At 43.3% G+C, this 144,179-nt stretch overlaps 1 protein-coding gene across 1 annotated transcript; it reads right to left on the reverse strand.

Moving 5' to 3' along the window:
* Positions 1-27,183: 27,183 nt before the first annotated feature.
* LOC311232835 (zinc finger Y-chromosomal protein 1) lies at positions 27,184-99,973 on the reverse strand. The gene is made up of 8 exons (XM_084319655.1): positions 99,773-99,973; positions 75,834-75,930; positions 73,177-73,515; positions 70,141-70,290; positions 51,707-51,835; positions 39,799-39,933; positions 32,608-32,751; positions 27,184-31,459 (listed from the first exon to the last, which is right to left on the reverse strand). Exons 2-8 carry the CDS (start codon positions 75,898-75,900, stop codon positions 30,156-30,158), a joined length of 2,268 nt encoding a protein of 755 aa, XP_084175781.1. The 5' UTR covers positions 75,901-75,930; positions 99,773-99,973; the 3' UTR covers positions 27,184-30,155.
* Positions 99,974-144,179: the final 44,206 nt, after the last annotated feature.

The following is a 144,179-nucleotide window of genomic DNA, read 5'->3' on the forward strand; positions in this document are numbered from 1 at the left end:
GACTGTCACAACGAGAGGTCCAACTATCCGTGGTGAGTGCAAGGCTCTGTGATTTTGTCAATTCGTCTTCATTGCCTTTGCATGTTGTTTCATAGAATTTGGGAATTAGGTGGATTGTGGAAAACGTCCCACTAAGTATTCATCGCTCTCTGCGAATAGGTCTGCATGGTCACAGTACTGGCGCCATAGATAGACTAGATGGCGCAAGGCAGAGTCTCCCGCATGGTTCACCGGTGGCCATCTTGCTACAGTTAACTACTGCTGAGTGATCTGCACAAACAAAAATAACGGTTTGGTTTTCTTGCTTGGAAGAATTATTTTATTAAAAAGAAATTCATATGAAAGTCCATTATAAGTATGCAGCCTGGGGTGCAGAGTTGACCGTTTAATATGGTGACTGATGATGGCATGGTTCAATTTACATGATTGATGTTAAAGTCCATCTGCAAGTTCAAGGTTTTATTTGTGACGAGCAACATCATACCAGTAAGATGAGCATTGGAATGGCTTGTGGCTCTTACAATGTATACAATAAGCAATGTGAAAAATAAATAAAACCAACAATAAATAATAACAATAGAGAACAAGAGTATTATGGAATATTAATACAACATAGCAAATATATAGCCTGCATGAAAGGAATGGGATGTGCTGAGAGCAGAATGTAGATGTGTCCATTCTAGTCCACTATATGGAGGTGTAGTGGTTACGTCATTGGTGTTTCCCACGCGGTCCACCCTCCTTAAAATTGCCATGTATTTCCAATGGACCCATTTCTAAATCGTCTCGTTTAAAACAAAAGCATAAAGCATGTACATTGGCATGGTGTACCTTTCTGTGTGTATTCATCCACAATCTATAGCTCAACATGAAAAAATGCGCAATTAATCGTAAAAGTAGCAAAATAACAACGTTTATGTTTTAGTTCACTGAGGAACTAGACTTCACTTTGGCGCTGCTGACTGACGTCACCACAGCGTAGACTCCTGGCTGTATTAGGGGACAGCACTGAACGACAGGCGTTCTAATGGTAAGTATAGTTCTTTTTTGTATTTTATTTTTTTTAAACAAACATATAAACAAACATGACAACACACGATAAGATATACAAGCATTAATTGTCAGGGCACATCCAATGAGTTCACATTTTAGTTAGTTGTCTTATATAAGATATACCCCTAATACCTGTTATCTAAAAAAACCTACACACATATGCTCAGCTCGAACCCCCCCTCCCGGACCCCACCTTGAGAAGTACCTCCACTATCCCTCGCACCTAACCAGACACTACCATTATAAGCTAGCTTTTATTCTCTCCACCACTTCTAACCACATTGACATTTTGGATTCATTGCGACCCAGAATTCTTGCTGTAGATATTTCATGGTAAATTACATCGAGATATGTAAGAAACCAAACTTTACGGCAAATCTTTTCCGGTTGAAACCAGCGTGATGCGATCAGCTTTTTGGCTACTGTGATACCCGATAAAACCAATCTCTTTAGCTGTGGATTCACTGCAAACTCAAAAACATCATTCAATAGTAATACCGAGGGGTGTACAGGTATATTCCAAGATACGAGTTTTGATATTTGTTGGGTCACATCTTTCCAGAATGCCTTAACTGGTGAGCAGTCCCAATACATGTGCATAAATGTCCCTTCGTCCCCATTTGTACATTGGGTGCATTTGGAATCTTGTTTAAGCCCCATTCGGCACAGTCTTATAGGAGTCAAGTATGTCCTGTGAATATAGTTAAGATTGATTTGTTGATGATCCGGGTTCCTTGATGTAAGTCGGACATTTGCCCAGGCTCCTTGCCAATCAAAGTCATTTTCCAGGTCTGGTATATCCCTCCTCCAGACAGAGTCAAGTTGGAGGGTTTCATACGAGGACGTTAGTAATTGATGATAAAATTCTGAAACAAAACCTCTCGATGTCTCTCTTGCGTAGAAGAATTTGTGGTATCTGTGGTGTTCAATTGGTCTGTCTAATGGAACACCGTGAGACTTCAAACATAGCTCTAACTGTTTGTGAAAAAGCCATGTGGACTTGGTGAGATTACATTTTTTGCGTATTTCTTTATCACTACAAAAACCCTGTTTGTTAAAAACATCCCCTAATGAGTGTATGCCTTGCTCTTCCCATATAGGGAATCTTATAGGTCGTTTCCCAATTAAGAGTGCATTGTTATTGAATAAGGGAGTATGATTGTGCCATTTTTGTGGGTTAGGATTTTTTTTTTGTGATTCACGCCATATTCGGATCGCATGAGTAATTATGGGGCAAAATTTTCGTTCACAGTGCTTGATTGGTAGTTTAGTGTATGCTATGTCCTTCAGTCTATGTGGGGCTACTATGTTTTCTTCTATTTTTCTCCAGGATGCTAATGCTTGGGAGTCAAACCATGTTGTCAATGGACTTAATGTGTACGCCTTAAAATATAGGAAAAAATCTGGAAATGCCATGCCACCATCTGCTTTATTTCTCTGTGCGGTGGATCTTTTTATACGTGGTGGTTTGTTATTCCAAATAAATTTGTATGTGGAGGAGTGTAATCTTTTCCAGTAACCCTCTGGAGGGGGTAACGGTAGCATTGAACAGAAGAAGTTGATTTTAGGTAGTACATCCATCTTAACTATTGATATCCGTGCTTGTACTGTGTTTTTAAGTTTTGCCCATCTATCAAGGTCGTCTTTGATTTTGTTTTGGATTTTTGTGTAGTTGTGCTTCACCGTTTGTCTTATGGTAGGGAATATTTCCACTCCCAAGCATCTGAAATGTTTTACCATCGGTATCTGTCCTGGGAGGGTTGTATCTTTTTTTGCAGGGGTGTTAAGTGGAAGGAAAGCCGACTTCGGCCAATTTATCTTAAATCCCGATAAATCACCAAAGTCCTCAATCAACTTGAGCAGATGAGGCAATGTGGTGTTGGGGTTTTGCATGAACAATATTACATCGTCCGCATATAAACTAATTTTTTGTTGTGTGCCCTTGATTACGATTGGTTCTATGGATTGGGATTGTCTTATATATTGTGCTAAAGGCTCTAATGATAGATTGAACAGTCCGGGACTAAGAGGACAACCCTGTCTGGCAGAGCGTAGTATAGTTCTTTTTTAACAACAAATTAAAAACCATATAACTAACTTTATTTCAACCAAAAATGCTTAAACAATAATGTTAGTGATGGGAACTCATTTTGTGCAAAAATGGAAAGCTTGCCAATGTTCATGAGGCAGAATTATTACAATATCCGATAATACATTTTCCCAATGATAAATCCCTATACGGGTGGACCACGCGGGAAACTAAAGTGACATCAGACTACACCTCCCTATAGCTATATCCTCACGATTGAGTTTAGTTCTTATTTATTAACTTATTTATTCATTGTCCTGTAATTGTTAATGATACAAATATTGTCGTATTTATCCCATTAGTACCCCACAGGGTACTACATGGTACTACAGGGTACTACATGGTACTACAGGGTACTACATGGCACTACAGGGTACTACATGGTACTACATGGCACTACAGGGTACTACATGGTGCTACATGGCCCTACAGGGTACTACATGGCACTACAGGGTACTACAGGGTACTACATGGTACTACATGGCACTACAGGGTACTACATGGTACTACATGGCACTACAGGGTACTACATGGCACTACAGGGTACTACATGGCACTACAGGGTACTACATGGTACTACATGGCACTACAGGGTACAACATTGAAATATGACTGATTTGTTTTAATATGCTTTGAACAATTGAACAATATAAAATATATTAACTAAATATCATTGAATCAGACAAATTAACTGAGCAGATCATAATAATTTTTCGTATTGTGACATATATGTCACATCAAATTTTCATGAACATTTTAAGGTGATATGCCCGGTGTGACGTATGTGTCACAGCGATTTTTATCAATTATTTTCTTTATCATTTTATTCAAGAAATGTGTTCACAACAGGTTATATATAATAAAGAACATGTTATGTAAGCATTATAATTCTTAAATGGGCAAACCTTACATTTTAGCAACAAGAATCTAGCTTTTGAATGCTAGCTACTTCTGTCATTTAGTCACCACCATCAGTCAGCATTGTGGAAAGGTGGTTTATGGGAGCACAACATCACATGATCTGTCACATGACCCCACCAGGATGTTCCACCGGTGTCCCTTTGGGACTTCATGAGGTCAAATCAAGGATAAAGCTTTATATAAAAATTTCCAGAACATGTAAAGTACATGTGACACCTGTGCAGTGTTAATTTTGTCAACAAAAATGATGACGAAAGATGTTCGTCAACGAAGGTTTTTTTCATGACGACAACGAGACGTGACGTCACGTTATTGAAGACCGTGTAACGCTAACGAGACTAAATAGTTTATTAAATATCGTTGACCACAACTGAGGACACAAAAATTTTATTTACAAAAACCAGGACGAAATTTCTCTTCATGTATGTTGATATTGTTGACTAAAACAAGACGAGACAAAATAATTATACCTTTTCTTAATGCCATCGTCCCGAGTCAGAGCAGTGTGACGGGGAGCTCTGTTATTAGCATTAGCTGAAGAGCTATTTGAAAAGGCTTGGCTAAAGTTGGGACTATTCATAATCCAGCTGCAGACCTGCAAGCAAAGTACAGCAAGTTGGCAAAGGAGTATTCCAAGGTAAATCACTTTTTCACCAGTAACGTTACATTGTTTGTATTTCCATCTAGCTCGCGTTAACTAGTGGCTAACCTAGCTAACGCTAATGTGGCTAACTGATCGACCTCTTGCACACAATTAATGACATGTTGCGGACAGCCATACCGGTGACAATGTTTAGCTTTTAGTGCCAAATGATAAGAGTCTGAGGCGGAGTCTCAAAAGAGAATGTTGAATATTTATTGTGCATTAAAAATCACAACAGAGCCTCTAACCTAAACGGAGCCTTCTGGAAGCAAGTGCAACAACGTATAATGTCCGTGTGGAACCAATGTGCCAACAACCTTTCCGTGGGTGAAGCATAGTTGAGCATAGTTGTCATTTAATGATACTTAATGACACTAATCTATACAATCACCTGTTGTTGAATAAATACCATTACTTTCTAGTTATTACTAAAAAAACAGCTGTAAAAAAGAAAAGAAAAAAAAAGTTTTATAATTTATATAATATAATTTTTATTTTTTTAGTACATTAACTAAAAATAGACAAAAATGTCATCCGTTTTCGTTGACAAAATCTAGACTAAAACAAAAAAGACAAAATTGAGACAAAAACTGACTAAGACTAAAATGCTCAGACATTTAGTTGACTAAAACTGACTCAACGAAAAATAAATGAAGATGACTAAATATGATGAAAACGAAAAAGGAGCACTTGACACATGACTAAGACTAAAACTAAAAGGAAAATAGCTGCCAAAATTAACACTGCACCTGTGTCACGGTGGGTCCTAATGGGTTATTATTATTATAATTATTTAAATCCAAGGATGTCTGTAGAATCGATATGAACGCAATCACCAATGATTTATCCCAAATGAAGCCCTTAACTCATTAATGGCCAGACCCAAGATATCTCGGGTTAACTCGCCATGCCTTGGCTGCCAGACACGAGATATCTCTGGTTTTGATCTTTTGATCTTTTTCCTCTGATCCCCGTTCTAAATCATCATCCGGATCATTCTAAGCCGTCCCTGGCTCGTTTGTATATGTTTGAATTGCAATGCCGATCGACTATCACCAGGTGGCGGTATCGTCCGTGTCTGAACTGCAATGGCTTGGGGTTGATACACAGCCTCACTGCTGAAACAGAAATTCACATTGATCGCCTCCAAATTCCGTTGCCTAAGCGTATTTGACCATCGAAACGTGTATAGACATATACACTGGTAATCGCGATGGCGATGCGATCACTTGGAATTCTTCTTCTTGGTATACCTTCTGGCTAAGGTAAGGTACATTCTATGTCTATTTTACCGAATCTGAAACGTGTTTTTCTAACGATCACAGTTCTGTGTTTCACCGGACGGAAAACATACTGGATTTTCGTGGAAATGCGCAATGTTTACTTACTTACTTAGGCCCATTGCTCCCAATGGAGCATAGGCCATCTACAACTTTTCTCCATCCAATACGGCTTTGGGCTGTCCTTTCTGCCTCCCCCCAGGTAGTTCCTCGTCTCTTGAGCTCCGCCTCAGTGTCCCGCCTCCAGGTGTTCTTAGGCCGCCCTCTCTTCCGCTTCCCCTGGGGATTCCAAGTCAGGGCCTGTCGTGTAGTACTGGTAGCCGGTTTCCTCAAAGTGTGGCCTATCCATCCCCACTTTCGTCTCAGGATCTGCTTCTCCACTGGTTCCTGTCTTCCTTTCAGCCATAGTTCCTCATTCTTGATTTTGTTTGGCCACCGGATTCCAAAGATGCGTGTCAGACAGCTGTTTATAAAGGTCTGTATCTTCTGCAATGTTCTTTTCATCATTCTCCAAGTCTCTGAACTGTAGAGAAGGATTGGCGATGTCTTTGGAGGACCAGATGTTCTTCAGAATGATGAAGGCTGCTCTGGCTTTGCCTACTCTGGCTGTGACGTCGCCATCTGTGCCGCCCTTCTTAACCAAGATGCTGCCTAGGTAAGTGAAGGAGTTGACTTCCTGTATGGATTCATCACCTACTGTGACTGTGTTGTTGGTAGAGGTGTTGATCATCATTAGGTTGGTTTTCTTCCTGTTTATTCTCAACCCAGTCTCAAGGGATGTAGTTGCCAGCTTGGTTGTCTTGTCCTGCATCTGGTTGTAGTTGTGTGACAGGAGAGCCAGGTCATCAGCAAAGTCGAGGTCATCCAGTTGTGTCCATAGGGTCCACTGTATGCCGTTTTTCTTTCCTTTTCTGGTGGTCTTCATAATCCAGTCTATGACTAGGAGGAAGAGAAAGGGCGATAGGAGGCATCCCTGATGCACACCGGTCTTGACCTCAAAACTCTCTGACAGTTGGCCTGCATGTAAAACTTTGCATGATGTTCCTTGATAGGTGTTTTGAATCAGAGTGATGATTTTCTTTGGGATACCATAATGCCTCAGCAGTTTCCACAGAGTCTCTCTATCCACGCTGTCAAAAGCTTTTTCATAGTCTATGAAGTTTATGTATAATGGAGAGTTCCATTCGATGGATTGCTCTATAATGATGCGCAGGGTGGCGATCTGGTCCGTGCAAGATCTGTTGCTCCGGAGGCCTGCCTGCTGGTCTCGAAGCATGGGATCCACAGCAATTGTCATTCAATCAATCAATCTGCACGGTGATTGATTGAATGAAAATGTTATTAACAGATTGCAGAATGGGTACAATACAGTACGGCTCAATACACACAATTGTTAAGGGGATGCAGACCAGAGAAAGACTTTCGTCTTGTTTACATCAGGGTCCCCCATTTTCAATTCATAATGAATTTTAAGTAAGGGTGCAACTTGCTCCGTGCAATCCATTCTTTGTGGATCTAGCCCACAATCTGTGATGCATGCAGCACATTTGTATCAAAAACACTTTACTTTGTGATTCCCAACCTGCAATATTAAAGATGCTGGTACAATTTTCTAAAGATTGAGGTCATACACAAAACAGTTCAGTGGATAGTATAATGTCAAACATTTATTAATAATTAATTTGGAATAATGGAATAATGTCAAACAATTTACAAATCAATAAGTTACTCATTAACCCTTTTATTTTCCATTTAAAGACAAAATAGAATGCAGGTACAAAAATAGATTCAAGAGGTTTATTCGTCACATACATACACAAGTTTCAAGTCTGTTTATTATTTATCACAATAAAATATAGTAAATAGTAAAATAGGTAGTTTACGATGAAATGCTTGGTTCTGTATGAGCCCCTGAGAGTGTGCGTCATACAGTAAAAAAAGTAAGTAAGTAAAAAGTAAAGTAAAGAGGAATATTCAATATACATATATATACAGTACACTACAGAGTCAAATGAGTAAACAGTGAGGTGTGTGGAGAGATCAGTGTCAAACTGATCTTAACAAATAAACAAATCACACTACTAGTGTATAACCCTAATCCCCTCACCCTATACATCCGAACCCCAGTCCACACGCTCATCCACCACCACACTTCCCAGGCAACACTGATGTTAATCATCCTCACCACTATCATCCGAGTCATCCTCTAATGTAGCCCTATCCTCCGTTTCCTTAGAAACATTTGCACAGTTTTGGCATTGACAAAGATCTGTAAATGGCAGTTTTGCAGACACACATGAACATCTTCCTGTCTCACATTTTCCTTGTTTGCAACAGCAATGGACTACCTGCAACACACTATCAGGGGCCGGATTTGTAGTCATCCAGGTCACTGTTAACTCCCCATCCTCAACGTGCCACCCATTGCCAACGGGTGAAGGGGCACACACTACAGCTTTCAATGAATGTCTCATTATAGCTGCTTGGTAATTTGCCCTTTTGCAGTGTTGGTACAATGCGTCACTTGTCGGAGGCATAGAGAGTTCTGGCAAAGCCGATGATGCCATGCAGAATGCTTTATATGCATGTGGTGTCTCCATTAGGCCTGTAGGCGGAGCTCTAACATAGAGTATGTGTTACACCTGGCTGGGTGTGCTCCTGTGTGACACACAAGTAGAGTGTATGACTGAGCAAGGCAGCTCTTGGTATGGATGTGAATAAAGACAGACGCTAGTACTAAAGTGTCCATTCCTCGTTCTTACTACGACATAACATATTGGCGACGAGGATGTCGATGTTGAACCTAAGCCAACCGGCACCTTTTCTTCAAAACGCCGGAGAGCCAGCCATTCCATTCAAGGCATGGATCCGCACGTTCGAAAATTACCTGCTAGCCATGTCCGAGAAGGAGATACCTGACGCGCGCAAGCGTGCCCTGCTCGTCCATTGTTTGGGAGTGGAAGGACAGAGATTTTTCTATACAATGACGGTGGCAGATGATAAGTACGCCACAGCTTTATCAGTTATTGGAAAGTTCTTTACACGGAAAGTTAATGTAGTGGCGGAGCGCTACCGTTTTCGCCAACGTAGCCAACGCAATGGCGAGAGCACGGACCAGTACGTTGCCTCTCTAAAAGAGCTAGCTACAACTTGTGAGTTCGGGGTGATGGAAGAGGAAATTATCCGGGACCAGCTGGTCGAAAAAACCAACTCAGCACGCATCAGGGAGCGACTACTACTGGAAGTTCCACTGACACTGACCAAGGCTGTAATGATCGCTGGTCAGATTGAAACTGCGGTGTCGGAGGCAAAAGTCATGCTTCAGGGACAGCCGGAGAGCACGGTAGAGGCGGTCCAGTTCTCACGCTCGCGACAGTACAAGTCACAGCGGGGTAATTTTAATGCGTCACCGCAACCCTTGCCTACACAGTCTATGCAGGGTAAGACATGTTACAGATGTGGCTCTCCTCAACACATCGCCAGCTTTGATGGATGCCCTGCTAGGGATGCACTGTGCAACACATGTAAAAAGAAGGGACATTTTTCAAAAGTGTGTCGGGGTTCTAACAGAGTGAGTGAGGTAACCGAGTCTGAGACTGTACCTGAAGTGACTGTATTGTGCATGGTAGATGGTGCACGTTCTGTTGAAAAGATAGTGTGTACAGTGCAGGTTAGCACAGATGAACGAGATGGTCAGGACATTGAGCTCATGCTAGATACAGGTTCAGCTGTGTCTATTTTGCCCAGAGCGAGTTACATGCAATTATTCCCTAATGCATCTCTTACAACACCAAAGCTAAGTCTTGTCAGCTACGGGGGTAATGCAATCCCCGTCCATGGCTGCTTGAAGGCTAGCGTAGCTTTTGGTGACTGCTGCACTGACGCAGATATTTACATTGTGCAAAATGGGTCTCCAGTGTTAGGGAGGGACCTGTTTACTGCGTTACAGATGCAGATACTAGACGGCAAGGTCACGTCAGCTCAGTGCAACCAGACAAATTCATTTGCGACCAGTGTTGAGAAAAATACACTTGGGTGTGCAAAGGCATTCACACATCGGGTGAAAATGCGTCCAGAAGTCAGACCTGTACAACAACCACTACTTAGGTTGCCATTCTCAGTTAGAGCAGCTGTATCCCAGGAGATAAAGAGACTGGTAGAGCAGGACATAATCAAGCCTGTAGAGGCATCTGAATGGATCTCACCCATAGTTGTTACTACAAAGAAAGACGCCGGATTACGCCTCTGTGTAGACCTGAGGGAGCCAAATAAGGCAGTAGTCATAGATGGGTTTCCACTACCCCACATGGAGGAACTGTTTACAGAATTGAGGGGCGCAACACTGTTTTCAACATTAGACCTTCAGAGTGCTTATCACCAGGTTACACTACACGAGGACAGCCGTAGCTTGACGACATTCATTACTCATGATGGACTGTTTCGCTTTAAGAGAGTGCCGTACATCGGCACCCAGCTGCTTCCAACGAATGATGTCAATAATCCTCAAAGGTCTGTCGGGGGTCCAGTGCTATCTCGATGACATCATTGTCACAGGTACATCAGTGGAGGAGCACGACAGGAACCTGACGCATAGACAACGCGGGGCTCAAGCTCAACTACTCCAAGTGTCACGTCAGGAAAACAGAGCTGACTTTCCTGGGGCACACAGTGTCAGCAAAGGGACTACATCTACGCATCTCACGCTGCTGCTGTGTCTGAGTTACCCCCACCTACAGATCTCATCAGGCTGAGGTCATTCCTGGGGCTCACAGGGTGGTATTCAAAATTCATCCCAGACTACGCCGTTGTCGTGGAGCCGCTGCGAGCGCTGCTCCGAGGGTCAGCAACATTCGACTGGACTCCTGAGGCTCAGCAGAGTTTTGAGGCAGTTAAAGGACTCATAGTTGATAGCCCTGCACTCTCACTCTTTGACCCTGAGCTGCCCACGGTCGTCACTACAGACGCATCGGACTACGGTCTGGGTGCCGTCCTCACCCAGATGCATCCGGACGCCTCAGAAAGGACTGTGGCGTTCGCCTCCCGCACGCTGTCCCAGGCAGAGAGAAAATATTCTACTGTGGAAAAAGAGGCGCTGGGCTGTGTGTGGGCAACGGAAAAGTGGAGGACATACCTGTGGGGAAGACACTTCACACTACGGACAGATCACAGTCCCCTGACCACACTGCTCTCTTCAAAAGGTCAAGGTAGAGCGGGCATGCGCATGGCCAGGTGGTCCGCTAGGCTAATGTCATTCTGCTATGACATTCAGTACAAGCCCGGCAGAGAAAACGTCACTGCGGACTGCCTGTCCCGTCTCCCACTACCCGGCTCAGAACCTAGCCAGGAGGAGGACGTGGAAGTGGTAGCCCTTGTCTCTAATCTCTCAGCTATCACGGCGGCGGAGTTCAAAGCTGCATGCACTGCCTGCCCGGTGCAACTGAAATTACGTGAGATACTCACCTCCAGATGGCCTAAATCCGAAAAGGATCTAGGCCCGGACCTACGGATGTTCTTCAAACTACAGAACGAACTCTCTCTATAGACTGCTCGTCCCAGAGAGTCTACAGCCCAAACTGATCTCCCTGGCTCACGACACTCATCAGGGAATCGTGAGGACAAAACAGAGACTCAGAGAAGTATACTGGTGGCCTGGCATGGATGCCCAGGTTGAGTCGGCTATCAAAGCATGCAACACATGCCAGTCACATGACAAGTCAGCAGTCACACGCACCTCTCCACTGCAGCCTGTGCCCTATCCTACTAGGGCTTGGGAGAAACTGGCAATTGACGTGGTGGGGCCCTTTGATAAAGCACCCCTGGACTGTCGCTTTGCAATCACACTAATAGACTACTACAGTAAGTGGCCTGAGATAGCTTTTGTGCCACAGGTTACATCACGGACTGTGACAATATTCCTATCTACAGTTTTCAGCAGAGAGGGCAATCCGAAAGAGCTTGTCTCTGACAATGGCTCTCAGTTTGTGTCTCAGGAGTTTGAGGCGTTTCTCCAAGACAGGGGCATAGTGCACAGGAAGTCATCCGTGTATTATCCACGGGCAAATGGTGAAATAGAACACTTTAACCGCAGTTTGAAAGACAGTTTGCAGACGGCCTCGCTGGAAGGCAAGCAATGGAAGGAGTTTACAACAGACTTCTTACAGGCCTACCGGTCTACTCCTCACTCTGCGACACAGCACTCACCAGCAGAACTGTTGCATGGTAGGCCTATGCGCACCAAACTCCATGTGGCTGGATTTCAGATTCCACAAGCCACACCACACTCGTCGGAGGACATAGCCGCCAGAGTAGCCGTGCAACAGGACAGAAGCAAGGCGTACATGGATCAAAGGCGAGGTGCGAAGAGTGTGTCGACTCATTCCCATGTGGCTCATACGTTCGGGTTAAGAAACCTGGCATTCTTCCTAAGACTCAGTGCAAGTTCTCCAAGCCACTCAAGGTGGTGGGACAGAAAGGACCGCACACCTACGTGCTGTCTGATGGACGCTGTTGGAATGCTTCCCATCTGGCACCGGTCTCTCTTTGGAGAGGAGAGGGGGACGGCGAGGGGTCGCCTTTGGACGGTGACATTACAGCAGTGCCACCTTCTGACACACACAGAACCTGTAAGACAGGCCAGGCCGAGACGAGCACCTGTGTGGACTCAGGACTTTGTGATGAGCCACTGAGAAAAGTGTTATGTAATATTGATATTAGTAATGCTGAAAGGTGAAAGAGTTAACAGTTCTGGTTAATTATAATTGTGGCAGACTCGAATGCTAGTAATGCATAGAATTGAAATATGTATACAAATGTTTATTCTGTTTTTCATAGGCCGGAATAAGAAAGGTAGAGTAAATGTTCTTTTTACTGCTTAGCCTTAATGGACTCTATCTTAGTTATAACTTAAGAAAGGTAAGAGTAGCCTACACACTTTGAAATGTTCTTTACTGTTTAGCCTTAATGGATTCTAAGTTACAGTTATAACCAGCCCTGTAAGTGCTGTCTTATTGAGAAGGATATGTGGTGTCTCCATTAGGCCTGTATGAATGAATGAATGAATGAAAACTTTATTTAACAGATTGCAGAATGGGTACAATACAGTACGGCTCAATACACACAATTGTTAAGGGGATGCAGACCTGAGAAAGACGTTTGTCTTGTTTACATCAGGGTCCCCCATTTTCAATTCATATAGACATTTATGACATACACAACATACATGACATTTATGGCATAGGGACATATAGGTATTTAGTACTGATACATTTGTGACATAAACGGTATTCAAATATACAGTACTGTTACCCCTAGATCCTGACAGAGTATATACATATGATGGGGAGGGGACTGTACATTAGGAGGGGGTGGGTGGGTGGGAGAGAAATATACATAGGGCGGGGAGGGAATATATACATGCGGTGGGGAGGAGACTGTCTATTAGGAGGTGGTGGGGGGTTTGGGCATTTACGGTGGCCAGTTTCGAATTGCAGCCGCCCGTAGGTGCTCTTTAAGAGCGGTTTTGAATGTGGGTAGGGATTCACATTCCTTTACAGCTTTGGGTAGGGCGTTCCACATTGATGTGGCATAATTGCGAAACGTGTTTAGTCCCTTGTTTGAGCCGAATCTGGGTTTAACATGATTTGTTGAGCTTCTTCTGGTGTAGTGGTTGTGGTATTCACTGACCTTTGGGAAGTATTTTGACATGTACATGGGTACCTTAGTCGTATAGTGTATCTTGAAGACCAGGCCCATTGCAAGTTGCTATACTCTGTCGTCTACTCTAAGCCATCCTAGGTTGTCAAAGTGGGCAGGGGTGAGGTGGGTTCTGGGGGTAAGGTCAAGTAGTAGTCTGACCATTTTGTTTTGTGATGTTTGTAATCTTGTTTTTAGCGCCTTTGAGGTGCTTTGGTACCATGAGGTGCACGCATAGTCGTAGTACCCTTGAATGAGTGCTCCTGCTAGAGTCTTCGGGGCATTCTTGTTTACACAGAGCGGAGATCCGGTACAAGAATCTAGTTCGTTGGTTGACTTTTTTTATTACATTGGATGCCATGTAGGCGGAGCTCTAACGTATGTTTTACACCTGGCTGGGTGTGCTCCTGTGTGACACACAACTAGAGTGTATGACTGAGCAAGGCAGCTCTTGGTATGGATATGAATAAAGACAGACGCTAGTACTAAAGTGTCCATTCCTCGTTCTTACTACGACATAACAATGCATCATTCACATTCTTAGCTGATGGCTGGCCATACAGGTGGCACACATATTTGCTAAGACCATCAAAGGTAGACTGGTCTAGGGTAAAACTGCTACCCAGTTCTGTAAATGCAGTCAGGTAGTAATTTTTTTCACAGGCAACTGTAAATGTTTACCTCTTGCCCTTGCCATGAAAGGCACTAGTAGAGTCACAACCTGAGAAGGTATGGATCCCAATAAGTGCTGAACACACATTGGTGCCAAGGGCTGATGACACCTTAGCTATGTCAATGATCCTTGTTCTGTTACATACAATCTACATGGCAGTTCTGCCTGCAGACTTGCAGCAATCACTGCCACATCTGTATCAGGGCTCTTGATGACTACAGTTTGATATATCTGTGCAGCATGTTGTGCGTGTATAAACACCCTGGTGTCACATTCCTCGTGGTCACATGTTAGCTCATCAACAGCACAGAGTTTGTGAACTGTTTGTTACAGTCACACAGCTATTTGAAAAACAGCATCTCCAGGAACATTGGCAAACTCGATCTCTAAACAATGTTTGTATGTATCTGCAATGATACGATTCTCGCCTGGCAATTTAAGCCACTGCTCAACGCAGTTTCTATATCTATCCCATGTGTCTGTGTAAAATCTTGTACACTTTCTTTTTGAACGGACGTGAGATGCATATAACATTCTTTAGAAACCTTTTTGCGAACTTTAGAAGGTGTTTTTTCTCCATTTTCGTCCTCGTCGATGAGTACTGCCTTTCCGTTGCTTCCATTTCTACTGTTTACACACATATTTTGTTATCTGTAACTTGGCAACAAGGAGAGCTGCTATTGGTCGAGCACCAGATACGTGACCGAACTCGCACCGATTGCGTCAAATAAAACTCTGCGTGACAAGTATCCGTTCGCGAGGAAAGATCTAGTCCCGACTTTTTTTTTAATTATTGCGCAAAATGGGCTAGTTTGTCAATGGAGAACTTTTTGTTCCTAAATCTACACCAATCTATCTTTCACGCAGAGTGAAAATTGTGTAGTTCGGGGAGGTGGGAACGAGAATCATTTTCTAGCCACTTCTCAGCCTTCACCATACAGCGACAAGCAACCTCCGGGGGGAGCTCCCAGGCTAAGGAACCTGCTCTGACGCAGCCCTCACAACAAAAGGCATATTATTAGTAGGTATAGGTAGTAATATAGGCATGGTAGATTCCTAAGTAGCAGAGTGCATACTAGTAAGACAGTACAAAGCGAAATCCCCCTCTTAATTTCAGATATTGATTGAAGTGTGTTTTTAGTCAACGGAAATTGGGTGGGTTTCGGCTGTCCTGGCCTGGGAAGTTCGTTCCACCATTGTGGAGCGAGGACAGAGAATAGCCTGCTTCTCTTTGACACCCCCCCCCCCCCCCCCCGAAGCTCGGATAGGAGTGGATCTGAGGCCTTCAGAAGATCTTGGGTCTAAGTGATGCACTGATGTGAAAATTGTGGCCGATACCGATATTAATATCTCTGTTCTGGCCGATACCGATATTTACCGATGTCGATATCTCTGTATAGAAAACACTTCTTTATGATAATCAAATAAATAGCTATTTTCGAAAACGCATTTATTTAAAAAGAAATTACTTTTGTAACTTATTTTCAGAAATGACTGATATTTTTAAACGATTTAAGGCCAAAACATGTAAAAAGAAAGAAAAGGTAAAAAAATATTATAAATAAATATTTTTTTTTTGCTTTTTAATATCGGCCCAATCTTGATATCGGACCGATACCAATGTGTAAAAAAACTGCCATATCGGCCGATATATCGTGCATCGGATGTGTAGTTAGAGACCTGTTCCCTACACTGCACAGTATGCAAGATCAAGGACCTTGAACGGATTTGTGCGGCAATGGGAAGCCAGTGCAGAAACAGGGCTGGGGAAGCCAGGTAGGGTTGTCTGAAGTTTTGCATCAAGCCAAGAATGACTTTTAATCCAGATGTCAAATACTGGTATGATATAGGGCTGTGCAAGGATATCCAGTTAGCCGGATAACAAGCAATATTTTATTAACCGGATATTCTTAACGGTTAATTCACATTTTTTATATATATCATTTTGTATTCATTTTATAGGGTGAATGTGTAACGTTAAATAAAGTGAACATGAGACAGCACATTCTCTACGTTTTTTAGACTTCTACGTATTCGATTTGGAGTAAATAACTTCCCTCTAAACAAGCATTTTTATCACCGCCCCAGAAAAGATTTCAGTCTACTAGCTCTCCTAAAAACTCATATCTCAAGACCTTTCACTACAGTTTGAGTATTTGAGTTGGGTTCTTCTAACGTTAGCCTAAACTGCGTGAAGTATAGGCAACACAGTGTAAAAGAAAGAGAAAGATTTGTGATTTATGATAATTACAAAATATCTTGGATATGTATAATTTGGATAACAGTTAACAAAATACAAATCATGAAACTATAAAACTGTTATCCAAGCTTGGATAACAGTTTTATAGTTTCATGATTTGTATTTTTCTTCCATCCTTCCTACCTTGTCAAAAATACTTGAAAAGCTTGTCTATAAAAGATTAATTGAACATCTTAATAAGCACAATGTTATTTACACTCACCAGCAATGTTCCCTCTAATAATTTTTTGGTCTGAGCAAACACTCAAACCTCCTGAGCAGACATCAGCAACTACTGAGCAACATACGTCACCTGCCGATTAACCGGTTAGTTGATAAGCGGCGGTTTGTAAAAAATCTGAGAATCTTAATTTCCCTTAATGTCTAACATAAAAATATATACATTTTGCTGATACACAGAGAAATAATACAAAAGGGAATATATATTCCTTAATCAAATATTTATTTGACCATTGATTGACGATACAGAGCATAGTCCTTACTTTGGCGGCGGCGGTGTGAGTCGTGTCACTAACTTTTGTCTTTTTAGGAGGCTGACTAGTCATTATTTTATTAAGTGAATTATAATGCGACTTCAAGGGTGACCATATTGTGATTTTTTTTAAAGATGACACTCTGCCTTCAGCCTCAAGATACTTAATCAAAGTTTACTCAAAGATGCCTTATCATTATAATATATTTAAAGTATACCTCCTCTGTATGGATATAAAATTATTGTTTATATTATTTTATATAACAAAATAATATCTCTCTATAACCAAAGTTACTCAACATGCTGTATTATGCCTAAAGTAATCTATCTGACAAATCTCAAGAAAATAACTAAATCAACCTATGACAAAATAATATATATTTTCAAGTCTTACTGGACAAAATAAATAATAAGAAAAATATGATGTAATGTTCTAAATAATACCTCTTCTGTATTAGAAAATCCAGCTTTAAAAAATATATCTTTATCTTTTCAATGTAATGTAAATTACAAAACAGTAACCTCACAAAGATACTAATTTAAAAGTGCACTATGCAGTTTCAGATTTGTTGCAATTAGTGTACTAAACAAATTTATTACACACATAATCCTTATGATTGTATCATAAGCATCTTATCAAACCAAAACATCATTTTGAGGCATCAAAATAGTTTTCAATTATTTTCTTTCTCTCTCTGTATAGCTGCATTCTTCAATCAATTTGGTCAACTTTGCCATCAAACTCTCGCCTCGCACTGCTTTGTTTGTAATGTTTTGCTGTGTCCATGCGAGCTTTGAGATCGCCAGCACCTTTATTAGACACATAAACATATGGTCAAGCTTTGCACGCGGCGCTTCCAATTAGTCTCGACCGGGATGATAAATTGGAAATTTTCTCTGCAGTTCATCTGTAATGTACATTTTCGCGTTTGCATTGTGAGGAGCCAGCAATGCTGGTCGGATCTGTCCACTTCCTCATCTGTTGTGTGTGTCTGTGTGTGACGTACTTGGGTACGTGGGTTGGTCATTACCATTATTACTGTATTGATGACACCATCTGAACATCAGGTTAGTATATGTACATATGTTATGTTTTGGATGTGATGTGTGTGTGTGTTTGAATGATAGCTAATGCTGTCTCTTTTTCTCTATCAGGTGCCGCCCGTCCCTACACTGAAGAGTGCTGATTGTCTAATGGCTAACAGCTGATGACAATCACTTCAAGAGGGACGGGTGGACAGATATACCAGACAACACACACTCGTCCGCGCGCCTCTCTGTGTCAGTTACCAGTGACCAGGCTGTTGGAGGTTGCCATTGTTTACCACTGTTGTGTGGAATTATTATAACACTGCCCTTGATTTACCACTGTTTGTGTGGAATAATTGTTATAATACTGCCCTTTGTTTCCACTGTTGTGTGGGACTGGTCTATCGTGTGATCTTGCTGTTCACACCACTTACCTGGTAGGCATTATATTTGTGTTGGTGTAGCTACCAGGTGAGTACATATATATATATATATATATATATATATTGTGGCCTTCCGCCTTTTTGCCACTTGTGTGGAATTAATATATATATCTATGTATTGGGCCTTCTGCCTTTTTGCCACTGTTTGTGTGGAACTATATTGTGCTGTGCACGTTGTGTACATTTGCTGGGGGATTCCCAGACTTGTCCTGTGACACTAGGTCACTAGGGCTTGTGTTGGCTCTTGTGCCTTACTCTATTATTATATTACTTGTTTGTTCTCCCCTTACCTTTCTCCCTGTTTGTTAATTGTTTGTGGGTTGTTTTTTCCCTTTGTTAAATACTCATATTACAGGTGGAGGTTTGAATTCCTGCCCCAGATAATAAATATAATTTACCTTTTGAAAGCGCGTTTGTGGTGTTTTACTATCTGCCGGGACCTTGCTTTAAAAGCATCTACTGAGGGGGTTGTTTTGTTCATGTGCAGCTTGCCTCAAGTTTCTATTATATGTGGTCATTAGACCTTAGTACATGACACTGTGTGAGTGTGCAGTAGCGCTGCCCACAAAGCACTGAAAGCGGGGCTTCTCTTGGTAACGTCACACGCAACAGGTTACCGTTAGGGATGTCCCGATCACATTTTTTTGCTCCCGATCCGATCATGTGATTTTGAGTATCTACCGATACCGATCTTTCCCGATCCGATCAAAAAAATTAAATATATAAATAAAAATAATATATATATATATTTCTTTTTTATCCCAATTTCTCACATTACATTCACCCTGAATGTTAATGTTATCCAGGTGAAAAGTTAACTTCATTCAAGCGAGGCATTGCAATCCTTGACATAAATCATTTGATGTATAATTAAATCAAAGGAAATGCGTTTGGGTCTGAGAGTGTGGCTGGTCTGCCGTTCTGCAGCTGGATACTATTGGTTTGCTTTGGCAAAATTCTTCTGCTCTGTGTGACAATAAATAAATGAATGATATGCAATTTAAAACCAAAACTAAGGCCTCAGTATGAGTTTAAGACGTGAACATGGTCATGTTTGTTGAATAAAAAAAAATGGGCAAAAAAAAAATAAAAAATTGTGCGACCGATTTCAGATGTGCGCGGGAGCGTTTTGCCATGTGCGCGCGCGCGCACAGGCGCACCTGAGCGGGAACATTGCTCACCAGTACGGGTTCAGAAAGAAACTATGCAACATATATGGCAATAACACATCTAATTAATGAAATATACAAAGCTAAAGACAGAAAGGAAAACACTATAGGTATTTGTTTAGACTTATCAAAGGCATTTGATACAGTCAATCACAATATCCTCCTGCAGAAGCTCTCACATCTTGGAATAAAAAACAATGCACTGCTATGGTTCACCAGTTACCTTAAAGATAGACATCAGTCTGTATCCTATAATGGGATAAATTCTCCTTTTCTTCCTTTACTTTGCGGTCTGCCCCAAGGTTCAATTATTGGGCCTTTGTTATTTTTGTTATATATCAATGACCTCCCTAACGTCTCAGACAGGCTGTCGAAAATTTTATTTGCAGATGACACGAGTGTATTCTATTGACAAAGATCCTGATACCATCATTAGGGTCATAAATGAAGAACTTAACAAACTATCAATTTGGTTTAAATGCAACAAATTATCACTAAACATTAAAAAAATGAATTTCATTTTTTTTGGTCTCAAATCTGTGATTTTTAACTCCTCATCTAAAGTAGTGATCAATGACATCCCCATAGCTAGGGTGTGTTCTACACGATTCCTTGGTGTTCTGCTTGATGAATCCCTATCATGGAAACCTCATATCACAGCCATAACTACAAAAATGGCCAAGAGTATTGGTATTCTTGGAAAAACACGTCACTTGCTGAGCACCGAGGTTGCCACAATGTTATATTACTCTATGGTTTACCCATATATCAATTACTGTAATTTAGTTTGGGGTAGTACTCATCAGACCAAACTTGAGCCCATATACCGTCTGCAGAAACTAGCTCTAAAAATAATCAGCTGTGTTCAACGAAGTCATTCTTCTCAGCCTCTATTCCATAAGTTAGGTATACTCAGTATTTATCAAGTGAATCATCTTCAGACTGGTTTATTTGTGCATAGTTCTTTAAACAGAGCCCTTCCCCCTTTCTTTCATGACATGTTTTCCCACAATCACCAAATTCATAATTACCCCACACGTAGTTCCTGTTTGCTTAGACCACCCTTTTCCCGCACTTCCCAATCTCAGTTTTGTTTGCTCTACCGAGGGTTAAAGTTGTGGAACTCTTTGCCTCCACATATTTTGGAATTGTCTTTTCTGAAATTCAAAAAAGCACTGAAATCTCATCTCCTAGAGCACCAATATTTCCCATATGGACTTCCTTTACAAACTGTGGTCTGATGGCTTGTTGTATTTTCGTTTTATTATATATTCTTCCTGTCATTAATTGTTTTCTCTATACCAGAAATCGTATGGTATGGGTGCCTTCTTCGGTGTCTATGTAGGCCTGCTTGTGTGTGTTTGTTTGTTTGGGGGGGGGGGATTTTGTATTTTATTTTGATATAATGTAATTTTGCTTCCTGGTGAATGCCACACGCAAGCCCCTTGGGGTTTTTAAGGCAATTCTCCTACACATCCCTTGTGGATTATATTGTATTATATATGTAATTGTTTTTATATGTGTAAAAAAAAAAAGAAAAAAAAAAGAAAAAAAAACTCTGTACAGTATTCTATGACCATAGGAACTCTTGGTACAATTGTCTCTGATTGTAGGAACCCTTGGTAGTCTTCTATGATCATAGGAATATTGGTAAAGTGTTCTATGACTGTAAGGAACCCTTGGTACAGCATAAAATGATATCAATAATAAGTAACTATCATCCTACATGTAAGCAAATAAATTAGGCTCACATGCAGGTGAAATACTTTGCTTTTATTATCTTTTTTTCCTTTTCTTTTTTTCTTTACAAATACATAGACAAGTACATCCAGAACACAATGATTCTCCTTTTTATCAAGTGTTTACATCTACACATTTTCTTTTTTTTTTACAGATTTGTGTACAAAACAATAATTTACGTCCCATAGAATTCTAGGTACACTGAACTATACAACAAATTGTAAATGATTAAATAAATATTAAAAACAAGAAATGATCACAGATGAAATAAATGTCAAAAAGAACCCATATAGTACAAATACACCGTGAGCACCAGGCAGTCATCTGAAGTTGCATGTCAGGATACAAATACAAGTCCCTTTCCAAACTTAAAACCAGCAAAACACCGGAAATGTTAATGATTTGCAGAACACATTGTACTTGGATCACAGATGTATTGTTATGTATGGGGATTAATATCTATATAATTTTATGTATTACCAATATTGGATACTATTTAGCAGGTTGCTGTATTACTTATGCACTGGTCAGCCATATCGGTCTCTCTAGATACACATTTGCCACTGCCACAAAATAAAAATGTGAAATCTAGAGGGAGGGTACTTTTCATTTTGGACAAATGTCCAAAACTCAAATGTATGAAGAATGTTAATAATTAGAGCTCAACTATCTAAAAGAAAAAGAAACACTTTACCAAAAAAACGAATTAGCCACCACCCCTATGAAGAAGCCTTGGGGAAATGAGTTTAGATAGTTTTGGATATAACCCCTAGTACCAGAAAGTCCAAAGAGATATCCTGACCTGATACTGTTATCAGCTCATATCAACAGTGGTCCCTGCAGATTTATTTAAATCCATTACTCTCAGAATTCATTGTGATACCAACTCAAAATGGAAATTAGTTTGCCATTGTTATGAGAGAAATTAACCGTTGGAACATCTCGTCAACACAATCTCTTTGAAAGCTTTTATTTTATTTCTTTGCGTCATTGTAAAATATATCTGTAAACGAATGGGCAGTTTTGCGCTGTGGTTAACAATTTTGGATCTCAAAGTACCATTACTGGTCAGGCATTAAAGGGGAACTACACCCCAATTTAAGAATTAATAAGTGTTGTTCTGATGGTCTAAGAATCGATACATGTTATTCCAACTGTCTAATAATTGATACATGTCACTCCAACGGTCTAAGAATTCATACATCCAATGGTCTAAGACAGTCCAAAAATATTAGTGACCACAAACAACTCCATGCCAAACCCAAAAATTAAGTGCTCAAATGCAAATGTGCTTTCATCAGGTGTAAAGCTGCTCCATAGACAATGAATTAGCAAAGATGGTAAGGATGACAGAGCACCCAGAGGAATGTTCTGGTGATACAGGTAAATGTCGTTTCAGAACAGTAAAATAGAATAAAGCTAAAAACAATTAAAACAAACATTCTGTAGGTCCACAAAAGGAGTCTCCCATTCACAGTCAATGGAGCAGACTTTATACATGATGACTAGGGGTGTAAATATGTGACCCCCAATGATTAGATTCGATTACGATTCTTCAGGCAATGATTCAATGCATCATCATGAAATCTCTTCATTTTACCACGATTCGATTCGATACATTTTCGATCAGTTAATTCCCCCAAAAATGTTGAATACACAAATGTGGCTGGGAGAACTGATTCACTCAGCATGAATGGACTATAGGTCCATAAAAAATCAACCTAAATTATAATTGTTTAAATGTCTTCTAACATTTTCAAATCGATGCAGTTGAATCGTCACCTTAGAATCGATGCATTGTTACACCCCTAATGATGTCATAAATTTGAATAAAATGTCTCTGGTGTCATGGCTTTGGGAGAGTCGCTCATGTTCACACATATTGATTAAACTTTCCTGGGTCATGGAGACAACATGCTGTTCCTTTAGTCCCTACTGCTTCCAGCGCCCTCACTCTGAAGAATCTATACATTAAAAGGAAATGTTAGGAACAACCTTAGGGTTGGGTATCCTACATCTTTCAATACTAATACCATGGTTGATACTTCAAATACATGAATGGTTGGAAAACTATGCCCATTTTCAATAACTTTCTTTGTTGAATGAAATAATATTGTGTCATACACTGAATCACACTCAAATAATTTCTTCAATAAAAAATATCAACTATTGTTCAAATCCATCATTTGACGTTAATATAGGAATCTGCAGCACCAACTAAATGTGTCACTACCCAGTCATAATCAAGTTGATGGGACATAATGTGTCACTACCCAGCCCTAATCTAGCTGATGGGAGTAGTTAGCTTAGCTTGGCAAAATATAGATGTACAGTATATAGGTAAACAATATTTTACACTACTAACATGAGATGATCAGGCCCGCAAAACAAAACAAAAATGAAATTCCATAACTAGACATGTAGCACAATTTCCATCACCAATACTTTTCAGCATCAAAATATGTTCAAATTGTGGATCTTATCATTCCAAGTCTTGTATTGGCCACTTTCAACTTGCATGTTTGAGTCATTATTCAAACAAGGTTCCTACAGTGCGTCTAGTGGATGTTTCTTTTGTCTCTGTAATCCAGCACATTGGATTTTAAATTGAACACCGACTATGAGGTTAAAGTGCAGACTTTCAGCTTTATTAGGAACCAAAGGTAATTGGACAAATTAACAAACTTAAAAAGTAGTTTGATAGCAAATTCTTTACAATCAATGCCTGAAGTCTGGGACCCATAAGTGGTCATTTGTGAAATTATTTAGTCTTTCCTGTTAAAGAAACATTGACTAATGAATATAATTTAATGGGATGTTAGGTGTACATTTAAATTTTTCCAGTCTTTTACTATGGAAGTCAATGGAGACAGGGGAAAGTTATATAGTGACAGGAAGGTGGTTTGTATTTTCTTTGAACCCTCAGGGACTGAACAACATGACACTAAAGTTCATATTTGTCCAATTACTTTTGGTCCCCTAAAATGAAGGGACTATGTAAACTTGATACCAATGTAAACGTATCAAATTAAAGCCGAAAATCTGTGCACTTTTTTTTGTTTGATCCACTTTTTCTCCCATTTTCAATTTTTCTCCCATCCCAATTTCGTATCATCCAATTCAACCCTCCCGTCTCGAGTTTCTTGCCTCCCACAAGTCGGCTCCAATGTGGACTAAGTCATACATAGCACGAGTCCCCTCCGATACTCGAGGTAACAGCAGTCGCATCTTTTCACCTGTGCGGTGCGATCTTTCAGCGTCAGGGGTCTGCGCTTTGGAGGGGCGCCGCCCCCATCGCTTCCTGATTCTACTGCGCAGGTGCACCAACCGACCTGTAGGAGTCGCTGTCCACAACGCCCGATCCCCACCCATCAGTTTCCCACGCCCTAATACTGCCAATGTGTATTAGTACGGACGACCAGCTAAACTGAAAGCAATGTAGAGCGCTGGGCTCGAACAGGCGAACCCAGCGTCTCCAGTATTCGTGGTGAGCGCCTTGCCCACTGCACCACGTAGCCGCCCAAGTCTGTGCACTTTAAACTCAAGTCATTGTTGAGTCATTGTTCCATTTCAAATGCAATGTGTGCACGGAAGTAAAGTGCCAAAACAACACAGATGTTTCACTGTTCAATGACTATCCAGACCACACTGTACAGCTACTGGCAGGTTAAAAACGAATTTCCATGACAATCATACAAAACATTTTGGATATATAGTTTTCCAGACTTGAAAAAAAAAAAAAAAAAAAAAACGGGAGCCCAGTATGACAGGCTAGGATGATGATGAGCACAGTTCAGTATGACAGGCTAGGATGATGAGCACAGTTCAGTATGACAGGCTAGGATGATGAGCACAGTTCAGTATGACAGATGATGAGCACAGTTCAGTATGACAGATGATGAGCACAGTTCAGTACGACAGGCTTGGATGATGAGCACAGTTCAGTATGACAGATGATGAGTACAGTTCAGTACGACAGACTAGGATGACGAGTACAGGTCAGTGTGACAGGCTTCAAGTCCTATGCTGCATGCAGCCAGGTAAACATTTATATCCAAAGGGTCAAAGGTAAAATATGAATGGGATGGGATCAGAGCATCAGGATGCGCACTCACACTCACACACACACACATACGCGGGTTGTCACTATACCAGCTTTACGATACCAGACCAAGTATCACAATACCAAGTGCTGTCACCATTAAGGATGGGGAACGAGACAGGGTTCTATAAGGATCCGGTTCCAAATTTCTCAAAACCCAAAGATCAATAAGATTGGAGCTTATCGATACCGCTATCGAGACTAGCGAGTCCTACAACGTTATGTCATTATTAAAATCCAATAAAACATGATTTCAAAACTCAAACTATTGTTATACAGTAAATAAAATTACTGGTGCACAAACTATATGGATTGTGTATCGCCTGTATATGGCTGAACAGGCAGAGCTTGTCAAAGACTTCACTACATCTCAGTAAAGTCAATGACAAGGCAGAAGCTAAATGACAATTTATGTTCTACGTTATATATCTTAGTATTGATAGTGGTATCCAAAGACTCGGATCGTTAAGCAGTCTCCAAATTCTTTTCAATATTGATAAAGATTTATGATCCCCCCCATCGCTAATCACCTTACCATGCCAAAGAATGCTGAAAACGTCTAGATTTAACATTAAAAAGGGTGAGCCAGTCCTCGGTACAGAGGCAGGCAGAGGCTACATGACCAGAGGTCTTTAAAAAGGTAGAATCTGAAGTTTTTGAACTTTCAGAAGAATAGGTTTTGAATCATCCCATAGCAACAGTAGTAACTATTAACAGACCTATACAATGTTTTTTGCGCTGCTAGATAAAATGCTAACCAGTGCTTACACTAGTTTGTCTTTTCATGACAAAAATGTGGACATTAGGATGGATGCATGTATATATATATATATATATATATATATATATATATATATATATATATATATATACACACACACACATATACTATATATATACAGTATATATTAATGCAAAAACAAAACGCTGCCGTCTTGTATGGACCATCCATTTTATATTTGGATACAATACAATATTTCAGAATCTTTGGTATCGCCAGGTGTTGGTATCACGGTACTAAGCAGGGCTGAACAGCATCGGCAACGTGATTCATACTGATTCAATTCATACCAATATTGCAATATGAAAGAACACTGTAATATGAGCTTTTTCCTGAAGTAATTTTTTGAACAAATGCAGATCAGTGAGCGAAGTGGGGAGACTGTGTTGGGGGGTCATTACTGAAAGAATAATCATATTTTTTACATTATTGCTCAGTACTTACAATAAAAAATCACTTTACTCATTACTCTATGGGAAAAGTAAGTAGTTACACTAAAATAAGATGACGGTAAAAAACGGCTGCAATCTGCTCTCACTCAATGGGCCAAACTTGAGCGATGTGACATAAAAATAGGAACCAGGCGAGGGGATGAAAAACAAGGGCTTGGGGGGAATTTCCCCATTAGGCCAACAGAGGGAATAATCACAACGTGTACTGTGTTTGTTAGATCAGCGGTTCTCAAACTACGGGTCGCGACCCAAAGTGGGGTCATGGGTAGGTGAAAAAAAAAATATATATATATATATATATATATATATATATATATATTTTTTTTATGTTCTGGCAACCTATTTTGACTGAATATGACTTGTTTTATAAATGTGTATTGATAACATAGTGCTTTAATTACATTTTCTAATAAATATGCATGATCAAGTTCAACGTGTGCTTTTATTTTGATATTCCTTAATTCCATGTTGAAATTATGCGATACATTAACTCATTCAGCTCCAGTCACGATGATAGTCGGGTTAACTCGCCGACCGTTCAGCGCCAATCACGAGTATATTCGGGTTTTAATCGTTATTTCACTTTTATTAGCGATATCCATTCATTTTCATCCATCCAGCCTGATGTTATCGTTGGGAATGGGTCTGAGCTAGCAAAAGGGCAAATACCGCCGCCTACCTTCCAGCTGGTATTGCACTCTACTAGGAATGGTGTAGTTTCTTTTCTGGGACGATCCAAGCCGTGCGGGCGGGGTTTAGGTGCTCAGGCAAGGTAGGCCTATACAACGATAGCATGGAACAGTAACCCCGCACGCCCGTTCGTGTGTACCGCTCGGTATTGTGCAACGGACCTCCACGAGCAGTATTTGGAATGGCGATCAGATAATTGGATTCTTTCTTTTGCATTACATCAGGTAATGTAAGGTAAGGTAAGAACACTATATATAAATTTGATCGTTGATCTGATATTTATCTCTACCCCGATCGACGCTGTCTCTGTGTGTGTATGTGTGGCTGCGTGCCATTGGTGGCAGGGGGGGGGGCCCAGTCCAGGGCTCTTTTCATTCTTGCACGAGGAAGGATAATAATGATGATCTAGCGTTGATTTCAGGAAGATTCGATAATCAGGCGAAAAATTACAACGTGTTTTGTGTATTCCACTAAAGGGCTATTATCGTGTTTTTTCCTGGGATTACTAGAAATCACCAAAACTATACTCGTATTCAAAACGGTATCAAACGGAAATGTACCGATGAAAAAACAATCAGTTTTGTACATGTTGACTGGAAGCAACTCACTGATAATCGCCGGGTGTATTAGACCCATAGCTATAATTTAAGATATATTTCAAGCACTCACAAATCTCGCAGTCCCCCCATTGATTAAAGCGGTGGCGTTCTAGCGCCCTCTTGCGGATTAAGCGATGGCGCAGAATGAGTTAAGTGTGGGGTCACCAAAAAAAATAAAAATCCTAAATAGAATGAGGTCGTGGTATAATAAAGTTTGAGAACCCCTGTGTTAGATCACCGTAATGTGAGTATTGCCAAATATGATTACAGTAACGTGTGACCCTCAACACTGTCTAGAAGTCTATCCTGCTAGCCTAGAACTACTAGGCTATATAAATCAGATTTGTCACTGGTTGGCAATCCAATGGCATTTTCCGATACTACATCAAAAAGGGAGATGTAGAATTACAATTAATTAAGAATAGAAACCCAATTAAAAAGAAAAAATATATATATATATATATATTTTAAATACTGTAAATCATAATGCAATGGCTTTGAAAATAATTACAATATATTTTGTCCATATCGTGCAGCCCTAGTCTGTAGTATACATACACACACACATACACACACACACACACACATATACCCATTCACTCTCTCTGCAACAAACAATGCCTTTACCAACATTTAATTACTGCATTCATCATCTTCAATGATGAGCTGGCAAGTGCTATTGGAATTGACTTCGTCGTAACCAGATTGCTGTGTTTAGTACAGAAAACCAAACTTAATTTTCAACTCAACAACACAAACGTTTTGCAGATATCACCAGGTGAGGAAACGGGTGAAGAATTCCCATCCGAAAAGAGATAAAATACCATTTGAAAAACATCACTGTACCTACTCTAAAATTGATTGCTCACTATGGGATATTACTCAAGTTATTGGTAAACACAAGACCTTGGCTTTACAAAACAGTACATTTCTTTTTTTTTGTTTGTTTTTTAGAGGATGCAATGACTTGTATTTAGGAATTACGGCACACTTGAGGTAAGGCAATAATTCTTTCCTCAAAATTGGATATAGCATATATACCATTTTTGGGAGTGAAATTCTTCAAATAATGATTAGGACCATGATGAGGAACATTAACTGATAGGTGGCTTTAAGATAGAAAAGGTGTATTATGTACAAAGAAACGTATGCACCAACTGCCATGCACAGAGTCACCATTAGAGGGACATGCAGTTCAAAGTGCCAGTCTATGGAGGGGGTTTCCACCGCTTAATCAGACAGAGCTTATAACGTTATGTACATGTTTATACATTTCCCCCAAAGAGAATTAAAGAGAGGTTTGAGGATCTTTATAAGTCTATCCTTACTAAAACCGCTAACCAAGTCCTATCTAAAGGCCCCCACATAGTCGGGCGGAACATACGCAGACCGAATTCCGCGCGCCATGTCCGCAGTCGTTTGATCTTTCATAGTCGAGCCAATTTATTACTACATTTCCCACAATTTCTTCACGCTGTTTACACTCTGTCACGCCGTCGTCCACCGATGTCAAAATAAAGAGTCTAGGTTAACTCCAGTTTCCAAGATTTCTAAATAAAACTGGCAGTTTTACACACTTCATTTAGAAAAGTTCTCAAGTTTCTTCAGATGATGAAATAGCGATAACGATTAGCGATAGTAAAACTAAATTTAGCGTCATCTACCTGCCAAAGTTTTACCGGACCAATTCTACTCTGCAGAGTCCGTTCCGCGTACGTTCCGCCCGACTATGTGGGGGCCATTAGTTTGCACAATCAAGTCTTCACACCAGTAAGCAATGGTTAACAATGCCAAGGCAAGTCTATGGGGGTAATCAAAACAGTGTTTCCTCAGAAAACAAAAAACAATACTATGAAATATTTTTCTATGGGTTTCTAGGTTAGTGAGGATAGGCTTAGAAAAAAACTTCTGAACCTTCCCTTTAAGATGAGGGTCAAGGAAAAAAGAGCAAAAAAACGATAACGGATTAAGAGCAGAACACGCACACACACATGTGTCACTTCCTCAAGGTTAGCGGTGATTCCGGTGTGTCTGTGGCTGCGATAGTGTTCTCTGGTGGCACCAGGGTCACTCTGCCTGCACCACGTCCTTGTGGTGCCGTATGATATGTTGGTTCTTCTCGGAGGGTCGTCGGAAGCCTTTGGAGCAGATTTCGCAGCGGTGAGGGTAGTCTTTTGTGTGGATAGAAATGACGTGACGCTTAAAGCCCGAGGCGTCCCCCGTGCTGTAGTCACAGTACTGGCACTGGTAGATCCTCCTCTCCTTCTGGCCCTTGCCAATAACCACAGTTACACTGCTGGCCAAGCTGGCCGCGCTGACCCTGGCGGGCGCCGCCGAGCCGCTTGGCACACTAGGGGCAGCCTTCTTAGCCACCACCACGGGAGTGGGCGTTTCTACCGTCCTCTTAACCTCACTCTTTTCAGGGGAGGCCTGCTGCTCCTTGGTGTGGACTGACAGGATGTGGCGGCTGAGCACAAAAGGATCGGCGATTTTGAAGTTGCAGTGCCGGCACTGGTGGAGTTTCTTGGTGCGATGCGACATCGAGTGCTTCTTGAGTTCGGAGGGCCGGTGAAAGCCTTTGCCGCAGACGGCACATTTGTGAGGGTAGTCCTTTGTGTGAACGGATATGATGTGGCGCTTCAGGTCGCTGGAGTTGGAACTCTTGTGGTCACAGTGGGCACAGTGGTGGGTCTTGTTCTCCTCGTGGGTCAGCCCATGCTGCAGTAACTCCTCTTCCTCTGCAAAAGTCTGGAAGCAGCGCTCGCACTTGTAGGGCATCTCCTTGCTATGCTTGGTTTTGATGTGCGTCTTGAGGTTCGATGAGTCGGCCGACTTGTAGTCGCAGTACAGGCAGGAGTACGGTTTCTCCCCGGTGTGAGTACGCATGTGCTTCTTCAGCTCCGAGGGATGCCGGAAGCCCTTGCCGCACTCCACGCAGATGTGAGGGAAGCTCTTACTGTGGACGGCCAGCAAGTGTCGGTTCAGTAGCCCTTGTTCAGCCGTTTCGTAGTCGCAGAACTTGCACTTGTGCATCTTGGTCGCCGGGGGAGGCACCTGGGCCTTGGGCTCCCGGTGGTGGTGCTGCAACCTGTGGGAGAAGAGCGCGGCCTGCTGGTGAAACTCCTTGCCGCAGATCTCGCACTCGAACGGGGCCTTGCTGCTGAGCGTGTGCACCTCCATGTGGTTGTGGAGGCTGGCTTTCTTGTTAGTGGTGAAATCGCAGTCCGTACACTGGTACTTCTTCCTCGTCAGGACGTCTTGGTGGTGGTTCTTGGTGTGTCGCTTCAGGAAGCCTCTCGACTTGAACTTCTTACCACAGAGCATACAGGGGTAGACCGTCAGAGGCTGGCCGTAGGGACCAATGATGATGGCTGCAGGAGAGGGGGGGGTGGAGAAAGAGAGGGAGAGGTATAGAGAGCGATAGGGAGAGACAGGCATTACAGACATTTTCTTAATATATTTTTTTTTTATTGTGGTGAATTAAGGATGCTGCTAGCATATATTCAACGACCCGGCTCCGGGACGGTTTGAGGACGATTTGTCCACCGGCGCGACACACCCCTTTGGCGACATTTAGCGGCTTGGGTGTGCATATTTTTTAATACAATATATATATATATATCGAATTAAAGCCCTATTTGTTGCCTGTCGATTGCCGTTTCAGGCTATGGACCAAGGGTGTTTTCCAGCTCATACACATTTTTTGGGAAATATTATATTTGGATATTGTGAGTAACAAGTTTTTCTACAACTCAAGTTCAGACCTATGTTACTCTATTTCATTAGCACTAAAAGTGATCTTTCTTTATTGTATCAGAAACCCCAGAATGTTATCTTTCAAAAGAGACCAGGCTCATGCATGTGCTATAAGTATAAAGTATAAAGATCAGCTTTGCAAAAAAAGTATGCAGTCCTCAAGTTCGAGTTTAAAAATGGCCACTTTTCTGGGCGCTATCCCTTGGTCTAGCTCACATGATAGAACCCTTTCATTGGTTAACATGCTGTCCCTTGGTCTAGCTCACATGATAGAACCCTCTCATTGGTTAACATGCTGTCCCTTGGTCTAGCTCACTCATTGGTTAACCCTTTCAGCTCTTTTTTGCAATGGCACTGCCACACCTCCCACCCTCTTAGAATCTCCCTGGATGATTCTGATTGGTTGAAGGAATACAAAGCAAGTAAGATTTCTTTCCCCTCTAGTCCTCAGTGCTATCGGTTTCTTCTGCATTGGCACAGAGCTCAACGGTGTGTGAAGATAAAATCCGGGGTATGTTGAGACTAGAGTCTCTTACCCAGGGTTCCCACAGACATTGCACAATTAAATTCAAGGACTTGCAAGTACTTTTCCAAGCACAATTCTATATAGGAAAAAAATCAGATCCAATATTTATTTCAATGACTTTTTAAGCACCTTGTTAAAAAATAGTCTGTTTTCAAGGAATTCCAGGCATTGACTTATTTTTTTTTCTAAAATCAAGCACTTTAAGCACTTCAGTGACCTTGTGCGAACCCTGCTTACCTGTCTGGACCTGGCGGGGTTCCGATCGTCTCTTGTTCTTGTTGCGTTGTCTGTTGATCTCGTCCACACCGTCAGATTCATCTATGTGCAGCAGCGCACTGGCGGCTCCGTTCCTGTTCTCACAACTCTCGCTGTCCTCTGCACCTGTCAACCCGGAAACATGACAACATGAACACCGACCTGTGCTAATAATCACTGCCCACTGGCTGCCTAATGGGTAGGTACTAGGGGTGTAACGGTACACAAAAACCACGGTTCGGTACGTACCTCGGTTTTGAAGTCACGGTTCGGTACGGGTTGTCAACGAATATTCTATATTTAACCACTTAACTGGCAACGGCCCCGGCCGGGCCCTCTTGAGGACGATTTGCCCACCGGCACGATGCACCACTTTGCCGACCTCTAGCCGCTCGGGTCTGCATTTTTTAAATACAATATATATAGAATTAAAGCCCTATTTGTCGATTGCCCTTTCAGGCGACAAAATCCATTCAGCAGTACTCTAGTTACATGCCGATATGTGAGGCGTGCGCCAAAGTACCACCCCCGACTCCCGGGGCTCTAGCTCATCATTTGGTGATCTCGAAAATTCTTAGACAGGGTTGCTTTCCAATAATACCCCACATGGGGGTCTGCGAATCAGGGATCTAGGTGAAAACTCACGAGAGAAAACAGGAAGAGAAAAAAACGCTGAATGAATTGAAGTCAATGAGGAAATGGTTTACTGGAGTTTTTTTGTTTACCAAAATCTCTCCTAATCACTCATTTCTGAATGGATATTTATGAAATCTTGACATGTACTACAGACAACTTCAGGCTATGGACCCAGGGTGTTTTCCAGGTCATAAATTTTTTTTGGAAATACTATATTTGGATATTGCAACTACTACAGAAAAACGTGAGTAACAAGTTTTCTACAACTCAAGTTCAGACCTATGTTACTCTATTTCATTAGCACTAAAAGTGATCTTTCTTTATTGTTGCCTGTGACAACTCCTCTTGCGAGTCTGTTTCTATGTAATCTCTGTGAGCAACGGGTCCAATAAATGCATCTAACACGCTTTACATCCTCGTCATTCCTGTATGCCCATGCATCGTGGTAAAAAACCTTGACTAACATTAGCTGCTAATGCTAACTAAGCTAACCCTAACCCTGGAAAGAGTTCCAATAGTGAGGAAAGGGGGGGGGGTTATTCAAAAGGATATTGATTTAAATATGTATATATACAGGGCTGTACACTGCGACGATCTCGTCGCAAATTGCCCCTTAATTTGGCCGTTGCGAGTTGGAAATATTATTTGGGAGCAACGTTGCGAGTTGTGATTTCAACCCTTCATTCGCATTTCACTCCTAAATTAATCCATACAAATTGGATACATTTTTTAAAAAACATTAGCCTACAACCAAGGCTGTACAGTGCGACACAATGTCGTGGTGCTATGAAAGAATCTGTCGGCAATGAATGAACTTACTGCGATCACCGATAGCCTGAGTGAAAAAAAAGATTTGCGTGTGGAGTGAATCTGGGTCACGCTATATACTTGGTACTTGTAGTCTATCGTGCGATTAAAGACCATGTCCCTATCTGCGTAGTCTATACATCCAACACCAAATCCCATAATTCCTAGCAAAACAAAACTGAATGTGGCCTCTCTTCCTTTCAATATGGGCTATTGCATTGCCAAAGAAGCACCTCCTTTCAATACATTTAAGACGCAAATTTTGCTCTGCAAGAACAACGGAGTGGATATCAGTCCATCTTATGACAACCACGTCCGATGTGGAGAGATGATAAGATGATGATGATTGACGTGATGATGTGATGATGTGATGATTGATTGACGGGGACACGGACACTTCTAACGTTCAGGTTCAGCCATGCATTAGGTGAGTAGTAGTAGCCCACTATTAGGACGTGAAATACTGTCTACTTAAATTTATAAAATATCAACCTATCTATCTATCTAATAATGAGACAATATGCAAATAAGATAATACTAATAATTGTCACGGTTCCCCTATATGAAATGAAAGTGGCTTGCAACTTTACTGCTGGTAAAATCAGTTTATTTCTCGTTTAGCATACATTCCACTTCTATAAACAATCAAAGTCCTACCGTAAGAGCCTCATACGGGTCAATTAAACCTTTTTGATTAGTCTTTCCTTCGAGCTAAGTTGGACTGAACATTTCACTGTCAAAAGCGCAAATGTAAATAAGGTTGCGTCGCAACACGGTTTTCAAAATAAAGGTCACATATACAAATACCTCTCGATTCTTATTAAAAAAAGTCCCGGATATACATAAACATTAATTGGCATAGATCTCTATAAACGGCCCAACACATTGATCACTTTAGGCACACACTGAAACCAGTAACATCACAAATATGAAGCAGGTAATTACCCATACAAATAATAAACCTTTCATGGGGTTATTTACAATAATAATTCATTTGATTTCTAAAGCACTTTTCATTGTGAAACAAATGTATGCAGAGTTTCTTGTCCTCCTGATTAATGCAATGGTGTGTGTGTGTTGTGGTGATCTCATTCAAGGAGCACTACACAAGCGCGCGCACACACATTGTTTTTGTTCTATTTGGAGATATACTAAAAAGCTATTTATAATTTTTGGCTGGTAAAAAATCTCTGGCTGGTAGTTTATTTTTTTGTATCTAAAGCTAAAAAGTACATTTTGTTCCCTGTTTTTCAGCATTTAGCTACAGGCATGGATACATTGTATGTAATGATAAACAATGGCATAGTAACGGACGGGTGTTATATTATTTCAAGATAATAAAGTAGCTATAATTGAGCAGTAATGGCATGTAGGTTACTCACCCTACTCATGTACAGTAGGCATCCACACTACACAGCATGTATAGACATAAATAAACTTCATGGCTCATCTCCTACTCTGGGTATTCAGTAGGTGTTGTCAAAGAGGCAACCAGTGTTAATTTTGGCAGCTATTTTCATTTTAGTTTTAGTCTTAGTCATGTGTCAAGTGCTCCTTTTTCGTTTTCATCATATTTGTCATCTTCATTTATTTTTCGTTTAGTCAGTTTTAGTCAACTAAATGTCTGAGCATTTTAGTCTTAAGTCAGTTTTTGTCAAAATTTTGTCTTTTTTGTTTTAGTCTAGATTTAGTCGACGAAAACAAGACATTTTTGTCTATTTTTAGTTAATGGAAAAAAACTTGTCAGAAGTCAGAAATAGTCAACATGGAACATTTTCTGATTTAAATTGCGTATTTATTTTTTAACCTAGGGGAATCTGAGTCGGCGGCACAAGTGATACACAGGAAGTATATATGTTGGTGTAGACATGGTCCAATGTATTGTTGCTCCTACAGTATATGTTGGTGTAGACATGGTCCAATGTATTGTTGCTCCTACAGTATATGTTGGTGTAGACATGGTCCAATGTATTGTTGCTCCTACAGTATATGTTGGTGTAGACATGGTCCAATGTATTGTTGCTCCTACAGTATATGTTGGTGTAGACATGGTCCAATGTATTGTTGCTCCTACAGTATATGTTCGTGTAGACATGGTCCAATGTATGCATCAAAGAGAGCATTACGGATGTGGTGACGTTGTTTCTGACCAGAGAGACGACTCTGAATTCTGTCTGTCTTCTGTTTGCTGCGTCTTTCCTTTCTCTCTGCCATGTCTGTCCTCTCTCTGCTGTGTCTGTCCTCTCTGTCATGTCTGTCCTCTCTCTCTCTGCTGTGTCTGGCAGCGGTTTATTCTATAACAGGATAATGTAAACTAAGTAAACAGAACACACAGTAGTACTAGTAGTAGTACACACTGATTGCAATCTGCTTGCATAAAAACATTATATAAAATCACATTCTGAGGTCAGTGTTAAAGTGCCACATGGAAGAGGTCTGGTTAGTGGTTAGAGTTAGAGGTGGTCTAGGTCTGGTTAGGGTAACTTAGGGGTAGTTAAGCATTCATTATAATTTATTATTATTATTTAGATAAATGGATGTAAAGGGCTAGACTAACTCTTAACCCCTATCCGGACCTAGACCACCTCTAAGTCACAACCCTAACTTAGGGGTTAAAGTTAGAGGTGGTCTAGGTCTGGTTAGGGGTTAGAGTTAGAGGTGGTCTAGGTCTGGTTATACTGATCCGATACCAGTGCATACATAAAAAAATTAAAAAAAATTATATTATATAAATTATAAAACTTTTTTTCTTTTCTTTTTTACAGCTACTGTTTTATATATACTGTTTTTAGTAATAACTAGAAAGTAATGGTATTTATTCAACAACAGGTGATTGTATAGATTAGTATTAGTATCATTAATTGACAACTAAGCTCAATGAGTTCACCCACGGAATGGTTGTTGGTACATTGGTTCCGCACGGACGTTACACGTTGTTGCGCACTTCCTATCCAGGCTGCTCCGTTTAGGTTAGTTACTGTAGCAGAGGCTCTGTTGTGATTTTTAATGCAAAATAAATATTCAACATTCTCTTTTGAGACTCCGCCTCAGACTCTTATCATTTGGCACTAAAAGCTAAACATCGTCACCGGTATGGCTGTCCGCAACATGTCATTAATTGTGTGCAAGAGGTCGATCAGTTAGCCACATTAGTGTGAGCTAGATGGAAAGAATGTAATGTTACTGGTGAAAAAGTGATTTACCTTGGAATACTCCTTTGCCAACTTGCAGGTCTGCAGCTGGATTATGAATAGTCCCAACTTTAGCCAAGGTAACGTTAAAGCTAAAACTAACTTTTCAAATAGCTCTTCAGCTAATGCTAATAACGGAGCTCCCCGTCACACTGCTCTGTCGGGACGATGGCATTAAGAAAAGTTATAATTATTTAGTCTTGTCTTGTTTTAGTCAACAATATCAACATACATGAAGAGAAATTTCGTCCTGGTTTTTGTAAATTGCATTTTTGTGTCCTCAGTTGTGGTCAACGATATTTAATAAACTATTTAGTCTCGTTAGCATGACATGGTCTTCAATAACGTGACGTCACGTCTCGTTGTCGTCGTGAAAAAAACCTTCGTTGACGAACATCTTTCGTCATCAATTTAGTCAACAAAATTAACACTGGAGGCAACTACCTAATGTGACCTGAGGATACTAGTAAAACATTTTGAAATATTCAATTGCAGATATAATGAATTGTTCTTTCTGGTAAATTAATCGTTTAGATTAATCGACTAATCGATAAAATAATCAACAGATTAGTCGATAACAAAATAATCGTTAGTGACAGCTGTTACAAAGGATCAGATTAAACCGAATATATATATTTATTTATTGATATATATTGCATAGTATTTGTATATCGTTTGATATCCCTTGTATATTCCTTGTACATATACACGGAATATCCCTTTAGTCCAGCCCATAATATTTCATTCTCCTATTGGACAGTGGTCCACCGGCGCCAGGGACCGGCCCCCGGAGCCAAGTTCAAAGTCACCGACACGACATGTCTGTACTTGCCCGGCCCTGCCCAGGGATACGGCGACAGAAATGAGAGTGGCACTATTTGTTCACCGTGCGTATAAATACGGCGCAGGTGAATGTAGAAGACCCTTAGCCCCTTACCTCCGTACCCTTCGTGCATTTTAGTATGTTACCGATAAGTTGAAGCCTCACCCACGATACAACGTGCGGTGAAGTATGGCCTGTTTGGCCTCAGAATAGAGCATCGAGACCGCGTGCGAATTAGTAACTGAATTGTCAGAGTTTGGCGCTATACCGTCGAGTGCGACATATTTCTATTGAGTCTTTAATAGTCTATTTGTGTATAGTGTATCGTGCGGTTAGAATTCTATAGTGACCAGCATCTCCAACGCTTTCTCGTATTAGCTAGAGTTCTTATCCAGGCTGGGCCGACCGCATGGCGCTTTCACCCGAGGAGACCTAGACGAGAAGCCTATGGACATGTACACTGGATTAATCTACCCGACGACTACATAGCCCTTTGCGGCTGGAATATATTTGCTTTGGTCCTATGATTTATGGAGCGGATAATCGCCGACGCCTGCACGTGTTGGATTTACCCCGAGAGGAGTCAAGTCGAGTCGGCGCTCAGAGAGCCTGAGGCCGCCTAGCTTTCTTCACTGTAGAGCTACAGTCTACCAGAGAACCAAGCTGTATTCGTCTGTGGATCAAGAGACTACTGCACTGGCTTCTGTACCTGAAGTCTCCCTAGTCATCGTTGACCAGACGTCCTACTACCGACAGATCTTCTACCCCCTTGCTGGCTTACAACCAGTGGGAACCCCTTCCAGTATCTCCCGCTATTACTAGTGTACCATAGATATAATTCCCTAAGATTCAGGTTGTATAATTACCTCCTGCGTAACCAGAGAATGGACATTCGTTATTGATTTGCCTACGCATACTCCTTTGCCTTACAAGTGCATTCAAAGAATAATGTAAAGTATCCTATGTACCTTTTGCTCCATTAAATACTTGATTAATACCTTTGACTGGAACCGATTTCATTGTGGGAAGTGTTCATCATATTCATATATCGTGTACTGTATGGCCAGTAATTAAAGTACATAAAGCGGTAGTGGTTTAATGATACCATACTTATCAATACAGTCAGGGAATTGTACCCCTCAGTTACAACAGCCGTAATTAAAACCTACATAATTAATGTGTTTTACAGTAAAACCTACATAATTCATGTTTTTATAGTAAAACATACAGCATCCATGCGTTTTATAGTAAAACCTACAGAATAACTGCATACTTTTTTTGCAAAGCTTATCTTTATACGTTATACTTATAGCACATGCATGAGCCTGGTCTCTTTTGAAAGATAACATTCTGAAGTTACTAATGCAAAAAAGGAAAATCTTTGAGTGCTAACGAAATAGAGTAACAGAGGTCTGAACTTGAGTACTCACATTTGTCTGGAGTGGTTGCAATATCCCCTCAAAAAATATAAAAAAAATAGATAGGAACGGATTTGGTAGAGTGAGGTGGCGTTCGAACGGCAACAAATAGACCTTTCGAACTGTAATTTATATGTTCGGCGGAAAATGCAGCCCCGAGCTGCTAGCCGCTCGCAAAGTGCAATGACTTTCATGCGGTCCCGCCCGCGGGCCCATCGGCCCGCAGAATACTGGCCATTGCGTGTTAAGAGGTTAAGGGGGACATTTTGCTAATCAAATGAATGCGTGAGGTACTAACCATAGGCGGCGGCCCAGGCCACGGGCATGAAGTCCTTGCTTAGAGACATGCTGTCGTATGAGCGGTCGTGAGCTACTGGCTCCTCCCCTCCGACCACCACCTCCATGTAAACCTCATCGGTCACCTTGGAGCCGCCTGCAGGAAAACAGACTCACAATCAGCTAGGGCTGTACCGAATGCTTCGAAGCTTCATTCATAATGTTGACATTCGAATTCTAAATCAACATTCGAATTTTTTATTTAAGCTGTAAGGTCCGCTTATAAGGGGACCCTGCTTTTCTTTATCATAAATCGATCAATAGAGACCGTATTAGATCCCCACGTGGGGTATCATTGGAAAGCCACTCATTGGCTACAACTAGGGGTGTAACGATGCATCGATTAATCGAAATGCATAGATTCTAATGTGTTAGAATCGATGCATCGATTTGAATATGTTAGAATCGATTATAATCTAAATGTATCAAATTTGTATTTTTTTTATATATAATTATTCTTATTTCTTTTTTTTAACCCTTTATTCGCCAATGACGTGTTCCCACGTCATTCTCCGCCATGCGTAATCTGCCAATGACGCCGTAAGGCGTCTTTGAGATCAATATTTAAAAAATCTGTGATGGCAATCATATTTTACCCACGGAGACTTGGGATCTCCTGTTGATCTCCTCTCAACTCTCCAACGGTTCAAGAGCGCCATCTGGTGGCCGATCGGCGGATCGCCCAAACAGGAAGTGACGCGCCGGAAGTGGTGCTCATCCATATTCGGTCCGGGCACTCGCTATCGTTAGCGGGACTCTAGCTCGACACACTGGACAGCGATCAGTTGCCAATAACTCGATAAACAACATGATTTGGACGTATATACTATTATACAACCTGGAAATGGATCGCATATATCAACATCCCATAATCGAGAACTTTCTGCTCCACGCTGACCACCCAACGGTCAGAGGAAGATGCAGTAAGTTTCAGCGTGTTTGATTATTATTAAACGTATAAACTGCTGTGATCCATGTATTGCCCATACTAAATAAATGATTTAACGTCGGCCACGGACTTATAAACCCCCCCCCCCCCCCCCTCTGGTCACCAGCAGATGATGAGGCAGGACGTTTAGGACCTTGTACAATTGAACGTTTTAATATGACATCAATCGGTATCAAACTACATTTGATGATGTAATATATGTATTTATAGCTATAACTCGCGTTCTGCAGAATGCTGCAGAAAACGATAAAAACATATTTATACTTTAGACCGTATTTTAGTATGAATATGTGAATGAAAAAGTAGAACGTTGCTACATCCTAAACGATAGATACTTGACGTTGAATGGGCCTTAGTAATGTCAATTTAGCAATACAATTTAAAAAGTTATAGCCCTGCAAAGAAGGGGAACATCTCCATAGACGTATAGTGGTGGCAGAGAGGGGATTAAGATCAGAATAATCCCTGGCAGATAAAGGGTTAATGTTTTTTTTTTGTGTGTATTGTTTTTATTTACCTATAGTCCATTCATGCTGAGTGAATCAGTTCCCCCAGCCACATTTGTGTATTCAAAATTTTAAAAATTAATCAAATTGAATCTTGGTCAAATGAAGAAATTTCATGATGCATTGATTGAATCGTTGCCTGAATAATCGTAATCGAAATTAATCGTTTTGAGGTCGCATCGTTACTAGGGATGGGTACCTTTCACATTTGAACCGATACCGGTACCGATACCGGTACCTGTGAATCGATACCGGTACCCAACGGTACTTTTTTTCGGTACTTTAGTCTCTAAAACTTGTATCTACCTACCTCAGTTGTAAAAAAAAAAAAAAAAAAAAATCCAAACTTCATATTTATTAAATAAATAATGTATTATTATTACTTTATTATTATTTACATCTTACTAATGTAAAGTATTTTACAACTGATTAAACAAACAAACAATCTACTCAGGGTATCTGCAGGTTTAGCCCAGTCAGATTTAATGCTTTTTAAGACTTTTTAATGCCACTCAGAATTAAATTTAATACCAATTTCACAATAACAAAATGACAAATCATGCAACAACACCAATTAGTTTAAGTTTAGGGACACATTGGTCCAAAGATGTTTATTAAAACATAACTTGGAAACTTAAAAATCTTGAACTTAAAGGAGTAACTGGGTTGGATGAATTTCAACAAAGGGGTGACCAAACATAAATAGCAAATATAGCTATACAAAATATACCAGGGGCCAAGCAGCAAGTGCAACAGCCACTGTCAGAACACATAACTATTACCACCCTCCCCAGGGTATCAAAAAAGTCAAACAACAAACAAGATTCTTGTGCCGGATCTCCTCTCTGGTAAACAAGAATACCCTGAAGACTCTAACAGGAGCACTCATTCAAGGGTACTACGACTATGCTTGCACCTCATGGTACCAAAGCACCTCAAAGGCCCTAAAAACAAGATTACAAACATCACAAAACAAACTGGTCAGACTACTGCTTAACCTCACTCCTAAAACCCACTTTACCCCTGCCCACATTCAAAACCGCTCTTAAAGAGCACCTACGGGAGGCTGCAATTAGAAACTGGGCACCGTAAATGTCCAAACCCCCCCCCCCTCCTAATGTACAGTCTCCTCCCCATCATATGTATATATTTTATGTTAGGATCTCTGGGTAACAGTACTGTATATTTGCATATTGTATATGTCACAATTGTAACACTACAGTACTATATACTAGGGGTGCACCGATATATCGGTCGGGTATCGGTATCGGCCGATAAGTGCCTTGTTGACTGCTCAAATGTGCCGATAGCAGTCGCCGATAAATACCCATCAATTTGTGTAGCGTCAAAAGGCAAAAAAAAAAAGTTCACTCGCGCGATCTACCTGCACAACGCCCGCCGTCCCCCACACACACACACAATCTACTGCATCAAAGTAACTACTTATGATTAACAAGGCATTCGTTTTGTGGCATTAGCGTTATATAGTTAGTGTTACACGGACAATAACATCAGCATATTATTATTACCCATAGCAGCAAGGCATTACTCCGAGTCCGTTCATTAGCTCGGTTCCATTCCGTTGCTCATTCCGTACCCAACTACACATTCTGCAATCTGTTAATAAAGTTTTCAACCAGACAAATGTATAGAAAGGCTTTGTTTTATTATAACATTTGTTGCAGTAAAATCATTATGTCTCATTTGGTCATGCGTGGAGCGCCGGTCGGCGGGCCGGGCAGCTAACGTAGCTACGTTATTAGCTATTAGATGCAAGACTAACGTTACTGGTGAAAATGTGATTTGCGTTGGAATACTCCTTTGTCAACTTGCTGTACTTTGCTTGCAGGTCTGCAGTCATTATTGCTGCATTATGAATAGCCGCAACTTTAGCCAAGGTAACGTTATGGCTAAACCTTTAACAATAGTTAACGCTAGCTTTCGGTTAGCTGTTCAATGCTATTAATAACACAACTCCCCGTCAACACCCTCTCTCGGGAAGATGGCATATTTACCCGAAGATAGCAGTAAACAAGGCATTACTCCGTTAGTACGTTCATAGCTCGGTTCCATTCCGTTGCTCATTCCGTACCCAACTACACATTCTGCAATCTGTTAATAAAGTTTTCAACCAGACAAATGTATAGAAAGGCTTTGTTTTATTATAACATTTGTTGCAGTAAAATCATTATGTCTCATTTGGTCATGCGTGGAGCGCCGGTCGGCGGGCCGGGCAGCTAACGTAGCTAAGTGTGTTCTGCTCTCGCAAACAGAATGCCCGGAAGTAGAACAATTTATAAACGCTTGCCGATTGGTGGTAAGGACAGCAGGAGGTGGGTGCTAGCGGTCACCGGTGTGGCGTAATTGGCCGAATCGACTGTCAATCAAAATGGTTCCATTGCATTGGTTGAAAGCTCTGGTTGAGAGAATAGTATCCTGCTGCAGGCCGCAAGAATGGTTCCATTGCATTGGTTGAAAGCTCTGGTTGAGAAAATAGTATCCCTCTGCAGGCCGCAAGACGATACTGGGAGAGAGATAGTGATACCATAAACATATTTCTTGATGTTTCCTTTTTTTAAGTAAGTAAAGAGGCCTACAAATACAAACATACACATACAAATATACAGTAGTTTCATTAAAAAAAAAAAAAAAATTTACAAATACTTATATACAAATATACAAATATCGGTATCGGCCGATAGTGTTAGTTGAACAATCGGTATCGGCGGCCAATTTTCATATCGGTGCATCCCTACTATATACCTGTATGTCATGTATGTCCCTATGCCATAAATGTCATGATGTCATGTATGTTGAGTATGTCATAAATGTCATGTCACTATGAATTGAAAATGGGAGACCCTGATGTAAACAAGACACACGTCTTTCTCTGGTCTGCATCCCCTTAACAATTGTGTGTATTGAGCCGTACTGTATTGTACCCATTCTGCAATCTGTTAAATAAAGTTTTCATTCATTCATCCAGTTGTTTTGTTTTTGTGGTTTGGTTGAATGAATGAATACTTTGTGCCCTAACCCTAACCCATCAACTACCTCTCATTTGTTTACTTTGTCAAGTAAAACCACTAAAACTCATAAGCACAAAGAGACAATGGAATATGGTATACATTCTCTCTCTCTCTCTGATTGATTGAAAACTTTATTTAACAGATTGCAGAATGGGTACAATACAGTACGGCTCAATACACACAATTGTTATGGGGATGCAGACCAGAGAAAGACGTTGTCTTGTTTACATCAGGGTCCCCCATTTTCAATTCATAGTGACATTTATGACACTCAACATACATGACATTTATGGCATAGGGACATACAGGTATATAGTGCTGTACTGTTACATTTGTGACATATACAATATGCAAATATACAGTACTGTTACCCATAGATCCTAACATACATGGGAGGATACTGTAGGTCATTAGGAGGGGGTGGGTGGGAGGAAAAAATACATAGTGGGTGAAGCTCTCATCGAACATAAACACAAACGTGTCCTTGTTTACATCCGTGAATAGATTATTTTCAAGTTAAGACCTCAGCTTCAAGCTTTGGCGTGGAGCCGAATGTTATCCGGACTTCTGTTGGTGCAAATGTTATAGTCCTACCTGATGGCGCAGCTGGTGTGGAGGCAGGTGGGGCCGAAAATAAATGCGAAATAGTAGTTTGCAGGCGGTTTTTGCAGAGGTAACATGCTTAGCGCTCAGCATGTGCGACGCGACTGCTATTTTTTTTGTTGCAGCGGGGCTCGTAATGGTCTTTGACTGGGACCAACCATCGCGCAAACAGTGGATTGTCGAGCCAGTTCTCGTTAAATTGGCACTTTCCCATTTTAACGAGTGCAAATGCTAAACTAAACTAAACTAAATGTAACGTTAGCGTTATCGCTTCGCATTGCTAACGTTAGCTAGAGCCGTTGCTGAAATGGTTCCCCGGCCCAACACAACTCCTTGTTGGTTCCGCCCCATTCCAGTCTGCGTGATTCTACAACACGGTCAATGAAAAGTCAAACTTTATCTCCTGTTAACCGTTTTCCCCCAGATTTCATAATAAAACATAAGATGACATGGCATTTTATCTTTCCTTTCTATGGCATTTTTAAGACCTCTGAAAATGGATTTAAGACATTTTAAGACAAACTAAGGCCTTAATTATTGATAAACAAATTTAAGACCTTTTAAGACTTTTTAAGGATCCGCGGACACCCTGCTACTACTCTGCTGCTGATTGAGTATTCTAGCAGTTATTTTTGCTCCACCCCCGCTTTGGAGAAGAGTGACGCGACCCGCTCTGCGGTGTGTGTGGCTTGTTTACCGACGTCACATCCTCTACTCTTCTGTGAGTTGTGCCGGCTTGCACTGTAGCCCTAGGAGCTAACGTTATGTCCGACGGTTAGCTTAGCTAACGTCAGCTTAAGAATGTCAAATGGGTTACAAATATGTGAAACTATGGAAGGAGTAAGCCGACCACTAAAAATAAAACTCACCGTGGCAGCGCGAGCACATAGCAAAAGAACGTTTGGAGATAGTGGTGTTTCAAGAGACTGGCTACAGTAATATGATGCTGGGCTGTAGTGATCAGTTGTTCTGTGTGGCGCAAGTATGTAAAAAAGAAAAACAGAAACAACACGTTTGTTATCTGTAGTAAATAAATGAAGCTGGAATCCATTTGTGACCATGAACAGAGCCAGTGTCCCGGATTCAATCTCCTCTCAAAAGACGCTCTGTGGCTAGGCTAACAGCCATGTCAGACAGAGCAGATGTGGAAACTGAGCTACACTTTCTAACAACCTGCCCACTACCAAGATAGATATCAGAGACATATACTCCCCAGTCCCCATGAATTGCAAACACCCAAAGAGAGTTTGAAAACATGTATTGTGCCTTAACGTGCGGTTCCGTTTTTGCGGTCAACAAAACGTGACGTCATCGGATTTTTATTTTTTTTTGCGCATAGTACCGAAAGTTGGCACCGGTGGATCTCACGTGAATTGATACTCGGTAGTACCGACGTGTTTCGGTAGGTACGTTTAAAAGTACCGAATTCGGTACCCATCCCTAATCGTTACACCCCTAGCTACAACCCTGTCCAAAGATCTTTGCCTGTAGACTAGACCCACCACATCATAATTAGGCTGTATAATGCTAGACTAGACCCACCACATCATAATTAGGCTGTATAATGCTAGACTAGACCCTCCCTGTCACAAAATAATGTCCTAACAGGTGTTCTAACCTCAGATAGCCCAAGAGTTAACAAAGATAGGACTTTCGCCATAGATCTAACCATTATATTGTTTACATTGCCTTTTTTTATTCTATTTTTATTTTTACTTCTCCACTGTACTATAATTCTATAACCTGTACCATATCTTCTACTACCTGTACCTCCCCTCCCCCCTCCTGATATGATGCCTGAATTTCCACAAGGGGATCAATAAAGGAATATCTTATCTTATTATTTATTTTAGTTGAATTATGATTATTTCACTGTATTAACCTGTTCCAGCCGTGGAATATTTTCGCCTAAAATATATACCTAGGTAAATGGAATATTGCTCCACTTCTACAAGGCTATTTGCATATTCTTGGGACATCTATGGACCTCAGGGAATGTATTCACAGTGTCAGAAATATTGTGTCTATTACTAGGCTTGCTTAAATTGTGATGAAACAGAGAATATGAATTATGATTTTTCTTTGCATCTTTGACAGTGAATAACACCATGCTAATAATGACCAAACATTAAAAACGGCCACTGATCTCGTTCAGTACCCTCTTGAGATCATGTGTAAAAAGAAAAATCGAAGGAAATTAATAAAGGGAAGATGATTAAACCGAAGGTTCTGTAGATACAGTACTGAATTCTCCCATCCGGACCAAATTCAATTTGAAATATTATTATAGAATATAATGCTTATAAATTACCTTATTATAGCCAATTCGCACATTTATATATATATATATATATATTATCTTTCAAATGCCTGAGTTCAATTTGGATTTAGTATCACCAGGCATGCATAAGAACAGATAATGAAATCTACTGTACTTTAAAATTTTCCCCACAGTGCAACCGTTTTGAAACTAATTTCAGATCTAATTGTTCCTACATGTTAACAATAAGGAAGAGAAACTAACTGTTTAAAAATGTGTCAAAAACATTACCTTTTGTGGCTTATTATCCCGAATAATAACAGTTATTGAAATAATTCATACAGAGCTCTGAACCTTGAACCCCATATAATCTTCCAGGAAGTGTAGTTCGGAAAAATGCCAAAGCTGATCGACAGCTATGCATGTCCTCTACAAAATGGCAGCAAAAAGACTACAATTCCCACGGTTCAAAATTTCCAAAATGGTCGCCCTCGCGACTAGACATCACCAAATCGAAAAGTTAAATCTATCTAATGGCACTTTTAACCTATTGCTAAACTAACATATTGATGATAATATACATTCTACATGCTTTTGTGAAGTGTTAGTGATGTTAATACTTGAATACGTTTGATATTAAAATCGCAACTTTTATGCAACACTCTTTAAATATTGATTTATGACCAGATGCCATTTTGGGACCGGTACCGGTCCCGTCGGGTGGAACAGGTTAAAATGTTTGGTTAAGTCATTGAACGCCAAAAACAAGTATACTAGTTTTTGCCTCCCATGCGTTCACCGCCAAAAACGAGTATACTCTTTTTCTTTATTATTTTTTATTATACTAAACAGTCAGTGTGATCCTGGTACCTCTGAGTGAATTTGAATTGAAATGACAATCGAATCCCGATAGGTGGCAGTATCGCCTACCTTTTGTACTGGGCTAGTTTACTGTGGGGGGGGGGGGTTGCTCACTCACTGCTGGGCACAGTAGTAGCCACTAGCCTGCGAACTGCCTATGCAATGGCGAGCAAACTATTGGAGATTATTATGAAAAGGTCAAAACGATCACACTTATGGATGATAAGGTGCGTTTCCACCAGACTATGATGTTGGACTATGTTGGACCAAGCACTACTGGTCAAATGTCAATCAATCAATCAGATTTATTTATAAAGCACATTTCACATGATGCGTGTCAACCAAAGTGCTGTACAGAGGGTAGATACACAAGATACATATAGACAACAATCACAACAGGGCATGAGTCAGTGAACGGGAAAGGCTAGTAGGTAGAAGTGGGTTTTGAGCCTCGATTTGAAGGCATCTATCGAGGGGGCGAGCCTAATGGAGGTGGGGATGCTGTTCCACAGTTCAGGGGCTGCGATAGCAAAGGCACGGCCCCCCCCTGAGCTTGAGGTTAGACCTCCGGACTGTCAGGAGCCTCTGATCGGCTGACCTGAGGGACCTGGTGTTGGAATAGGGGGATAGGAGGTCTGAGATGTAGGAGGGGGTGTGACCATTAAGGGCTTTAAAAACAAATAGGAGAACCTTAAAATCTATCCTGTAGCGTACTGGGAGCCAATGAAGGGAGGCAAGGACAGGGGTGATGTGGTCTCTCTTGCGGGTTCCGGTCAACAGTCTGGCAGCAGCGTTTTGTACCAGTTTGTAAGCGGGACAGGGAAGACTGGTTAATGCCTATATAGAGGGAGTTGCAGTAGTCTAATCTAGATGAAATGAAGGCGTGGATGACTCTCTGAAGGTCTGCAGGGGAGAGAAGGGCTTTGAGTTTGGCAATGGTGCGTAGTTGGAAAAAACATGCCTTTACCACTGAGTTCACTTGTCTGTCAAATTTTTATTGTGGATCAAAAATGACACCTAGGTTCTTGACATACGGCTTGACCAGGGAGGACAGGTTGCCAAGGCTGTTGGTAAGGGTGGTGACAGCGTCTGGGGGACCGAAGAGGATTCTTTCGCATTTGTTTTGATTTAGTTGTAGAATGTTTTGTGCCATCCAACATTTAACATCATCCAGGCAGGATATGAGACTGTTAAGTAGAGACTGGTTGTTGGGTTTCAGGGAAACGTAAAGCTGTGTGTCGTCAGCATAACAGTGAAAAGAGATGTTGTGCTTCTGAATGATTGGACCAAGGGGTATCATGTAAAGGGAGAACAGGATCGGGCCAAAGATGGACCCTTGCGGGACGCCACAGGAGAGGGAGGTTGAGGGGGAGGAGCAGTTGGCGATGTTGACAGCAAAGCTTCTATTTGTGAGATAGGAGGAGAACCATACTAGTGCAGTGTCACTGACACCAACCCCATGTTGGAGACGGTCTAATAAAATGGTGTGATTAACAGTGTCGAAAGCTGCACTGAGGTCAAGCAGCATTAAAACAGAGCAGTCACGGTTGTCAGCGGCGAGGAGTAGGTCATTTGACACTTTAAGGAGGGCTGATTCTGTGCTATGGCCAGTCCTGAACCCTGACTGAAATGTCTCCAGGATGCTGTTCTGGTGCAGGTAGGGAGACAATTGGCACAGAACAACCTTTTCGAGTATTTTTGACAGAAAAGGAAGCTTGGAGATGGGCCTGTAATTACTGTGCAGGGTGGGTTCAAGGTTTGGTTTTTTCAATAGGGGCTGGACTACTGCATGTTTAAAGCAGGATGGAACAGTACCAGTTGCCAGGGAGCTGTTAATAATGGAGAGGAACAGTGTCAAGGGGGCAGGTCGCAGGTTTCATGGAGGAAACTATCTCTGTGAGGATGAGTAGACTGATGGGCTGAAAGCAGGTCATTGTGGATGAGCAGACCAGAGGGACAGCTAAGTTACATATGGGGGGTGAGATGTTCCTTCTGATATCTTCAACTTTGGTGGTGAAGAAATTTGAGAATTCCTCACACTTAGCTGGGGACACATCCAGGCAGGTGCTGGGGGGGGGGGGGCTAATGAGAGTTGATGGTAGTGAACAGGGTCCTGGGGTTGTGGGAGTTGTTGATGAGGTCAGAAAAATATGTGATTCTCGCCGCTTTAACCGCTAGCTGGTAGTTAATGCGATTGTCCCTAAGCATTTCAAGTGAAACTTGAAGTTTGTCACGTTTCCACTTCCGCTCTGCCTTCCTATACTCTTTTCTCTGGGCTCTGGTGTTATCATTGAGCCAGGGCTGCCCTTTAGGCTTAGGTTTTTTCTGTCTAAGGGGGGCTACAGAGTCTAGAGTGGAGAGGCAGGTGGTGTTGAAAAGGGATGTAAGCTCTTCAGTGCTAAAATCGACCGATGAAGAAACCTATTCGGCTCCGTGATATAGTCTGGCCCGAGCAGATATAGACGTTGAAGTAGACGGATAAAGGCATATGTATTGATCCTGTTCTGATTCAAGACACGTTTGGACTCGACGTGAGAAATGGAGTACATCTAAAACAAAGGTAACGTCTTTTTGTATGTGTACTTTACCGAAACTCCATTATAAAACATGCGTTTACATGATCGCTGCTTCGGTTAAACGACCCGCCCCCCCCCCGGCTTTGTGAAGAAACAAAGCCATGTGTTTACCTTTGACCTGGAAATAATGTGTCTCATGCAAGCAAAAAACATGATTTACGCATACCCGCAGAAAACGTTCTGTAACTCGCGTTCCAGGAAATCAGGTTGGATTTTAGTGAAACGAGGCAATGTTTATATTGGAATTGTGAACGAACAAATGTAGAAACAAACAATTTTTGTACATGTTGTACTACAAATGGTGTCTGTCAAATGAGCCATACTATTGTCTCCATAGCATAATATAGAATATACAATAGCTCCGCAAAGATCATGAAATATCGCAAAAACAGTCACGAAAAGCTGGCCCAGAGACAGCAGGGATGGGGGTACAGGTACACGCTGGCGATGAGTTAAGATACCACAGTTATGTTGTGGATGTAAATTAACGTGTGCTTGCTTATGTAGAAACAATACATAAGATAAGATAACGAGACATTTTCATTATTAACGTCTGGCAAGTATGGTTATGATTTTTAGTATTTAATCTTTATGTATGGTGATGACAAGTATATTAGTGATGCACGATATATCGGCCGATATGGCAGTTTTTTTTACACATCGGTATCGGTCCGATATCAAGATAGGGCCGATATGGACCGATATATAATTTTTACATGTTTACATAGTTTCAAAATATCAGTAATTTCTGAAAATAAGTTACAAAGGTAAAAAAAGAAATGCGTTTTGGAAAATAGCTCTTTATTTGATTATCATAAAAAAGTGTTTTATATACAGAGATATCGACATCGGTAAATATCGGTATCGGCCAGAACAGCAATATTAATATCCGTTATCGGTATCGGCACATCGGTGCATCACTAGAGTATATTGTTAACTTAGACCCCCCCCCCTGGCTGATGAAAGTCATACTGTCATATACCGTATACCGGGGTGTGATGTCAGAAAGGTATGAACTGGTATGAAAAAAATTTATACCGCCCAAGCCTAACAGGGACCTGGCTGTTTTGGAGTTGAATGACTCACTGTGGTTCCCTTGGTTGTGGTGGGAGTCGCCTACAGACATGTAGACCATCTTCTCTCTGAGGGTCTGGCCTGAAGACTCAGTCAACGCCACACTCTCCGTGTCCCCGTCGCTGATGTCCACCGACTCTCCTGGAACACGCAACGCACTCAGTCAACGTGCAACATACTAAGTCAACGTGCAACATACTCAGTCAACATGCAACATACTCAGTCAACACACAACATACTCAGTCAACACGCAACATACTCAGTCAACATACTCAGTCAACATGCAACATACTCAGTCAACACACAACATACAGTCAACATGCAACATACTCAGTCAACACGCAACAATCATACTCAGTCAACACGCAACATACTCAGTCAACACGCAACATACCCAGTCAACATGCAACATACAGTCAACATGCAACATACTCAGTCAACACGCAACATACCCAGTCAACACGCAACATACCCAGTCAACATGCAACATACAGTCAACACATGCAACATACTTAGTCAACACGCAACATACACAGTCACCCCACAATATACTAAGTCAACACGCAATATACTCAAACACGCAACATACTCAGTCAACAGGCAACATACTCAGTCAACAGGCAATATACTAAGTCAACACGCAATATACTCAAACACGCAACACACTCAGTCAACACTAGGGATGCACGATAATTATCGGGCCGATAATTATCGGGCCCATATCAGCAATTATGACGTCATCCCGATAAACCCGATAACGTTATTGATAGCTCCGATAATATAATATATTTTTTGGTAAAAGAAAATGCGGTGTGGGTGAATTGGGATGAAGGGCGTTTGTTTTTACTGTAGGCTCCTCCCGTTTTGCCAGTACTGTGGTACGACTGATAGCGTGTGGTTTAGGAAGAGGGCGTTTTACACAAATCCAGCGCTCCCTTTCTTGGCTGTGACGTAGCCACGTAAGTTTCAGAAGCAGCGCGTATGTAAACAAAGATGGCGTCAGTAGTGTGGGAATAGTTTCAGAGGAAAAAAGTTCGGTTGCTATTTGTAACAAATGCAATGCAGAAGTTCCACGAGGAGGGAAAAGGGCAACAACTTATAATACATCCAACCTAACAAGTCACCTGCAACATCACCACCGCTACGATGGTGTGTTATTGTGTTAAAAGCCTACGACGACGCGCGAGCAGCTAAAGCTGCTGCAAATCTAGCCCCTTTCATGACTGTGATGCAACCCTTGGTTGAATACGCAGTCACTTATTGCTCCGTAGTAGCCAGGTTAATTTGCACCACCAAGCACTGCTTAAAAGCTAGCGGCTTGAGCCCTTGGGTAATTTCTGTCAAACTTCTTTAATTTAGCAAACGCCTCGTCAATAGGTACAAGCGCCGCAGGTTCCTTTGTAGCTGGCTTTGGATTCATTCACAGCAGCTTTAGCTGCTCGCGCGTCGTCGTAGGCTTTTAACACACCATCGTAGGGTTGGTGATGTTGCAGGTGACTTGTTAGGTTGAATGTATTATAAGTTATTGACGGATTGTGAATTTTCTGATTCAAATTATATTTATTTGGAAAAATAAATATGGTCACTTTATCAGTCAAAACTGTTGTCTTGGCCTTGTTTTGTTCATAGTAGTAACTAGGGGTGTAACGGTACGCGGATACGTACTGTACCGCCTCAATGTGGTCCTCCGGTACAGTACGCGCTGTGCACCGAGCGATTGCAACAGTATGGAACCTTTTTTTGCAGAACTTAAATCCCCCCGGCCCTAATATAACGTGCACAACTAACCGGATGTTGTTTGTTCATTCCACGCAGCGTGCAGCTACACTGAACGAGAGCTGTAATTCAGCATAGCATATTAGCTTTAGTATGGCGAGTCAATACTAACTGACAAGCCAGAGCCATGTCATTGTTCAACTTTATTGCGAACTTTATCACGCATTTGAAACGGCATCACCCGAATGTGAATATCACTGGTACACGGAAGAAACATATGCTAGTGCAAACCCAGCTCCCTGTTGCATTCAAGAAGCATCTCGCTATTAATTCAGACCGGGCCAATGCAATAACAAACGCCATATGTGTTTTTATAGCAGCAGATCTGCGACCATACTCCGTTGTCGAGAACACTGGGTTTAAGCACATGTTAAAAGTAATATAGCCCCGCTACCTAGCACTATGAATTGAAAATGGGGGACCCTGATGTAAACAAGACAAACGTCTTTCTCTGGTCTGCATCCCCTTAACAATTGTGTGTATTGAGCCGTACTGTATTGTACCCATTCTGCAATCTGTTAATAAAGTTTTCATTCATTCATTCCCTCGTCCGTATTTCAGCCAGCAAGTCATACCACCAGCTCTATAAACTAGTGTTGTGGAAAATGTGTATATAGGGTGGACTAGTTTAATATAGGTCAACTAGCAGTGCTGAAAGACACTAGGGCGACAGTCCGGCTGATGTTCTTAAAACAACTTTAAGTATGGGACAGATAGGGACAGATAGACATTTCGAGTACATCACATCTTGTTCTTTTAATCTTGTACATCACATCTTGTTCTCTCTTTCACACACACACATATACTCTTTCACATTCACACACACACACACACACTCATTTTCACATTCACACACACACACACACACACTCATTTTCACATTCACACACACACACATATACTCTTTCACACTCATACACACACACATCTCACTCACTCACATACACACACACTCATTTTCTTAATGTACGTCATGTCATATCTGATATAATATGTCACGTCATCATATCTGTCATGTTGGGGCAGGGCTGGGAAGGTATTATCTGGGGGGCACGGGGGTTTGGGAAGTTAGAGAGTTTTTGTTCAGCTGTGGTGACCGTCTGCTAGATCCATAGCTCTGCTGTTAAACTTTCTTTCCTGAAATAAATTGCTTGTTGAAATTGGAAATATCGTCTCCTGCTGTGTTAACGACTACTCAGCCACAACATTTGGTGACCCTTGACCTGTAGTACGCCCTGCCGGGCCCTTCACACGGCCAGCTCCTGACCTCTCCCGTAGACATTCTGGCGGTGTCGACAAGATAACAAGGTGAGCGTTGTGCTTTTTATTATAATGTCCGTTAGAGATTCTGCGGGAGGAAAAAGTTGAGCTGGCTGTGTGACAGGTTTGGATGGACGACTAGAAACGAACACGAGTGGTGAGGTGTTGACATAAGGCGAATCCTCTTTTAACAGGCTATAAATGCGCATTTTGCTAATCAATCTTAATTGCATGTTTTCGACCTTTTGGTCAAACTTTCTCTGACCCTTTACAAACACTCTCGCCCATTCCCCACTTCCCTTGTTATATCTATATGGCTGTAGTAGCATTGTAGAACCAGGTTAACTGTGTCCTGGCTGTAGCATTGTAGAACCAGGTTAACTGTGTCCTGGCTGTAGTAGCATTGTAGAACCAGGTTAACTGTGTCCTGGCTGTAGCATTGCTGTAGCATTGTAGTAGAACCAGGTTAACTGTGTCCTGGCTGTAGTAGAACCAGGTTAACTGTGTCCTGGCTGTAGCATTGTAGAACCAGGTTAACTGTGTCCTGGCTGTAGCATTGTAGAACCAGGTTAACTGTGTCCTGGCTGTAGTAGAACCAGGTTAACTGTGTCCTGGCTGTTAGTAGGTTCCGTCCCTCTCACACAAGCATATACCAGTACACGCCACACACACACTTACAAATAGGACCCTCAAAACACACACACACTCATTCTCACATTCACACACACACACATACTCTCTCACACACACACACACACACTCATTCTCACATTCACACACACACACATACTCTCTCACACACACACACACACACTCATTCTCACACACACACACTCTCTCACACTCACACACATCTCTCTCAGACACACATACACACTCATTCTCATCTAGGAGAAACAGCGCTCCGGAGAAAGATGTGAGTTCACTGTGCACACATGGTTGTTTTGTAGGTTCCGTCCCTCTCACACAAGCATATACCAGTACACGCCACACACACACTTACAAATAGGACCCTCAAAACACACACACACTCATTCTCACATTCACACACACACACACATACTCTCTCACACACACACACACACACACTCATTCTCACATTCACACACACACACATACTCTCTCACACTCACACACACACATCTCTCTCAGACACACATACACACTCATTCTCATCTAGGAGAAACAGCGCTCCGGAGAAAGATGTGAGTTCACTGTGCACACTAGTGATGTGACGATTCATCGATTTGCATCGGTGCGCCGGCATACACGTTCACGATGCGCGTGCACCGGTGGAATACGTGCGCACCGGCTAGAACTCAGGTTGAACTCGCGATGCATCTTGTTGTAGCGTCTTTGCGTCGGTCAAAACCGATGCATTAATATAATTTCCTCTCATCCACTTCTGTCAGCAGTGCACTGTGACTGCACACAGCTGATACTATACTACTAATACAGAAGGCGAGAGCCGCGTCACAGTTAACAACAACAAACAGTGGAAGTCGAGGACATGAATAGAATTGGGCTTCCTCTGGCTAACGCCAGTTAGCCGTTCAGCTAACGCTAAACTAAAGTGTCTAACTAACTAACGCAACACCAGTTCCATTAGTGAGGAGGGGGGGTATATTGAAGACGCTTGACAACAGGTTCAAAGATAACTTCACATTTATTGGCTATTGGTTTCTTTATATCGCTTCATGCAGCAGGCTATCCAGGCTGGCTCCGTGTGTGTTCTGTTGACATTCGATCCTAGCCTAGTGTGTGACATCATCAACTACGCGACTCAGACGGGCGCTCTCTCTCTCTCTCTCTCGTTTGCTGACCTCTGGTGGTGAACACACACACACATACACACACACACAATAACCAGCAGTTAAACTCAAGACTCTAAATCAGTCGTGTATATTAAGTTGAGCGTATTACCTCCGTATTGTGTGACGGAAATGTGTTTTCAAAAAATGTAATCTTTCATATAGAATGGAATGTTTATTCATCTCACTAAAGTCTGAATAATAATCAGAATATTCACTTGGCCGTGACACACTTTCTCTCACACACATACTTTTTCTCTCTTTCACTCACACACACATTCTCTCTCCCACACACACACACATTCATTCTCTCTTTCACACACACACACACACACACTAAGGCTGAGCCCGAACGTTCGAACGTTCGTTCGTTACGCTGACATTCGGACTTTAATTAATAGGTTCGAACGTTCGGTGAAAAAAAAATAAAGGATGCGCACGGGGTTGAGGTGATGTGAATGCGAGGCGCTCGGCTCAACCAGTATGGTCTGCCGGGCTGCAGCGGGATACTATTTCTCAACCAGAGCTCTATTTTGATTGACAGGCGATTCTGCCAATTACGTCACACCGCTTGCACCCGCCTCTGCTGTTACCACCAATCGGCAAGCCTCAACAGACTTACCGTAGCTACCGGGGAGCCGTAGTTAGCTCCCCGCCGAGGAAGTAATCGGTAACAAGGTTTCCGTAGGTGAACCTGCAGATTAGGATCATTAATGAATACCATCCTTTTTCGGCCACGGAGCGCGAGCTTCATGGCGGGAGGTGGTTGCGTTGGAAACAACAGCAGGCGCACGGTGGACAGACCCGTCCGAGGTAGACGGTGGACGGGTCTGTTGAGCCGAGGCGTGCGCCTCTCCTCCCGGCTCCCCTCCCCGTCGACCAAGAGTGAATACCTGTTATTGAACGTGTAAGTTGTAACACTAACTATATAACGCTAATGCCACAAAACGAATGCATTTGTTTATCTAGCCCCTTACGTGACTGCAAGGGCTATTGTTTATCATACTTTGATTCAGTAGCTTGTTTATTTTCTTCTGAGTGCTTTGTTTAATTACATGTTTACATGAACAGCCACCACTGCAAACAACATGTTTTTCACCAATAGACTATGCAATGCCGCCCTCCGTAGGATCTATAATAATACAATAAAAAAAGAATTATTATTAAAAAACTTTAAAAAACGAACGTTCGAACGTTCGTTCGATAAACCTGGCGAACGTTCGAACCCTAAAAACAGGGTTCGGGCTCAGCCTTAACACACACACACACACACACACACACACACACACACACACACACAGACCGACACACACACACACACACACAGACACACACACACTAAACAACGCAATAAACACACAAGACATATACAAAGTTAGTAAACACGAACAACTACACACTTGGCATAACGGTTTGTTTTCACTAGTGCCTCACCTGTCCTAAATTCAATCAAGATGCATACAGCAGAAGACATACTGATAGACCGGAACCCGCTCCTAAAAAACCTAATTCTCAAGGTAGGTGTCCGTTGGCAGAGGCGCACAAAGGCCGGGGACACAAAATGGCCTTCCGGAGGTACTTTTGATCTCGGCCTATGCGAAGAGATGAATGTAATGATTCGTAACCACAAGGCAGGCGACAACAGCAAAAAGAGGTTGAGAAAGAGGACAGAAGAGTTGGGGGTAATGAAGCTCTACGCCCAGAAGGGGAGAGCATACAGGCAGGAAGCTTTAGCGCTAAATCAGAGAGACGGATATAGGGAAACCAACATCCCCACCTTATGTCACGCAATTGCCGGTGGGCACTGTGACAATAAGAGGAGAATATGAGGAGGCGGAATTAGAGACCCCCGCTAGGTCAGAGACCCCCGCTAGATCAGAGACCTCCCTTAGGCGAGATACCCCCCCCAAACTGACCCCGCAGGATCTCTATCCGAAAGTCCTGGCGGCATATAACGAGACAGCACGTCGGAAGTTGTATAATGCAGAGGAAGAGGAGGTAGAGAACCTGGGCAGGCAGAGGGAGGGAGTCGGGAGGAAGATAGAGGAAGAGGCCCGTCAAAATGTGGCACAGCAGACATCAGAGAAACACGGAGCGTGTGGCCACAGTAAACTGTTGACTGAGGAGGAAGATGAGAACGACACGAAACCAGGACAGGAGAAAAGAAACATTACAGGAACCCTGACTTTCGCCCCTACATTCCTGGGAAGTGTGACAAGCACAGGCCAGTTTCCCCTGCTAATAAAGGGGAACGATATCTTTCACATGCCATGGTCACCTCTAGACATCGATGGCTTAATAGCAAGACTACCGGACCTTTCAGAAGGAGCCTCCAGGTGGATCACGCAGTTTGAGGAAAATACGTCACCTTTTCTGCTAGCAGTGGGTGACGTCAAAGCCCTGTTGACGCGTTTGCTAGGAGTTGGTGCCTGCCGGGACATCATGGGTGATACATCGATGCGAGTGGCATGCGACACGCAGGCCCATGATGCAGACATATTCAACGCGCATAGAGCGGCATTGTGGTACAAACTCAGGAATCAATATCCATCACGTATTAATCCGGCAAAACTGGCAGGCAACCCCATAATGGAGACGGAAGGGCCTGGCGCCTATGTGAACAAAGTACTGAAGGAGTGGAGAGGTGAGCTAGGACACAACCCAGAAATTGACCCGTTGCAGAGAGCGATGTTTAGAGAAAGTGTGATGAGAGGGCTTCCAGAGGTGGTTAAGAATAGACTGGAAGATGTGGTGGGGTTAATGGACATGACTTATCCTGTGTTCTGTGCACATGTGACACATAGTGTGGAGAAGCAAAGGGCTCAGGAGCAGAAAGTCAGGGATCAGGATAGAAATGACGCAAGGAAGTTAACTCGGCAACAACTGCAGCCCCAAAGGAGGCTGCAGGCAGTAATGGTGTCATCTGCTACCTCTCCACCCATGCAGGACCAGGGACCCCCGCCTGCACCTCAGGTAGTGAGAAGCTATGGCTATAGTTCACAGAACCAGGCGCCCAGGCGGCAGGCAAGGAATGGGCAATCAGGCCCACGGATTACACAGGGACCGGGGAACGAACAACAGTTTTCCCGTTTCCACTGTTGGAACTGCGGCATGCAGAGACACAGGGAAATGAGATGTGGGCAACCATACCGTCCCGGCTCGGAGTATGGAAGACCCGTGCGCCAGGGGGAGTCACAAGGGCCCTACAACCAGGGGGAGACAAGAGGGCCCCGAAATCAGGGGGGTAATCACTAGGGGTGCCCAGAGAATGCGACGGGGGGAAATCAAATGATTGTGGTTTCCAAGGGAGCTGAGCAAGAACCTATTCTGCAGGTCCTAGTGGAGGGCAAATTAACAGAGATGATGGCAGACACTGGAGCAGGTTTTTCCTGCATAAAGCAAAAATACGCCGCTCACTTACCCCAGTCTGGACAGTATGTTCGGACGGTCGGATTCTCGGGAAAAACACAACTAATACCCACGTCAGATCCAATCTCTATGACGTTTAACAACAAGACCATAACAATACCTGTATTAATTTCGGACAGCACCCCGCGCAATCTCTTGGGACGAGATGCAATGTGTAAACTAGGCTGTAAAATCCTATGTACGCCTGAGGGGATTCAAATTGAACAAGACCTGTACCAAATGATGTTACAAGGGACAGGGGAGAAAGAGGCAAATTTGTTCTGACCAGCCAACGGCAACAGGCTTACATGAGGCTCCTGCAGTACTCGGACGTTACGATAAAAACATGCCACGGCAGTAACCCGGCGGATCTGGTACCACTCCCGAGCGAGGGTCAACCGCATGAGTGCGAGGTGGAGGTACAGGCTTTCGTGAAACTCCGTCCTGATTTGGGAGTCGACCCGCTCGCGATAGCAGAACTCTCACTTTTTGTGGATGGGTCCTGCTATCGGGAGGGGGAAAATTTAAGGTCAGGATACGCCGTTGTACAGTGCAAACCTAACGGAGAAACACTAACAAGAAAGGCCGGACAATGCATGCAACCATGTTCGGCCCAGCTTGCAGAACTAATAGCACTAACAGAAGCATGCATAATAGCTAAAGATCGCACGGTTAACATCTTTACAGACTCTGCTTATGCGCATGGCGTATGCCACCTATTCGCGGCCATTTGGAAGGCAAGAGGCTTTAAGAAATCGGACGGCTCACCGATCCTTCACCACAAGCAGGTTGTGGCGCTTATTCAGGCTGTAAAGTTGCCCAAAAGCATTGCTATCGTAAAGTGCCAGGCACACAGAAAAGACCTGTCCTTTGTGACGACGGGAAACAACGCGGCGGACGAGGCCGCGAAGGCGGCGGCTGCGGTGCCGTCCACGGCTGTTCTGATGTTTGCGGCCGAACTGACGACTGAGGTAACTGAGGATAATTTGAGTGATCTTCAGGACTCAGCCACGCAGGCCGAGAAACAGTCGTGGACGGAGAGGGGGGCTGTAAGGGGGGCAGATGGTCTGTGGAGGAGTCATAACGGTTTGATAGTCGCCTCCATCGATCTTCTGTCCTTGGTGATACCTGAGGCTCATGGTGTTGATCACTGTGCAAGAGCAGAGACCCTGAGACGAATCACGAAAATGGGATTTTGGTCCCCAAAGCTTCAGGCACAAATTGACGTTACACTAGCCAGGTGTTTAACATGCTTACAGGGCAATGTGCGCAAAGGAGTACCAACAGTGGCGGCTTACACACCCCTCCCTGAGGGACCATTCAGACACCTGATTATGGACTACACGGATATGATAACGCCAGTGCAGGGCAAACGATACCTCCTGGTAGTAGAGGACTGCTTTAGTCGCTGGATTGAGGCCATTCCATCTAAACACAAGAACGCGGACACAGTTCCTGTGTCGCGAGGTCGTTCCGAGATTTGGAATTCCCACGATATTACAAAGCGATAATGGCCGCGAGTTCATCGACAAGGTGGTTAAAGGGCTGATGCAGAAATTAGGTATAAGACAGCGCCTTTCCTGTGTCTATAGTCCCGGGTCGCAGGGAAAGGTGGAAAGGGCCAATCTGGTCATTAAAAACAAACTGTTGAAAATCTGTATGCAAACTAAGCTTAACTGGATTGATGCTTTGCCGCTTGCTCTGATGGCTATTAGAAGCAGCGTAAACCGCCAAACACAGCTAACACCGCATGAAATGCTTACAGGCCGCAGCATGCCAGCACCGCCATTTAGACACCTGGCTAAGGGCCCGGCATTAGATATTTTTGAGCAAGATCTGAAAAAATATCTTCAGCAAGTGACTAAAATACATGAAGCTGTGTTTCGACAGGAGCAGAGAAAGGAGAAAAGGGGGGTGAAGGAGGCGGAGAAGGAAGCCACCAAACCGAGGCTGATCCCTGGGGACTTGGTCTTCGTAAAGGTCCACAAGAGAAAGTGGTCATCACCCCGGAGAGAGGGCCCGTACGAGGTGATCCGATCAACTGGGACGGCAGTCCAAGTCAAAGGATCAGCGACCTGGTTCCACTTCAATCACTGCATAAAGGCCAGCGGCGACCTCTTGGGGGATACAATCGATCGCAGTTATGCAGAACCCGACATGGAGGGCCCGAGACGGCAACTGGAAGGTGCAGTGCCTGCTGATGCTCCCGCAGATGTTGGCAGCAGTGTGCGGACGGTCGGCCGGGGGCAACGACGTCATTGAGAACCGTCACGGTCGACCCGTCCTTGAGGATGACGGGTTTGAGTGGGTAGGAGTCCCACGGGGTCCCGCTCAGGCTCAAGTACCGGCAGGCTTTCATGACCAGGCTCAGAATCAGGCGCCCCCTCTGCCCTCCATCGAGGAAGGGGGGGGGAGAAGATAAGACTACAACCAAAAGGGGTGTTTCCCGGAGGACCGCAAGGGCATGTTTTTGATTTTGACCATTCCCCCGTTACAGGCGGGGATACTTACCACTATACTAACGAGGATCGGGTTGTGAAATGTGCGGTGTCAATGTTGGTGTCAGCAATACGCCCTCAGCAGTATCACAATATGTGTGTAATCATCATCCATTGGAGTGCAGAGCGTAACAGAATGAGATTGAGTTTAGAGGTGGGACGGTGGACGGCGACGCTAAAAGAGGCAACGAAGTTCTGCTCGCTACCATCTGCCTCTAAATACTACTTAAGATCCGTTTCATGTTGGGCCGCTGAATGCACGGTGCGCATAGACCGTCCTGAGAGGCATATAGTGCGTGCATATGCCAACGCTACATTGACGGAGGTAGTAGACGTGGACGGGAGAGCTGACGTCTCCATTTGCGCAACTGCGGTGGGGGTAGAAAGGAGGGTTGAGCCTGTCCCGAAACAAGCACAGGGGACAGGGGTGAGGGGAAAAAGGGAGGTCAAGGACACTGAGTCGGAAGAGGTGGGGGGACAGGATATGTTCCAGAGGACAGCCGGAACGTTGAGGGACTCGGTGGGCTCACTCTGGGCCAGGTTGAGGGGTTTGCTTCCTCCCGGGGAACAAGATGGGGGCGGCTATGACTATGACTATGACGAGGAAGACCCGGAGGCTGACCCTATGTATAGGGCGGCTTTAGGGAATGAGTGGTTTAAGTGGGTCCAGTACACGAGCGCGCAGAATCAGATAGAGGATTGTTATGTCTGCTCCAAGGCACGTCCGGATAGGCTGCTGGTGAAGGGCACGAAGTTCAGTTGGGCTCAGTGTGACAGGGACGCAGAGGCATGGGAGGGGCCCCATAATAGTCGCCCTTGGTGCGAGGCAGAGTGTTTGGGGTTTCTCGGCTCTAGTCGTTTTAAGGCGGCAGGAAACGTCACGGATTTCAAGGATGTCACTATGCGGGAACGTTGTAGGAAATTGGATGTACGTGTGCAGGGGGTAGCGACGGGGTTGCCAATACCCAGAGGTGTCAAACTATGGCTGACCAAGGATTTTGAGTGCTTGCAAAAGGAGGGGACCCGGGACGTAGGGGAGGTGGCAGAGGGGCGGTGCACTACTATTTGGAGCATCACGACTAACTGCACGAAAGAAGGAAAGTGTGGACACGGGGTCGTGTTGAAAGGAGTGGATACCAACCCACGGCCTGTAGCTTGCCCTTTTCATGTCCAGGATATAGCACTGGCGGACCAATACTGGCTCTGCGGCGGTAGGAGGTTGAGGAATACACTTCCTTTAGATTGGTCAGGTAGATGTGCTCGGGTTCAGGCGATCATGCCAATGGTGGTCCTACCATTATCAGTGACGGAAGGACCTTCTGAGTCTCCTATCTCTCAAACAAAGCATAGCTACAAGGCAGACCCAAGGGTGTATCTGGACAGCATAGGACAGCCAAGGGGCATTCCAGCCGAGTTCATGGCTAAGAATGAGATTGCGGCAGGGTTCGAGTCTATTCTGCCATGGATATCGGTCAATAAGAACACAGGGTGGATCAACTATTTGTTTTACAATCAGCAGCGGTATCTCAACTACACCGAGGAGGCGTTGGATGCAATGGGGGACCAGATGCACGCGACCAGTACGGTGGCGTGGCAGAATAGACAGGCTCTGAACTGGTTAATGGTGGAGAAGGGTGGAGTCTGTTCCATGTTTGGACAGTACTGCTGCACATTCATTCCGACGAATGTGGGGCCAGGGGGAAAGTTCTCCGAGGCCATGGCTAAGCTGAAGGATTTGAGGGAGGAGTTGAGGGAGAATTCTGGCCGGAATGAAGAATGGTGGGGGAGTGGGGTGTTTGAAGGATTGGGACAGTGGGGAAGTATAATGATGCAGACGGGGATATCCATTGGGGTGGCAGGGTTGATATTGGTTCTCCTTTTCTGTTGTGGTATGCCTCTCTTGGGTAGGCTGGTGACTTCACACGTAACGAGCCGAATGCTGATGGTGGGGCAGAAAGAGATTGAGCCACCAATCGGGCCATGCCCTCAGCTCTATGCTGCCTTAAAGGGAGACGAGGGGATAGAGGATTAGGGGTATGGTGAGGAAGGGACATTTTCTTTTTGTTTGGTTCAGTTTTGTTTGTTTTATTCCTTTAACTAGGCGTATGGTGAGGAAGGAACATTTTCTTTTTGTTTGGTTCAGTTTTGTTTGTTTTATTCCTTTAACTAGGCGTATGGTGAGGAAGGGACATTTTCTTTTTGTTTGGTTCAGTTTTGTTTGTTTTATTCCTTTTACTTCAAAAAAAAAAAAAAACATGTAAAGGTTTTTTGACGACATTTTGTATTGGTTCTTTCCTTTAAGAGTGACGGGGGATGGTCTGAGTGATGGTTTATTTTTTATTATTTTGGTTTATTTTACTCATGGTCCTGGTCAAACCGGAATGGGAAGGGGCATCGGTATGGAATGGTACGGAGGGTCGGTTCTGAGCCTGAGGAAGCATTGAGAAGAAGTGTTCTGGGGATCGGTTCTGGGGACTGAAGGGACAAAGGGGGGGGCTGACGCAGTGGGCAAGATGGGCACCTCCCGTCCTGGCATGTCGTGACATGTTTCGACAGGCCTGGAGGTGTGAAGATGGGGGGGACACGTTGTGAGGTCGGGACCAGCGCCTCCCGTCCCGGCATGGGGACATGTTTCTACGGGGACTGGAGGTGTGGCGTGGTGGTTGCTGTATTGGCAAAATGTGACTTTTGGCAATACGGTGAAGAGACTATGGCGTGGGCATGGAAGGGGGGCTGAGCGATGGACACTAGGACTCAATGTTATGGAAGAGACAATGTCATTTTTTTGGGGAGGGATGTTCTATGTTTAGTTCTGACGGTCAACTTCTCCTTTCCCTGATGAGAGTCGCGGTTTCCGGCCGGAACTGTGGCTCATTTGGTAAGCGGTGGAGGTTGGGGGGATTTGTCTGTCAGGTTAGGATTATAAATTGGGGTATTTTTTTGATGTTTTATTATTACTCTTGTTTTGAGCGGTTTTGTGTTTATTGTGAGAACGGTAGTCAGCCTTTGTTGGTCCGTTAGGGGTCCAGTGAATGAAGTAAGGTTTCTTGTTTAGTTAGACATTTAAAATTTATTATATGGCTAGGTTTCTTGTTTAGATTAGGCATTTAAACTTTTATTATATAAATATGGTTTCTCGTTTAGTTAGACGTTCACATTTTCTTGGTTATATGATTTGGGTGGGACTAGGGATAGCCCCAAATGGGGGAATGTTGTGGAAAATGTGTATATAGGGTGGACTAGTTTAATATAGGTCAACTAGCAGTGCTGAAAGACACTAGGGCGACAGTCCGGCTGATGTTCTTAAAACAACTTTAAGTATGGGACAGATAGGGACAGATAGACATTTCGAGTACATCACATCTTGTTCTCTCTTTCACACACACACATATACTCTTTCACATTCACACACACACACACACTCATTTTCACATTCACACACACACACACACTCATTTTCACATTCACACACACACATATACTCTTTCACACTCATACACACACACATCTCACTCACTCACATACACACACACTCATTTTCTCTTTCACTAATCTTGACTCCAGACTCCAGCTTTATCTCTCTTCGATGTTAAATCTATGTGTCATCTTAATGTACGTCATGTCATATCTGATATAATATGTCACGTCATCATATCTGTCATGTTGGGGCAGGGCTGGGAAGGTATTATCTGGGGGGCACGGGGGTTTGGGAAGTTAGAGTGTTTTTGTTCAGCTGTGGTGACCGTCTGCTAGATCCATAGCTCTGCTGTTAAACTTTCTTTCCTTAAATAAATTGCTTGTTGAAATTGGAAATATCGTCTCCTGCTGTGTTAACGACTACTCAGCCACAACACTAGCCCCTTACATGACTGTGATGCAAGCCCTGCCCCTGTATTCAAGCATCACAGTCATGAAAGGGGTTATGTATAAACAAGCACACGCTACAGTTGTCCACGACTTATCCTCCAAGGCATCTGTCTGCTATATAATAATCTTCAGATTTACTTAAGTGTTATTAGTAGGTTACAGCAGTAAGCATTAGTTTTCTCAGTCAATTATGGCCAATTCATTTTATATATTTTTTTGTATTGTTTTCTGCAGTATTTCATAGAACGTGAGATATAGCCATAAATACATATATTAGACCATCAAATGCAGTTTGATACCGATCAACGCCAGATAAAAAATGTCAACTGTACACGGTCCTAGACGTTATGACTCATCATGCGCGGATGAACGGAGGGGGGGGGGGGGATAGTTTATAATTCCGTGACCGACGTTAAATGATTCATGTAGTATGGGTGATATATTGATCAGAGCAGTTTGTATCGAAAATGGTAAAGAAAAACGCTGAAACTCACCCCAGTCTCCTCGTAGCGTTGGGTGATGAGTGGAGCAAAAAGATCGCTAATATGGGATGTTGATCGATGCAATCCATTGCCGGGTTGTATATTAATTACTAATACACGTCCAAATAATGTTGATTATTGAGTTATGGTAAAGATCCATATCCACGGTGTCTGTATTGAGCCCCGGGATGATCACAGAGTGGCCGGACGAAAATAGGGGACGGACCAAGCACTTCCGGCCACTTCCGGTTTGGCAACTCGTCAATCGGCCACGAGGTGGCGGTATTGAAGCGTTGCAGAGTTGAGCGGAGTCCTACAGCACCAGCCAAGACTCCGTGGGTGAAATGTGAATACCATGACGAAAATATGAAATATTGATCTCATTGGCAGATTACACATGGTGGAGAATGACGTGTTAACAAGTCATTGGCGAGCAATGGGTTAATTGATTTTCGGGGGCTTTTTTTGTATTTCGGGGGCACTGAACTTTTATGATGAAAAAGGTTATTAAACATCCTTATCATTTAAAAAATACAACTCAATTAATGACCTCATTTTGTGGCTGCGGCTGTCCTGGTGGTGCAAAGCGCTGTATTTCTTTACAGTCTTCGTCCCGCCGACAAAAACATCCACGCAAACTGCTCCTTGCACACTACCAGTCAGGCAGATTTTTTACCAGCCAAACATTCTAAAACGAATTTGTGTCGCATATATATAAAAAATGTCAGTACATTTCAGGTAGATAAGGTATTACGTTAAAGTAAATAAGAGGCCAGAGTAACATTTTAAGCAAATTATTTTAATATATTGATTGATGATTGATTAATCAATACAAGTCAATCTTAAGCTTAAATTGTAACCTAATGTAACCTAACCTAATCATCAGACTCCTCACTCTAGCCTCTTTGCAGGATTTAACAAAACATAATAAAATGTGAAGGTTTTGTAAACCTAACTTAAACCTCCTCAATCATGTCCTCATCAGAGTCCACAATTTCATTGATTTAGACTGTGGTGTTATGTTAATGTGTGTGCGTTATACGACAGAGTGTACAGGCCACCGTACTCGGGGTCAAGGGGCGGGAGGGGCGAGAGAGATACACCCGTGTGATGTTGCTACGGAGTTAAGCTAATAAAGGATACTCACAACCACAGCAGAGGACTCATGTATTTGTACTGTGAAGTAACACGACAATGACAAACGTGTTGTTTTCTTTTTGACATACTTGCGGCACACGGAACAAGTTAACAACTCACCACTGTCTACAGCCCCCGCATCATACTGTAGCCTAGCCAGTCTCTTGAAACTATCTTCAAACTTCCACTGCTCTGGAAACTTTTTGTCAGGTGGTCCCACTCATCCTTTTCGTCTGAGAAAGCCACGGTGGGTTTTATTTTTAGCGGCCGGCTTACTCCTTCCATATGGTTCCACATATTTACAACCCATTAACGTTATTAAGCTAACGTTAGCTAATCGGGCGTAACGTTACAGTGCAAGCAGTGTAAACAAGGAGAGATTGACGCGCGAGGAAAGATTGAGGGCTGCAAAAAAGGCGACGGTCCTTTATTTTACATGACTATTTTGTTCAAATCTGCCCGCCATTGGTGCTTTGCGGGTACTTATTTTGTTCCCTGTATATATATATATATATATATTTGGTAAACTGTCTGGGGCTTTTTTTGCCCCCCCTTAACTGATTTTCGAGGGCATTTGGTCCATTTTTTAGGGCATTTTGCCCCAAGCCCCCGTTAATTTCGAACCCTGATACTCAGTCAACACGCAATATACTCAGTCAACCCGCAATATACTAAGTCAACACGCGACACACTCAGTCAACATGCAACATACACAGTCAACATACTCAGTCAACACGCAACATACTCAGTCAACACGCAACATACAGTCAACATACTCAGTCAACATGCAACATACTCAGTCAACACGCAACACACCCAGTCACAGGGATTAAAGCAAAAAAATATCTCCTGACTGAACTTTTTTCAGGCCAAGTCTATTCTTATTTTAACCTCCACTGTATTTTTTAGAAGAAATAAAAATAGACTGGATTACTATTACGACTACTACCAGTGCCAATACTACTGAAACATCCCTATTGGCAAACTTTATATATATAAAAAAAAAAAATATTATATAAAAAAAAAAAAAAAAAAAAAAATTATAATATCAATTAAAATATTATATACATATAATCAAATAGACGGAAATCCGTCTCAATACGGAACACTTTAATGCCTGCAGTCAACACGCAACATACAGTCAATATACTCAGTCAAAACGCAACAGACCCAGTCAACACGCAACATACTCAGTAATGTTTTCATTGTTAAAACTTTAGAAGAAGAAAAGTTCAGTTGACACGATGCGTCTCAGTTGTCCTGCCGCTACACTCATCCACAGGCTCTTATTATGTTACACTACACTCTCATCCACAGGCTCTCATTATGTTACACTACACTCTCATCCACAGGCTCTCATTATGTTACACTACACATCCACAGGCTCTCATTATGTTACACTACACTCTCATCCACAGGCTCTCATTATGTTACACTACACTCTCATCCACAGGCTCTCATTATGTTACACTACACTCTCATCCACAGGCTCTCATTATGTTACACTACACTCTCATCCACAGGCTCTCATTATGTTACACTACACTCTCATCCACAGGCTCTCATTATGTTACACTACTCTCATCGACAGGCTCTCATTATGTTACACTACACTCTCATCCACAGGCTTTCATTAAGTTACACTACACTCATCCACAGGCTCTCATTATGTTACACTACACTCATCCACAGGCTCTCATTATGTTACACTACACTCTCATCGACAGGCTCTCATTATGTTACACTACACTCTCATCCACAGGCTTTCATTATGTTACACTACACTCATCCACAGGCTCTCATTATGTTACACTACACTCATCCACAGGCTTTCATTATGTTACACTACACTCATCCACAGGCTCTCCTTATGTTACACTACACTCTAATCCACAGGCTCTCATCATTATGTTACACTACACTCTCATCCACAGGCTCTCATTATGTTACACTACACTCTCATCCACAGGCTCTCATTATGTTACACTACACTCATCATGTTACACTTGGGAGCAGATGAGTCATGTCTGACACCTAGTGGTACAATTCAGTATTACCGGTTCAGTCCGGTATTTGGCTTTGTTAACAAAGTGGTAAGAAAACGTTTCCATTGGCCCAAACCTGCCGCTCAACATCATCATTCAGACTAGGGTTCTACCCTGTTACCTACAATCACCCTGATGCACATAATAACCCCAAACACTAACCCATGTCGTCCTCCCCAGAGTCGGCCTTGAAGATGTAGACCTTGATGACCTCCTGGCCGTCCTCGTCCTTCTCCACCTCTTGGTCCTCCACTGCTCCTTCCACCGTCACCTCCGTGCCGTCATCCGACACCATCTTACCCGCCTCGTCCACTGGTGGTGGAGAGAGAGAGACGGTGTAAAGAAAACAAACAGTAAATGAATAGACGAGTGTGGGGTGATGATCCCCACCGAGAGCCAAGAGAATTATTATCATTAGACCCGACAGAGATTCAAATTGATTGTCCGTCAAGTATTCCGTCTGTTCACCTCACGCCAATCACTTTTATTGGAGCAAAATGGCGTCGTCAAGCCCAAAGGCCCACACTTGTACAACCTGATCTAAAAAGGGAAACATCTAATGTTTCTTTATAAAATATTTTATAATTAATTATTTAAAAAAAGGCTACCCTACCACCTGTATTAAAACAACACTCACAGCCTGCCCTACCAGCTGTATTTAAACAACACACTCACAGCCTAACCTAACCCTACCAGCTGTATTTAAACAACACACTCACAGCCTAACCTAACCCTACCAGCTGTATTTAAACAACACTCACAGCCTAACCTAACTCCAACAGCTGTATTCAAACAACACTCACAGCCTACTATACCCTCTGTATTAAAACAACACTTGCATGCAGCACTGACCTATGGACCAGCAGCGCCTTATACACATTCATGGCAGTAACTCTGCAATTTATATCAAGAATCATGGGACATGCAGAGCTGGTGTTTGGGCTGTGGTGGACTGAATTGTGGTGGTCTGAACTGTGGTGGTCTGAACTGTGGTGGACTGAACTGTGGTGGTCTGAACTGCGGTGGTCTGAACTGTGGTGGACTGAACTGTGGTGGTCTGAACTGTTACACTCTCTATAGGGATAGTAACATAGTACATAGTAGATAGTGGTAAAGTACATAATAGTAAAAGACAGTAAGAAGGTTATTATATTTTAAAATTATTATTATTATTTCAGATATTGATTGAAGTGTGTTCTTAGTCGATGGCAGAAAACTGGGTGTTTCAGCTGTCCCGACTGTGGTGGGAAGTTCGTTACACCACCATAGAGCCAGGACAGATAATAGCCTGCTTCGTTTCATTGACCCCCCCAGGAGCCCAAATAGGAGTTATATTAATTTTGTAATACAAATCCAAAATGTTATGCCCTCAGTGTTTTTTTCCTGTGGTTATATACTGCAGCATATACTATAATTGTACGGGGTGAGTCCGATCCATATTAAAGTTTGTCATACTGGTTCTGATATGAAAAACATATATATAAAAAAGGAAAAAGTATTAAAAAAGAAAGAAAACATAAATAAATGTGTATACGTTTTGTACATAAAACTATGAAACGTTTGTAACCTTTGCTAAATGATATACTGAATTATGTTTCTTTTTTGTATTTTTCTTTTTTTGTGTAAATAGTGTAATGTAAAAAGGGTAGGCAATTATAAGCCTCGGCTTCAGCCTACACCTTTTCGGCCATTTCTTTCCCCCTTTCTTTTTGGGAAATTCTACTACTATGCTTTGTAAAAATATATATAAAATAAAATCATTCATTCATTCATTCATATTATTCATGTCAACAATAGGTCTATAAACCACAACACTGGAGTAGTTATTATACACCCAACTAGGGGTGGGCGATATATCGAGTATACTCGATGTATCGCGGATTGTTCTACCCGAGATGTAGTACTGTACTATATCGCGAACATCGAGTATTAGTTTATATGGCACCGCCCGCGGCCGAGAGAAACTCGCAGTGCTTTCCTCGAAGCGCTGCAGACTCCTGCTTTCCTCTCTCTCACACCCGCGGCCCGCCCACTCTACGTCTCACACACACACACACACACACACACACGCACACACACACACACACGGTGCCAAGTCAGCGGCTCAGTGCACATGTTGTTTGGAGGAGACGGGGAATGAGGAAAGAAGAGTTTAGCGAGTTATTTATTTAATTTATTCCGAAACGACAATGGAAGATGGAGGTGCCACTGCCGAGGCGGATGAACTGGTTCCAAAAAAGAACAGTACTGGATCCGTCGTCTGGCGGTGGTTTGGTTACCGCAAGGAAGATGTTGAGACGGTTACCTGCAAAATATGCAGCAGAGCAAACCCGTTGCCACAAAAGGTAGCAGTACCACCAATTTGTTCCACCATTTAAAAATACACCCACTACAAAATGAAGAGTGCGTGAAACTCTAAAGTCAAAGCAACCAGTCCAGATGCAAATGACTCTGGCTTCTTCATTTTCAAAAGCGATCCCGTATGACAAAAAAAGTAAACAATGGAGAGAAATCCATATCCAATCAAAAGGGCAATGGCGCCCTCTGCTGCCACATCACAGAGAGAGCGGGTTGAAATGGAGTTGTCCGTTGATGCTGACAGATCCCCTACAGTGGTGGAAGATTTACCCCTTTTGCAAAATAAAATGTTCTAATAGAAACCACTAATGACTACAGTACAGTATAAATAAAGAATGGTTTAATGCAGACATATGTTGCAGCAGGGACTACTAGAATCATCATGTTGGCGTGACTGTATTTTATTTTTTTAAGTGCTTTAGAGGAAATGTAAAAATATTGCGATATATATTGTGTATCGCGATATAGCCAAAATATATCGCGATATCATTTAGAGGCCATATCGCCCAGCCCTACACCCAACTAAGGTAGTAATGGTTAGTGGACCAATTGCATGCTTTCGCAGAGGACAAAAAGCATTCAGTCGACTCCTTCAGACATTAAGCACCCCCCACAGCCCAAATGGAATCACCCCAAAAATAATTGCATTCGGGGGTAGTCGACTAACAGTCGACTATCAGCAGATTTTGGCCAATCAAAGTCGACTACACAAATCTTTAGTCAGGGACAGGCCTAGAGACTAGTAATAAATACATTTGAGACCATAAAATATTGCATAAAAACTCTATTTGAACAATCATTCCACCTTGCTGGAGTTTGGGTGGAGTTAAGTGAACTTACAGGATATCATCAGATAGTCTCCACAGCCGTCCTGGTCCTCCTCCTCCTCCTCCTCGTCCTCCTGCTGTTCTGGGTCCAGTCCGTCTTCGGGGATGTCTCCCATGGCCACGCCCTCTTCCTCACCCTCCAGCGCCATCACACACGTCTCCACGGCGACGTCTTCATCTTCTTCTTCTTCGTTACAGTGGACGTACTCGGACACCACGTCCTCCACGGCGTCCTGGATGACCAGCTCCTCTGGGGCAAAGTGAGCTACCGCCATGCCCTCCCCCCCGTCAGACACCAGCACGGTCTCCTGGAGCTCCACCACAAACTCCTGGCCTCCAGAACCTCCCTCATCTGGAGAACAGACAAGAGACAGACATGGCTCAAATAACACCAGAGCTGCACCCACAGCTAAATTCATTAACGGTGTGTGTATGCAATTCAGCTTTATTCTGTTTTATATGTGTATTTTTGTTAAAATGTGTATATTGTGATGATGAATTGTAATTTATGTAGGCCTATTTGATGTACAGTATGTTATGTGTGATAACTAGGGGTGTAACGATGCAACCTCACAACGATTAATTTCTATTACGATTATTCAGGCAACGATTCAATGCATCATGAAATATCTTCATTTGACCACGATTCGATTCGATAAATTTTCTATCAGTTAATTCCCCCATTCCCCCATCATGAATACACAAATGTGGCTGGGGGAACTGATTCACTCAGCATGAATGGACTATAGGTCAATAAAAATACACACAAAAAAAGAATACATTTTTTATTTCAATTAATTTAGATTACTGGTATAATCGAGTCTAACATTTTCAAATCGATGCAGTTGAATCGTCACATTATAATCGATGCATTTCGATTAATCGCTGCATCGTTACACCCCTAGTGATAACCTTTTTTTATCACTTTAGGTTGATGCCCTTTTTAACATCTTGGCCAGGGAGTGACTACATATGAAATCTAGTCTTCTGGCTAATTCTGGCGTATTTAAATTTTTAATGTTGATTAATATGCACTGTCCCTTTTGCAAATAAACTTAAACTTAAACGGCCGACGCTGATATTTAGAGAGCAGGGTGGCCAATATAATGCAATTAAGTAAGGGATAATGTATAGCTACGAGGTCATTGTCGCAAAATAATTGACCAACAGAGTTTAAAATACCGAGGCGCAGCGCCGAGGTGTTTTAAACGTCAGTGAAGGTCAATTATTTTGCGACAATGATCGAGTATAGCTATACATTATCCCGCTTATTACATGGCTAACTTACTAACAAATATACCTAATTCATTGTACACCATCGACAAGACGAGATCAAATGCAAACGCAGTTGTTCTGTGGCTCTGTCAGCCCAAATAAAGTGATTATTATTATCGGCAGCCGGCAGGTCTGTGGTCTGATTGCACTGATGACCGAGTGCAGCTGTGCATATGCTGAGCAGCACTGATACAGTGTTGTAGTGGGCTTGATTGCGAACAGCTGCGCACAGCGGTCATTATTGCTTGGCAGAGGTCCGTTATTGTGTGATAACGGACCTCTGACGCGCGGTACTGACCAATCACAAGCAAGCATTTCGGCGATTGTGAAAACGCCATGTAATAATGATTAATAATAACGACCCAAAATTAAGCTGCGTTCCAGAGGTCACCTGGTAAGTCTGTCAGTTATATTAGAAACACTGATACATCAAGAATTCGAGAGGTCACTCCAAAGTGCAATTTCCTTAAAATAAATGTCTATGTTCAGATTTGATCAAATCTGCATCATCCTGACTGTGAGGTACAACCATTAAAAAGCTTGTATATACAGTATATTCTAGTGGTCATTATTAATTGAAACCATGCAACTAGGCTATACGAGTCTGTTTTAAGTTTTTAGATTTATTTTATTTATTACATGCACACTCTGATAAAAGTGATTTGGACTTATTTTACAACTGCAATTACATGGGCTGTCCAAGACATTTCGAAATGAACATATATGGTTCTTCATTGCAAGGGTTCAATTAGTAATTATTCATTTCCATCGATCAGAGGAGCGCTCTAATATTTTGAAAGGAAATCACATTTTTTGAGTGACTTCTTTAGCTGCACGAGTGTTTTTAATCCCCAAGGGGGAAGGAACGTGTCAGAATTAAGTGGCACCAAAATTGCATCGACTTCTTCGTGCAGCCAGAGGGGAAGTCACAGAGGTATATAACAAAATGAACTGCAACATCCCCAAAACGAACAGGCGTGACTTTGACTATGCAGATTGCTTTGTACAGAACTCGTCACTAGAGTTCATTCTTCCCCTGGAGAGGGAGAGCTTCTCTGTACTTCCCTGAACTCTGAGTTGCATGTGTGACGTCACGTCACCGATAGGTCAAACTTCTCATGGTCTTGAAAGATTATAAGCTGCCAACGTGGAATTCCTGGTAAATATCAATGGGTGATGTTTGGCCATTTTACATATTCATAGATCCTCGCATTCTCAATTAGGTAGATGCTGCTAAGCTATTCTCAGTAGGTTATTTAACAATTGGGTGGAAAACTAATTATTATTGAATAGTTTTTATTTTAAGTGTTTTTAAAATACATCTGGAGTGGATCTTTAGTGCAGAGTAAAATATAAAACATAGATAAATGTAAAAAATAAGGATGACCAATTTACCCGATCCGTGTAATATTATTTTAGGCTCTTGGGAACGGATTGCAAGCCTGGTGTCGTCCTCATCCATTGTCCTTGCAATGCATTGGTCAGTGGAGAGCTGAAAACAATACAGTGAATGGTTAGGTCTAGGGCCCAATCTTTGTTAACCCTTAACCCTCACTGCGACCATACAGAAGGTTAACCCTCTCACTGCCGCGTGACAAAGGGTTAACCCTTTCATAACCACACTACAGAAGGTTAACCCTTTCACTACCACTACAGAATGTTAACCCGTTCACTGTAGCGTGGTAGTGAAAGGGTTAAAGGAACACACCAACATTATGGTGTTATCTTCTCCAGAGTCAGACAACTTTCTACTGAATGCACAGAGAGGAAATTGGTACTATATATCTTCTTGTCTGACTCTGGAGAAGATGGTAAGCACATTTTAAATAATGTTGGCGTGTTCCTTTAAGAATCAATGTCAGAAAAGTCTCACACATGACTATATAAAAGAGTTTTACCACATAAAAAAGAAATGTATATATATATACACTTTGCATTCTGAGAAAGGTCCAGTTAGGACTAGTGTCACGATAATTGGAATTTTTATACTAAACACAATATTTCGTCATGAACATTCAATAGTGTCTTCTCTAAATGTTGACAAAACAATGACTTGACGTGCAATGCTGAGTCTGACTTTTTGGCAGTGTAGTGTGTTACATGCAGTGCTGCTAAGTAAAACAGTTTCCTAGTATAGCGTGTTTGCGCAAGGGGTGGGGGAAAAATCGTTATATCACAATATTATTAGGGCTGTCTTAAATACTTCGAAGCTTCGTTCGATGGCACAAGCTTCGAACATTAAAAAAAAATCGAAGTTTAAAAAAAATATTAATATTAATTTTTTTTTCAAAACACTTTTTTTTCAAACATTTTATTTTTATTTTTATTTTTACTTCGGGGTGTGTGTGTGTGTGTGTGTGTGTGTGCATGGGGCCATTGGGTGGGGCCGGGGAACAAATACACTGGAGGAAAGGAACCCAGCTCAGCACTGCCCAAATTATATCATCACTATTGCCTGTTTGAAGGATATCATCCTCAAACACATATACACCACCTACACGCCTATTCTCAGTCCTTGCCCCACAATGGTGGAATGAAACCACCCCAGTTAGGACAGCCGAATCCCGTCCAATCTTTTGCCGTCGACTAAAGACGCACTTCTTCAACCATTATCTGAAATAAAATAAAAAAAATTAAATAAAAAAAATCTAACCCTAACTAACCTTACTGTCATGCACTTGTCCTAATAAACTAACCTGCACTGTAACACGCAACACTTTGATGAATATTGTTACTCAGCTGATAGAGTTGTAGCCTTTCTGATGACCTGTCATACAGAACTTGTAAGTCGCTTTGGATAAAAGCGTCAGCTAAATGACTAAATGTAAATGTAAATGCCTTGTAGAATTCCACACATAAGAAAGAAAGATACTGGGATGAATAAACAAAATAGGAAATAAAATGTAGAAATGCATGCAATACATAAATAAATATGAATCTCCATATATGAAATAGAACATTTAGATAAGGTGCTACCGAGATGTTTTGGTGAGTTCTTTGTTTTTTTGTGGAAGTAGCCCTTCTTAAAAATGCATGAGCATTCACTGATGATTGGTCTGTAGTGGAGTCTACAAGGTCTACATTGCCGAACCATGTAGAATCCGGACCTTGTAGACTGACATAATTCTGTGCATAGTTTAGTCCACACAGGCCATATTTCAAATAATCAAAATCTTACTTCATTCATCTTAAACATTCTTGATTTGGGGGATTGGTAGTTCCCATGAAATCTGAAGTTGTTCAAACGACAACAGCGATCCACCTTGAATTAAATCACACAGCCGTGTTGGCTGCGTCACAGTCACGAAAGGGGCTACTTAATTCATTAATCCAATCCACTTTATTTATAGCACACATTTAAAAACAACAAAGTTTACCAAAGTGCTGTACAAGTCCCACAACATAATTTTTTTTTTATTCGAAGCTTCGAATTAAAATCGAAGCTCGGCCCCGAAGCTTCGATTGCCAAAAAAAATCGAAGGTCAGCCCTAAATATTATATCAATACAGTGACGGCAAGTATTGATATTTTAGGGCCGATACCATTACATTATGTATGTATATATATATATATATATATATATATATATATATATATATATATATATATATATATACTGTATATATGTATAGTATATATGTAGTCGCACACCTTCCTTCTTCCACCCTCAGCCATCTGTATAAAAACAGAAAAAGAAAATGGAAGCTGCTACTTTCTGTGCTCATCTTTACCACATAGCTAAAGTGAATGTTTTCTTTAACCCTTTCACTACCACACCACCACACCACCAAAGGGTTAACATTTACATTTACATTTAGTCATTTAGCTGACGCTTTTATCCAGGGGTCTCAAACTCGCCAATTGCGGCCCGAGGGATGATATTTTGCGGCCCCCTACTTGACATCAAAGTTTAGTGTTAATGCGGGCCGCGCGCAACTGTTTGCCGAGTCGTTGCGCGAGAGTTGGACGTTTTATTTATTTTATCACTTGTAGGCTACCATAGCGCAGGCTCATGACAGCAACGTTACGTTAGTGACTTGGTTGAAACGTGATTCCGGAGTGATATCAAGTAAAGTGGAAGGCAAATGCATCCTTGCTATCTCCTCTGACTGCAAGCAGTGCTCTGCATGTCCGGCTGCACTGCCACTGTCTGTCTGTGTCCGTGTACGGGTCTGGTGGTCCAATCACATTCAGCGTCCCGTCAGTGTTTTCCCACCTCACCCACATTCTGCGAATCAGAGGCAGAGTAGGGCGGGTCTTAAACAGTCTGAGTCAGAGCAGAGTTGACAACAGCGCATCTACAGTAAACTCGCTCCCAGTTTTATCTCCATGAGATAAATGTAGCTACTAGCCTAGTTTCGCCAGCAGACAGCCAGCAGAAAAATATGGCATTTTCAAAGATGGTCAGTAAAAGAAAAGTCGACTGCAATTCAAAGGTGAATGGACTGAAAAATATGCGTTCATCCTGAGTCCCAGCACCAAACCAATGTGACTATATGCCAAGAAACGGTAGCTCTTGTGAAGGGTGGCAATTTGAAAATAATGTATGACTGAAGTGATGGAGACCATGTTTGAAGGCAAACAAAAGCAAATCCCCCTCAGATAGCACAGCAACCAGAATAACTGAAATACTGGCTGGTGATTTGATTAAACAGCTTTGTGATAGAATAAAAAAAAAATGCACGGTGCATTTCCATAGCTGTGGATGAGTCCACTGACACCACTGAGAAGCCTATGTTCTGAAGAACCATTCATGTTCTGAAGAACTGTTCATGTTCTGAAATGTTATTGCTAAAGATTGAGAAGATTGGATCAGTTGTACTTTTTTTGAATACTTGAAACCCTTTTTTTGTGGAATATTTAATGCGGCCCAGCCTCACCCAGACTCTACCTCCAGCGGCCCCCAGGTAAATTGAGTTTGAGACCCCTGCTTTTATCCAAAGCGACTTACAAGTTCTGTACGACAAGCAGCAGGGGGGGGGGGGGTCATTGAACCAACCATCGGCCAACATATTATACACCGATAGTGATATGTCTGCTAATTAAATCTAAAAACGACACAGCCAGGTCACCAGCTCAATAAGGGCAGACACTGCTCCACTCCAGTTATATTATCTTAACCCTTTCACTACCACACTACCAAATGGTTAACCCTTTCACTGCAACAATACAGAAGGTTAACCCTCTCACTGCCACACGGCAAAGGGTTAACCCTTTCACTGCGACAATACAGACGGTTAACCCTTTCACTGCCACACAACAAAGGGTTAACCATTTCACTACAGAAGGTTAACCCTTTCACTACCACACTACAGACGGTTAACCATGTATACATTTATTATGCATTATGTAGGGATGCACCAATCCGACTTTTTCCGTCCCGATACCGATACCTGGGCTTTGGGTATCGGCCGATACCAATTGTTCAATTAATAAACTGTAATGCCTCACTGTGTGGAAGAGACTGTGATCATTATTTTGTGCAAGGCAACATCAGGCTTGACTTAAAACATTACTTTCCTAACTTAGTGAAACAAAATGTAACAAATTAACACAGATATAAATGTACTGAATTGTTATTTCTTATTTTATTTCTTATTTCAGTGTCTTTGGGTTCCTGGAAAGCGCTTTATAAATAAAAATGTATTATTATATATTTTTTTTTTTTAAATAATAAAAAAAAAAAGCAGATATATATATATATATATATTTTTTTTTACGGATACCCGATCCAGCTATTTTAGTCATATCGGGGCCAATATCGGATCGGTGCATCCCTAGTATAATGGTAAAATAGTTATTTAAAAATTTGCCCCTAAAAAATATTCTTTGCCCCTAAATTTCTCATTTAGGGGCAAGTGTGCCCCTAGTGAAAAAGCTTAGCGTACAGCCCTGGACTTAATGATTTTAGAATATTTCAGATAATGAAATTAAATGTTTATATCATCAACTGTCCAGTTAGTATTTATACTGTCTGTAACGTTTGGCTACTTTAAATCATTGAATGTAGAGAGAGAGCGAGAGAGAGAGAGGGGGCAAGAACGAACGAGAGATCCAGCCCCCCCCCCCCCTCGGGTTTTGTTCTAGGTTCGCGTTTTGATCGTCTAAGCTGCCGTAGGTGATGACGTCACACTCGAATGTAAACAGGAAGAGTCTAACACTCGGAGATGGAAAGTGGATGATATACAGAAACGAATAACCAATAAATATGAAGTTATGTTTAAACTTCTGTTTGCAAGCGTTGTCAATATAACCCACCCCCTTTCCTCACAAATGGAACTAGTGTTGTGGAGTCCGCTTTGACCGCTTTTCCGCCGTCCCTGCTACACTCGGGACCACTACACTAACGTTAGCCTAGCCCTCGGTGCATCACAGTCACGAAATGGGCTAACGTTAGCCTATAGCTCCGCCGTCCTGCTACAGTCGGGACCACTACACTAACGTTAGCCTATAGCTCCGCCGTCCTGCTACAGTCGGGACCACTACACTAACGTTAGCCTATAGCTCCGCCGTCCTGCTAGTCGGGACCACTACACTAACGTTAGCCTATAGCTCCGCCGTCCTGCTACAGTCGGGACCACTACACTAACGTTAGCCTATAGCTCCTATAGCTCCGCCGTCCTGCTACAGTCGGGACCACTACACTAACGTTAGCCTATAGCTCCGCCGTCCTGCTACAGTCGGGACCACTACACTAACGTTAGCCTATAGCTCCGCCGTCCTGCTACAGTCGGGACCACTACACTAACGTTAGCCTATAGCTCAAATATGAAGCAATACTACTAACTTTACTTTTCTTCATAGCTAAATCAGTCAGCCAGTCTATCAGAGTGGGTGCTCAGTCGATTTTCCCCGCTGATCATACCTGAGTGCTCAGCTCGCGTGAGTGGCGTCATCACACGCCTTGGATCATTTAGGAGTGAAATGCGAATGCAAGGATTGAAATCACTACTCCCAAGCCCGCCCCCAAATATTATTTACCAATCGCAACGACCAAATTAAGGGGCAATTTGCGATCATCTCGTCGCAGTGTACAGCCCTGCCAAACCCCACCTCTCAACACACTACACATTGTAGGTGCTGGTAAAAACGAGAAAATATATTTTTATTTTTAAGACAAAATTAGATTTGCATAAACTCTTTTAAAAATTGTTTTTATATAATTGAATGACTATTTGAATGTTTGAAAATCTATGCCCATCCCTATCTCTTATTATCACCCTATCTCACTATAGCAGATTGTTGACTAGAGATGAGAGGAGAGGTTTGTTGCTCTACTACTTGCTGGCAAAACTTTGCACTGGCTGATCATGTAGCTATATGAGCTCCATTGATGAAATACATGTTTATGTAACATGCTTAACTCTTTCAGTGCCACTCACGAGATTTCTCGTGTTTTTTTATAGGTGGTTGCTAGCCACTCACGAGATTTCTCGGAATTATTTTAAATTTTTTTTTTTTGCGATCTGAAAAATTATTGCATCACCCGAGCCTACCCGAGTATTGCCGAGCTGCGCCGGTGATCACTGTGGAAAAAAGCGCCCCCTGTCGTCTCCCAGATGACATAAGTGATTTTGGAATGGACTCAATGAAAATGAATGGGGAAAAAAATCCGGTACTCCACATTTTCCAGTTCACTGATCCAGCCGGGGTTACTAGAGTTCATTCTGGAGCCTCAGATCCCCGTGGATCATGGAGATCCACTGTGTCGCGTTGGATCCATACACGTATCGATTTTTTCGAATGGTGATCAGGAATTGGAATATACCAGTTGGATACCATCTGATGTCAGGTAAGGACTCTATGTTATCAGTGGTAGGATAATCAGAGTAAGTTTGATGAAGTTATAAGCTGTTTTGTGAAATGTCTTCTTTTGGTTTCAATGTAAAACTCCGAGAGGAAATCAACGAGGCGATTATCCGCGCGCGGCCGTAATGTGCGTGCGTGCACGTATAATATTGATCATCTAGCGTTTATTTGAAAACGATTCATAAAAAGGCAGACGAATATCAACGTTGTGGAATATTCCACTAAAAGACGATTTTCATAGAATGCTCCAGAATGAGCTGTTTTTTATATCAAAACGGGGGCTTTTCTAACTGCTCTGAAACGGCAACGACGCGATAAAAAAACAATCTGTCTTCACAGCACTGTCTGGAAAATAGTCTTTGATAATGCGATGGGCAGATTAGACACATAGCCATAATTTAAAACATAGATTAGGCGATATTAACGTTAACATTGGCGCGGATGGTGGCATTCAAGCGGTAAAATGGAAAACCAGGCCTGGCACTGAAAGAGTTAAGCAGACCACATGGCTCACCAACCATCTCACAACCATCCAAAATGAGAAATCTGACTATTAGTGGAGGCTGGGGACAGTCGTACAATTAGAGCTGCCGCGATTACCGCATTACCGCGGTATCGCTGTTACATCACGGCCACCGCAGAGTAGGCTGAATACCGCGTCACAGCTGTTTTTTATAATAATAATAAATTACCCTCCTCTCGTTGGGCTTGCGGCTCTGCAGATATACCCTACTCCTCTATCGAGGTTTCCAAGCGACCCTATTGGGTACCAGAAAAGTCACGTGAAACATTGCAGACCACTGATTGGTCAGAAGAGAGACGCGTCACACGTTTTTTACGTCCTGAATGTCAGCTCATCACAACACGGCTAATAACGTTAGCTTTAACTCTCCGCCGGAGTGGACTACCATCGCTCTTCAGGAGTACTAAACGAGACAATGATTTTACTGTCTGCAACGAATGTTATAATAAAAGCCCTTCGTTCTATACACTTGTCTGATTGAAAGCTTTATTAACAGACCGCAGAATGGGACAACTCAGCACGCTCTGAGCAAAGAAAGGAACTGAGATATGAATAGAGTATTGCTTGCCTTGCTAATGGTCCGGTAAATACGCTGATGTTATTGAACGTATAACTATATAATGTTAATGCCACAAAACGAATGCCTTTATTATAAAGTAGTAACTTTATAGTAATAATAATAAGAAAGGGTCGGGGGGGTTAGGGGTAACCACCCCTGCCCGCGACACCGAGTGAACTGCGCACGACCAGAGGGGAAACTTCGAATCCGTGTTTCACTTTCAATAACTAATGCGTGCTTACCGAATCCCAAACAATATTCATGCTGCAAAGTCATCCTCTAAAGATAGACATTTAGACTAGAGGCAGGCTATATGCTATAAAGAGTAGACTACTACTAAAAAAAGAAAATGCATTCAAACTTTTTTTTAAAATTTTTTGTGTGCGTGCGGTAATAACCGCGGCGGTAGGAAATATTTTGCAAATGTGTGCGGTAAGGAAAACATCAATACCGCGGCAGCTCTATGTACAATAGTTTTTCGAACCATGTAAGCTAACTTACCAGTAGTTTAGCTTGTTGAAGGCTTGCTACCATTACAATTCCCAACTAACATTAACCTAGAGCCATATGAAATCCGTTTTATTTTTTTCCAAATTCCATTTTATTTTTTTCCAAATTCAGTTTTTTCCGTTTTAATATTTCAGAATTCTGTATTTTGCTTTGTACGCTCATTTTACCATCAGAAATAGTGTCTAATAAGTGGGAATGAATAAATGTCCACAATTTAATAAGATATAACAGTCCATTTAATAGGGCCGTCTTAAATACTTTGTATTTATAATTATAATTATATATATTTTTGCAAAATCAACTCTGCCTCTCTTTGTTAACTACAACAAGCAATGCTGTTTGTTATTTAAGATGAGGTCGGACTCGGCACTGACAGATTTGTGTTCATTGTGCTGCTTTTATAAAGCCTCAAATGACGGCTTACAATATTTCATGAAAGCAAAGTGTTTTGTTTGTCTAAGATTTTAAAAGGTTTAAACTTTACAGCACTGACAAAGTTGAACAAAGTGCTGTACAAGTCCCACAACATAAAAAAAAAAATAAGTAAAAAAAAAAAAAAAAAATTAATTAAAAAAAAAAAAATGTATAGTGGATTCCATTTTTATTGCTCAATTCCGCGATTCCGTCCGCGATTCCGTGATCGCGGATTCCATATGGCTCTACATTAACCATATTATCTCACTAAAATACTGGAATCAATTGATTGATTGAAGTCTTTATTTCGAACATGTAAATAAATACAAACAATATCAAATCAAAACAAATCATTGATCAAGAAATTACATGGAAAAAAAAGAGGAATCAATTTAATAATAGTAGTAGACAGTAAACATTATATCAGAATGTTATGTGGCTAGACTGCCTGCTAACATTGTTCCACAGCAGTACACTGACCAGACTGCTAACATGGTTCTACAGCAGCAGTCACACTGACCAGACTGCTAACATGGTTCCACAGCAATCACACTGACCAGACTGCTAACATGGTTCTACAGCAGTCACACTGACCAGACTGCTAACATGGTTCCACAGCAGTACACTGACCAGACTGCTAACATGGTTCCACACAGGGCACGAAATTAACTTTGACTCACCAGCCAGTGGCGGGTAGATGAGAAAAATCCACCCGCCAAGCATATTTCTTACCCGCCACATATTTTTTTTAATAAAATATATATATTATATAATCATACTTGTGATTGTGTTATCTGCGAGACATCACCACCTTGCTGTCTGCAAACAGCTCCACTGTCTGTGTGTATACTCGAGTGGCCTCCAGCTATGCAAGGATTCTCCAGCGCTGCTGCTGGACCCTAAACTCTACATTCAGCATGCAAGGATTCTCCTGTGCTGCAGCTGGACCCTATTCAGCAGCCCTCATGCGATGTAAGCCAGGGGCTCGAATACGCATGTTGTATGACATTGATGTCAGGAGCTATCTGTAGCTACTGCTGGATGGCGTTGGGACAACGCCTCAGTTCACTATTTAGTTTACTGGGACATTTCGTAGTGACTAGTGAGCTAACGTGGGCTAACGTGAGCTACCTAGCCAACGGAGGTATTATGCACTGGACTATTGCTGGAGCATTTGTTGATGTCGGGAGCTATCAGTAGCTAGCCGGCTGGATAACGTTACACAATGCCTCATGTATTAAACTAAGTGAATAGTTGACTGGGTCATTTTGTAACGGTAGCTAACGTTATCTCACGAAGGTCCTACTGACTAGACCAGGGGTAGGCAACCCTAGGCACGCGTGCCTGCATAGGCACGCGGGGGCATTTGCATAGGCACAGGGGGCAGCAGTATTAAAAAAAAAAAAAAGCATTTTTTTTTTTTTGCTCTGAAATATTATAGTGAAATATTTTGCACTGTTGTCGCATTTATCTTGTTGAAATCCTCCCACATGTTCTTTTTACTACCACATATTTAATTGAGACCCTTTATTTGTTTATTATTTCAATTTAGCTGGAAATACATTGCTACATCATTCAGTAACATTTGCAGAGCCTTATAACAAAAACATTATTACGGTCACCATTGTGACCAGTGGGATTAATCAACCATTTTTATTATTTATTTTTCTATTTCATTGAACATTGCACATGTTAAAAGCCATTTTTTTTTACTCAAAATGTGAGTATTACCAAGTCAACTTGTGTTCTTAAAACAATGACAATAAACATAGTTTATTAGGTTGAAATAATGTGGTTGTGTACTTATTTTTCTGTTAACTTATTATGGATTGAAAACTGAAAACCTTAATGCACAGTAACTGAACTCAATATTTTAAAGTTCTGGTAACTTATTATTATTTTTTTTTTTTTTTACAGTGTAGTCTTGCGATCAATCAAAACTTATTTACACGATATACCTCACATTCACCCTCCATTCATATCCTGGTGTTCTCCTGGTGTTCTTCATTAGGCCTGTAGGTGGAGCTATGACAGCACACGTACAGTACACACACCGATGGTGTGTGATGTGTCCAAAAATGAATAGGCAAATGTGAGTGAAATTGTCGCACTGTATGCAGCTGTTTGTCTGCATTGCATTCCCCCCCCCCCCCCTCCCCAACTCAGATTTAGGGTTGATACAACCATCATAATAATATTGTTAATAATAACAATAACAATAATGATGTAATAATGTAAAAATTATCATTAAAAATACCAGATTATCAGAAAAAAAATTACGATGCATGGAATATTGTTGAGGCACACTAGTTACAACTATATTTCAAACAGGCACTCCATGTCAAAAAGGTTGCTGACCCCTGGACTAGACTAACGTCACGGTGACTGTCCGAGGCAATAGCCTCTGTTTACATGCAGCATACAGAAACAGGTGCGGGAAGGGTAGGAGCAGCAATGCGCTGCGTGTCTGTGCTGGGACAGCGAGTGAGAACTCCGCTAAGAATTGGATCATGATTTTCGGTTTTCACATGACTATTTGATTGCCCGCCACATGGCGGACAAACCTCTCAGTGGTAGTCGCCAAACGTAAAAACTGACCGCCAATGGCGCTTGGCGAGCTCTAGTTTCGCCCCCTGGTTCCACAGCAGTCACACTGACCAGACTGCTAACATGGTTCTACAGCAGCCACACTGACCAGACTGCTAACATGGTACAGCAGTCACACTGACCAGATCGCTAACATGGTTCTACAGCAGCAGTCACACTGACCAGACTGCTAACATGGTTCTACACACCGCAGTCACACTGACCAGACTCAAAAAGACCAAATATCAGCGCAGTGCGACTGGATGTTTTCCCTTGTCGCACTGGTGCACCTCCCAGCAAGTCTGTCTGTGTGTATGTGTGTTAGGGGTGGACGGTATGGTCTAAAATTTATATCACGGTATAATTTGAAGCATAGACGGTAACGGTATATATCACGGTATCATCGTTTTTGATTAACATTTTTTTTTTAATTTTATATAATTTTTTTTTTTTTTTATATAAAATATATATATTATATAATTAGACTTGTACTTGTATTATCTGCGAGACATCGCCACCACGCAACAAGCTCCACTGTCTGTGTGTACATTAGTAGCCTCTAGCTACGGCCAGGATTCTCCGGAGCTGCAGCTGGACCTATACTCGAGTAGCCTCGAGCTACGGCCAGGATTCACCGGCGCTGCAGCTGGGCCCTAGTATTGGTATAACGTTAAATCACATTCACAAGCCCTCAGCTCGAATATGCATCGAATCAGTGTTATAAGACATTGATATCAGGAGCTATCTGTAGCTACTGCTAGCCGGATATATAACGTTAATACAACGCCTCAGTGAATTATTTAGTTCAATGGGACATTTCGTTTTGAACGGTGAACTAACTTGTGTTAACGTGAGCTAACGGCTAACGGAGCTATCATACACGTCTACTCTCTACTAGACTTGATGGAGCGTTTGTTGATGTCAGGAGCTATCGGTAGCTGGCCGACTAGATACCGTTCGGTTAGACAATGCCTCATCATGTATTAAACTAAAAGTGAATAGTTGACTGGGTCATTTTGTAACGGTAGCTAAGCTAACGTTAGCTCAGGGAGACGTCCCGTCCCACTACTACTAGTAGACCCGTGTTTACATGCGTGCGGGAGGGGCTGGCACGCCCACTGCGCGAAGCCTCCTAAATAACTGTTTCCAGTTCGCACATATCTATTATCTATGACTAATTCTATCTATTTTTAGGGGCAAATGCGAGTGAAATAGTCGCGCTGTGGTTACATGACGTCATTGCTATTTTAGAGCTGCACTACCGGTTACACGGTATAGGCAAAATCCATACCGTAGAGCAAATTCATACCGTTTATACCGTATACCGTTTATACCGTCCACCCCTAATGTGTGTGTGTAGCGTCTTTTTCCCGGCCATGTGCGTTCTCAAAAAAAATATCAAAAAACATCTCTGCCTTTGATTGGTTCTAACACGTGCATTATGCAAAGACCAGCCCTGATCTGCCTCTGATTGGCTCTGATCGTTATTCACTGAATGACGCCACTGTGAAACATGAAACCAAAATATATACCTTTCGGAAGGAATGGCTGGTTCAATTTCCCTGGCTCCGCTACGATAAAGCGACAAACAGTATGGTTTGCATGTATTGCAAGGAGTGTGGTCCTAATATGGCTGGCAGTACTGCGTTTGCTGTCAGATCATCAACATTCAGAATAGAAACATTAAAAAAGCATAGTGTCTCCAAAAAACACATACTGTGTCGTGACAGGTGTGTTGCCAGCACATCAACAGTGCCTCTCCACGAAGCATTTCAGCGCCAGACAGCAGCAAATAGAAAAAGCGAGGAGGAAGAAATGAAAATCAAATTCAACACTGCTTATAATATCGCAAAAGAAGAGCTGGCGTTTACTAAATTCAAATCGCAGATCACCCTAATGAAATAAAACGGATTAAACGTCAACCCGACGTACAGCAACGACACTGCCTGTGCCCAGTTCATAGGAGTGATTGCAGACACATTAAAAAAGAAGACGTCCCTTCAGATCGCGGAGAACATCTACATGAGCTTCATGATCGACGGAGATACAGACGTCTCTGCAAAGGAGTGCGAGCTCGTCTACAGCCGCATATTGCGCAACGGGAGACCTATCAATATCCTAATTGGCCACATCGAGGTGGAGCACGCACATGCAAAAGGTACAGCAATGTCATTATATAATAACTCCAGTTTAAGCAGAAATAAGACAAGCAACACATTTAAATAGTTATTAGGCTATTCAAATAGATTCAATAAGCATATAGGGCCCTAACTATGGAATCTGTTATTACGTTTTATTTTTTCAATATAATTTTCAGTTTTAATGTTGAGTAATAATAATGAGTAATAGACATACAACTTGGATTTAGGCTACTGGAGCTGAGCTGAATGTGTTAAAATAGACATAAAAAAGTGAAGGATTGGACTTTGCTAACTGTAATACAATGTTATTTTTTCATAGGAGTCTATGCTGCCAAGTCAAGCACAGCACTTTTTCCCCCTTCTTCTAAACAATTGAGGTTATTGCAATCTTATTTAAATTTTTAAGCTCCAGTGGAATTTTGTGAGACAATTACTTTGAAAGCCATTTGTCTGAACTTTAAGACCTGCTGTGTGTCATATGCAGTGTTGTGCTAGTTACTGAAAAATAGTAACTCAGTTACTTTACTAGTTACTCATTTCAAAAGTAACTCCGTTACGTTACTAGTTACTTACACCCAAAAGTAATGCGTTACTGTGAAAAGTAACTATTTAAAAATTGCTCCCATGCAGATACTCAAAATCGGTTGATCAACTTGACAGTTTCCATTCACATCACTGAACTCTGCTAAGCAATGTGGTCTAGAGATACAAACACAAATCTGACACAAACACAAATGTCCCGACGTAATAAGAAATGCACCGTGCCTAATTGCTCAGAGAGGTTGAGCGCAGGCACGTTTAGGTTGCGCGCGTGCACGTTTAGGTTGAGCGCGTGCACGTTTAGGTTGAGCGCATGCACGTTTAGGTTCTAGGTTGAAAATAAGTGCTTGAACAGCCTTGATATCTGTCGCCGGAGCGTTTCATTATAATAAACCGTCTTGCAACGTTGTTTAAGATATCAATCGTGCATTGCAACGTTAGAATAGTTAGGATATCAATTGTGCATGAAAGGACTATATTTATATTGTTGATTGCGTTGATCAACTTGAGTTTCCATTCATTTACATTCACATCACTGCACTCACCTCACCAGTGTCTGTCGAGATGTAACGTTATTCCAGCAGCAACATTTTCTTTATCTCATTTCCATGTTGTACTGTATATTCTCTCTCCAAGTAGTTGGAAATAGTTTTCAGTCCCATTTTCTGTGTGTCGCCTCGTATCATTCTACGCGGGTGGCGAGTGGCTTTGGATGAGTCCTGGTAGTTAACGTTAGACTCCAGTATCTTTGAGCCAAAACACAAATGACATAACTAAAACGTTATTTTCTTTTCGCTCGACAAAAGAGAAATACGCGAGGGCGCTGGGCGCTGCCATTATCAGTCAGGAATAGTAAACAAAACACGCCCCCAGCACAGCATTTCCCCGCAGCCAGAGAGGATATGAGGATAATAATAATAATAATAATCACTACCGCTCGCTATCAATCTACGCCGTATATAACGCAAATAACGCAGTGACGAACCATTCAGTAACGTAAGTAGCGTTACTGAATTTCAAAAGTAATGCGTTAGAGTACTAGTTATCGCCAAAAGTAACTTCGTTACTGTAACGCGTTACTTTGTAACGCGTTAGTCCCAACACTGGTCATATGACAATTTCTTGTTTGTGATTTAAATAAAGAAAAAACATTTATCTGTACCTTTTATTCCCATTTACAATAATTTACATAACATATTAAGAAATTACTAATGTGTATGGGAACTGACAAAAAAGGTAACGCTAACGCTTAAATGTATTATTGCAGGGCAAGAGGCACAGTGAAAATGTTTGGGTGCACCTAAATGAAAAAGTTAGGTGCACTGGTGCAACCAATGTAAAAAGTTAGTCTGGAGCCGAGACTGCTAACATGGTTCCACAGCAGTCACACTGACCAGACTGCATACATGGTCCTACAGCAGCCACACTGACCAGACTGCTAACATGGTCCTACAGCAGCCACACTGACCAGATCGCTAACATGGTTCTACACACCGCAGTCACACTGACCAGACTGCTAATAGACTAGGCAGAATTTCAGAAAATGTGCTTGTATAAAGTGCTGAAGGCATTTCGTGTTTATTTTTGGTACACAACATTTCTAGGGGTATTAAGGGGTGCTGAATCTAAATCTGCTGTATACCAAGCTCAAAAATGTCAAATAAGGCCTCAAAATTGAGGAATCCAACATGGCCGCCAGCACCAGGCCCTCTCTCCACAAAAACAGGTGCTAAACCCACAGTTTTTATTCTACTGACATGAAACTTTGCACAGAACATCTGCACCTATGGAGGAAGAAAGTAGGAATATAGCGGGGGTGCAACCATGAGTAACAGGGTGTTTTTAACTGTCTAATTGTAATCTTTGTATAGGCGAGGATAAAAAAATGACATTTCTTCAGTGTTTGCAGGAATACTACAGCAATTTGGTAATAACTGTACAGTGTTGGACACCAACATTAGAATCCCCAAGTCTTAGCTTTCTTCAGGTACCAAGTTTATGCAAGTAGCTCTTATAAATCTGGATATATAAGCATTTGAATGTAAGCATGCTGTTTTAGGCGAATTTTCAAAAAATAATTGTGGGGCTTAACACTTTGATCGCCATGGGTTAAATTCATAAATTACCATCCCTCGCCAGCTCTATTTGTCTATGGAGAAGTTCCCCTTCTTTGCAGGGCTATAACTTTTTAAATTCTATTGCTAAATTGCCATTATTATGGCCCATTCAATGTCCTATATGTATTGTTCAGGGTGTAGCAACGTTAAACTTTTTCATTCACATATTCATACTAAAATATGGTCTAAAGTATAAGTATGTTTTTATCGTTTTCTGCAGCTTTCTCCAGAACTTGATTTATATCTCCAAATGCATTATATTGATGATGAAATACAGTTTGATAGCAATCGGCGCGAGATAAAAAATTTCAACTGGACGTGGTTCTAGAAGTTACTACGTATCATCTGATGTTGACCGGATGGGCGGGGGATAGTTTATAATTCCGTGGGCAACGTTATACCATTCATCTAGTGTGGGTCATATGTTCATCAGATCAGTTAGTATAGAAGACGTTCGAAAATAACGTTGAAACTCACCGTGGCTTCCTCGCGCCGCTGGCAGATGAGCGTGGAATAGAATTTTTTCTATTATGAGATGGAGAAATGCCCGATCCATTTCCAGGTTGTATAATAGTATATACGTCCAAATCATGTTGTTTTTTCGAGTTATTTGCACCGATCGATGTTCACTGTGTAAAGACGGAGTCTCTCTAACGATAGCGAGTGCCCGGACCACATATGGATGAGACCTTCCGGTTCAAAGGGTGATTTCCGGTTGGCGATCTGCCGATCGGCCACCAGATGGCGCTCTTGAACCGCTAGAGAGTTGAGTGGAGCTTTGCAGTGTGTCTCAGGGCTGCGGAGGGGAAATATGATTTCGATCACAGATTTTTTAAATATTGATATCAAAGACGAGTTACGGCGTCTTCGGCAGAATGAGCATGGCTAGGAATGACGTGTAAACCCGTCATCGGCGATCATAGTGTTAATGAGTTAAGTGTGACTACACAAGGTACAAACCTGAATTAAATGTGCTTTTGTAAGTTTTCTTACATACATCAACAAGGACGTAGTCACACCGGAGATTCAAGAATCCATACTTGGCGCAGAACACTTTGGACAGGCACAACTGAACATGTCTGTGGACAAACGTTTGTGTGTGACCAGCACCTGAACCTGAAATCACCCATTCGAAAGAACAAAGCCAAGACATTTGCCTCTTTGTATGAAGTTGTGCAACTTTCCAAGAACAAGCAAAACACCATCAAAGTGGACAGGCTCATCACAGCTTACAGAGCAGGTCGTAAGGTAAACCTTGACAATATCCTCCAGCATGAGCTCATGCCCATCCCGCCATCTCTGGCCACAACTAACGGGAGTCTACATTCCACCAACAAGTCTGTGTTAGCAAATATACTGACGAAACAAGTTAAAACCCCTGCAGATCTCACCCTTCAGGGACCCAGCTGCCTGGTCATTGATGGCCAAGCTCTGGTAATGGCACTCGGAAAGCCACCTGACACTACAACATTTGGTGACTATGCCAACAAGTTCACTGACACCGTGTTGAAGATGGGAGCAAAATACCAGAGGGTAGATGTCGTCTTTGACAGATACCATGACCAATCCATCAAAACAGGCACAAGGGTGAAACGCAAACAGCGCCACAGACCAGTACATCGTGAAATCGTGTTAAACTTCAATATGAACAGGCTGACTCTAGAGCTATGTGGCAGGGCCTCAGAACGATGACCGATTACAAAGGCACCTCCCTCAAACTGAACAGTGACATCCAACTGGCAAATGATCTCAATACCTTCTATGCGAGGTTTGAGGCTGGGAATAACAGCACCAGCCTACAAACCACTGCAATGGAGGGGGGGGGGGGGCACTGCTGATGGAGACTCAGTGTTCAGGATAACAGAACATGAGGTGAGGAGGACGTTTAAGAAAGTGAATATCAGGAAGGCAGCAGGACCGGATGGTATCCCCGGCCGCGTCCTAAAAGTCTATGCCGACCAACTGGCCCCGGTATTCACTGACATATATAACCTGTCCTTAGAACAGGCTGTCTTCCCCACCTGTCTGAAGAAGTCCACCATTATCCCTGTACCCAAAAAATCCAAGCCTGCTTGCCTCAACGACTACCGCCCTGTAGCTCTCACCTCCATAGCCATGAAGTGCTTTGAGAAGCTAGTGAAGGGCTACATCTGTTCCTCCCTCCCCATCAACCCAACAGGTCAACGGAGGACGCCATAGCCCATGTGCTGCACACAGCAGCATCACACCTGGACAAGAGGCAGGGGAACTATGTGAGAATGCTATTCATCGACTACAGCTCAGCATTCAATACCATAGTCTCCTCCAAACTCATAGCTAAGCTCAGGGACCTGGCCTTGAACTATGACCTCTGCCAGTGGGTCTTGGACTTCCTGACGGGCAGACCCCAGGTGGTGAGAGCAGGCAACTGCACCTCCTCATCCATCACTCTCAACATAGGGGCCCCCCAGGGCTGTGTCCTGAGTCCCCTCCTCCACTCCCTGTACACACATGACTGTGTGGCACAGCGGAACAACAACACAATCATCAAATTTGCTGACGACATAGTAGTGGTGGGCCTGATCTCTGCAAACGACGAGAGGGCCTACCTGGAAGAGGTTAAGGTTCTAGCGGGATGGTGTCAAGAGAACAGCCTCTCCCTGAACGTCAGCAAAACAAAGCAGATGATTGTGGACTTTAGGAGGTTGGGGTCAGGGACTACAGCCCCCTCAGCATCGATGGGGCACCGGTTGAGAGAGTGAACAGTTTTAAGTACCTCGGAGACATATCCGAGGACTTGACATGGACCACACACATTGACAGTGTTATCAAGAAGGCACGACAACGCCTCTACTTCCTTAGGCGCTTAAGGAAGTTCAACGTGAGTCAGAAGATCCTCAAGAACTTCTACTCATGCACAATAGAGAGCATCCTGACTGGCAATATCACCTCCTGGTTTGGGAATAGCACTGCACAAGACCACAGCAGACTACAGAGAGTGGCCCGTTCAGCCGAGCGCACAATTGAAGGTGGGCTTCCCACCCTCCAGAACATTTACAACAAGCAGTGCATGGGCAAGGCTAAGAGAATAATCAAAGACCCCAGCCACTCAAACAACTGCCTCTTTGAACTGCTGCAGTCAGGCAAGCGATATCGGAGTCTCATGGTAAGCACAGAGAGACTCAGAAGGAGCTTCTATCCCCAGGCCATCAGGATGCTCAATGAATGAACAATGAACAATAAGCAAACCATCAACACACCCACAGCGCACATACACTCACTTAAATAAACAACACACTGTAGCACCCACTTTACCACTTTAGATACACTTTACACTTTATATTTATATTATTGGTAAGGAAATTGCACATCATTCTCATTCCTTATTGCACCTCACCACTACAAGGTGGCACCACAAGCTAAGCTATACCTCACCATTTTTGTACCAGCTGTACATACTATATATATAGATACACTGAACAATTTTGTTGTTTACACTTGTTTACGTACTTGACTTCTTGACTTTCTATTTTATACTTATTATACTTATTTTATACTATCTTAATTATTATCTAGCACACTCAGGAGCAACACAGAAAGAAACATTTCATGCAAAGTATTCTGTATTATGTATGACGACTAATAAAGAAACGTGAACATTCACTTATATTGATATGGTAAAATCTTTTTATTTTATTATATTATAATCTATTCTATTCTATTCAGCATTGGATGAATCATGCAACTGCAAGACACCTGCGACACCTGCCTGAATACGATTGATGACTGACAATAAATTACTGTACCTAAGCTACTGTACGCATATTAAGGACTATCTAATTTGCATAAATGGCATGTTGATTAAAAAAATTCAAGAGAAAAGAGTTTGATGAATAAATCCATGGCCTGGGATCATCCTGCTTTTCTTCTTATTTGGTTGATGAGTTATGCATCAATAACGACCACCGTTTCTGCTATAAATATGAGTTTCAAGCAACATTTTCTCAACTGATCTAAAATCAGGATATGATTTTAAATTCCTCATGTATGCAAACATATAAAAACACATTTCATTCATGTTTCTACCTTGTTTAGTCAAAAAGATATGCACTTAAATAGATTTCAGCCTGGCACTGGCGGCCATGTAGGATTTTGAGGCCTTATTTGACATTTTTGAGCTTGGTATACAGCAGATTTGGATTCAGCACCCCTTAACACCCCTAGAAATGTTGTGTACCAAAAATAAACACGAAATGCCTTCAGGGTTATGATTTTCTGAAAATTAACCCTGTCTATAACATGGTCCTACAGCAGCCACACTGACCAGATCGCTAACATGGTTCTACACACCGCAGTCACACTGACCAGACTGCTAACATGGTTCTACAGCAGACACACTGACCAGACTGCTAACATGGTTCTACTGCAGCCACACTGACCAGACTGCTAACATGGTTCTACACACCGCAGTCACACTGACCAGACTGCTAACATGGTCCTACAGCAGCCACACTGACCAGACTGCTAACATGGTCCTACAGCAGCCACACTGACCAGATCGCTAACATGGTTCTACACATACACACCGCAGTCACACTGACCAGACTGCTAACATGGTTCTACAGCAGCCACACTGACCAGATCGCTAACATGGTTCTACACACCGCAGTCACACTGACCAGACTGCTAACATGGTTCTACAGCAGCCACACTGACCAGACTGCTAACATGGTCCTACAGCAGCCACACTGACCAGACTGCTAACATGGTTCTACACACCGCAGTCACACTGACCAGACTGCTAACATGGTTCTACAGCAGCCACACTGACCAGATCGCTAACATGGTTCTACAGCAGTACACTGACCAGACTGCTAACATGGTTCTACAGCAGTCACACTGACCAGACTGCTAACATGGTTCTACAGCACAGCAGTCACACTGACCAGACTGATAACATGGTTCTACAGCAGCCACACTGACCAGACTGCTAACATGGTTCTACAGCAGCCACACTGACCAGACTGCTAAAATGGTACAGCAGTCACACTGACCAGATCGCTAACATGGTTCTACAGCAGCAGTCACACTGACCAGACTGCTAACATGGTTCTACACACCGCAGTCACACTGACCAGACTGCTAACATGGTTCCACAGAAGTCACACTGACTAGACTGCTAACATGGTTCTACAGCAGCCACACTGACCAGACCGCTAACATGGTTCTACAGCAGTCACACTGACCAGACCGCTAACATGGTTCTACAGCAGTCACACTGACCAGACTGCTAACATGAGCCAGCCTCTCTCTCTCTGTACGTTCAATGATGATGATCAATGAAGTAGCCAAAAATTACACTATAAAAACGAAACTGGATAGTTGATGATAATAAATATTTCACTTCATTAGCAAAAATATTGTAAAATCATTAAGTCTGCTATAAGCTATTATCCCTCTCTCTCTTGTGTGTGTGTGTATACATTTACTATAGGCTACTCTTTTTGACATGGCTAATTAGCTTTAAAAATCCTGATTCCTGAGCTTATTTTATTCAAAAGGAAGATATTGATAATAATATAACAGAATATAATAATGTATAGCCTATATATATAACAAATAAAATTATGTAATCGTATCTCCTGTGCTGGCACAAGCACTACCATAGCGTGGAGTGGAGAGATAACACACAATACATATAATAATCCATGGAGATATACTAAAAAGCTATTTATCTGGCTGGTCGTTTTTTTTTTATCTAATTTTGTTCCCTGTTTTTCAGCATTTAGCTACAGGCATGGATACATTGTATGTAATGATAAACAATAGGAATGTCCCGATCGGTATTGGCCGATATTCAGTATAAATAGCTCCTGATATCAACGTCTGATAACATCATTGACAATCGTTTTTGCAGCTGTTGGCTAATTAGTAGGGGTGGAACGGTTCACAAAATCTACGGTTCGGTTCGTATCGCGGTTTTGGTTTCACGGTTTTCGGTTCGGTTCGATACGTTGTCGTTTTGTTTTTTTAAATGTAACACTCCAAAAATACCATACATCAGCATAAGATATATAGCCTAAAGATAATTAAACTTTTCAGTTATTCTCAAGGACGTAGTCATGCAAAAACTGAAAGAATGAGGCAGTTTGACATCAGGCGCATTATTTTGACAGTGACGGTTAGAGCTAGGAGAGAGAAGGGAGGCATTGCTCATTTAAACATGCTTCTCATTTATTTGGTAAAAAAAAAGTTTACCTTTAATAATGTTTGGCACACAAAGACCGAACTGACTGAAAAATATAGGCAACATTTGTCAAAGTATTAACTTATTTGTGGCCACATTAGACACAAAATTATTATATCACAAAATTATTTGGCTATTTTTTTATTTACCAGCTGTAAAAATAATGTTATGATAAAGAAATCACACATTTGGAAAATGTCAACAAAAACTGCCCAATCAGCCTCATGAAATGCATGATCATTCAGGTATTTTCATGCCTTTGATCTGGTTTTCTTTCACACCTCAAACGAACCGCACCAGGGTTCACATGCAAGCGAACTAGACCTGTGTTTTCAGGCGGACCAGAATTGGGTTGTTTGGTCTGCACCAGAGTTGGACTGAGCTTTCAACACCACCCTAAACCAACTGGACTATCCGAGGAAACAAACCAGGGTTCAATTAAAGCAGACCAAAGAGCTCAAGGAGGGAGGACATTGTTCGTTTTTGTTATTGTTGTTTTTTTGTATTGTAATTCTAAAACAGTCATGAGACCAGCCCAGCTGTTTCTAGTGTTAAAACTAGCAACTGAAGGACCAAGAACCATCATACATTCTCAACATTTAATTTCTTATTTTCAGTCCATGTGATTCACACAGAATCGAACTATGTTCAGCTCCACTTTGCAGTGTGTGGCAGTAGCAAATCAAATAATTTATAGATCTACTTTATAATACAATCACATATCATTAGCCTTCTACTTTTGTCTGTAACAACGATTAGTAAATGACTATTCATGACAGCCTATAAAAGGTTTCCCATCACAGTGGGCGACAGTGGCTCGATAGGCAGAGCAGTCGTCTGGTTCCTGGTTCAATTCCCCCTCCTCCCGGGCAGCATGTCGAAGTGTCCTTGAGCAAGACACAACCCCTAACTGCTCCCGATGAACAGGTTGGCACCTTGCATGGTTGCCTCCGCCGTGAATGTGTGAATTAATGGGTAAAATGTGATACGGATAGCTTAGCACAAATGTATGGAAGCGGATACGGACCACTAGCCTAGCTTAAAACTCCGGGAGAGGTGTTTTTGGCCAACAGCTAAGCTAGCTGCTCCGTATCCGCTTCCATTCATTTGTGCTAAGCTAGGCTAGCTTGCAGACGAATAGCTTTCTACTGAACGCACAGAGAGGAAATTGTTATCAATCTTTTTGTCTGACTCTGGGGAAGACGGCAAGCACATTTCCCATAATGTCAACGTGTTCCTTTAACGATCACCAATGCGACAAGGATTTCAGGGAATCTACAGTCGAGTTAGACAAGGCTTCTAGTGAGCTAACGTTTCTCAAACAGCTGTTTTCACACATTCTCGCGTTCTAAACGTTTAAACTAGAGAAACGATAGAAGCAACTCTGGACCGACAGTATTTGTTTTACTAGTTTCATATGTTTGATACTTTGATAAATGTTTGTCTGCTCGCTAGCTTGTGAGTCTCTACGCCTCGGAACGCCTTTTTCCCCTCTTTTTTTTCTTCTTTTTTTTTTACACCACTGGGTTTTCAACACACAACGTCCGCCATTTTGTTAGCTTTATGTCTAGACGAGCAATCCCACATAATAATATATATATATATAATTAAAATAAATGAAAACATGGAAACTGGTGTGGATATTTATATTAATTGCTCCTGTATGGGGCGAGGTGTACCTCTACACTAACCGTTAATTTAAATAGTTAATAACACTGGCCCAGACTTGCTGGCTATCCGAGGCCTACGTTACTGTGTTTAAAGGCCTCTCCGACAGAATGAAAATAACCTATATTAATGCACATGCAATGTCTCCACCGTTACATGCAGATACGGGCGCAAAAAAATGCCAACGCAGTTGTCTTATAATACAAAGCATACGTGCAACAAAAAACAACGAGCTGCATACCAGATGAAAGCTGCAGGGATGGACGGCCTCTGTGTCTTCTGTCTCCCAGGCCGCTTGCTTTCCACCAGACTCGGGCAGGATGCTAATCGGGAGTTTGGTGTTATTATTTGGGCGGAGAAGGAGCAGGGAAGGAGGGGCCGATTGTGTTGAGGAGCAGCCGGAGAAACCCTAAAAACCTGCAGCCTGCAGAGATTGTCCTACTGTCACAGCTCCACCACCAGCCCCCCAACTCCGCCAGCTCCTCCAGCTCCAAGTCACTGCCTGAGAGTCGTAGGAAAATGCGGAAGGATTGTTGGAAATACGACTGGTAGTCAAGTCACCAGACAGGCCACATAATTTGAAGCCTGCAAAAATTGTCTTTTCCAAAGCTTTTTTCAAACCTTTTTCGTGCCAATACTACCCCACAAATAGATTAGATTAGATTAGATTCAAATGTATTGTCATTACAAGTACAGTACAACGAAAATAGCTGCCATCTAACCAGTGTAACAGTAAAGTGCATTAACAATATACAATGTACAGGTGATTCAACTGGAGTATATATAATGAGTACTACTGAGTAATAATGCTATCCAGATGTAGTGGTATAGTATTATTATGTACAGTGGTATAGGTATAAAAACACAATGGTAGTAAACTGGCAAGCAGGATGGCCCCTTGCACAATCTTTTTTATCCTATGGACGGCATATGAGTGTTTTTGTTGTTGGGTATGATTTATTCACAGAATTGCATTATAAATGTCTGTGGGAAGTTGAAACAGTGCAGTGGAGAGTGAAGGATTGTCTTGAGGAGTCATTGATTGATTGATTGAAAATGTTATTAACAGATTGCAGAATGGGTATGGGTACAATATAGTACAGCTCAATAGTACACACAATTGTTAAAGGCCAACCTTCATGTTGTATTTTTGTTCAATAAACTATGTGGACTAGGCCAACGGTGACTTTCATGAAGAAGGGAAAAAAAAGTATTGAAATTGGCCCAGTTTTAGCGTTTTTATCAAACATTTTGTCTGCCCAACACAATCACCACGCACGTGGATATTTTAATCAATGGTTCATAACGTGCGTGTGTAATCGAAATGATGTCGTCACAAGAGGTGCAGGGCTCCAGGGGGCGCTGAGAGACACACAGCTAGTGGCAGGCACTGCAGGCAGAGAGCCTTGCTACTACTACTAGCCGAATGAAAATGTATCTGTTTCACCTAACACTATTGCTCCGTGATCATAGCCATCCATCTCTAAAGCTAACCACTATTTGTAAAAGCCACAACCACGTTACCATATTTATAATAATGTAAATCATTGTGTCGTTGTACATATTGTGTACACATCGTTAGAAGCTAACAACATATCCTGACGTCCGGCTCGCTGGCCGGCATGAACGCCCGACACAAAATGGTTCTCTCCTCTCTGTACACCCCCGTCCCCACGGGTACCCTGCCGGGGAGCCCATGGACGCGACAACGGCGGCAGCCGTAGGGTGCTCGAGCCCGCCGTAACGCTAGTGGTACACGATAGCTATGAGCTAACTAACGCTACAGGCTCAAACACCCTACGGCCGCCGCTGTTGTCGCGTCCACAAGCTCCCCGGCAGGACACCCGCGAGCACGGGGGCACACAAAGAGGAGAGAACCACCCCAAATCGAGCACTCATGCCGGCCGACAACTCAAATGGTTCACGACAGTAGACATAATGCTAACGTTAGCCAGCGCCATATAGCCAGTAGTACTATGACCCGGACGGGCATAAGGCATACGTTTCCTGAAGTGACGTCATGGCCGTGCTAGCGTCTGATAAGCTTTTAGATTAGGCTCATTAATATGCACCCGTCGTGACGTCGGCGTTTGATAAGCTTTTTTGATTCGCGCGTGCATGTTATTCGTGCGTGGACCTTTTTAACTCTTTCGGAGTGGCATTTCCGGTGTCAAATGGAAAAAAATAAATAATGAAATTATATACCAATTGTAGTGGCCGACTGCCATTCCTCTGTGTGCTGACAGTCGTCCACGATGCACCCGCTTTTGCCTTTTTACACTGTACCAAGGTTGTGATGTGAATGAATTGAATGTCCAAAGTTGCCGCCGGTTCGGTTTACAGGTTTATTGTTGTCCAAGGGTAAATGATAGTGATAGTGAAAATAAAGGTTACACAGAACAGTCGTCAGTTGCTCCGTGCTCGGTTCCAACAGTATAACAGTGAAACAGCGTTTGAAGGTAAGTCCTCGGCAGGTGCACAAGATTCCGTTGATCACCTTGGCCATTTATAGGAGTGGGCTGCAATGGGTGGTGAGCCCTCTAGTGGCCAAACAGTCTAAAGGTTCTAATATAAGACATAATATAATATATATATATAATAATAATATATAAATCCACCTAGTCGGTTTCTGCCTCTACACCAATGATGTAAACTACCCATAATTGATCAGTAGGGTTTAACCTGGATGTTGGGCTTTAAGGGGATGCAGTCCAGAGAAAGACTTTCGTCTTGCTTACATCAGGGTCCCCCATTTTCATCCATGTATAATTATGTAATTTAACCCAGTGAGCTGTGGTGTTCCACAAGGAAGCATACTAGGACCGCTACTGTTCCTAATTTATGCAAATGACATGTCGTCAGCTTGTGACTGCAACTTGTTCCTGTTTGCGGACGACTCAGCCCTGCTGGTCTCTGACGAACAAGTTACAGGTTGAAAAAACCCTCAGCTCGGAACTAGGCAAAATCTGCATATGGCTCGCCGATAACAAACTATCATTACACATGGGCAAAACAGAGTCCATTCTCTTCGGTTCAAATAACAAACTCAGCAAGACCGACGGCTTCTCAGTTACAGTGGGTGACAATATTGTCACAAGTGTAGCAGGGTGGATTATCCCTGCTTCGTGGGAACGGGTGTGCACAGTCACTGGGTAGCGAGACACAGTAGATCTCTGTCTAACTGCACCTCCGTCTTTGGGTCTGGAGCATCAACTGGAGGCTGGCAGTGGGAGTGGATGGGGCCCGGGATTTACCAACCTGGTCTGGTACTCTGGTCTTCCTCTCCCTTCAAGGGCGGTCAGCAGTACTCCCCAACACGCTCTCACTTCCCCCAATTACTCCTTTAACCCTCCCACACCTAGTGACTGAATTGTAAATAAATAACTTGGTTCCCCCCGCAAGCAGTACCCTCCCTCAGTGACACTAGAAACCTTACAGTAAGAAAGGGAAGGTTGAATAGGAAGGGGTTAATTGCAGTAACGTTACCCTTGATTGATTGATTGATTGATTGAAAACTTTATTAACAGATTGCAGAATGGGTACAATACAGTACAGCTCAATACACACAATTGTTAAGGGGATGCAGACCAGAGAAAGACTTTCGTCTTGTTTACATCAGGGTCCCCCATTTTCAATTCATCAGGACATATATGACATACATGACATACAGATAGTCAGTACTGCTACATCTATACATTTATGACATACCAGATTTGCAAATACAGTACTGTTTGTGATACAGAAGGAGTCAGGAAAAGGGAGTATATACATTTGACGTAGAAACTGTACATTGGAGGAGGTTGGGTGGGGGGGGTTGGGTACACTGGGATATTGACAACCATACTGGGTAATCTACATCGGAGGTGGTTGGGGGGGGGGGGGGGGGCACTGTATAAACAAGCAAAACTGTACATTGAGGGGGGGGGGGGGGAGACACTGTACAAACAAACAAAATTGTACATTGGACTATTGACAAAACCATACTAGGTAAATGACTGTACATTGGAGGGGGTTGGGTTAGGATATTTACAGGGGCCAGTGTTGAATTGCAGTCTCCCGTAGGTGTCCCTTGAGAGAGGTTTTGAAAGTGGGTAGTGATCGGTGTTGGGACTAACGCGTTACAAAGTAACGCGTTACAGAAATGAAGTTACTTTTTGCCGCAACTAGTACTCTAACGCATTACTTTTGAAATTCAGTAACGCTACTTACGTTACTGAATGGTTCGTCACTGCGTTATTTGCGTTATATACGGCGTAGATTGATAGCGAGCGGTAGTGATTATTATTATCCTCATCCCCACCCGCGTAGAATGATACGAGGCGAGTCTGGCCACTGGCCAATCAGAAGTGCGCAAACCAGATGCGGCTACGGAAAGAAATAGACCCTCTCTATTGTAAACAAAACAAACGCTCGCTATGAATCCACATAAAAAGAACGCAGTAACAAACTAACAAACCATTTAGCAACTACTTGGAGAGATAATTAATATACAACATGGAAACGAGATAAAGAACATGTTTGAGGCGCTGCTGGAGTCGACTAACGTAACGTTACTACATCTCGACCACCGCAGACTTTGGTGAGTGCAACTGAAACTCAAGTTGATCAACGGATTTTGACTGTACGAAATCTGCCAGGGAATCTCATAATACTAATCAAACAATATAAATAGTCCTTTCATGCACAATTGATATCCTAACTATTCTAACGTTGCAATGCTTTGATTGATATCTTAAACAACGTTGCAACTTGCAAGATGGTGAATGAATGAATGAAAACTTTATTTAACAGATTGCAGAATGGGTACAATACAGTACGGCTCAATACATACAATTGTTAAGGGGATGCAGACCTGAGAAAGACGTTTGTCTTGTTTCCATCAGGGTCCCCCATTTTCAATTCATATAGACATTTATGACATACACAACATACATGACATTTATGGCATAGGGACATATAGGTATTTAGTACTGATACATTTGTGACATAAACGGTATTCAAATATACAGTACTGTTACCCGTAGGGCGTTCCACATTGTTGTGGCATAATTGCGAAACGTGTTTAGTCCCTTGTTTGAGCCGAATCTGGGTTTTACATGATTTGTGGAGCTCCCTCTGGTGTAGTGGTTGTGGTATTCACTGACCTTTGGGAAGTATTTTGACATGTACATGGGTACCCCGGTCGTATAGTGTATCTTGTAGACCAGGCCCATTGCAAGTTGCTGTACTCTGTCGTCTACTCTAAGCCATCCTAGGTTGTCAAAGTGGGCAGGGGTGAGGTGGGTTCAGGTCAAGTAGTAGTCTGACCAGTTTGTTTTGTGATGTTTGTAATTTTGTTTTAAGCGCCTTTGAGGTGCTTTGGTACCATGAGGTGCAAGCATAGTCGTAGTATGAATGAATGAATGAATGAAAACTTTATTAACAGATTGCAGAATGGGTACAGTACAGTACAGCAGTACAGTTCAAGTACCCTTGAATTATAATGGTTATAATGAAACGCTCCGGCGACATCAAGGCTGTTCCTTCAACCGCCGCACTTCTTATTATATCGACTCGGGACAACATTTGTTTGTGTCAGATTTGTGTTTGTATCTAGATCACATTGCTTAGCAGAGTTCGGTGATGTGAATGGAAACTGTCAAGTTGATCAACCGATTTTGAATACTATCTGGGGCATGGGACTCGGGAGCAATCCTTTTTTTTTATTTTTTTTTTTAAATAACTAAATAGTTACTTTTCACAGTAACTCATTACTTTTGGGTGTAAGTAACTAGTACAGTAACGAAGTTACTTTGAAATGAAGTAACTAGTAAAGTAACTGAGTTACTATTTTTCAGTAACTAGCACAACACTGGTAGTGATCCACATTCCTTTACAGCTTTGGGTAGGGCGTTCCACATTGATGTGGCATAATTGCGAAACGTGTTTAGTCCCTTATTTGAGCCGAATCTGGGTTTAACATGATTTGTGGAGCTCCCTCTGGTGTTGTGATCGTGATATTCACTGACCTTTGGGAAGTATTTTGACATGTACATGGGTACCTTGGTCGTGTAGTGTATCTTGTAGACCAGGCCCATTGCAAGTTGCTGTACTCTGTCGTCTACTCTAAGCCATCCTAGGTTGTCAAAGTGGGCAGGGGTGAGGTGGGTTCTAGGAGTAAGGTCAAGCAGTAGTCTGACCAGTTTGTTTTGAGATGTTTGTAATTTTGTTTTTAGCGCCTTTGAGGTGCTTTGGTACCATGAGGTGCAAGCATAGTCGTAGTACCCCTGAATGAGTGCTCCTGCCAGAGTCTTCAGGGTATTCTTGTTTACCAGAGAGGAGATCCGGTACAAGAATCGAGTTCGTTGGTTGACTTTTTTTTATTACATTGGATGCCATTTTGTCACAGGAGAGATTAGCCTCTAGGATGGAACCCAGGTAGGTAATTTCATCTTTCCTTGTGACAATATTGTCACCCACTGTAACTGAGAAGCCGTCGGTCTTGCTGAGTTTGTTATTTGAACCGAAGAGAATGGACTCTGTTTTGCCCATGTGTAATGATAGTTTGTTATCAGCGAGCCATATGCAGATTCTGCCTAGTTCCGAGCTGAGGGTTTTTTCAACCTGTAACTTGTTCTTGTCAGAGACCAGCAGGGCTGAGTCGTCCGCAAACAGGAACAAGTTGCAGTCACAAGCTGACGACATGTCATTTGCATAAATTAGGAATAGTAGCGGTCCTAGTATGCTTCCTTGTGGAACACCACAGCTCACTGTGAGGGGGGGGGATAGGGTACCGTTTACCTCCACCATCTGTTCCCTCCCCTCAAGGTCGGATTGCATCCAGCTCACTGATAGACTATCAAAACCAATTGCTTTTAGCTTGTCAATCAGAATGGAGTGATTGACCGTGTCAAAGGCCTTTTGTAGGTCCAGCATGACCATGCCGCAGTATTTGCCTGCGTCCACCTCTTGTTTGATGTGGTCATTCAAATAGAGAAGGCATGTGTCAGTGGAGTGGGATGTTCTGAAGCCAGATTGGAATTCGTAGATTAGATTTTCTTCCGCTAGGTACTTTTCGACCTGTTCGTAGACTATTTTTTCCATGACTTTCGAGATGGAGGTGAGAATAGAAACAGGGCGGTAGTTGCCTGGGTCTAATTTGCTGCCCTTTTTGTGCAGAGGGGTCACCCTCGCAATTTTGAAGTCCTTGGGGACGTGTCCCTGTTTTATGGAGAGGTTTATTATGTGTGTGATGATTGGGGTGATGGCGGCTGCTGAGTCTCTGAGGAATTTGGAGGGGATGTTGTCATGGCCAGTGGCCTTGTTAGGTTGGAGGGCGCTCAGTTTATTGAGTACCTCATCTGTTGTTACCATTTCCAGCTTGAAGTCGTCCTTGCGGACCCCTAGGTTTTTGTAGTAAGCTACTATGTGTTCTAACCCATAAAGCCCTGAGTGGGAGGGTAGTTTGTTTACCAGTGTTGTGGCTATGTTTGTGAAGAAAATGTTTAAGTAATTGGCTACATCCAGCTTGTCTGTGATGAGCGTGTTGTCCGTTTTTATGTTTATGTTTGAGAATCTGGTTTTAAGTTTTTTACTGCATCCTAGTTGATTATTGAGTAATTTCCAAAGTTCACGTGGTTTGTTTTTGTTTTCCTCAGTTTTGTCATTGATGAAATTCTTTTTTGCAGTTTTGATCATGGAGTTTACGTCGTTTCTTAGTCTGTTTCTTTCTAGTTTGAGTTCAGTCACGTGGGCTTGGAGTTCACTGCTCGTGCTTTTAGTAAGCTTTGACTGACTTTTACGAAACTCAGAGCATTTTTTGTCTCTGGTTTTCATAGCGACCAGTATTTCGGAGTGCATCCACGGCTCAGCGTGATTTTTTACCCTGGTGGTTCTTAGGGGGGCCATGTCGTTTAGTATTGTTGAGAATTTGGTTTTGAAACCAAGCCATGTTTCTTCCACCAGTGTACCATTGAGTTCATCTGACCAGTCCAGACTCTCCAGTTCAAGGTTGAAGGCCTCGCTAGAGTTAACCAATTAACCAAAATGGTTAATACTGGGCACAGGAAGGGACACGCACACAGAACCCCATTCAATGTTTTATGTTAATTGGTACGGTTCAGTTACAAAGATTTAATAGGGATAGTCAACTAGAATGAAGTCCTACTATTACTCAGGTTGTAACTCAACACCTTATAGCCACCTATATTATACACCCACCTCTGGGTTAGTACCAGGGATAATATACTTCAAATGTGTTTGACTCATCACCCACGTCTGGGTCAGTTCCATGTACAATACCTCTCTAAGGCTTTACTTATGAAATCACAGGTCTAGAACCTCCCCACAGGGAAAGGGTTAATTGGATGGCAAATTATTATTAAAGAACCACACGTTATCACACTCAAAGGAAATAAAAAATGTGGGCCCACTGTACCAAAACAAAAGTCCTATACTAATGCCGGCATATAATGTGTATGGGGTACCCCTATGAACTGGATTTAGCAACGTTAGCTTCACCCGTAGTACTGTGTAATAGATCCGGAGCATCGAAGCTCTATTGTACTCAACCAAAATGGCGGCCTCGCCGCGCCATCACCGTCCAGGTAGCAAGATGGCGTTGAACGCTCTCGTCACGGGCGCTAGCAAGCGGGGCTGGAGCAGAGGGGCAGTAGCGGGCTGAGGGCGCGTGCTGGGTGATGGCGACCTCTGCTGGTCGGGACGAACTCCCGTGCTGGCCTGAAGACAGCCGGTGCAGAGCAGACGTTGACGCCGGCGAAGACTAGTTGTTGACGGCCGGCGCTGGGTTGACGCGCAGCAATACTCTGGCCCTACCCTAAACTGAAGCTACTCTCTGGGTCCCAAACAGCCCACCTGCTATACGGTTATACTGTTGCGCAACGTGGCTGGCTACACCACCGGTCTCTTCAGCGCCTCGCGCTCGGTGTATACTGGAGTCAATATAGCCGTTAGCAGCATGCTAAATATACAGCACACACTGCTACTATAACATGCTATCTATGGACGTTAGTCCTTGGGTTCAGTTTCTCTTACTCACGCACTATCACGGGTACTTCTAGGATAACCCGTCATATACTCAAGTTCAATACGTTCGCCCGTGTGGTCCACAACGGGGGCTCTGTCGAGACATGACCAATCACATCCAAGTCCAAACTCGAAGAGACTCGTTCTCCCCCTTCCGTCTCCATTGGCTTGCTTCCTTCCCCGTCTCTCTCGTACGCTCTCTGCCTGCCACCGCGCCCCCTGCTGGTACCGCCAACTAGCCCCACAGGGAAGCACTGGATGAAAGAATATGACCCAGTGTTACTGTTCATAATCCATATTCCAGCCGGTAGAAGAAGGAGAAGCCCGCGTCATTGTTCGAGGGAATATTAATGGAAACTAGTTAGTATGTCTTGGTGCACCAGGGGAGATAAAAGGCAAGTCAGCACTTCTGAATAATAGCCATATTTTCAGGGTGCTACACAAGGAAAGATGAAATTAATTACCTACCTGGGTTCCATCCTAGAGGCTAATCTTTCCTGTGACAAAATGGCATCCAATGTGATAAAAAAAAAAGTCAACCAACGAACTCGATTATTGTACCGGATCTCCTCTCTGGTAAATAAGAATACCCTGAAGACTCTGGCAGGAGCACTCATTCAAGGGTACTACGACTATGCTTGCACCTCATGGTACCAAAGCACCTCAAAGGCACTAAAAACCAAATATCTCAAAACAAACTAGTCAGACTACTGCTTGACCTGACTCCTAGAACCCACCTCACCCCTGCCCACTTTGACAACCTAGGATGGCTTAGAGTAGACGACAGAGTACAGCAACTTGCAATGGGCCTGGTCTACAAGATACACTACACGACCAAGGTACCCATGTTTGTCAAAATTTTTAAATACTTCCCAAAGGTCAGTGAATACCACGATCACAACACCAGAGGGAGCTCCACAAATCATGTTAAACCCAGATTCGGCTCAAACAAGGGACTAAACACGTTTCGCAATTATGCCACGTCAATGTGGAACGCCCTACCCAAAGCTGTAAAGGAATGTGAATCACTACCCACTTTCAAAAACACTCAAAGAACACCTACGGGAGACTGCAATTTGAAACTGGCCCCCACAAATGTCCTAACCCAGTTGTACAGTAAATGACCAAGTATGGCTTTGTCAGTATTCCAGTGTACAGTGTCCCCCACCCACCCCCCACCCACCTACAATGTACAGTCCCCCCCCCCCACCCACCCAACCCCACCCCACCTACCCAACCTCCTCCAATGTACAGTTTCTACCTCAAATGTATATACACTCTTTTCTGGACACTTTATGTATCACAAACAGTACTGTATTTGCAAATCTGGTATGTCATAAATGTATAGATGTAGCAGTACTGTCTATCTTGTCATGTGTGTCATATATGTTATGATGAATTGAAAATGGGGGACCCTGATGTAAACAAGACGAAAGTATTTCTCTGGTCTGCATCCCCTTAACAATTGTATATGTATTGAGCTGTACTGTACTGTACCCATTCTGCAATCTGTTAATAAAGTTTTCAATCAATCAATCAATCAATCAACTTCTTGTGAATGCAATATTGAAACTATTATAACTGTTTCTCAATTTTCTATTATGAGAGTTACTTTGGACCAGGTGTTTATTATTATTTTTAATTGATTATTCATCTAAAATACTATTACAATGTAATATTAAAACCCCTACAAGAACTTACATAACTAAGAACAGACAATATCATTTTGGTCTTTTTACTTCATTTTTACTGATGGTGCATTCCATCAATCCTTGTAAAATTGTAAATGTGACCAAGTCATACTCATATATACAAGGTTCTAGTATACGTTTGCACCAGTGAGGTTAGAAGTCATGACCAATCATATCCAGACAGGTTATTCAATATTTACTTTGTGTTGCTGGTGGTTTGATCAACTTTTATTTATCCCAGCAATATCATATTTCTGATGATGTCCCATGATACTCCATGTTCATAACAACTCAAACAAACAAACAAAAGGTGAAAGGTCACTGATACATCACAACTTGTAAACTACCATTGGTATGTACCTCTTGGTCGGCCGTTCAAGTGCAACTTCCTTGTGGTAAAAAAAACTCAAACTGAAAATGTACGGGTTGAAAAGAACCTGCTGAACGCACAATGTGAATGTGGACGGAGTAGAAGCAAACAGACTATTTCTATAACACCTCCATGGGGTAGACTGTTTCTATAACACCTCCATGGTCTAGACCAGGGGTCCCCAAACATTTAACTCTGAGGGCCACATCATTTTCCCTTTCTCTACTGGCAGACCTGTCATTTCATTGCAATTGAAATCAAAACAGTAGGCTTATGTGAGAATGCCCATTGAGCGGCTATGCTATGCAAGGCTATAACATTGTGAACTGTGGGCTCGCTTCTGGCTGGTGAGGACGCAACGCACTGCTAGCTGGCCTCCCGGCCACTGCCACCAAGCCTCTTCAACTCATTCAAAACGCAGCGGCCCGCCTGATCTCAAACCTACTGAAGTCGGCCCATGTCAGTCACCACACTTCTTAGGGACCTGCACTGGCTCCCCATTGCTGCACGTATCCGCTTCAAGGCCCTCGACCTAGCATACCGTGCGGCAAAGGGAACCACTCCCGCCTACCTTCGGTCAATGGTCTCTAACTACACACCCTCAAGACCCCTACGCTCTGCATCTTCTGGCCGCCTCAGACCTACTCCTATCCAAGCCCCGGCAGGGTCATCAAAGAGAAGCCGCCTATTATCAGTCCTTGCCCCACAATGGTGGAATGAACTACCCACCCCAGTTAGGACAGCCGAATCCCGTCCAATCTTTCGCCGTCGACTAAAGACACACTTCTTCAACCATTATCTGAAATAATAATAATAATAATAAAAAAAAAATTAAAAAGAAATCTAACCCTAACTAACCTTACTGTCATGCACTTGTCCTAATAAACTAACCTACACTGTAACACGCAACACTTTGATGAATATTGTTACTCAGCTGATAGAGTTGTACCCTTCCTGATGACCTGTCGTACAGAACTTGTAAGTCGCTTTGGATAAAAGCGTCAGCTAAATGACTATGTAAATGTAAATGTGAGGAGTCCAATGTCAGGTTCCATTCCTGTCACAAGATTCAAGAGATTTATTAGTCACATACATACAGGAGACATGTAGTGAAATGAAGGTGGCCATGCCCGCCATGATTGTGCAAAAGAAAAATACAAATAATAATAGAATAAAATAGAATAGATAATAGATAGACATGATAAAAGGTACTAAGATAAAATACTATACAATGCTAAGCTTACGAAGGAAAGGTAATGAGTCCTACTGTATATACACTACTATGCAATATACAGATATGCTATATGTAACTATACTATACAAAAACATACAGTTATGTTTTTTTTTTTTTTTTTTTTGGCGTTTTATCGCTTTATTTCTACTGGGCAGTCCAGTAGGGAGAGACAGATGAGGAGTAGACAGAGTGGGGGGAAGACATTCGGCAAATAACGACGGATTCGGGAGTCGAACCCGGGTCGGCCGTGTCGCGGCTGAGCGCGCTATGTGGTTCGCCACTGGGGCGCCCCACAGTTGTGTTTTTTAAAGTGACCTTTGCTTTTCATAATGTGACCTGTAGTGTGTTTGTGTGTGAGAGAGTGCAGGATGTGTGGTGTGTGTGTGTTCATGTGTGTGTTCATGTGTGTGTGTGTGTGTGTGTGTGTGTGTGTGTGTGTGTGTGTGTTCACAGCCAGTCTCAAAGACTGATGCAAATGTTCATCAGTGACAGTGAGTCTTGATCTCATTGGAGATTTCATCAGATTCATATGTGAAAATGTTTGCTCACAGATATATGTGCTGCAGTGTGGACATCTTCATTATGATGCCTTTTGATGTTTGGGCAATGGGCATGTCTCGTTAGGGAGGGCAGCATAGAATTCGATGAGACTGTCTTTTAGGACATCACAAATCTGTAACTCAGCCAACTCAAACTGATAAGAAGACAGGGCTTGGTCAATGTCGGCAGCAAAGGGGTTCTGGAAAAAGTGGATTTCTTTAGCGTGGTCATGTAGCTCACAGAATCGCACATCGAACTCTGCCTTCAGCATTTCCAGTGCTTCCACACACTTTTCAGCTGGGTGTGGAGCCACAGGTTTCTTAACTGAGAGGCTTTGGGTAGCAGGGAGATGGGTGAAGTCTTGACTCTAGCACTTGTCGTACAAGCAATACTAGTTTCACCTCAAAATGCTTTTATGTGGGAATACATGTCACAGATTAGTTCCCCCTTGCCTTAGAGCTGAACGTTGAGGCTGTTCAACATTTCTGTCACATCTGTTAAAAAGGCAAGGTCCCATTTCCATTCAGGGTCCATCAGCTCCGGGACAGTTTTGCCTTTTGCCAAGGCGTTGATTTCTGGGTAGCAACTCTTAAAAATGCCTCAAATCTCCACCCGGCTTAGCCTAGCCATGGGATTTCTGTGTGGTAAAGCATATCTCCGTGAGCAGACTCTAGCTCGGAGAGAAAGGCTTAGAACTGCCTGTGTTTGATATGTTTACTTTGATGACGTTTATAAACTTTTAAAACATTTTAATAAAAATACACCACCCCCTTCATTCCCACTTCAGAACTTTGCAGCACAGTGCTTACTGGTGAATCAGGCAGTGGACTTCAGGGGGATGAGACCTCATTCCTCCATTTCTCTGTTCATGCGTCCTATTATCCCCCTCGATGCACCTGTAACAGAGGTCCGTGAGTAATATCTACAGTCACGATGGACGTGTGTTGTGAAGTGACTGTGGCAGTAAGCGGTACTGCGAGTTAAACTCACTCCCCCTTAAAAAAGACACAGACACCTTACCAAGAAATGAATTCACCTCTTGGTATAACGGTCTATGCTGTCGCCCACGGTGCGGCTGACCCAGGTTCGAAAACTCCCTTGGGGCATCGACATTTAACACAACTAGGAGCGCTGTCAGTCGTGATGCTGGTCAACTTAGACCTGTCTAGATCAACTCTTCAATCGTTTGGCACACTTGACTAAACATGTCCTCTCCTGTCGTAGTGCCTTTGAGACTTTGTAGGGCTGCCAGCTCTTCAGACACTTTAAAGTTTGAGCTAACTCCGTGAATAAAAATTAGCAGCTGTGTTGTGTCCTGCACGTCATTGCTCTCGTCCAGTGCTAATGCAAAAAAAGTCAAACTATCTTGCACACATTATCTCCCATTTCTTCGATTTGTCTGGTGATTTCACTTGCGGACAGACTCACCATAGTTAAGGGTTCTTTCCGCAACAGCATTCATACATGTCTTGACAAACTCACCATCACTGAAGGGCCTCTACCACAGGTTGCAATCAGTTTAGCTACCTGAAAGATGGCCCGAACGAAGGACTGGTTCAACTGGGTATACACAAATGTATTCTGCTGAGTTGATTGTCTGCTCTCATTTGGCTTTGTAAGCTAGCATACTTGTTTCGTGGCGGGTTTCATAGTGTCTGCGCAGATTGTATTATTTTAACACGGTGCACACAGTGAAACTAAATGAATAGGCTACTTAATAATGACAATACTTCATAAATAAGGTCAATTGTAATTTGAAAGCCAACCTTTATTATCAAATACTGTTATGATGTGATTAAAACTTTTTTTTAAAAAGGCCTATGTTTAGAGGGTCAGTCCAAATGGAGGGGGGTATCTGGCCTATGGGCTGTAGTTTGGGGACCCCTGGTGTAGACTGTTTCTATAACACCTCTGTTAAAGATATTACTATATCTTTGTATTCTGTTATCTGCAAATGTCTGAATAACTAAATGTTTGATAAGATCAAGAAAAGTCATTATGTGTGTCTGGCATGTGACAAGGCAAACACTTCTGCTTTGCACCTCTGCTAAAGCAGGAAGTTCCACTGGGCCTCTTTCAGTGGGCCATTTCCTGTAAGCCATCCTCTGCAGAGAAACACAGACATCCTCGCATCTCTTTATCTGCTGAACCAAGTACACATATATATATATATATATATGGCGCCTTATGGTCACATGATGTTCCCCTTTGTCTCTGTCTTCTCCCTCTCAAATAAAACCACTGTAACAGGAAGTGTTCCTCAGTGTCTTCTGAGGAAGCACTCCCTGTACTGCAGAACTTGTAATAAGAATCCACCTTGTTTCCACCTTTTTCTCCCATTTTCTATATTTTCTCCCATCCCAATTTCGTATCATCCAATTCAACCCTCCCCTGTCACGGACGCTGTTTCTTGCCTCCCACAAGCCGGCTGCAATGTGGACTAAGTCATACATAGCACAAGTCCCCTCCGGTACTTGAGGTAACAGCAGTCGCATCTTTTCACCTGCGCAGCTCGATCTCTCAGTGGCGAGGAGTAACGCGTGGGAGGCTCACGCTGCCCCCGACACTTCCTGATTCTACTGCGCAGGCGCACCAACCGACCTGTAGGAGTCGCTGTCCACAACGCCCAATCCCCACCCATCAGTTTCCCACCCCCTAATACGGCCAATGTGTATTAGTACGGACGACCAGCTAAACTGAAAGCAAATGTGGAGCGCTGGGCTCGAACTGACGAGCCCAGCGTCTCCAGCATTTTGTGGCGAGCGCCTTGCCCACTACGCCATGTAGCCGCCCTTAAAGTTACGATAAAAATATTTCTGGGAAATAGTAACGGTTAGTATGTGCTAGTGAATGTTTTTGTGTACACAAGTGTGAATGTGAGTATATGGTATATTCTAAGAGATAATAAAAGTTGGCTAAAGGAATTAATCTCATGAATTAAAAGATTGGAAAACTGTGTGAATTTAAACACCACGTGGAAGGCCGCAGTTCCTCCGAGTGGAGGACTGTAGAAGCTTGACTTCCTGCAGTTCCAATTGATCAATAAGGAGTCATTCATGAGGTTTTTACTGGATTTGCTAAACTGAAAAAAGGTATCTCTGACAATATACATGAGTAAATAATATTGAACGACTGTAAAGATGAACAGTAATCAAACTACACCAGCAACACAAGACATGAAGTGTGAAGTGTGCTGTGGTAGAACAGACGAACCCGGCTGTTCCCCCAGTGGTGAACAAGTACTGAAGTCAGGTTACACAGAGGCTGAGGAAGAGTTGAGGAGATTGAACGAATACTTACAACATGAGTTATCTATGACCGGTAACAACGATTTCCAAGATAGTGATGAAGAAGAATGGGTAGTGTCGGAAATGATTATGTCAGCTTTGTGCCAAGCTGAAATGCATCATAAAGATGATGAAGATATCCCGCCGTTTTCTGACACAGAGCTTGAGGTAGTCGGTCTGCCTCCTTACAAACCACAGAATGAGGCGGTGGTACCGGTATGGGGGTCATTGGGAAATTGTATGGAGGCCAACGAGGACCTGGAATATATACACCATTGTCAAGAGACAGAGACTGGTTTCGAAACCAGCAGACCATCATGTGACTCACTCTTGCGCATGACATGGCATGACCTGTGAATCATAAATAAATAAATGAACTAACAGCCGACAGTAGTCGATGAATCCTCCCCCAAAGAAAAAAAATACTATATTTAAGCGACCCTGGGATTTGGGTCGGGTTGGTCCCGTCAGCAATCACTCAACACTCCACCATCCCGGCGCTGGTGGACGCGCCGGCTGCGGGATTACGGAGTCAGGAGTGCACGGGCTGACCTGGGGAGGTATAAGCGGGTGGGGCATCCAACGTGCACTCTCTCTCTGGACATAGGAAATGGTAGCAATGAGTCTAATACTGCAGCCTATAAATGGAGAACTATGAATAAAGACTTGCATTAAGAACTACCGGCCTGCTTATGTATGTGTGTGTATGTGTATATATATATATATATATATATATATATATATATATGGATGGATGGGTAGATAGATAGATAAATAGATAGGAGAGTCGTCTTATAACGTTAGAAACCACGTCCGTTATAATATAGAGGCAAGGCATTTAGAGTAAAGTTCTCACAAAAGACGAGAGATACATGTGGCAAAAGTGAGGAAAAATATAAAACATATAGTTTAGTGAAAGGAGAAACATAATTTAAAAGGCCACTGTACAACAGAAATTGGCAAGAAAGTGGTGGACGAGCTAAATATGGAAATCATAATCACTACCTCCACTAAAGTGAGATCAATTACACAGAGCAAAATATTATTGCACAGAGATGATTAGATGCGGCAAAGACAAGCAGACGCAGCCGAGGCAGGGTGGCTGGGAGAGTGGAGCAGGAGACTGAGAGAAATGGGGATGTGCCCCACGCGATGAGAAACCTTGACTGAACCACGGGCTCCCTTACAGAGGGACCAGACCCAGGGGGAGGAGTCTAGAGATGGGTTGGAGCTCAGGGTTCTGTGACATTAATGGACAAGCACAGCAGACATATCCAGCCGTTGTCTGCCGGACTATAGTTGAACTATACATATAAATATGTAAAGCGTTGTTGAACAGTTTAGAACCACAGAGAGAGGTTTTCAGGTTTTCAGTTTTCAGTCATAGATTTGAGTAAATGCATTTTTCTCAAATACCATTACACCCAGACGCTCAACATTGGTTTGGATTTACGTTTGAATGAGTAAAATACACCTACACTCGCTTACCACAAGGGTACAGTGAGAGTCCTTCAATGTTTTCAGAAAACATACAGAAATGTATGTCTACATATATTCCTAAAAGAACATAGCAAACATTTTAATTTACGTGGACGATGGCGGCTACATGGCATAGTGGGCAAGGCGCTCGCCACGAATGACGGAGACGCTGGGCTTGCCTGTTCGAGCCCAGCACTCCACATTGCTTTCAGTTTAGCTGGCCGTCCGTACTAATACACATTGGGCGTATTAGGGGGTGGGAAACTGATGGGTGGGGATCGGGCGTTGTGGACAGCGACTCCTACAGGTCGGTTGGTGCGCCTGCGAAGTAGAATCAGGAAGTGTCGGGGGCAGCGTGAGCCTCCCACGCGTTACTCCTCGCCACTGAGAGATCGAGCTGCGCAGGTGAAAAGATGCGACTGCTGTTACCTCAAGTACCGGAGGGGACTTGTGCTATGTATGACTTAGTCCACATTGCAGCCGGCTTGTGGGAGGCAAGAAACAGCGTTCGTGACAGGGGAGGGTTGAATTGGATGATACGAAATTGGGATGGGAGAAAAATATAGAAAATGGGAGAAAAATTGGATAAAAAAAAAAAAATTACGTGGACGATATCCTCATAGGATCAAACACAGCTAGAAGTCCTACAGCATGTAGCAAAGACAGGAAATTACAAACTGGGTCATCAGATTTCACGGCAGGGAAAAGGACTGCATGAAAACAGGAAGTTGGCAATTGCACAGGCACCAACCAAGTGCAACTATTGCAGACTTTGGATCCCTGAATAGTCTAGAGTCACACCCCCCCCTGCAGGCGTTAATAACGATGCACCATGTTAAATCCAGGAACACTCTAGACTCCAGCAGAGGCTGACTCACCACATTGTAGCATTCATGAAGCAGACCAGGCTACATAACCCAGACAAGACATGCATGACGTTTTTAGATGGCTCATCGCCTAAAAGATCAGTATGGCAAAACACATACGAGATTCGCAGTAACAACAATGGAGACACTGCTCATAGGAGGAAAATGATCTCCACACCTGCTCGAATTATTATTATTATTATTAGTGGAGCAAGCAAATGAGCAGATGGTAGTACCCACCTGGGCTACTTTGCATATCAAATAGCGCCAATCGTCCGGTGTGTTTAAATACATTCTCAGATACATTCACACCTAACTTATGAATGATATATGTTACATTCCATTCGTCGAGGCAATTAGGCATTGTGTTTAGTCTGTGCTCAAGCGAGGGGAGCGTGCACGCGCCGGTAGAGCGCGTGCACATGGCGCCATTAGCGTGCGTGCAATCACAGTTGATATCAGAAACGCACCGCTGGTCTCAGTACCAAATTCACTCGCATTATGTAAATGTCTGCACACAAGACGGACACCGTTGGAAACAATTGTGCAGACAAAATGGCAATTAGCAGCCTTGGGAAAAAAACCCAAAGAGACACGACGCTTTCTTAAATTGATACGTCATTAAAAACGGCCATCGATTGTGATAAAAATACTGCACCCAAACTCACTATACAGGAGAAACTGGGTTTCACTTAAATCTATGTATAGAACAAAGCTATATTGAGCCATGGGCTTAACCATGGCTCAACAGGAGGGATATGATGGAATCACAAATGATGAAAACTATCACAGGTGCAAATGATGAAAACTATCACAGGTGATGATGTTGTGATGATGTTCTATCTATGCTCCCAAGTACCAAAACTATAACAACATTTTTTTGTTGTAAATCTGGTGTAAAGATAACTCACAAGGAGGGGAAGCTAAGATACTGCTTAATAATAATTGATGCATGTTCTAAATGAGTAGAAATAATTCCAACAAAGGAGTTAACAGCACTTACAGTAGCAAACATACTGGGGCAAAGAGATTTTCGCAACTCATGACGTACCGACCATAATAAGGACCGGCAACGGAACAGTGTGTGAATAGTGTGATGAATAAGATTATCACCCAGTGCTCCCGAACACTTGGTACTGAATTAAAAAACTGAAACCACTGTGTCTATTGCCCCCAAAAGTGCTGGGTTGGTGGAAAGGCACAAATGATACTCTGAAACAAAGACTGAGAAAATATACAGAGGAAAACAGGAAGAACATGGCCAGACTGCTTGAATTTAATACACCCACAGCAGAAAGTCTGAAGCCATGTGAAAGAATGCTTGAAAAACAAGACGATCAAAGAAACAAATGATCTGCCTGAGTTTTATCTCCTCCACAGGTCAGCGCGCTCAAAACCAGGCGACCAGGTGCTGGTGAAAGTGATTCCGGAGAGCCAGCTGGGCAACACCACGCTGGGACGGACCATATCACATGCTGCTAACCACGCCTACCTCAGTGGCCCATTCCAAGTACTGCTACCCACGCCTACCTCAGTGGAAGTAGAAGGACGGATCCACGCAATAACAATACAAAAGCTTGAATTCCTGCCAAAATCTCGACGTATACGGAGGAAGTCCAGCTACAAAGGGGGTTAGTTCGATAGGAACTGACCGTCTCAACCCTGGTGAAGAAAACAACTAATCCTATACAAATATAGAAATGGAGCAGGTTCTGATTGTGATAACTGGTTTCACAATAATGGTTATATGTGCGTTTTTGTTCATATCATTGATGTTGCATATCTTCATGCCACTTTTTACCTACTAGTTTCAAGTTTCTTTAATAGTTGTCATACAGAAGTACAGAATACTTTCATACAAAATGCTTCTTACTGTTACGCTCCAGAGACTGTGCTAGACAAGATAGTAGCAAATAACATAGTATAGCATGTAATTTAGAAGAAGAAAATGAGGTCACAGTGTTCGGTATAGACATATGTACAATGTTCTGAGTTACCATATAATATACAATACTATGCAGTGTACTAATGTACAGTACTATATAGTGCAAAGCAGAAATGGGATGAGGTACAATTTAGGTACAATTTACAGTAAGGTGTACGAGTTGTAGTGCAATCCTTCATCAATAAATATAAAGTGTGGGGAGTGGGTGCTACAGTGTGTTTGTTTAAAGTGGGTGTGTACTATGATCCAGATGAACCACCGGAATATAATGTAGATGAAACTGTGCTATAAAAATGGCATTCTTGTAGAAAAGCAGGCACTGTTGATGAAAGATGATAATCCCATGTGTATTTACTGCATGCATTCTCCCTCTGATAAAAAAACATGATGAGAAAGATGTTTTCTGGAATGGTCGGCAATTACATAGTATTGCAACAATTAGATGGAGACACGCCCCCACCGGAATATGATGATGTAGGTAACTGATGGAAAAAACTACAGTGTTATCATCCATTTTTGATAAACAGGAGGGAAATGTTAAAGATATTACTAGATCTTTGTATTCTGTTATCTGCAAATGTCTGAATAACTAAATGTTTGATAAGATCAAGAAAAGTCATTATGTGTGTCTGGCATGTGACAAGGCAAACGCTTCTGCTTTGCACCTCTGCTAAAGCAGGTAGTTCCACTGGGCCTCTTTCAGTGGGCCATTTCCTGTAAGCCATCCTCTGCAGAGAAACACAGACATCCTCGCATCTCTTTATCTGCTGAACCAAGTACATATATATATATATGTGGCGCCTTATGGTCACATGATGTTCCCCTTTGTCTCTGTCTTCTCCCTCTCAAATAAAACCACTGTAACAGGAAGTGTTCCTCAGTGTCTTCTGAGGAAGCACTCCCTGTACTGCAGAACTTGTAATAAGAATCCATCTTGTCTTGTTGTTCTTTGAATACTGGATAGAGTACATATTGAAGTACAGTTGAAAATATCTAACAACCTCCATAGTGTAGACTGTTTCTATAACACCTCCATGGTGTAGACTGTTCCTATAACACCTCCATAGTGTAGACTGTTTCTATAACACCTCCATGGTGTAGACTGTTCCTATAACACCTCCTTAGTATAGACTGTTTCTATAACACCTCCTTAGTGTAGACTGTTTCTATAACACCTCATCTCCCACCTCGACTACTGTAACGCACTGCTCGCTGGCCTCCCGGCCACTGCCACCAAGCCTCTTCAACTCATTCAGAACGCAGCGGCCCGCCTGATCTCAAACCTACCGAAGTCAGCCCATGTCACCCCACTTCTTAGGGACCTGCACTGGCTCCCCATTGCTGCACGAATCCGCTTCAAGGCCCTCGACCTAGCATACCGTGCGGCAAAGGGAACCGCTCCCGCCTACCTCCGGTCGATGGTCTCCAACTACACACCCTCAAGACCCCTACGCTCTGCATCTTCTGGCCGCCTCAGACCTATTCCTATCCGAGCTCCGGCAGGGTCATCAAGGAGAAGCCGCCTATTCTCAGTCCTTGCCCCACAATGGTGGAATGAACTACCCAACCCAGTTAGAACAGCCGAAACCCGTCCAATCTTTCGCCGTCGACTAAAGACGCACTTCTTCAACCATTATCTGAAAAAAAATTAAATAAAAATAAGATATCTAACCCTAACTAACCTTACTGTCATGCACTTGTCCTAATTAAATAAACTAACCTACACTGTAGCACTCAACTTTGATGAACATTGTTACTCAGCTGATAGAGTTGTGCCCTTCCTGATGACTTGTCGTACAGAACTTGTAAGTCGCTTTGGATAAAAGCATCAGCTAAATGACTAAATGTAAATGTAAATGGTGTAGACTGTTTCTATAACACCTCCTTAGTGTATACTGTTTCTATAACACCTCCTTAGTGTAGACTGTTTCTATAACACCTCCTTAGTGTAGACTGTTTCTATAACACCTCCTTAGTGTAGACTGTTTCTATAACACCTCCATGGTGTAGACTGTTTCTATAACACCTCCTTAGTGTAGACTGTTTCTATAACACATCCTTAGTGTAGACTGTTTCTATAACACCTCATTAGTGTAGACTGTTTCTATAACACCTCGTTAGTGTAGACTGTTTCTATAACATCTCCATCTTATAGACTGTTTCTATAACATCTCCATGGTAGCTTATAGACTGTTTCTATAACACCTCCATGGTGTAGACTCAACCAGAACAGACTGTTTTTATGATACCTCCATGGTGTAGCCGGTGATTTAATTGATTTCATGATAATAATAATTGTTACAAAGGGTCAGATTAAACCGAATATATATATTTATTGCTTGATATCCCTTGTACAATATTTGTATATCGTTTGATATCCCTTGTATATTCTTTGTATATATACACAGAATATCCCTTTACCTAGGTACAAACCAGACCATAATATTCGTTCTCCTATTGGACAGCGACCCCTAGGCGCCAACGACCATACCCCCAATGGCGAGTTCAAAGCCACCGCCAAGGCATGTCTCAACATGTCCAGGTTTGCGCAGTAATACGAGACAGAACTGAGGTTGGCACTAGATAATTCACCTTACGTATAAATACGTCGCAGGTGGATACAGCAGTTCATTCAGTTCATCATTCGTTGAGTACCAAAACGTAAAAGCCTTCACCACGAGTCAACGACCAAGTGAAGTGAGCAACCTTTGCATCTAAATAGAGCACTTAGAACCGCGTGCGAATAAGATAGTAAAAGTGTCAGAGTTTAGTGAAATAACGTCAAGTTCGACCTAGTTAAATGTGAAGTACCGTGCACAGGAGAATCTACACCGGCGAATGCAGAGCCTTTTCCGGCTGGATTATATTGCTTTGGTACTGTGGCTGCTGGAGCAGAGAACCGTCTACCCCACTGCTGTGTGGGATCTACCCTGTGAGGAGCACCATCGAGCCCGCCTCTAGGACCACAGACGCTGGCTGGCTTTCGTCCATGCTGTCGTGCATACTGGATTATAGCTGTTGCTTTTGTCTGCCGATCAGGGGAGTACAGTACCGACTCCCGTAGCTGGAGCTTATTGATTCCTCGTTGATTCAGACTTTGCTCCCGAACATTCTTCTACTCTGCCGGCTTACAACCGGAGGGAACCCCCCTAGTGTCTCCAGCTGACTACGAGTGTGCCTCATGTAATTCTTATGCTACAGGTGGCGTCAGTTATACCCATCTTATTATGCTCATGGACTTACGCTCTTGACCTACTTAAGTGTTCTTCGCCATATAAGCGCAAATGCAGGCGCAGATGGTAGAACAATTGATTGCCATGGCGACACCCCCTCTCTCCGCACGGAGCTCCCGGAGATCATCACGACAAGGGTCTAGGGCACATTCCCCTACCCGACCAAGCGACCCGGGACCCCGCCAACAGGAGGATCCTGTCTACGTCTCCGAACCCCCTCCCCGACCGGTCCATACGAGACCCAGCCACCGGGAAGAACCGGCCTACGTAGCCGAGAGACTGACTAGAAGACTCCAGGACCTAGCAGAGGAAGAGGAAGAGGAGGAATGTCAAGCCGACCAGCAGCAACGTACTCTGGACCAGGAGGCCCAGTACAGCCCCGACCAGCAGCAACGTACTCTGGACCAGGAGGCCCAGTACAGCCCCGACGTCAGCCCCGAGCCACTGCACTACAAACCCCCGACCCAACTCACGGGTGAGTTTGACGTACAGTCAGCACCGAGGAACAGCACCTGGGTACCCGGCCCCTGGTACCCACCAAGTACCAACCCACGACAACACGTACGGGGAGACTCGCCCAGGAGGCCTCTTCCCCAACGCTCACCGATGTGCCAGCCATCCATGGCATCGTACCTTGGCACACCGACATTCCCAGACTTTACGCGCGAGGACAGAGCACAGTACACGGAATTACGGATGTGCTTGGAGACTATGATGTCCGACGTCCCCGATGAGTCGTACAAATATGCCATCCTCCTCAAGCATCTCAAGGTGCCCAGAGCGCATAATATAGCGCTGGCATATTCCAACTCAAGCACCCCATACTCCGCGGCTCTAGTAGCCCTCGACCAGCGTTATGGACGCATATGGGACTACGTGATACAAGAAATAAGAGACATTGACCGTCTCCCCCCAGCCAAAGACAATAGAGCATTGGATGACCTCTCTATCAAGGTACAATCCCTGGTAGGGATGCTGGGGTCCCAAAGGGAAAAAGGGAGACATGAACTATATGCTAACTCTAATGTAGAACGAATACTAGAGAAGCTCCCTCCAGCCCGCCAAGAGCGTTTTCGGCGGCAGAGAGACCACCGCGACCCCAACGGCCCAGAGGCATCCCTCCTAGACCTATCTGATTTCCTCGCCAGGGAGGTCAGCAGCCTACGACTGGACACGTTCGTGTGGAGTGGACCAAGCCCAAGAGATGGACCTCAGGGATCTAACGATAACCGCCGGTCGGTGACCGTTATGCACCAAGCCGAATCAGTACCGCAGCACAAGAACCACAACACCCCCTCGACGAAGGAGGAGTGGAAGATTGAATGCCAGTACTGTGAAGGGGAACATCGGCTGTATCAATGTGACACTTTCAAGAAGCTGACCACGGACGAGGTGAGTCAGTGGATCAAGGCCAACCGCCGCTGCTTCCGCTGCGCGCGCAGCCATATGGCAGCTGAGTGCCGCTTAAAGAAGAGATGCAGCAAGTGTGACGGCGCCCACTTGGAGGTCCTGCATGACATCAACAAGCGTCCGCCAGGACAACAAAGTGGGCCCGTCACGGTGATGTATCAGGCCGAGGCGGTGGCACCAGTACCGAAGATCCACCAGACCGCCCCCTGGTGTACAGACTGCTACAGCAGACACTGGGAGTCACGGTGCTACTCGGACGACCGCGAGTCGGCACCACTCCAGAAGATCCAAGGCAACCCACCAACAGGAGTGCTCCATATAGACCAGCATAGCGGGACCCCCCGAGTGCTCATCAAAGTGGTCAGAGTGCTCCTGAGCTACGAGGACAAGGTCCTGGACACTTACGCCGTCCTAGACGATGGGTCTGAAAAGACTCTCCTCCTCGCTTCCGCCGCAGCCCAGTTGGGCCTGCGGGGTGCCAAAGGAACAATGACAATCCGTACCATCAGAAGAGACCAGAAGACCATAAAGGGTGAAAATGTCTCCTTCAAGATAGCAGCGGTGGACCAGCCCGAGAAGCAGTATAGTATCACTAACGTCTTCACCAGCCACGACATAGGCCTGTCACAGTACACCTACCCCATCCCACAGCTGATGGCGAAGTACGTGCACCTACGTAGACTACCTATACCGCTTATCGACGGCGCCACACCGACCCTGCTCATCGGCTCCGACCACGCGGACCTCATTCTCCCAATTGAGGCGGCCCACATCGGACCCAAAGGATGCCCAGTCGCGGTTCAGACCCGACTGGGGTGGACGCTCCAGGGCCCCCTCTACGGACTTGACAGTAAACCCACGTCTACACGCTGCTTGCACACAAAGGTGAGCGACACCGGCCACTCTCTCGTACAGCCCGTTGAGAGGCTATTGACATTAGGCGAGAGGCCTGTGAGAGAACCGTGGGCACAAGAGGGAGTTCCGAACTCCACCCCCCTCAGCTGCGCTCCAGACGTAGCTGACCTCGAACCCAGCACCCCAAGCGACTCCTTGATGGGGCGGCCGGAACCGGCCCCTCCTCAGATGGGGTACAGACCAAACAAGAGGAACAGACGGAGGATGTGGAGGCACAGCCAAGCACAGATCAACCAGTCTCAGGCCCGCTTCCTCCTAAGCCCCCCTCCATCCCGTCCAGCCCGTCAGAAGCGGGTCAAGGACAGGGACAACTTAAAAGTGGACACAATCGTCATGATCATAGACCAGTCACTACCCCGAGTTGCGTGGCCGGCCGGCCGCGTAAGCAAAGTGATCACTGGTGCCGACGGAAAGGTCAGAGCGGCAGAAGTTCTTATCCAGGGACGGACATACACCCGACCCGTGGTGAGGCTGATAGAGTTGCCAAGGCTCCCTGACTCCCTTGATGACGACCATGACCCACTGACTTTGTGAATTGCCCTACTCCCCACAACGGACATTGAGTAGTGGACAAGACGGTTAATCTGTCTCTGCTTATCTAATTAGGTGCGGACTAATTAGGAGGCGGCTGTTACAAAGGGTCAGATTAAACCGAATATATTTATTGCTTGATATCCCTTGTATAATATTTGTATATCGTTTGATATCCCTTGTATATTCTTTGTATATATACACGGAATATCCCTTTACCTAGGTACAAACCAGACCATAATATTCGTTCTCCTATTGGACAGCGACCCCTAGGCGCCAACGACCATACCCCCAATGGCGAGTTCAAAGCCACCGCCAAGGCATGTCTCAACATGTCCAGGTTTGCGCAGTAATACGAGACAGAACTGAGGTTGGCACTAGATAATTCACCTTACGTATAAATACGTCGCAGGTGGATACAGCAGTTCATTCAGTTCATCATTCGTTGAGTACCAAAACGTAAAAGCCTTCACCACGAGTCAACGACCAAGTGAAGTGAGCAACCTTGCGGCTAAATAGAGCACTTAGAACCGCGTGCGAATAGGATAGTAAAAGTGTCAGAGTTTAGTGAAATAACGTCAAGTTCGACCTAGTTAAATGTGAAGTACCGTGCACAGGAGAATCTACACCGGCGAATGCAGAGCCTTTTCCGGCTGGATTATATTGCTTTGGTACTGTGGCTGCTGGAGCAGAGAACCGTCTACCCCACTGCTGTGTGGGATCTACCCTGTGAGGAGCACCATCGAGCCCGCCTCTAGGACCACAGAGGCTGGCTGGCTTTCGTCCATGCTGTCGTGCATACTGGATTATAGCTGTTGCTTTTGTCTGCCGATCAGGGGAGTACAGTACCGACTCCCGTAGCTGGAGCTTATTGATTCCTCGTTGATTCAGACTTTGCTCCCGAACATTCTTCTACTCTGCCGGCTTACAACCGGAGGGAACCCCCCTAGTGTCTCCAGCTGACTACGAGTGTGCCTCATGTAATTCTTATGCTACAGGTGGTGTCAGTTATACCCATCTTATTATGCTCATGGACTTACGCTCTTGACCTACTTAAGTGTTCTTCGCCATATAAGCGCAATTCATAATTCTCAATTTGTAACCTATTGTTGCTGCTATAATAATAAATCCCTCCAAATAGAACTTTAGGTGTCATTGTTGTATTCTTGTGTGGGTGTTCACCAGATATACTGTGTACTGTATGGCCAGTAATTAAAGTACATAACTAAGTAGTGGTTTAATAATACCATACTCTCAATACAGTCAGGGAATTGTACCCCTCAGTTACAATAATCATGAATTCATTTAAATGGATATTTAATTTGAGCAATATTATTCTATGTAATATATTTTTCTGTGTCAAGGGTATCTGTTTTTACGACATAATATTCAAATTATCAGTAAAGAAACTATTTCTCACTTGAGGTGTAGTTTGACACGGTGCACACAGTGAAACTAAACAAATAGGCTACTTAATAATGACAATACTTCATAAATAAGGTCAATTGTCATTTGAAAGCCAACCTTTGTTATCAAATACTGTTATGATGTGATTAAAACTTTCAAATAAAAAAAAGGCCTATGTTTATAGGGCCAGTCCAAATGGAGGGGGGTATCTGGCCTATGGGCTGTAGTTTGGGGACCCCTGGTGTAGACTGTTTCTATAACACCTCCATAGTGTACTGTTTCTATAACACCTCCTTAGTGTAGACTGTTTCTATAACACCTCCTTAGTGTAGACTGTTTCTATAACACCTCCTTAGTGTAGACTGTTTCTATAACACCTCCTTAGTGTAGACTGTTTCTATAACACCTTCTTAGTAGGGATGCTCGATATTGGCTTTTTTACCTATACCGATATTGTCCAACTCTTAATTTCCGATACGGATATCAACCGATACCGATATATGCAGGCCCCCCCCCCCCCCCCCCCCCCCAAAAAACGGAATAATTTCAGGTAATTAACATTACATATCTCTTGTCGTGTAATTAACACAACATTATGCAAACTTTTTTGTATTTTATTTTTTTATTATTTTTTAAACAAACATATAAACAAACATGACAACACACGATAAGATATACAAGCATTAATTGTCAGGGCACATCCAATGAGATCACATTTTAGTTAGTTGTCTTATATAAGATATACCCCTAATACCTGTTATCTAAAAAACCTACACACATATGCTCCAGCTCGAACCCCCCCCTCCCGGACCCCACCCTGAGAAGTACCTCCACTATCCCTCGCACCTAACCAGACACTACCATTATAAGCTAGCTTTTATTCTCTCCACCACTTCTAACCACATTGACATTTTGGATTCATTGAGACCCAGAATTCTTGCTGTAGATATTTCATGGTAAATTACATCGAGATATGTAAGAAACCAAACTTTACGGCAAATTTTTTCCGGTTGAAACCAGCGTGATGCGATCAGCTTTTTAGCTACTGTGATACCCGATAAAACCAATCTCTTTAGCTGTGGATTCACTGCAAACTCAAAAACATCATTCAATAGTAATACCGAGGGGTGTACAGGTATATTCCAAGATACGAGTTTTGATATTTGTTGGGTCACATCTTTCCAGAATGCCTTAACTGGTGAGCAGTCCCAATACATGTGCATAAATGTCCCTTTGTCTCCATTTGTACATTGGGAGCATTTGGAGTCTTGTTTAAGCCCCATTCGGCACAGTCTTATAGGAGTCAAGTATGTCCTGTGAATATAGTTAAGATTGATTTGTTGATGATCTGGGTTCCTTGATGTAAGTCGGACATTTGCCCAGGCTCCTTGCCAATCAAAGTCATTTTCCAGGTCTGGTATATCCCTCCTCCAGACAGAGTCTAGTTGGAGGGTTTCATACGAGGACGTTAGTAATTGATGATAAAATTCTGAAACAAAACCTCTCGATGTCTCTCTTTCGTAGAAGAATTTGTGGTATCTGTGGTGTTCAATTGGTCTGTCTAATGGAACACCGTGAGACTTCAAACATAGCTCTAACTGTTTGTAAAAAAGCCATGTGGACTTGGTGAGATTAAATTTTTTGCGTATTTCTTTATCACTACAAAAACCCTGTTTGTTAAAAACATCCCCTAATGAGTGTATGCCTTGCTCTTCCCATATAGGGAATCTTATAGGTCGTTTTCCAATTAAGAGTGCATTGTTATTGAATAAGGGAGTATGATTGTGCCATTTTTGTGGGTTAGGATTTTTTTTTTGTGATTCACGCCATATCCGGATTGCATGAGTAATTATGGGGCCAAATTTTCGTTCACAGTACTTGATTGGTAGTTTAGTGTATGCTATGTCCTTCAGTCTATGTGGGGCTACTATGTTTTCTTCTAATTTTCTCCAGGATACTAATGCTTGGGAGTCAAACCATGTTGTCAATAGACTTAATGTGTACGCCTTAAAATATAGGAAAAAATCTGGAAATGCCATGCCACCATCTGCTTTATTTCTCTGTGCGGTGGATCTTTTTATACGTGGTGGTTTGTTATTCCAAATAAATTTGTATGTGGAGGAGTGTAATCTTTTCCAGTAACCCTCTGGAGGGGGTAACGGTAGCATTGAACTGAAGACGTTGATTCTAGGTAGTACATTATGCATACTTTGACAATAAATAAAATAACAATTTGTTCTTACTTGCTTGCCTGGGTAAATAAAGGTTAAATAAATGTAAAAAAAATATAAAAATATAAAATCTTTTTTGAAAACCGATATCGATATTTTCCGATATCACATTTTTAAGCCAATATCGGCCGATAATATCGGTAGGCCGATAATCTCGGACATCCCTACTCCTTAGTGTAGACTGTTTCTATAACACCTCCTTAGTGTATACTGTTTCTATTACACCTCCTTAGTGTAGACTGTTTCTATAACACCTCCATAGTGTACTGTTTCTATAACACCTCCTTAGTGTAGACTGTTTCTATAACATCTCCATGGTGTACTGTTTCTATAACACCTCCATGGTGTAGACTGTTTCTATAACACCTCCTTAGTGTAGACTGTTTCTATAACATCTCCTTAGTGTATACTGTTTCTATAACACCTCCTTAGTGTAGACTGTTTCTATAACATCTCCATGTTGTAGACTGTTTCTATAACTAAGGTTATCCTATACTACTCGGACGCGCATCCCGCACGCCACCAGGGAACGGACGTGAAGCAAAAAAAAAAACGCCATAGCCCCCAACATCGCGGGGTCGGGGTAAAAAAAACCCAACCCCGTGGCAAGGCCGTAGCAGCGGGGCGCGGAAGAGACCCCCTGAAAAAGGGGCCTGGTGAGGTCAAAGAGGCCGCGGCATCGAGACCCCACCAGACGGTCACTGGTGACACCACCCCCCTGTAACTGAGTCCACTCGGTCCTCGCCTAGAACTCCTCGGATGAAAGCACCACGTGTGGTCTGCCCAACCTGGTTAAGACTCTAGATAACACGAGGAAGCGATGGGGGTGCTGCTCACTTTAGAACTCTAACCGCACGATGCACCATACATAATAGACTATTATTACTTAATAGAAATACGGTGCCAAACTCTGGCAATTCAGCTATTAATTCGCACGAGGTCTCACTGCTATTCTAAGGCCAAACAGGCCATACTACACCGCACGCGGTATCGTGGGGTGAGGCTTCACGTTCTGTTACTTAGTTGGGTAGAAGGGTAAAGGACTAAGAGGAATTCTACATTTCTTGCGCCATATTTATATGCACGGTGAACAAATAGTGCCACTCTGCTTTCGGTAGCCGTATTCCTGCGCGGAGCCGGGGCTAGTAAGGGCATGTCTCGTCGGTACCTTTGAACTTGAACGCCAGGGGCTGGTCCCTGGCGCCTGGTCCTTTTGGTCCAATAAGAGAATGAACTATTATGGGCTGTAGTAGAATAAAGGAATATTCCGTGTATATGTACAAGGAATATACAAGGGATATCAAACGATATACAAATACTATTCAATATATATCCATAAATAAATATATATATTCGGTTTAATCTGATCCTTCACAACACCCCACATCGCCAGCGTATCGGACAGGGCCTAAAATAGGTGAAGCCCCTTCTCCCCCTGGCACGCCACTCCGAAGCGCTCCAAGGAGGCTTCCCCCCCACAATGTTGTGGGGCCAGCTGGTGCACCGGGGAGACAACCCTCCAAGGAGGTTGATCCCTCAATCCAGGTCGACAGGTCTTAAGAGCAGAACTCGACCTGCGCCCGGAGCACTGCGGACTAGACAGGCGCCTAAGGGGCTTACTGTAAGAACAGTATCCCGGCGGAAAGGGTGTTCGGTATGCCGTGCGCCATGTCACAATCTCATGGGGCCACGAACCTCGCGGAGTCGGAGTTAGCCAACTCCGCCAGCAAACAGATTCCACCACGAACCCTGACCCTGCCAATTTATTAATCCTGCAGGGTCGAGGTTCAGAGAAAGAGTTTTACACAATTGGCAGACGTCACAAAACATGCAGGGGCATACTCTCGGGCAGCCGGGGTCAGACCCGGGCTCAACCAGAGAGTCGATTCTGCTACCAACACACCGAGGAGACAACCACGCCCCTATGTTTATTAAAGGGGACATGCATTATAAATGCCTTTTTTCTGTGTTTACCATGGTTTTATAGTAATACAGGTTAGTATCAATGGGTCTGTGTCTTTAATTACCATATTGACTCATCAGTCTAGTCTCGAGTTCACGAGATCCTCCCTCACTCAACTAAACTGTTCTGATTTGACGGTTTCCGTGACGTTAATATAGAATTGATTTGCATAGCTCTGCCCCTGGTTGTACTCACCTCCACCGCCCATTATAGTGCAGAGACCAGAGACCGCATTGTAACCCGACACTTCCTCAAACGGGGTTTGACAGGCAGAGAACGAGCGAGAGAGAGAGAGATAGAGAGAGAGAGAGAGAGATAGAGAGAGAGAGAGAGAGAGAGAGAGAGAGAGAGAGAGAGAGAGAGAGAGAGAGAGAGAGAGAGAGAGAGAAAGAGAGAGGGATGGCGGGAGGGACTGCAGAGCAGAAGTGTGTGTAAATGTGTGGGCGCCATCTCTCTCCCTCGTTGGACACACACACACACACAAACTTGACTGCGTGTGTGTCGGGGACGTAGGCATAATGTAACCCGACACTTCCTCAAACAGGGTTTGACAGGCAGAGAATGAGCGAGGAGAGAGAGGGAGAGAGAGATAGAGAGAGGGACGGCGGGAGGGACTGCAGAAGTGTGTGTAAATGTGTGTGCGCCATCTCTCCCTCGTCGGGGACACACACATACACAAACTTGACTGCGTGTGTGTCTGGGACGCATCTCTCCTCTTTCCCTCTCTCTCTCTCGCTTGCTCGTTTTCTCTCTCTCTCTCTCTCTCTCTCTCTCTCTCTTTCTCTCTCTCTCTTTCTCTCTCTCTCTCTCTCTCTCGTATGTATCACGCTGTGTGGGTGACTGTCACTAAAATCGCTTATGGGCGGAGCCCATCCAATAACAGGCTGAAATCCTGAGGCTGGAAAATGATGCTTTTGAGTACTCCATTAGAAATATAAAACAATGATTTTTTTTAAAATAAACCTTACAGATGTCTTCCATAGACTCACAGGAATTGTGTAAAGTTGCCCAAATAGTGCAAGGAATAGCAATGCATGTCCCCTTTAACCGAAAATGGTTGCTCCCTTAACCCATTAAGAAACCCCGGAAACATAAATGCCAAAAAAAAACACGTACCTTTAACTCAGTATATAGAGGCCTTTTGTGGAATGTTTAGAAGGCCCATGTTTAAAGAAACAATAGTTGCTATGTACAAAACAACAGCTACAGTGTGTTGATATGAGACCAGCAGGGTGTTACGCGTGCAGGTAAGCAATTCTGAGTCCAATTGTGGAGGAAATTATGTGAGACAGAGAAAGTGTTTCCCACAGGATTTTCAGAGACTATGGGGGGTGAACCTCCGACTCTCTAGGGGGGTCCGGGCGCATGCCTGTTGACAGAATCTGGCTATGGGGCGACAATAATGTGGTCAAGAGGCATGGTTTCTATCTTTAGCCTTTGGCGTGGTTTATTATTCACATGGTAAAGCAGCAGCACATGAGTTCTCCTCTCTCTGAGGGGCAGGTGGGAAAGAGGTAGAGGGGGAGGAGACATCTCCTTAAATACTCGCCACCTGGTGGCAGCATTAGTGGCTCCGCCTAGAGCGCCCTCTAGTGGAAACAGTTATATATAGTTAGACAGTTACTTGCAATCCTACATAGAACCTCTAACTTTAACACTCCCACTTAGGTTGTATAGCACACTGTATAACTTCTCCAAAAACAATTTACAAAGAAAATAATACAATTCAGAACATCAAAAAGAATATGGCAGTCAATATTTACACACCAAACATGACCTCTGCAAATCTCTCCAATTTCAATTTGGAAACAGGTTTCCTCATAGTGTCTGCTACCATGCCGTCCGTTGGACAATAAATCAGTGTCATTCTTTCTTCTCTGATGACAGATCTGATGAAATGATATCTTATATCGACATGTTTACATCTATGTCGGCACACAGGGTTCCTAGCAATCACAATGGTTCCCTGGTTGTCCTCATAAACAACAGTCTTCATATATACATAGGTGTCCATCACTTCGAGCAGTTGTTCTAGATAAACACATTCCTGCATTGTCATAGCTAGAACCATACATTCGGCTTCACAAGTTGATAGTGCCCCTGTGGGCTGCTTCTTTCTGAAATACAGCTGTTTATCTGCTGTACCTTTGAGATAACGAAAAACATGTTTTGATGTAATCCAATGCTCCTCTGTGGGGTCAGCAAAATGCTGTGACAATTTTTCTCACTACAAAACATAGGTCAGGGCGAGTACATGTTGCCAAACAACTGAGGCTACCCACAGCTTCTCTGTAAATCTTTACATCAGTCAAAACGTTTCAGGATCTTTTCCACATAATTAAATCATTTTGAACATGGTAAATCATCCACCTCTGTATTTAAACATGGGATCCATTTCAGTATTTAAACATGGAATCCGCTCAGGTATTTAAACCTGGATTCTACTCCTTCCGTATTTAAACCTGGAGTATCCTCATCCTGCATTTAAGCAGTGTAGCCACCCTCCTTCCGTATTTAAACATGGAGTACCCTCCTTCAGCATTTAAGCAATTAGCTACGAACCTTACTTTGTACTTGTCGTGGCCTTCAATACCCTCCTTGATTGAATACACCCATTTCCCTCCCACTGTCTGTCTGCCCTCTGGTAACTTGGTTAGAGTAAAGGTGTGGTTGTCCTCTAGGGACCTCATCTCCTCATCCATTGCTCTCTCCCATTTACTTGATTCAGGGGACACTATGGCCTCTTTAAAGGTCGGAGGTACCCCACTGACTACTCTGTAGCAGTAATCAATGGTGGTAAGTGTACTGTCATCCTCATCACTTTCTCTCCGGGCATAGTCTGTCAGATTTGGGGGTTTGTGTTCCCTTGAGGGATACCTCCCACTGCTTGGGGCACGTGACGTCACCCTCGGGTGCTCCTCATCATCGCCCTCTGGGGGTTGCTGGCTGTCTGTCTGCACGACCGTGCTAAGTACACTGGGCTGAGGTGTCTCTGTTTCTTCACACCTTACTCTGGAGTCCAGCTCTGGCTCCTCTGTCTGTGTCTCGCTCTCACATGTTGTCTTTGTGACAAACTTGACTAGCCTGTGTTTCTGCACTCTCCCTTTACCGGGATGATAAACTAGGAAAGCGGGGCTCCCTTTGTCGTGCCCTACAAAGAGTCCTTTTTCACATCTGGACTCAAGCTTTCCCCTGTCCTGCAGGTAAGCATGACACACTGATCCAAATTGGTGCATTCTAGCTAGATTACACTTCTTTCCTGTCAGTGCTGTATACGGGGTGGTGCCCGTGTGCTTATTAAAGCACCTGTTTCTGGTGTAAGCGGCTTCTTGCACCGCATAATGCCATAGACTCTTAGGTAAGTTACTGTCTACTAGCTTACACCTAGCCATTTCGAAAAGAGTGCGCCATTCCCTCTCTGCCACTCCGTTCTGGTGTGGGGAATATGGACATGACGTCTCGTGTCTTATCTTGTTCCTTCTCAACAGTGATTGGAACTCTCTGTTTGTGAACTCGGTTCCGTTGTCGGACCTCAAGCATCTTACGTTACCATAAGGGGCTACGTCTGCCAGGAATTTCTCTGTGGCCTGGAGTGTGTCACCCTTTGCTTTGAGAAAGTAAACAAACACTGCCCCTGTGCACACATTTGTAAAAGACTGTACATATCTAAAGCCTCCTATGGACTCGTTGCTTACTGGACCGGCTATATCCGTGTTAACTAGCGCAAGTGGTACCTTTACTTTTTCTGTGGGATTTCTGTTTCTCGATTGAGCAAACGTCCCCATTTTGCACACTACACATTCTTTGTCAGGTCTACGCTTTTCACCTTCAATGTGCATGCCTTCTGTCACTGCTTGCAGTTTCAGTAAATCCTCGTAATTACAATGACCCATAATCCCATGCCATGTCTGAATATCGTGACTGACCGCCACGCTACACATCATTATTATCATTACACTTGTCGTTGTCATTACACTCTGTTTGCAGATAATACATTCTCTGGTACATCTTTATGTTAAACCGTGTACCGTCAGGCTCTACAAGAACATTTTTACCTTTATCGAAGAATACTTTGGCACTGTTTGCAGTAGCAGCTATTACAGAGAATAGTCCTTGTGGGAACGATGGTATGTAGAGAGCGTTCTTTAACGTTACTGTACACCGGCGCCCCCCACTGTCTGTGAGGCTTACCTGTGCGTCTCCTCTCTCTTGCGCCAACCCGTAGGTGCGCTTCCCGTCTGCCAGCTCCATGCTGTGTTTCTCCGGGTGGAAAGTGTTGTCAAAGTTCTTGAACCGGCTCCTGTCGTTGATGACGTGGGACGACGCACCTGTGTCCACGATCAGTCCCTTTCTCTGGGCCCGCTGCAGCTGTGCCGGCCTGGCGACGCACGCTGTCCACGCCCCGAAAGCGAAGTCTTCTTGTCCCGTTACTCTCCGGGCATCGTCTCGATCCGTCTCACGTCGACCGTCGCCGCCATCTTGTCCGCTGCCGCCATCTTGTCCACAGCCGCCATCTTGTCCGTAGCCGCCGTCTCGTCCATGGCCGTCATCTTGTCCATGCGCGTATCGTGCGCTCTGGTCGTGTTTCATCATGCACGCTCTGTCTGTGTGCCCCGTGGATTTGCAGAAGCTACACCAGACAGTCTTTGTGCAGTCGCCTCTCCGATGGCCTTTCTCTCCGCATCGCCAACACGCCAGCACTGCCGTGGGCCTGGTCTTCTCCCTCGGCGTCACTCAGCACCCTCTCTCCCGCCTCCGCAGCGGCTGGGTGGGTATCTTCTGAGGCCTCGAAGTTTCGTAACTTGGCCTTGAACTTTCCCAGCGTCATGTCCGCTGAACCGTGTGTTACCAGGAGTGTGAACGGTTTGTACAGCTCCGGTAGTCCTCTCATCACCATCGCCATCATTAGCCCATCGCTTGGTGCTTCTCCTGCACTCTTCAATGCCGTCATGATCTGCTCAGCTCTGATGACGTATTCGGTCACAGTCTCGGTGTGCCCCTTCTTCAGTGCTGTTAGTGTTATGTAGAGGGCCACGACTCGGGGTCTTCCTTGCCCGATATAATGCTCTCTCAACACCCCCAGGCTTTCTCTGCCTTTGTCTTTAGTGTCGCGGAATATCAGCCCCAAGCTTGTGTCGTCAAGCAGTGGCGCTAACTCACAGTATGCGTCTGCATTGCGCTTGTCGTCCAGGGCTTGTGCTTCCGCCGTCAGGTCTCCCGTGGGAGCCGTCTAGATCGTCGTCTTCAGTCCCACACCGTGCATGCAGTATAACATGCGCTCTTCCCAGAGCTCGTAGTCCTCTGCCTTTCCATTGAATGAGGGCCATTTGCTCCTTCCCTTGGTCGCCATCCTCTTGTTTGATGGTAGGCGTAGCTTTAGCTCTCGTTGGCCTAGTGTCTAGCCACGCGGTGCTCCCGGCGCTAACCTAGCCTATACTTCAGCTAAACTTGCTACCCTTATTATTTCGCCCCTGTGTGATCTGGGCCCATAACCTGTTGACAGAATCTGGCTATGGGGCGACAATAATGTGGTCAAGAGGCATGGTTTCTATCTTTAGCATTTGGCGTGGTTTATTATTCACATGGTAAAGCAGCAGCACATGAGTTATCCTCTCTCTGAGAGGCAGGTGGGAAAGAGGTAGAGGGGGAGGAGACAAATCAAATCAAATCAAATTTATTTATAGGGCCCGACAACACACGTTAATGTCCCCATGGGCCGTACAGGTCTTCTTTAAACAAGTCAAGAAGAAAACATAACAATAAGTCAAGAACAGAACAAGAACACCATAAGGTCCAAACATTTTTAGATGAATGCAAATAAATGAAAGAATGCAAGCACTCCCAGACATACCCCACGCGAAGGTAAGGAAAAACTCACTAAAACCTAACAATAGGGAAAAAAGCTCCACAGGCAGTGTGGAGGAGAGAAACCTTAGAAGGGCCATTCAAGGGGGGATCTCCCTTCTTAGATGTTGGTGATAGTAGTGTTGCAGACGGACAGTTGGTAAGCATGCACTCATGTGTGTAGTGAAACACAGATGAGTGCATGCAATAGCAACTGTACATTTTGAAAGATTAAAGATAGAGCTAATAGCGATAGCAACTGAACATTTTGAAAGATTAAAGATAGAGTTGATAGCGGATCTATTTGAGGCACAGGGGCGGCGCAAAGAGGGTCACGTCCTCCCCGTCTTAGTCACGGGACATTCAACACTCCGGTCATTGCTCAGGACAGCCGGAGACAGCGAGATAGGGTCGCGAACTCCCCGACACCATCGCGGGACATCCGGCACTCCGGTCACCACTACGAGACCTCCGGAGACAGGGGGGCACGCAGAGGGGGTCGCAACCTCCCGGCCTTCATCACGGGACGTCCAACACTCCGGTCAACACTCCAGGACAGCAAGTCATAGGGGGACAGGGAGACGGGACAGGTGTTAGACAGCTCATGAGATTGTAGTAGGCGGACATAGCAATAGATACAAGTGGTAGGCATATATGTGAATGGAGTAGATATATGAAGTAAGCGTATTATGTGAATAGAATAGAAGTACTTAACCCAGCAATGGGGGGGGAAGAGTTAGAGAGTTCCCATGTTTGTGGTGCTGCAAAGGAGCAGACATGTAGTACCCTGTAGTGCCATGTAGTACCATGTAGTACCCTGTAGTGCCATGTAGTACCCTATAGTACCCTGTAGTGCCCTGTAGTACCCTGTAGTACCCTGTAGTGCCCTGTGGTACCATGTAGTACCCTGTAGTGCCATGTAGTGCCATGTAGTGCCATGTAGAGCCATGTAGAGCCATGTAGTACCCTGTAGTGCCATGTAGTAACATGTAGTACTCTGTGGTACCATGTAGTACCCTGTACCCTAACTAAACTACCCTGTAGTAAACTACCCAGTGGTACCATGTAGTACCCTGTACCATAACTAAACTACACAGATTAATCTAAAGGTCAGTCCCCGACCAGGTGAGATCAGGGTAGGTTGAAGGAGAGAGAGAAAAGATGAGTCTTAAGCAGGGATTTAAAAGCTTCGACAGAGCAGGCGCCCCTGATGACGGCAGGTAATTTGTTCCACAGGTAGGGAGCGCGGTAGACATTTCCTTAAATACTCGCCACCTGGTGGCAGCATTAGTGGCTCCACCTAGAGCGCCCTCTAGTGGAAACAGTTATATATACAGTTAGACAGTTACTTGCAATCCTACATAGAACCTCTAACTTTAACAATGCCCCCCCCGGAACTTTTTTTGTGTGTACATTTGAAAGTTAAATGCATCAATCTGGTGCACTTTGAGAGCAAAATAAAGAGGCTAGATCTATGATGAACTTTGTGCTCAAAACACAAAATCGACTAGACTAGTGCTTCCCAATCCTCTCCTCGAAGCACCGCAGCCGTTCAATGTATTTGTTAAATTCCACCACCAGCACACCTGATTCAACTTAACTAGCCCTTTATTTGTTGAATCAAGGTGTGCTGGTGGTGGAATTTAACAAATACATGGAATGGCTGGGGTGTCTCGAGGAGAGGTTTGGGAACCACTGGACTAGAGCATACATTTGAGCCATCAAAGAAATTAAGCAAAAGTAGTTACCTGTGTTGAACTGGTTTCTTTTTTAGAAAATAAAAATATATAGTGCATTACTATTACGACTACTACCACTGCCAATAGTACTGATACATTCCTATTGGCAAACTTTATATTTAAAAAAAAATATTTTTTTGTATAAACATTTATTTTTGGTTCATTATACAACTGTGGCGGGACTAATTAGACGGGCCGCCACAGTCTAGGTAATTAATGGGAAACCCTGTTGCTCTTTCTTCGAGGTGTCTTTTAATATAAGATCACTGAGCAAAAGGGATACCAGGAAAAGACGCCGAGTGTCAACTGAGAGAAAGGTAGATAACAGCAGATAAATATACAGCGAGAAGGTCAGCACTTTCTCCAGCTCCTTCCACACGATCGACAGTCTGAAGCCTCGACAAGGACAGAGAGAACAATGAGTGAATATAAAGTCAAATACCAAACATTCCAATGCATCAATCAGTGACTGTAGGTAATTGACAGCTCATGACAGCAACCAGTGGTGACAGAACAATCAGTGACACTGAAAACATCCGCCCACGGGGTGGAGAGGTACCAGGTAGAAGATTAATGGGGCAGTCGTAAGGTCTATGAGGCGGTAGTGCGTTAGCACGCGTTTTACTAAAAACGTCCGCCAGGTCACAATAGACCACAGGTACTCCTGCTAAATCGGGGTTGGGAGATAAGACGGAGTCTGCAACGCTCACCATCATCCTGGAGAGAGACAAAAGAGAGTTCACCCGTAGCCCAATTAATACAGGGGTTATGCATAGCAAGCCAGGGGTGGCCTAGCACAATCATGGAGCAGGGAGACATGACAACAAAAAAATCTAACAATTCCCACACATTACCTGCCACCTGCACCCGTAGCTGCCTGGTGCGCTGGGTAATGACTCCACAGCCCAGAGGTTGACCATCCAAAGAGTGGACTGGAATAGGTACCTCTAGGGTTTCCAAGGGAACCCCCCACTCAAGTTCCGACCCCTCATGAATTAAATTGCCCGCCACCCCAGAATCCACCAAAGCCCTGCCAGTATCTCCTGGGAATTGTGCCAGTATGGAGTGAGGACTCACGTCCGGTCGTGGTTCATGTGTGGTGCTTCTTAGGGATCGGGTTGAGCTTAGGGACGTGGCCTCATCAGACCTGTCCCTATCTCTTCTGGCTATTTCAGCCATGGCTCTGTCTCGCTTGTACACCTGTTCACGCAATACGTTGTGGGAGAATTGTTCCCGGAGTAATCAAATGTAGACAGTCAGGTAGGCTTAATACACCAAAGTTAGGTTCAGATGAATCAAAGAGTTACAGCTGGATGACTCAGAGTGGACACTGGCCGGGCGTATCCAAACTGAGCTCTCGATCAATGATTGTGGTCACATTATATACAGTCAAATCAGGAGGGGCAAAAGGTGTGTCCATTGTTAGTGGTCGAACTGGAAAGGTGGGTGATTGGTTTGTTCCATGGGGAGGTTTCGGGTCCATGGAGGGGGGGGGGGGGGGTGATGTGTTTCGGGGTGGTTTGTCTGGAATGGTGAGTTTGTGTGGTTTGCTCTGCTCTGGGGGGGGGGCTTGGGGTGGTTGGACAGGAGAGGTGAGGTTGTGGGGTCTTTGGATACAATGGGGGGTGGGGGCTTGGGGTGGTGGTAGGGGGGTGGGGTTGAAGGTTAGACAGGTTTAGATAGAACTTGGATATTGGGGGACAATGGGCTGTCTGTCAGGGAGGGGTTAATTACAATTTGGGGTGGTGGGGGGGAATCCAGTTCTACCACAACGTCATAGCCTGCATGTAAGTATGTATGCATGCTTGTAAGGTTCTGTTATCCCAGGGTGGGACAACACCTTTTCTGCCACGGGTGACCTGGCTAATGCCCGTGCCATTCCCAGTGTCACGGGATATGCGGGCACAATATCCCCGGTTTCCCCGCCTGCGAATTCTCCTTCACTTTCGTCGGAGACGTCCTCTAACCCTGAGCTCCAGGTCAAGCCTGAGGGTGACTGAAAGGCGGTGCCTCTCAGAGGAGGACCCTTGCTTATTGGTCTCAGTTTGACCGGTTTAGCTCTCTTGTTCCTAGGTCTAGGAGGTTCACCCCTTGGGTACTGAACTCTCTCCTTTGATTTAGACCTAGATCTTGACTGAGATGAGGACCTTGAGGATGCTCTGGAGCTTGACCTATCCAGGTCTTCCTCCTTCTCTGAGTCCTGATCTGGCTCAGTATATTCATATTTGCTACCCTCTGGGTCATCCTCCGATTCTGGAGGACAGGATACCCGTCTGAGGATGCTCCTGGCTGGAGACTGGGCAGGTTCTGACCCTTCAGGTTCGAACTGTACCGTCTGTCTCCTTGGTGTGGATGATCTCCCTCTCTCCGATGCCCTGGAGGGGCCCCGGGAGGAGGTTTGGGAGATTGACCTTGGCACCTCCCTCCTTGGAGTGGCTCCTGATCTCTCAGGGTTTTGTGGGGGAGTGGGAGGTATAGACGCAGGCTCATCTTCCTTGTCTTCCTCGTCTTCCTCGTTTTTCTCATCCTCCCCTGCTTTTTCCAAGGCCAGGGCGATTGCCGCATGGTCCTTGGGTTCCACCATGAGACAGATCTCTGTGTGCTCTGCACTTCTCATGCTTGAAATTTCTCTGATTATGGCTTCCATACGCCTCTCTGGCCATATCCTCGGAATCTGCCCCACATCAGGTTTATGGCCAGTCTGTAGGGCATGTCCTCAGTACCACTGCCAGCAAAGATTTCCTTTCTTTGCAGTAGCTCTTTCATACAGAACAACAGTCTGTCATGATTTTTTTGTGAGGACTTTGTCTCCTTGTACCGGCTTCGGCTGAGTGTCACGTGTACGATTTCTTCCACGTGAAACAGATCATAATCACGCCGCCTTGCCTGGTTTCAGGGGCTCTTTGGTCCTTGCCTCCATCAGCTGTTTTCTCAGGTCTTGGTAGTAAGGGCCTCCTGCCGTTACCATGCTTGTTTCCCATTTACCATAGTTCGTCAATGACGGTTCGGTGAAGGTGAGAATTGACCATGGTGTATCAGAGTGGTCGGTCCAGACTGGGTAGTTAGTAACTGTTATGTCTGGGGTTTTTCTTTGAGACTTTATGGTTGATATCCCTCTTACCCCCGAGTGTCACTGCGGGGGATGCGTGGGATACTTTCACTTGTCTCACTACCTCGTGTACACTTGGTCCAAGGCTTAGGTACTGCAGAGAGTAATCTCGCCCTGGTGTTGATGTAGCTATTGGTGGGTTTGGTTCCCCCTGTGTCGGGAGTTGCCCCATGGGTGTATACTCTCCTATTTCATGGTTAGAGAGTTCTCTTATTGAGTTTGGGACTATCTGTTCCCCACATATGGGTGTAAATCCCCCCATTTCATGGCCAGAGAGTATGTCGCGGGTGGGGGTATAGGGGTATCTGTATGGGGGGTGTATATACCTGCGGGAGCCAAAGAGGAGGACGTGTCCCGGGATGGTCTGGAAGAGGACCTAAAGGCATACCTGGCTGATGGAAAAGGCAAGTGAATATCAGCTGATGATGATATGTGAAGTACCGTCACTGTACTGCACCATGCTGTTCCTGTTGTTTTGTTTAGACGGAGTGGAGTCCAGGAGGTCCTGACGGGAGCGGAGAGAGCCATCTTGGGAGGATGGTGATTTTGTGCAGACGACAGCTACAGCAGGCGAGTGCAGGACCACCAGGGGGGGGGGGGTAGCGTATGTAAATGTTATACAGGCTACACATGTGTACCCTCTTCTTCTTACGCAGCTGGGGAGCATCGTTGGAGGGAGCGCGAGGTGATTGGCTGGCTGGCGTGACGGGGGCGGTGCCCGGAAATGCTGGTGCTACTGAAAGGAGAATCAATGACGGACAATGGCAGAACGAAAACGGGAGTCGAGAGGATGGTAGCAGAGGACGCAGGGCTAAGGAGTACGAGGACACGCGGCTCTTTTGTGTTTTTACCTTTCCTCCAGTGGAACCAGTTCATAGCGGCAACTGCGGTGTTTCCCCCACAGTGGAAACGAGTGGAGCTTCAGACCGGAGAGACATTATCGCCACACCGGGCGCCGTGAGTAAAGAAACGCAAGACAGTAGAATACGTGCCTAAACAAACAAACTATTTCCAGAGTGGTAAAGGAAGACATAGACGAACAGTGACTGCATTTGAATTAGGAATATTATTAGTGGCGTGAAGCTGAAGATTATCGGAACGGCATACAGTAAAGCCAGTAATACTGTCGAAGACTGGAACCTAGTATTGTGGATTCTCCATCCTCTGTGAACTACCTTTCTCTCTTTTCTAAATCATATGGAGGATATCTAATCCATTGTGCATTTTGACGAACCCGTGAACGGGGGGACCTTGCTCTTACTGACTGTGCCTTTCATTGCAGGCGGAAGGACATTATTGCACGCCTGGTGCTTGGAGTGCCTAAAACACCCCAGTACAGACCGAACAGTTTTTAGTCCGAAGCCGAGAGGGGCTACGGGAGCGGAAGGAGGTGGCGTCCTTCCGGCCCTCAGCTTCGGGCCCCGGTTATCATTAACCTTTTTTGTATTGTTTGTAACTCAGCGCTTCCACTGCCCCAGACCTAGGTTAGGATATGGGAGGAGTATTCTAGGCCTGGTCACAACCCCTAGCGGTGAACAATCCTATCCAAACCCCCTTAATTTACCGTGTGAACACTTAGTGTGTATTTATCTACCTATATTCTCCCTAAATCATTTGCCGTGGCTCCCCGAGGGATAGTGTGATATCGATACTTATTTCAGGCTGTTTGCAGTGAACCGTGTGGTATAGTGTGATTCTAAGTTGACGTTTGATAGTCATAGACCCGTGTGCAGGGCAGACTATTTTTCCTTCACGTGTGTAGTGTCTCAGGGGCGGGGATAGGTGGCGTGGGTGGGAGTAACAGTCTGGGGGTGGGTTTACGGGGCATGG

The sequence above is a fragment of the Notolepis coatsorum genome, assembly GCF_963971535.1.
Source record: "Notolepis coatsorum genome assembly, chromosome: 8".
NCBI classification, from domain to species: domain Eukaryota; kingdom Metazoa; phylum Chordata; class Actinopteri; order Aulopiformes; family Paralepididae; genus Notolepis; species Notolepis coatsorum.

Coding starts and splice junctions, on each gene's coding strand:
- LOC311232835 (XM_084319655.1), bottom strand. CDS start 75,900: ATGGATGAGGACGACACCAGGCTTGCAATCCGTTCCCAAGAGCCTAAA. Junction 39,934..51,706: donor CCACAACCAAGGGAACCACA/GTGAGTCATTCA, acceptor GTTTTCCTGCAG/GCGGCTCCAAGGTGACCGAT. Junction 32,752..39,798: donor GGCCTGGGCCGCCGCCTATG/GTTAGTACCTCA, acceptor CCGGGTTGACAG/GTGCAGAGGACAGCGAGAGT.